The sequence below is a fragment of the Diceros bicornis genome, chromosome 12 (genome assembly GCF_020826845.1).
Source record: "Diceros bicornis minor isolate mBicDic1 chromosome 12, mDicBic1.mat.cur, whole genome shotgun sequence".
In the NCBI taxonomy this organism is placed as follows: domain Eukaryota; kingdom Metazoa; phylum Chordata; class Mammalia; order Perissodactyla; family Rhinocerotidae; genus Diceros; species Diceros bicornis.
Genome location: NC_080751.1, coordinates 49,306,568 through 49,450,746, shown reverse-complemented (window position 1 = coordinate 49,450,746; position 144,179 = coordinate 49,306,568).

The window sequence follows — 144,179 nt, the reverse complement described above, 5'->3', positions numbered from 1 at the left end:
GGAAAGGGAACAAGGGAGAGGGAAAATAGTGTAAACTATGTGTGTCAGTTATTAAGTTACATTTCCTCAGTTCCAAATGCACCCTTCTATATTCATCTTGTGCTGGACAGAGACTCTGAAACCACTTGGCAGCTTCTGGCTGGCTCCATGTAAGGCTCTGTCAATAAGAGACGCTAGAGAGAGACTGCAAAGCTGATGGAGGGTGGAGACTTGTTCCTTCATGTTTATTTCCTGCAAACTCCCTGGCTGCTTGCTATTCTGGGAGGTGTTGCCCCAGCCTCACTTTCCACCTCAGCAACAGCAGCATCTTTCTATAGCAGCAGCTGAATCCAGTTTGAAATTTCCCAGCACTTGAAGAATAAGCTTCTTTGCCCACTGAGCCAGAGCCCCCTCCTTAGAGATCAGGATCCTAGTCCCACGGGCCCTTCTCCAAGATCAGATACACCCACTGACCAGCTCTCCTTCCTCAGATGTCTGAGTTTCAGCTTCAAGGTATTCTGTGTAAGTTTAATCCTTCCAGCCTGTTCCCTTTGTTCCCTGGCTGTTGGAACGATAGCTGCCTCTTGCAGCTGCTACCCCTATTATACTGTAGAAATCTCTTGTCCTTTCAGTTACCTAGTTAATAGCTATTTATTTAGTTAACACATTTTTATATTAAATCCTCCCTGTTCAGGTAACTAATGTGGTTTCTGTCTCTTGTCTGGACCCTGATGGATACACCATGTGTGTTTATAAGAACATGTTAAGCCCCTGGGAGGGGAGAACACTGCCAGAAATGCTTGTGTATGGGAACTTCAGGAATATCATTTTTGTAATCCCAGATTTGACTTCCAGTTTGATATGTCTAACACACCTCTATTGATTTGTGCACCAAGGAATCAAGCTCCCTGCTCTGACCAAGCCCATTGGAGGAATTATTTTTCCATCTGAAAATAGGGACAATTAAACCCTCTTAACAGAGGTGTTTAAAGTACACATGGGTTTCTCTATGTGCTGCTTTGTACTTCTTAGGTAACAAGTAACATTTGCTCATAGAAGAGTAGACCGAAAGCCAGGTGACCTCTGTCTTAGTCTTGGTTCTGTTGTTAGCTAGACATGTGACCCTTAACAGGTTACATCATCCTTTTATATCACATATTCCTTTTCCCTGATGTAAAAGCTTTAAGGAGAAAACTTTGATGGTTTTATATGGGTCTAATATTTTATGATATCTTTCTCATTCATTGCTGAAAATATTTAAATAGCATGTTTGAAAAGATAATTATGGATGAAAGTTTATGAGACTATATTAGTTTTCTATTGCTGTGTAACAAACTGCCATAAAAACAATACCCATTTATGATTTCAGTTTCTGTGGGTCTGGAGTCCAGGCGTGGTTAGCTGTGTCCTCTGGTTAGGTCATGGTCTCACCAGGCTGCAATCAAGGTGTCAGCTGGTGCTGGGCTCTCTTCTGACACTCAGTGTCCTCTTCCAAGCTCATTTGTTGTTGGCAGAATTCAATTCCTTCTAGCTCTAAGACTGAGGTCCCCACTTTCTTGCTGGCTGTCAGCTGGAGGTTGTTCTCAGATCCTAGAGGTCGCTCGCCACTCCCTGCCACCCGGCCCTCTTCATAACATGGCAGTTTACTTCTTTAAGACTGGCAGGAGAATCTCTCTCACTTCTAATCTCTTCCTTCAGGAAGGATCCAGCCCTTTTTATGGGCTCACCTGCTTAGGTCAGGCCTTACCCAGGATAATCTCTCTTTTGATTAACTCAATGTCAATTTATTTAGGACCTTGATTGCATCTGCAAAATCCCTTCACTTTTGTCACATGATGTAACCAAACCAATCGTAGGAATGAAATTGGTCATATTTACAGACTCATCCATATTCAAAGGGAGGAGATTATATAGGGTCTGGACAAGGAGGGAGAATTTTGGGGACTACCTTAGAATTGATTCCGTCTACCATAGAGACCAGAGTCACCTACCAAGCTGGGATGGCCTCAGCCTCTGAGCTTGCTTGGGATCGTCTGGGGGTGGTTAATTGGAATCTCTCTCACTGGAATATGTACACTGGAAGCCGCTCCAATCCAAGTGACCTTTTCACCTTCCCCCAAAGTAGACCACAGCCGCTCTGGAGCTGAACTGCAAGACCACACACTGAGCAGTTGCTTTGGCAACCAACATGCATTCTGTCCCATTTGAGAACCAGTTCAAATGGTTTTTACAATGGCATTGCTAAGCAGAGTTGAAACTAAAATGTTGCAGCATGTCAAAATCCCAGACGTGGCAGAAGCTCGAAGCGAGTGATTACCCAAAGACTGAGCGTAAGCTTTTTTACTCTCTGTAAGTTCACAATGTAGATTCAATGTGATTTCTTGTTCAAAGGGATGCATGCCTTCTATCACTGTTATTGGTTTACCAACCAGCACCTTCTCTATAGCAGGTATGCAGCAGATATTTGTTCAAGTAAATTAGTTGCCTTTTCAGAATGGCTATTTATTATCTATCTGAACCAGTGCACACAAAATTTGAATTTCTATGACCCTGAGTTCCCCTAAACCTGCTTTTAAACAGTCTGTTAAAAGCATAAAAACATCAAATTCCTTTTTGTCCAGCTAATTACATTTCCGACCAAAGTGACCCCAGCACTTTTAGAAATCATGCTCATTTGTCAAGCAGCAGGTATTATAATCATTCACTGTATTGTTCACAAGAGTGAACAACTTAGTTTTAGTCATCCAGATGCAAAAAAAAAAGAACTCTCCCAGTAGCTCTGCAGTGAATTGCTGAAGGTGTTTCCTCCTCATGGTGCATATGAGTGATCCCGTGCACAGAAAAGATACAAGGAAAGCTTTGTTATTCTTTGAGGCAACAATGATTGCCCACTGGTCTTGTCAGTCCAGTGCCCAGGACACATATTTTCCACACTGTGTTGCCCCACAGAATGTTAGTTCCTTAAGGTGTTAATAAATGTTCCTGACATAAAGTTTTCCCTTACCCCAAAAGTTGGGAAATGTAGCACACTTTGTCCTCCCTTCAAAGAATCACAGTTTACATTAGCAGTTGAAAAACTCTAAGCAGTCATGAAGACAGGTGTTTAACCCAGAATTTCCCAAACTAATTTGATCACGGGCACTATCTTTTCCCCCCAGTGACTCTGTGGATCACCTAATAGTATCCCAGGAAAATAATGTTCCTGAAATGCACGTGGAGGAATGTTATCTAGATTAGCAAGGCGTTGATAACAATGTTCATGTTCCGTGTTCATTTCCTCCAGGCCCGGTTCTTCTAATTGGGGTGGGTAAATTGGGGAAAAGACATTGACTGAGCACTTGTTATATGTAAGACACCGCACAGTATCTCTTTTTAACCTTTGATTATCCCGATAAGACAGGTAATCTGACTCCTTTTTCGTAGATGCAGATACTGCAGGTGCAGAGTTCAAAGGAGTAAAATAATGTCCACAGGCACCCAACTGACCTGTCAAACCCAACGCCTGGGCTCTTTGCACTATTAATATGCACTCTCCTGTGTAGAACCCCAAAAAACAAAACTGCTGACAACATAAGTTTGTACTTTTTAACTAAAAAGTACAATTTTCATGAAAGTGTTCTGGAGAGGTCCTTGGAGAAAAATTAAGAGTCTGTTCATGTCTTCCAGTGAGACTTTGAATATCGTATGTTGGGCAGAGATGCATCAATACTTTATTTGTTAGGGACACTGAGGTTGGGAATGAAGAGAGTGAGTTGAGCCAGATGTCAGACTCGAGTACTCTCAGCCTTCTGGGATGAGATGACCACTCCTGGCTCCTGAAAAGAAATGGGTCCCAGGTTTTGTCAATGCTCTGACTCCACCACATAGATCCTAGCTGGATATGTGCCTTCTTGTGAGATTTTGATTGAAATTGTGCCCACTAGAATTTTCTCTTTAAAGAAAAAGGAAGTACTCAACCAATCTTTGCCACATGCATCAGCAATAGCTGATAAATCCTATAAAGATTTTATGTCCTTGAAATGTACTTTAAGTGAACAATTTACAGAAATAAGTTTTTAGGGAAAAAACACCTTACAGCTGGCTTATTGAGGACTCCAATGTATAATGGTATTCTATATTTTGAGGACTGTCTTCCCAGTGTTATATTTTAGACCCTTTTTGGAAAAATTGCTCTTGTGCTACAACCCACTGGAGTGATTTTGAATAATAGTGTTAATAAAATGTGGATTGTTGAGATTCAGGGCTTTATTCATTTTGATTAGTAGGGAAAGCAATATTAATATGTCTTAAAATTGCACAGTAAGAAAAACAGGGTATTTTCTTTTTTCCATGACTATGATGTATTGAGTCATTCCACATCTCAAATATTGCTCAATTTCAACCATCCGGCAAGGCATTTAATCAAGGTGGACTTTAAAATAGCACACTGTGGTATTAACCAAATACTCTTACCACGGAGAATGATGAAGAGTACTCTAGCTGAATTATTTGTAACCAAAAAATGCCCCAGGTACAAGCTTATTGCATATTTTCTTCAGTCAAATGCGTCAGTCACCTTGTCATGAATGACTTTGCACCTTAACTCCACACTAATTCATCCTGCTCCGGCCAGCTCTGTAAATAGCCAAGCACAGAGGGAAAACCCAACAGAAAACACTTCACTGCAGTCTGGTCATTCTTCCTGTCAAGCAAGAATGTATACTATTTGAGGATACTTATATTTGTATGTATACTGTACTCATATACATGAAGGCTATACTGGTTTCTATTAAGATTTGTAGTGTCTGAAATAAATCGGTCACCTCAGTGACAGGCTGTATGTTTTTCTCTCATGTTATGATGAGATATAGCCCTGTGTATGGCTCAGTGAGGTGGTTCTCATTCACAGCTGCTCATTAAAATTCCCCAGGAACTTTAAAAAAAAAAACAACCCAAAACTCAGATGTTAACAGAACAATTAAATCAGAATGTCTGGAGATGGGGTGAGGGTATAGTTATTTACTTCACTATTAATTTTTAAACTTTTTGTTATGGAACATCTTTAACAAATATAGAAAGTGGAAAAATAATATAATGACCCAACAGGATAATGTAGCCATCACTCAGTTTCTATCAAGCCATTGCGAAACTTGTTTCCTCTCCTCCCCAATCAACCCCACTTTCACTGCCCTCTCTTGGATTATTTGGACACGAGTCCTAGATATCATGTAATTTCATTGGTACGTAATTTAGTTTGTATAGATATGTGACTAAAAGAAGAGGACTCATTAAAAAATCAATTATAATACTATGAAACACTAAAAACTTAACTTAATTCCTTTATATAGTCAAATATCCTGCCAATGTTTACACTTCTCCAGTTGTCTCATATTTTTTATAATTTGTTGGCTCAAGTCAGGATTCAGATAAAGGAAATTCACTGAGATTGGTGAATGTGTCTCTTACATCTCTTTCAATCTATAGATTACCTTTGTCTCTTTCCTACTTGCAATTTTAAAAAGAGACTGGGTCATTAGTATTGTGGAGTTTTCCAAATGGTTACGAGCGACAGAATTTCTGTGACATCATTTAGCATATTCCTCTATGCCCTGTATTTCCTGTAAATTGGTAGTTAGAGCTATAAGCTTGATAGAATTTAGATTGGATTACTTCGGAAAGACTATTTCATCGGTGGGCACATCCATCATCAGACAAAACATTTCTAGTTGTTTCTCTTTTTGTGATATTAACAGCCCCTGGTGATCAATGCTTAGACTTATTTTTTTTTATTAAGATTTACAAAATGGTTATATTTGAATTCAATTATTCCTTCTTTACATACTAGCTAGAATACTTCTATAATGAGAGGATTTCCCTCATCAACTATTTGATTACCCTGAGATAGAGTTTTTACAGTAAAGAAACAGAAAATGCTTGATTCTGTCCCGTTATTTACCAGTTTTCAATAATGAGGTGGTTCCCTAATTTATTCTAATGAGATGTATTTTTAATGGTATTATTATGAATGCATAATTTAAAAATATTTGACATACTTTAATACCTTGCAATTATTTTTCTAATTTATGCTTAATTTGTCTCAACAATGACCAGAGAAGCCTCTTCATTTAGGATTCTGAAACCCTTGGACACAATTCTAGCAGTCTCTGAGAACATTCTTGCTTTCTGGTATGAAAGCTCATCTTGAGCATTCCTGAAAACAGCCATTTTTCCAAGGAGTCCTAGTTCCTTTTATGGAGAAACATATTTAGAGACACAAATCGGATTGGTAGGCATGCTCATTGTTACTGAATTGTTTATTTGCTAGGCTTTTCCAATAGACAGTTGGCAAATATGTATATATTTTTAAATTCAGGAATACAGTGTTTTTCTTTAATTTCCTCACTTTTACATCTGAGTCTCTTTTCTTCCATGCCCCAAATCTCAGTTACTAATTACTTTAATATAAGTACTCATTTATTTATCCCATATGGCACATTGCATTTTCCAAAAATGGCCACAAAAGTGTCTCTAATCCCATGTGTGCTTCCAGAACCTTGCTGCTTCCCATCAGGAGGTGGAGTCTATTTTCTGTCCATTGAAATTAGGCAGGCCTTTGTGAGACAGAAACGACACTGCATAACTTCTGGAAGGTCGACCATAAAAGGTGATGCAGCTTCTGCTGGGCTTCTCTCAGATGCTCACCTTTGGAACCAGCCACCATGTTATAAGGATGTCCAAGTTCCAGAGAGGTCACCTGTAAATGTTCTGGCCAATAGCCACAGATATAGTCTCAGCCGACAGACAGCATCAACCACCAGACTTGTGAGTGACGGAGCCTTCAGATGATTCCGTTTCCCCAGCTGACACAGACTGGAGCAGAGAGAAGTTATTCCTTTCAAGAGCTGCCTAAATATTCAATTCAAGAGCAAAATAAATGCCATTTTGTTGGTATTAAATTACTCATGCCTCATTGCTTTTAAGTATAGCCCTTTCTCTTATCTTTTTAATTTAATAGTCTTATTGAGGTATAAAAAAACTATACACAATGAAGTGTACAGCTCAATAAGTTTTGACATATGCATACACTGTGAACCCATCAGCACAATCAAGAAAATGGACTTATCTATCACCCCAAGACTTTCCTCCTGCTCCTTTGCCATCTATGTAAATGCCTACCTGCTGACCCTCCCTGACCCCAAACTTTCTCTGTCTCCAGGCAACCACTGATTGGCTTCCTAATATTATACATTAGTGGAATTTTCTAGAATTTTGTATTAATTGAGTCATATATTCTATACTCTTTTTTTCTGGCTTCTTTCCCTTAGTGCTATTATTTTGAGATTCATCCATGTTGTAGTGTCTACCAATAGTTCACTCCTTTGTATTTCTCCCCCTCTGGCTATTTTCTATTTGTTCCCTACTGCCAGAAATCCTGAAATTTACTAGTAATTTTTTCTCTCTCTCCTCCCTCTCCCCCCGCATCTGTTTGAAATAATATTTTTTTGCTCCCCAATAGTATCAGAAGGCATCAGTGAGCTCATTCTCCTCTTCATATATGTCCCTGTTTTGTCCTCTCATTTCTTATAGTCAGAGGCTATAACCATCACACATTACACTTTTTCCACTATAACTGTCATTTTATCTTAGTGCTACAGATGGATATATATTTAATATTCACCATCAGATCTTACGTCAAGGTTTCTCTAGTCATTTTGGTTGTCCGAAGCCTTCTTTAGTAGAGAAACAGTATTCTCTGTTTCCTTGAGGGTTGTTGTAGCTGTCGTTTGCTTGTGATTTTGGCAGGTGAATAACTGTTGTGCCCTTTTCACTTAAAGTTACGTTTGGCTGGATAATACACAGTGGTTCACATTTTCTTTTCCATAAGTATCTTATATATGTTCCTTCATTTTCTTCTGACATAAAGTCAAAATGTCTGTTGACAACCTGATTTTCTTTTTCTTACAAATGACTTTGTTGGGGGTGAGGGGCCGAGGGGGGAGGGGACGCTTGATACCTATAGGACTTTTTTTTCCTTTAAAGTCCAATTCTTTGACTAGAATACATCATGGCTGATCTGTGATGATTTCTTCATATATGTGGTGTACCCTTTCAATATGAAGTTTCAAGTCTTTTTATTTTATTTTTTTTACACTTGATTGATAGCCTTTAGTATTTGTTCTCTGCCTTTGCTCTGGTTTTCCCCAGGGACTCCTATAATAGTATGTCAAATCTTTTTGCTTACCTTCTACAGCCATCTCTTTCTCAAAAATATTTTAAAACTTTTTCTGTATTTCTTTTTGATTTTAAAACTTTCCTCTTTTCCACTTTCTGTTTCTTAACATCTTATCCATTGTGTTCATTTGCTTTTGAGTGATTTCAAGCTTAGTCTTCATTTCTAAAATGATTTTTTCTTCTATTCATGTTCTTTCCTGAGTCGTGACTCCCGTCCTTTCATGGTTTCCATTTTCCAATAACCTCATTTCTGTGTGCTTCTAATTCTGTTTTATGCTCTTCTTTCAGAGCTTCGATCACTTTCAGATATACTTTCACTTTTCTTGTTCTGAAATATCATGGCAGAGTTTCATGGATGTATATTTCTGGAGAGGCTTTATTGCATTCTGCTACTTATTTATTTTTTTAATGATAAATTTGTATGGAATTTGACCATATTCCTTCTCTTTTGCTTATGTTAAAGAGAAGTAAGTTTTCCCATATTTTAGACAGGAAGGGTGATCCAGGATAGCTTTTCTAGATTCAGGGCTTTAGAACTACCTTTCCTGTTGTTTTCATGAAATGATTAAAAAAAAATTATAGTGGTTTCTGAAATCCAACTCCTCTGCCCTTTGCCCCACTTTCATCTGGATTTTCTTTTTCCTTTGCTCTGTTGTACCCATCCAGCTCGATTGGTATTGTCCTCAGGGAGGGGTTTTGTCTTGCATGGGAGCTTCCCTTTACTCATTTTGAAAATTCATGGGGCTCAGATGGCTCATGACACCTCTGATCTTACAATGCCCCGCCCCCCCGTTAATATTTTCCTCTGAAAGCCCGCCTCATTCCTGTAGCTGTCTCCAGTTTGGTGTCACACTTTTCAGTGAGTGTTTTGGCTCTTTGGTTCTCTGGTTCTCAGAGCTATTAGAAGCTGCTTTGCCTTCTTGCTCTTTCTCCCACACAGGTGTGGATAACATGTGTGTATATTCGCTGCTGCTGATTTTCCCCATTTTCTTGCTCGTATTTTTGGGTTCATGGATACTCCTAGTTTTGTTGTAGCTGTTGCCTGTGGGTGTTTGGATTTGTTCTGTCAGATTTGGTTGGAGGGGAGAAGGGTCCTGGGATATTTTAATATCAAATATCGGGGCCTGCCCTGTGGCCTAGTGGTTAAGTTCAGTGCACTCTGCTTCGATGGCCTGGGTTTGGTTCCTGGGAATGGACCTACACCACTTGTTGTGGCCATACTGTGGTGGTGACCCACATACAAAATAGAGGAAGATTGGCACAGACGTTAGCTCAGGGTGAATCTTCTTCAAGACAAAGAGGAAGATTGGTAATAGATGTTAGCTCAGGGTGAATCTTCCTCAGCAAAAAAAATAAATAAATAAAATCGTGTCTTACTTCCATTCTTCCCAAATCCTTGATATTTCTTTTTTACAAGTTTCCCTGATGATTATAAAGAGCAGCCAGAGTTGAGAAGTCAGAAGCTCTGAATCCTTGCTCTACTTCCATTACTTTTGGGCAATGTCACTTTTTAAAGTCACTTAAATTATTTGAACTTCCATTATCTTATCAATAAAATGATCAGAAAGTACCTGTCCTATCTTCCTCATAGAGTTGATGTATTATATGAAGCTCATGTATGTGAAAATTCTTTGAAAATGTAAAATTCTATACAAGCTGTATACTAGTAGTTCCTTCTTAAATGAACACCGACAGCAGAGGTAACCATGCCTTTGATCCACATACAACGTGCTGTACAGACATTGCAGACATGAGGGCAGTACTATGTATCCCACTAAGGAGATGTGAGCTCTTGCATTATTTTGAGACACTGTTCCCTCTTGGTCTAGAACGGTGGTTCTGAGGCTGCCCTGTGTTTGGGGGCTGAGAGGGAGTGCTGGAGGTTGAGCCTGCTGGATTCTGATTCAACCAACACTGCTATTCTGTTTTTTTTTGTTTTACATTTGTTCTCCTAAAGATGAATGTGTATGTAAAAGAATTCCTCAACAACCATGACAACAACAACAACAACAATAATATCCTAGATTTGGCAATACCTAATTTAGGGACATACTATGAAGCAAAATTTTATTTGCACTTCAGTTGTTTGGAATTCTCGGAATTCCAAAAAATCCATGTTTGATTTCCTATCAAACACAATACCCACTAGCTCATCTCCAAGCTACCCTCCAAAATATGCTGAACCCACAATGGACCCACTGCATTTCCTATCAAACACAATACCCACTAGCTCATCTCCAAACTACCCTCCAAAATATGCTGAACCCACAATGGACCCACCGCATTTCCTATCAAACACAATACCCACTAGCTCATCTCCAAGCTACCCTCCAAAATATGCTGAACCCACAATGGACCCACACCATGTGCTTATAATACTCACCTGAGAGCTCTACTGTCCTGGTGGCAAAGAGTCATATGGTCCTGAAGAGAGAGGGAAATTTTTTTCTTACCAATTCCTGGTACCCTGAAATTTCAGGCAAATTTTGGAAATAATTAAGTTTTAATTTTCCATTAATCTACCTCTCTTTCTGCGCTCCACTCTTTCTGCACGACCCTCATGCCTCTCTCCTTCTGGCCTCTAGTAACTTCAGGCTATGCCTTTGTACCATTTCAGTTGAGGGGTGGAACAAAGGTTTGATCCTTAAAGTGATTTACTGACCTCCCCTTGCCACAAAGTATAGCCTCCTTTCCACAAAGCAGCTGATCTTTGTCAGCCATTAGAAAATTAATACAATTAAACCAATTCACACTAGTGGATGACTGATGGCCCATAACTGTGCCACAGCTATTAATATTTTTAAAAGAGGATCTTTGAATTGCTAATTGGGAATTTTAAACACTGTTGCCAAAAAATGGGAAAAGAGGCAAAACATTAGGCCGTATCAGAGATAGATTTTGCATGATGGGCTAATAATGGGTCTCTGGGTTAGGACCACTTCAAAAACATGCAAGCTGTGCTCTGTATATTTCCAGAAAGTCCCACTGTACAGAAAGTGCCCCCTGGAGCTGAGTCACTCAGTGGCCCTTACTAGGGTAAATCCATTACACATTTTCTTGCTGTTTTTCCATGTTGCACCACACAGGTTTCTTCAAAGCATTAAATTTCACAATATGTCCTCGAACAGTAGTGTAGGTCACTTGTAAATATAGGTTATTTTACAAGTCAGAGGTTTTGAGTTGAGGGCTGTGTCTGGACATGCTTGGACTCTCAAGCAGGTCTGTGGCAGAGACTGCGAGTTGCCCACCCCAATATCCATTGTCTCTTTCCTCCCTAATTAATAGAACTCTGATATGTTGGGAGTGGCAGTGTGTCCAGCCAGAAGCTTACTTTTCCTATCATTCCTTGTAGATAGATTGTAGGCAAATGTCTAAGATCTGGCCACTGAGATGTGAAAAAAAGTGTTGCATGAGTTTTCCAAAAACACACTTTAAAAGGAAGGGGATGCCCCTTTGTCTTTGCTCCCTTTCGTCTGCCTACTGGCTGGAACTTGGACCTGACCGCTGGAGATAGAGGAAACATCCAGATGAAGCAGAAAGATAAGAGCCAGAGTCCTTGACGGCAGAGTGAAGCCAAAATACCAACTTTGGTCTACCCATATGTGGACAGCTTTTACTTGAAAGAGAAATAAACTTCTGTCTTGTTTAATCTTCTGTTTTCCAACTCTCGGTTACTTACAGCCAAGCCTATTACTGTTACAAGCCCCTAACTCACAATTTAACTACAGTCAGGGTGTTGTTCCTGTGTCATTTATAGTTAAACAACATGACTTATATTCTGTTTTAAAATGTATAATTTTTCAGTTTAAGAATATTTATTCTACCAAGAAATTAACTTGTAAAAATCATCAGACCTTAGAAATTCTTTCTGGTAAATTACAGCAGGAACTCCCTGAGCTTATGTATTGCTTCTCAATCTTCAATATGCATAAGAATCACCTGAGAATTCTGATAAAATCTAGACTCTGACTCAGAAAGTCTGGAGTGGAGACTGAGATTCTACATTTCTAACAAGCTCCAAGTGATACTGACGCTGCTGATCAGCACTTTAGATGATTGGCATCAAATCACCGAGGGTGTCTTCAAATGTGCAAATTCATGGCTTTACTCGTCCCCTTCTCTGCCCCCTTTCCCCTCATCATAGTTTCTGGAGGTGGAGACCAGAACGGTGGATGATGAACAGACATCATGTATAATTTTTAGGCACACACAAGTTTGAGAATCATAGGTGTGGCATGCATTGTTATTTGCAAATTTCAAATAGCACCGCAGTTACTAAGGCAGGCTGGGAGGGGAATTTCTTTCTTTCTTTAAGAAGCAATAGTAAGTCTCCTTCCTTCTAATTTGGAAAAGATAATCTCTGTTTTTAACCCAGAGTGTACAGAAATAGCCAGGTTTAAAGCTTTCATCATCTTACTGGTCCACAGAGAAACAGAAGGGCCAGCCTCTGGAAACAAGTGCCAGAGTAGAGATTCTTTTTGTTTCTGAAATACTTGTTCAAGTGTCTGATTGGTTGTACTGGAGGCTGAAAAATGTTCTTTAGATCAAATTATGCACTGTCAGCCTTAAGAGCTATTTGGATTAAAACAGAATCAGAGACCTATGTTATTTTGATCCCAGGGTGGGTAAGATTTTTGTTCAGAATTACATTGTTTATAGAAACTATAATCTTTGGGCCATTTCTGTGGCCAGATGTCAAGCTTTTGAACAGGGGATTGAATTCTGTACATTCAAGGTGAAGTAAAAATCTAAAGCAATCTTCCATATTAATTCAGGCAAAAAAAAATCTCTCTGCGAACATTCAGAAATTCTAAGAGAAGTGCGTCTCTTTTGGTTTCAATAATTTCTAAACTTTAACATGCTTTTTGTATATAAACCCAGTAATGTATGATTATGAATTTCTATAATTAAGTATTTTTTCTGTGTATTTTTTTCTTTTAATTTTTTCCCTGAAGAAATATCCTTTCTAAAAATCTTCTTTGATTTTAGTTTAAAAATATATTTTTGATTATGAGTCCTTTTTTATTTAATTGAGTTCTTCTTTATGTATGATACATTCAATTTCTTTTTTTACCTTTTCTTTCTCATCCTTGTTTCATTGATTGAGTCTTGTTGTTTTCCCACTGGTTTTCTCCCTCTATTTGTTTGGAAGGATATGCTCCCTACTATTCTTTAAGTGATTACTCTGTTTTAGCATGCATATTTATAAAAGTCTAAAGTTAACCAGTATTTTTATGTTCCTTCAGAATAATACGAGGATCTTAGAATTTTTTTTAACTATGGTCTTCATCCTTACTGCTGATATGCAACTGTTGTTCAGTGTTTTATTTTTCCTCTGATTATTGTTTCCCATGTGTAATTATTGTGACAGTTGTTGAGGTTGAATCAGTCACCAATAGCTACTGACTTAATCAATCATGCCTGTGTCATGAAGCCTCTGTAATAACCCAAATGGAGAAGGTTTGAATAGCTTCTGGGTTGGTGAACATGTGTTGGTGCTGGGAGGATAACATGCCTAGAGAAAACATGGAATCTCCACGCACCTTCCTCCATACCTTGCCCTATGAATCTCTTTCATTTGGCTATTCCTGAGTCATGCCCTTTTATAATAAACTGATAATCTAATTGTAAATTGTTTTCCTGAGTTCTGTGAGCCATCCTAGCAAATGATCGAATCCAAGAATGGGGTGGTGGGAACCCCTAATTTATAGCCCATCAACCACAAGCACAGGTGGTAATCTGGAGTGGTGATTGGTGTCTGAAGCTGAGGGAGTGGTCTTGTGGGATTGAGCCCTTAGCTTGTGGGATCTGACTCTATTTCCAGGTAGATAATGTTGGAATTGAGTTAAATTGTAGGACACTCAGCTGGTGGCTGGAGAATCAGAATTGCTTCGTGTGGGAAGACCCCACACAGGTTTGGTGATCAGAAATGAAGTGTATGTGTTGTGTGTAGAAAAGAAACACAAGAGGTGCTCTCCCTTTACAGCAGTTCATTAAAATCTTAATCAGGACTGTGATTTTAAAAGATGGGATTTATTTTAATTAAATAACTATGTATTAAAGTTATTCATTGTTTATAATGTGAACATAAGCATATTTTAGATTTTAAAACTCAAAAGTATTTGGGAAAATGGAAGTTTATATGCATATGATCAATAATAATAATTATCATATATGATTCAGTAGATATTTACTGCTGTGCCTAAGTGAATCTCAGTTGTTTTGTTAAATTCTAAATTCCAATTTCCATGGAAAGAAAGGGAATGAGATTAGATTGGATTGGAACTGCATATGTGCCACCTCCTTGACAGTTAGAATGTGTTCAATGAATTTTGGTTGAATGTATGAATGAATTAACAATGTTCATAAGTCATAGTCAAAGAAAGGAATATGATATGTTGGAGGCATTGTGTCTGTGTGTTTGTGTATGCATGTGTAGTAAGTAGGGTAGGAGAGTCATTGCTTCTCCTCTAGATTCAAGGAACCGATAGCCAAATAGGGACAAATCTGTCTTTTTTATTGATCAATTATGTAATCAGTTGGTCAAAAACTCCCACCATTCTGGGCTATCAGACAAAGCTGGCTTGATACTAAGTCACCTACCAGGACTCTGACTTGTCTTGCACTGTCCAAATCACTGGCAGAACCTAGAGTGAGAGTCTCAGCATTGTCTATTTTCTTCATGGATGTGGAACAGGATAGAGACAATTAACAGCAACAATAGAAGCTCACATTCAGTGAGCACTTACTATATGATAGGCAGGTATTCTTTAAAGGTTTTACTGGTATTAGCTCATAACACAGTAATCTTATAAGATATATGCACTTAATAGCACAAATTCACAGCTAGCACAGAGAACTAAAGCAACATGCCCCAGGTCACACAACTGGTTGGTTGTAGAACCTAGATTCAAACCTGGACATTTTGACATCAGGGCAGTGCTCTTACTCCTTAACAGATGCTTACTGCCTGCACCTTAACTCATAAGAATCAAGACTGAAGAGTTTGAACCACATTGGGCAGTAGTCTTCTTCACTTCAGGACAGTAGTTCTCAACTAGAGGCAATTTTACCTCTCAGGGAACATTTGGTAAACTCTGGAGACATTTTTGATTGTCAAGACTTGGAGTAGGATGATACTACTGGTATCCACTGAGTAGAGAGAAGGGATGCTACTACATACCCTACAATACATAGGAACGACCCTCCACAACAAATGATTATTCAGTCCAAAAGGCAATATGCAAAGTTAGAGGAATCCTCTTCTAGCTTAGCAGCTCTCAGCCTTGGCTGAAGATTAGAATGATTTGGGAAGCAACCAGACTGATTATATCAGAACCTCAGAGAGTAGGAGATTTTTTTTAAGGTCCCTAGGTGATTCCATTGTACAGCCAAGGTAGAGATCCACTGCCCTAGAAATTTGTGCTTTTGAATGTCAGGCCCTCACAAGTTTCAATTGCTCCTCCAGCTCCACTGATTGCATAAGTGGTTGGAGAGAAAGACAGGAGTTTCATTATAGCACTTCAGATTTTGGGGAAATTTTGCACCTTCTTTAAGTAAACATAAGGAAAGAGAAGAACAAATCTGAAGAACAAAACTGAATGTTCTCCTTCTCTGTAGAAGCTGCTCTAAACTCCTATAATTTATTTTGTGTTGAAATCTTGATTCTCCTCTCCTGGCCAAACCTGATTAAGACTAAGTTTTTGACCTTGGTGTCAGTTTATGAGACTAAAATCTTGATGGAGGTGAGAGGCTCCTGTATGAGTGTGTGCATGGTAGTGATGGAGGGGCCACTGTAGCCAGAAGGTAGGGAAGCTGAGGTGATAGTTCTAGGTGTCTTGTGAAGGCATGGCTTTAGGCAGGGAACTTGAAGGAGGATCTTTGACAGGTAGGTTGGTTGCAGCAGCCTCATTGTTGGGGTCTGTACTTTGAGAAGACTATAGGCCCAGATATAGTCCAGATATATCCCTTGAGTGATAGCCATGATGATTCTGTCTACTGCACGTTCACCAGGATCTAGGAGGGGCAAAGATAAAACATTTGATATGGACTTTAGAGATCAAACCAGATCATCTAAGCCAGATTATATAGACATTTAGACGTTCTTTGTTTTTAATCATTTTTGACCCCTAAACATTTAATAAAATCAACTTTAATGTTCTAAGTTTGACCTAGCTGTGCTAAAAGATCTTAAGGGGGAAGATTTCATGATTGAGTCAGAATATTAAAGGATGAGCAGCACTTTCTAAGAATTGTGTTGTGCTGGTAACAGTTCCTCATAAAATATTTCCCAAAGAAACCATGAATGCTTGAGTTGGGACTACACCATCCAGACCTTCCTCCACATTTAGAGGGTCCCCGTTCTAAGACTAAGATTTACAGGGTGGATTTTATTTATTTAATTTGTTCTAGAAGAAATGCAGCTCTGCCAACACTTTGATTTTAGCTTGTAAGATCCATTTTGGACTCCCTACCTCCAGAAATGTAGATAATAAATTTGTGTTGTTTTAAGCTACCAAGTTTATGGTAACTTGTTAGAGAAGCTATAGAAAACTCAAAAAATAATCATGCCACTCTTCCTGGTAGAGTAGGTCCACTCCTTTCTGACTCTTGCTCATTCATCACAGCTACCTCTGCTGTTGTTATCAACAAAAGATATGAACAGGAAATGTGGCTGTGAAAAGGAAGTGAGAATGAATGGGTGAACATGATATAGTTCCACCAAACATTTTCCAAATTAAATTGTGAGGAATGATCTGCTAAGAGATATTTGTCAAATCTGTAGTAGTCAATTACATGAAAAGTACTCTACAGACGTATAGAACATTTTGCACAATGTATAATATGTAATTATATATTTAATTTAGTACACTTAAAAGAGTAAAACTTTGTGTGAATATGATTCTAAAAATTTCAGCTTGTATATGGGGGAAGAAAATATTTTAAGGCCTGAATTATCTAGTTAAACACATAATTTCCAGGTCCTCATTTTGTAATGCCTGGGTACAGCCTTAATTTAAAATTCTATATCTACTCAATTTTTTGTAGATGTAGATTTTCTCTGTTTTTCCATTTGCAGGAAAATGGCATTTACTTATAATCAGTACTTTGGAGAAGAAAAGCATTTTGGTTCTTCTATTTTGTGAATTCATATTCCAATGTCAGAAATAACATTCAGGGATTTGGAGTTCAGAGTATCAGCCACAAAGTGATATTTATTGGGTGAAATTAAAAGTGATTTTTCTCTGGCAGAGAGAGAGAATGCATGGAGTATGCAGGTAAGACAAAGAAGGTATGTGTGAGCAGGTATTGCTAAAGGAAAAGCAATGGGGAAAATAGACAAGTAGTTGATAAGTGACCCCACAGTATAATAGTTCTGGAGACTGTCTCGTAGGTGAGAGCACAGTCAATGTAGAGACAAGCGAGCTTAATGATATTTGAGGTTTTCTTTGTTCTTTTGTATATATTTTTTAAAGTTATTTATCAAGTTGACTATATTGTTTTCAAACTCTTACATCTCACAATTTTAACTAGAAACTAGAGAAGGCTCAAAATGTGTTAAATTAATAATGAGTTTGAAGATATAACTCATCATTGAATGATTAAGGGACTCATAATACTTTTAATTATCCATTGCTGATGATTCTCTAACTTCTAGGGGTTCTCAAACTTTAGTGTTTATAAAAGGATTATCCAGGGCGCTTGATTACCTGGCTCTGATTGGGTGTGTTTGGGTTAAGGCCCTGGAGTCTTAATTTTATTAAGTACCTCATGTGATTTTGTGGTGACTGATCCACAAACCACACATGAACCAGCACTAGGCTCCCCGCCTCTGCCCTGTGCCCATGCACCTTAAGGCAGCCTTCTGAAGTTGGGATATAGAGCTTACTGACTTGCTACATAGAGTGGAATCCCCACAACGGCAGCATGGACATCACTGGGGAGCTTGTTGGAAATGTAGACACTCAGCCCCATCCCAGACCCACTGAGTCAGAATCTGCATTTTAATAAGATCCTGGGGTTGGGGAGTGGTGGTGGGATAATTCACAAGCACATTAAAGTTTAAGAAGCACTGTCCTCCTGGAAATTAATCAGCCTTTGTAACAGTAGTTCTTAATCAATGGAGTGCCTCTAAATCCTGTAAGGAACTCTGAAAAATTACCCTGGTTCCACTGCAGACCCACTAACCCTTCAGCGATACAGGGGCAGGAAATAGCTTTTTAAAAAAGATCCAAAAGACTCTGATACACACCACTGGTTAAAAACAATTGCTCTACAGGGCTTGCCTGGCAACTCAGAACCTTTGGGATGACAAAAATAACATCAGATCACTCTCAAATCTCAGTTTTGCTTTGTGGTGTGACAGCCTAAAATTCAGAGCAGACATTTTTTATTACGTCATATAGCCTTTGTTCTTTTTAGTTTCCTTGTCCTAGTTGTCACACTGGGAGAGCTCAAAGAAGTCAGCGAGTTTTCATCTCTGTCCTGTGTCCTCAGGGGATGGCTGATTTATTCCCAAGTTCTCCTGCCTTTTAATTTTTTTTTTAAGTTGAAGGCTGTACTAGTGTAGGTCAGCAGATTCATAATTCACTCTGAGACTGGGGAAAGGACTCTGAGGTCCTCATTTTCCTCAGGAATTGAGCAGTAGTTTGTTAAAACTCCAGAGCTGTCAGCCCTCACTGTAACTGTGGTCCCCATAAATATGAAGAAATAATGAAGCTTTATTAAAGGATAATTGAGGCATGAATCTTTATTTCATTTAATGGCTCTTGCATTAAAGTAACTTGCAAGGCATTCTGATGCAATTTTTAACTCAGTTATTTGTGAGGTAGACAGTTTACTGAAGGTATTTTAGTTTATAACTGAGAGAGGCTATAAATTATGGCCCTAGTACAGATTGTCCTTAAGGACATGTCAATAGATCCTTTGCAAGTGGATCTGAACCAACGAAGAACAATAAGATCTTTGCATGGTGGTCTGTGGCTAAATCATCTCTTGCTACTTTTCCTGAATCCAGGAAGAGATAAAGGAAGCTGGGGCCGATTGCTTGGGGGAAGTTCTTCCGGTGGCAGAGTTCTTTAGGAATTTCTCTGGCTTGCTTTGTGTTCAGTCCAAACACCAACCCAGCAGCAGAAAACTCTTTTTCTGGCATGTCAATCAACATAAGAATATAGTATCAGTCACAAGAATTGTGGGGCAAGATTTTTCTTCCACTGCTTGAATTCAGCACCTTGGAGAAGGCCCATCTCCCTTTTGTGACATGAAGCTGTCATACAGCCTCCTTGTTGCCCAAGCCTGTCACCTGGTCTGCGTTCTGAAATGGGACCATGCTTAAATGAAATTGCTGCATTCCATGATAGAGCATTTTTGGGCCAAGGAAACTATTCCCATACCTTTTAAGTAATCCCTGTTTTGCCCTACCCTGTTCTGCCCCGTCACTCCTCTCCAAAGTCCTACCTTAGCTTATAGTTGAGAGGGCATTTATTTCAAGCTGAGAAATGTTAGAGAATAATATTTATAGTAGATGGTTCCTCCCTAAAGGAGAAGGCCTAATCTGATAAACGAGGGAATAACATCCGTTGTGCCATCTTGCCACTGAGGGAAGCCTATTTGCCTCGAAAATAAGAAATAGCTTTCTCAGCAGTGGTGCTTTTTTTAAGGACTTGATAACAAAGATAAAAATTGTGGTTGGAAAATTAGCAAACATTTCACATACTTTTAATATTATATAATAAGTAAGAGAACATGCAAGTAGTAAGGAAATGGGTTCTTATCTGCTGCATTAAGTTGATTGTGTGTTGGCATTTAGCACAAAAGGGAATCTTCACACGTGGCTGGTTATGAGCCTGAAAAGAGTTGAAAGAAGGAACAGGCATCAGGATGAGAATCCTGACTTCCCAACCAAGGCTAGAGATGGAGGCTCATCCTCTGTGAAATTTCACAATGTGCTTTTCACAGGGGTAAGCCTCATATACATTTTAGTCAAATTGGAGAACCACTAGTGATTTTTGTCCTCATGAAGAAGGGCTCTGATTTTCTGAAGCAGTGATTCAGCAAATTATACTCTGCAATCCTCTAGTTTCAGTCACTTGGACTGTGATTGTGTCATATTACAGTAATTTTATCAAGGGGTGAACTGACCTGGTACAACACTTTGTGGCAACTCATCGCTGACTTACTCCTTACGTGACCACTTTGTGAACAAAAGAAAAAAGGGGAATGTAAGGAGAATTTTGTCATTTTCCAATTTAACATTAGATAGTCTTTTGGGCTTATGGAGTGGGTAGCAGACTTAGAGAAACAGATACCAGATCTCTCTTTGCAGTTCAGCAATACCAGGCCCACTACTTAGCCCAGAGGAGGTGTGCCTTCTGTTTTACCTCATAGATTCTCTACAGCCATCTTGAAAAATTCCTTACCCATTGCTCCTTACACTATGTCAACCAACAAGGGGTCCATTTTAATAATTCTTTCTCATAACAAGATCCTTCAAGCATAAACAAGAACTATCCTAAAAACACTATTCCTATTTCTGTCTTTGATTCTTAACTCCTACTTAGGGACATAAACGTTTTGTGGCTATGTAACCCAGAGTGAGTAGAAATGCCGAGGGGGACATGTGGTATAGTAGAAAAGGTGGGATTTAAGAGCCAGACATTTGAGTTTTAGTAGTTCACACTTAGTGGCTGGGAAAAAGTTGGATGGTAATCGAAGGAGGCATGTCTTCCTGTTTACCACAGGCTCTCTATTACGGAGCAAGTGTATGCCATATGACCTTCTGCAAATATGTGTTGATTAATGGCCTAATGGGAAGATCACCTGAGATACTACAAGTGAAAGTGTACAGGGGAGGAACTCAAGGAACGCTATTTGCCTTCTTCTGCTCTGCTGGTGTGTGGGCAGTAGTTTCTGTAAACGTGCATCAGCCATGCAGTGCCTGCGCTCAAAAATGTCAGGGATCAAATCATTTGATAGCTGGGGTCCAAGGAGACGAAGTCCAGCAAGAGTTGTGGAAGAGATAGCAAAGCCAGGTTTTCTTTCTCTTTTATGTTCTCTTCATACGACATCTTTTCGATTCCTTATCTAACCTTAGTTTATACTGACATTTTCTGAGGGTAGAGAACTCTAATCAACTTTATAAGTACAAAAAAAATATAAAAAAGGAAGGCAGCTATAGTTGACTAGTTTGACTCTTTCTTCTCACTACCTTTTTATCATTTTTCTTTCTTTGTGCTGACAGGGTTTCAATCTTTGCAAATCGAGGCTGTAAAATGCTTAGATTCTGACTGGCTAAACCCATAGTAGCAGTTACTTGCTGTTCTTCTGCTGTTGCCAAGCAATTATTGAAAACTCATTCAGTGCACAGAACGGTACTAATTAGTGCATAGAATACATAAATAAAAATTGGCATTGTAGAAGCAATAAGCAATATTCTGTAAAGGGTCCTGCTAATCTGGATTTCTCCACTCTGGGGAAAAGAATCTTGTCTGCAATGGTCTCTTTATCAAAATACCAGAACTTCTTTAATTAGAACTTTAGGGAGGCAGAAAAACAATTAGTTGGGAGTTACTGAATGTATTAGTTGTGAGTAAATTAAAATAGTACCTAATGGACTAAAGTCATCATTTATATGCTGTACTGCTGATGTATTGGAACTTGATATAAGCTTCCAATTTCTCCTCCTCACCAGCTTGGTGAGGACTTTTAGGCCTTTTCAGCCTCTCCAAGTTTTGCAGAGGGGATGGACTTTAAACCTGATTCCTGTGGATATGTGAGGATACAGTCCCAGGTCTTATGCCCGAGCCATGCTGGGTTGGGCGCTTATTTTCAAAGTCCTTGCTTTTATTTTCTGCTTGTGCACGGACTCAAGGTTTATTTCCTTCACTTCATGACTATGTTGCTTTCATTAACCTCTACAAAATGCTTATTGTTAATTTTTTATTCAGCTGAAATGGGCTATTCTTGGTCTTGTTGCCTGGAGCTGTATTGTCCATTATCAAGTTTTTAGTTACTCCCAAATCCTACAAATCTCTCTTCAGAGCTTCAACCCTACATGTTCAAATGGCTACTGATATGTCCCGTAGATCACTCAAACTCAGAATGACTAAAACTGGCATTATTCTCGACTCCCCTTCACTCCCAAATTGTTCCAATCCAGACTTGGCCACTTACTGGTGTGGGACTTGGGCAGGTCACTCAGCCTTTCTGTGTCTCAGTTTCCTCATCTATAAAAGGGGATAAAAATAACAATTATCTCACAGAGCTGATGAGGATGAATGAGGTAATATGTGTGGCTTTACATAGTAAACACTATCTAAACGTTAGTTATTATTATTTTTAAGAGTGTTATTCCCTTGGTGTTCTCTAACTTTGCGAATGGCACCACATTCACCCTGTGGCTCAAGATAGAAACCTCAGTGCCATCCTAAACTCCTCCCTCACCACCCCCACCTCCAATCAAAGGCTGAATCTTATTGAATCGTATCTCTTTTCTCTAACCCCAGAGCCACTGCATAATCCTGTATTACTGCAATAGCCTCTTAGCTAGAGCTTCACTGCCTCCAATACCTTCTTCATTCCTACACTCTACACTAAATAAGGAACTGTATTTTAAAAGTGCAAATCTAATTGAATATTGTCCCTGCTTAAAACCTTTCCATTCTTGACATTACTTCTCCACTATCTTTAACAAGGTACACAGAAATCTGAATAATCCAGCCTGTGCATTCTTCTTTAACCTCATCTCTTACCACACACTCTTTCTTTTCTCATTTTTGGGTCTTTGCTGAAACTATTTCTCATACTTGGTCTGAAGGGCTCTTCTGGCCCAACTGCTCCTTTCCCCCACCCCAATTTGGCTACCTCCTTCTCGTACTTTAGGTTTCAACTTAGACATCACTTCCTCCAGATAGGCTTTCTAGTGTTTATTAGCTGCCCATGGATTATATGTTGCTTTGACTGCTTAACCTCCTTATTCCCTGGTAGGACAGTCAACTACGGTGCCCTAAATTGATCCGTTCCCACTACCACGATGGCTTTGTGACTACTTAAAAAATCTAACACCACAGATATTGGTTCTTTTGAGTCAGACATTGTTCTCTGAGTCAGAGACCAAAATAGCACCAAGACTAACATACTGTACAGAAATTTAGATTCTCCCAAGTACATCCACAAGGTAGGGAAAATGATCTAGTCTATGCAGGGGTCTGATTTCAGATTGTCACTAGAGTGAGCAATCCTAACACAAATGATTTACTGAGTATCAGTTGTTAGGAAAAAGAACAAAATAATAGCATTTATGTCTCTTTCATTAGAGTTTACTCTCTTTGAATGTAAGGACTTTGCCTGTCTTGTTTATCATTATATCTTTTGTGCCTTAGCATGAAACAATTATTTAAAAAATATTTGTTGGATTGAATCACATATCTTAGAGTGTGAAGAAACACTAAGAAATAATTTTGTCTAGTTCCCTGATAAAAATATATTACCCTTACATTTGGCAAATGAGTCACGTGAGGTCCAGAAATTTAGAGACTCACTCTAGGTCACATGGAATAAACTAGAAATAAAGTCTTCTCTTCCCCTAATGCTATTCTCTTTCTACCACTCCTCGTTGCCACCCAAGTGCATTTGTATATTCCTAATATGCTAATTTGCCTGCAGAGAGACTGAAAAAACTTGCTGTCATATCCTAATTACAGAACACTCTTTTTATTAAAGAATTAAAGCTTGTTAAATTTCAGGGTTGAAAATAAAGGTTGAAGTTAGATTAAACTGGGCCAAAAATGCTGGTTTAGGGAGTTTGGGCTTTATCCTCCAGGATGATTTTCAAACTGAACTCAGTCGAGCCCATGTCAGGGACCCCACCTGGTAAGGGCTTTGTCTGGACTTTATATTTCAATCAGAGAAGCTCCTTGTTCATTCATTTTCCTTGGCTTTATGGAAAGCTTTCTTTTGCAGAAAGAAATGTATGAATAAAATACATTTGAAAACTATTGTTCCAGGGAGTACTGTAACAATTTCAATCACTATTAAAACATCGTCTTTTGTGGGGCTCTTAAGGTAAAATTCGCTTCTTTTTTGTCTTTGACCAGTTTCTCTTACTAGCTTTCAGGGTGAGGATTAATCTTGGCTCTGTATGTTCAAATAGCTAAATGCTGTCAGTTATAACAGAAAATAATATATTAGGACCTAAAAGAATTTGGTCATCTAGATTAAGAAAAATAGAGTAGGATTTGAGTATTCTTTTTCATTTCCTTTTTGAGAGAATAATGCAAAGTGGGGAATTTGGAAAATGCATATTACATGCATGTTTTTATATTCTCTGGACTAGTTTACTGATAAATGCAGCTGTTGAGTGAAATGAGAATGGCTAGAAAAAATGCTGAAGCTTGAGCAGTAATTGTGGATTAAAGTTAGTGGGAATTTGCCTGGGGGTGGGTGTTGGTAGTCCTAATGATTTTTGGAAAGCATTGCAAAGACTTTTGAAAAATCTTTTAAATCTCTCAATCTCTCTGTTCTTTTTCTTGTAAAATGAGGGGCTTTACATAGATGAGAACAATACACATTTTATAGATTTCTATGGCACTTTACAGTTTGCTAAGTGCTTTCACATTTTTCCTCTAAGAGAAATATAAGGCTCCTGGCAGCTCCAAAATTCTATTACTTTATGTTTTGATTCTTTTGAATATTCTTTGAGATTTTTTTATTTGAGACGGACTTATTGAACAGTTTTAGTTTAGCAGTGATATGACCTTCCAGCTCCTTGCTTTCCTGGAAGCTACTTGGATCATGATGATGGACTCTGTTAATGAATAATCTGCTGATGAATAAATCATGTAGAAATATTCATAAGATGCATTTCAAAAGAATTAATTCTAATACCTTGTGAACAACTAAAGTCCTAAATAGCTGAAGATTATACAATTGTAGCACTAAGTTCCGGGTATCTTTTTCATTTTCTTTAAAGAATTCCACAAGACTGGGAAAATGACCTGGTACATGTGGGAACTGGCTTTCAGATTGTCATTATCATGGGCAATCCAAAGACAGTTGAATTATCAGGTCTCAATTACTAAAAAAAGAATGTAATAATGGCCACTGTCAGAAGACAATCTAACTGCTTCTACTAACTCAAACATCTTCTCATTTCTCTAACGTTAGTTTGAGATTATTACTACTTAAAATGAAACCTCAAAAGAGCTGAAACAGTTTAATAGAGAGTACTTTTAAATTAAAGAGAATAACTATAGGGGGATTTGTTTTTCATTTCATTTTGTTTTTTGGGGGGTTAGGGATAGAGTAGGCAGGAGGCTATTTAGGAGTGATTCCAATCATTTCTTGTAGATTTTTGTTTAGGAAAGGAGACTGTCAAAGAAGAAATAGTGGTGCTTAACACTAATGCAGCTCCCTCCTCTAGGCGTCAGACCTGCTCCTGTACAGATTTTCATGGCAACACCTAGAGGAAGAAAATAATAGAACGACATTTATTGAACACCTACTGTGTAACAGGTGCTCTCTACATAGAGAGTAAAAGGACCTAGACGTAGAGTCATATTCTTTTCTATGTGGTACTTAGATGATCCTAAATGGATTTAAGCATAGCGATTGTATCTCTTCTATTTCTACCCACAAATTTACATGAGGAAATGGTCTGGGACTTTTCTTTTGAGAATCGAATTTGTTAAAACTAGTCTTGTGGACTGGAGTGCCTCTTAACAGACCATCTTGAAGAAAAATACTCCTGAGAGGAATCTGTCATGAAAGAAACAGGAGCCTCAATCAGGGTTGACTCTCGCATCGAGGACCAGAGGCTGAGGACACTGGATGGCTCGTAATCTGTGAAGCAACATGCACTGAAACCTAATCCAACCTAGCAAACTGGCAGCTAAATTGTGACCCAGGGATGTGTCCGTGTGAGGACATGGGACTTGCTTAATATAGAAATTTAACTTGCACATTCAACATGTACATGACAGAAACTAGAAAGTCAAAGTTACAATTTAATTTTTATGGACATTTCTAGATTCACTATCACTGAATTTCAAAGGGCATGTACCCCGGAGTGAGATAAGGGGACTTCGTCTTTTGTTTTCCCTTTCAGATTTGGTTCACACATGCCTCCCGTAATGTGAGCACCTCAGCATGTGGAGAGAGAACTAATAGTTAAAGGTTTGTACATTGACCATGTGTGATTTTCAACTTGCTCTCTGATTTTAAGTTCTACCTCCCATATATTATGGGACTCTGGTATAATAATTGGATTCCAGGGTAAATTTGAAGTAGACACTCCCTGACTAACCAGAACACTGACAAGTTGTGACATTTTCATCAACTTGAGGATCTACTGTGGCTTGGGCCAATTGGCAGGGACTTACAATGGAAGCTGGGCCACCAAGAAAGACAGCAGAAGACACCTGGATCAGGTGAATTGGTCACTCTGGTAAGTGTAGGGTACTCTGATTTCAGCAAGAAGTGATAATGAGGCTCTGGTCTCAAGAATAGCATGAGTAAGACACTGGCATGAGCCTGGTCGAGGGGATATATTTCTGATTCATCTCTACAGGAAGTTGGTCATGTCTGCCCCAATGAGCTCTTATGGTGAAATCAAGAACTCTTATCACACTAGGATGGTGAAGCTTTGAGAACCCAAGTGATATTGCTTTGTGGTCCTCTTTCTAGCATCCATTCCTTTCATTCCCTCTTTTAACTGAAACCCAAGGAGCTAGCTCTTTATCGTGGTAACTGCAATGTGCAAGTAAAGAATAGATTTTTTTTTAAAAAAATCATTCACATTTATCAAAGAATACTGTAAAGACAGCAGCTAAATATGCTTTTCTATCAATTTGAGCAGGTTAGGCCAGAAGCATTTTTTCCTACCTCAGAATTCTTGTAAAAGAAATACAGAATACCCAGTCAAGATAAATAGTTTAGTCCCATCAATTATTTTGTCCTGTGCAATGAAAAAAACTGGTAGATGAAATGTACCAGTAATATCAGTAAATATTTATAAAGTTCCTACTTAGCCACATTTTATAAAGGACTCCAAATATCCTTTGTCCTGTAATTCTTAAATTTTGTACAATTTTACCAAAGGAAGAAAATGGCCCAATTTTGATCATTTCCTTTTTTATAATGTCTAGAAATGACCATTTTGCTGGAATGTGTTCCTAGAAATCAATAATGATGTGGATAATATTTTCTCATATACAATATTAGAGTCAGAAATCATATTTCTTTTCCAGGTCCTAGTAACCTATAAATCATACCAAGGACCCAAAACATATCATAAAAGCAAGGATAACTAGCCATCACTATAGATATTTAATAGTAGACTTTTATTCTTAGAAAAAGAAATAGATTATTATGTTGTATAGTAGAGCTAGCAATGTATTTTTATTTTTTAGGTCTATAATTGTCAAATAATAGCAATTTCCTATGGTTTACTTGTTATATATAACATACATGAAACTCACAAAAGCAGAATTTTGGTGGGTTATAAATTTGGCCACAACCAATGTATTAGTACAAACATGTTTTTAAAATTTTATTTAATGATAGCATTGCTTGCCTGATTTAGAAAGGCTCTTTTTAGGATAATTTGGATGACAATCTTAGGAAGTTTACACCAATTTTTTTTTTTCCTTTAATTTTTTTCCTATAGTGAGCAGAACATCCAAAATCATTCTGTTGACCTCAGTTTTATGCACAAAATACCATGGACACAATTACTATTGTGGAGGAAGTTTTGATGATTCTTTTATTGACAATAATGCATTTGAAAGTAAGGGTTAGAAAAATAAGAATTAAGAAAATACACAGAGACATGGCAATATAAATATTTATTGAAGCATTATTTAGTATAATAAAAAAGTGGAAAAGTATAAATGTCAAAATGAAAGGGTTAGCTAAAATGCATTACAGAATAAGGAAAAGTTTTATAGATGTTAAAAATGATGTTGTGGAAGAATATTTATTAACATCAGAAAAAATTATTGTCATATATTGTTAAATGAAAAGCATAGGTTGTAAAATAATACAGTATAAAAATATATACTGATATACATAGGTTATATAATAGAAAGGCTATTCAACAATAGAATTACTAATAGTGGTTTTTCTGATTGTTTGTGTTGTTTTAGTTTTCTTCTTTTGCCAGTCTGAATTTCGAGGTCTAAAAATTTGTTAAAGAATATGTTTTATCTTTGTGATAAGAAAAGGGGAAAAATTTAGGACTTCTCCTCCACATTCACCCAGAGATTTTTGGGGAATTGTTTTAAATTATATTACTGTGAACTCCTTGTACATATATTTTTACACTCTTGAGAACATATTTTTTATGGGATGAATTACTGACAGTTGAGTTGTTGGAGTAAAGAGTATTTAAAATGTAATTTTTATAGATATAAACAGAAATATTGTATCCAATATATTATAGGAGAAATAATATGAAAAGAGAATTTATAGAAGCACAGATACAAATGTTCAATAAATATATAAAAATCAAGGCAAATTAAAGTAACATGATTTTCCACTTATCAGATTTGTTAAAATTAATAACTATGATATATCAAGTTTTGGTAAGGACCTGGGGAAACGAGTGCTCTCATGGAGGGGGGATAAATTGGTAGTGTGTTATTTTTTAAATTGGGGAAGTGAATAGGGCTGATCTTTCCCTATGCTCTCTCAGTTTCAAAACCGCAGGGGTTTTAGTCTTGAACCTACTAAGGAATCCCTCTCCTTATCTCCAGAATAGACAAGACTCTTGCGTTGCTTTTATTTTTCACAGCCGTTTTCCTTTCTCAAGGCTCTCCTAATCCAACCGACCCTGCAAGGGCGGTCTATATTCTACTTGCTCTTTAAAGAACACTAGAAAATGGCATAGGCTTTTACACGTCAGTTTTGCTGTGTAACGACCTTAAAATCTCAGAGGCTTACGTCACAAACCTCATGGCTCCGTGCGTCAGCCGGAGAGGCTCTATTTCAGGCTGCACTTCAAGTTCCATTCTGCTGCATGTGCTTTTCATTCTTGTGAGACCTGGAAACCCAGGACACATTATTCTCATGGCTAATGGTGGGAATGTAGAGGCAAGGGCGCAAGCCAAACCATGCATGCGCATTTAAACCTCTGCTCCCATCATGTCCAGTAACATTGCACTGGCCGAAGCAGAAAACGCCGCCAAGCCCACAGTCGTTGGGGTGGGAAATATACTCTGCCCGTTCAAGTAGGAGGTGCCAGAAAGTCACACAGCAAGGGCGTGGCCTGTGTACTTCTGTCCACACATGTCCATTTTAATAGCTTGAGTGGTAGGAAGGCATATGCCATGCTGTGGAAAAATGATTTGCTTTAAGAAGAATTTCTTAGTGGGTCTCCAAATACACATTTTAGGACTTACTGGTTATGTTACTGAGGTGGAGAAAATGATTTTTCATATGAAGTTTTTGTTTGTTAATGGTCAAAATAAGGAGCACACCAAACCATGTGTGCTTCTGAATATTTTACCAGTCACTTTCTCATGTATTCTTTTCTCTTTGTTTCTCACAATCGCTCTGAGCATTACTATTTTGGATACACTGAATAGTTAAATGACTTGGGTGGAATTCAGGTTAGCAATGCATAGAACGCCACAAAATAAGTCCAGCACGTGCATTTTTAAATTGTCTTTCCCAAGGTCATAGACTTAGTATGCGGCAAAACCAATCTTGGAACGCCTGTGTCCTGTCTCCTTGTAACTCTGCCAATGCACATCTTCTGTAATCAGTGGCCAACAAATGGTCTAATCTTTCCAAAAGTCTCTTCTATAACTGCATTAAAAAGAAATTAACCTAAAGGCGTAATCAGGTTAAGTACTGACCTTACGACTTAAGAGGCTGGTTCAGATGGCCAGACCCACATTGTTTGGGGAGTTCAGGCACCAGGCACATTTTCTGTGAGAATAGCAATGAATAAATATTTACCCCAAATTTGGCCTGAGCCTTTACCTGACTGCTTCATTGCCTTTGTCATTATCTTGCAGTATTTTTGTCTCTACTTATTTAATCTAGGAGAAATAAAAATTCAGAAGCCTCAATTGTAATCTCACACAGGGGCAGAAATGGTTGTGCCATATAGATTTCTTTATTACTTTTGGCCTATTCTAGCTAAGACTATAGATTATGCGAACTTGATTCATCCATCAATGGAATGAGGGACTGGATTTGTGAAATGGCACAGATCACGGAAGATCAGTGAGGTGGCTGTTTCTATTTAAATTACCTTAGAAGGGCATTAATTTGAATAAGCCTAACCCAAGCCTTATAGCTGGAAATAAAGTTTCCATTTGCTAATCATTTTGGGATTTCATTTTTAAGAATGAACTTCAGACTATGAAATAAAAAGAAGAAAAATAGTCTCTTCTACGTCAGTCCCTCACGAGCTGCGTGTAAGCAGGCATTGTTTTAATTCTTTCCAGGAGAAACTTAATTTTTCCTCCCCCTTTTAACAAAGAACATTAAAATATAACGGCAGAAGCAGTTATTTTTGTTTCTCTTAATAACTATGATGCCTTTGAAACACAAGAAAATAAAATGTAAAAGCTATTCTTAATTTCATCTTTCATTGTTGAACAAAAATGGGGACACAAGATTGTTCTGATGTGATTAATGAAAGAAAATTGTGAGGGAAAAGAGACTCTAAGAGTGAAGATGAAGGAGATTTTTGGTTACCTAAAACTCTTGCAAAGTAAAAGAATAAATAAAGTTTCGGGTAGGAAAATTATAATCTTCCATATACAGCTACTGTGAGTTTTCAGGAACTGGAAAACATTAAATTTATTACACCAGTGAACTCATGTTGCCCAAAGGATATCCAAAATGACAGTGACCCGAAATGTGCCAAGCTCTAAATAATCTCCTATTTAAACAGGGGCAACATGAATCTTCAGGAAATCACTAATTTCCCCATCTTTGAGCTTGAACAACAACAATGGAAAAGGCCAGCCTTAAAAAAAAATCTTATCTCTGTTAGCAAAGGAAATGTCTGATTAAGAGATCACCCCCATTATCGGAGACCCTCAGAAATGCATTTTGCTGTTAAATACTCACTTTTCCTTCACAAATGGTTTTAAAAGCCCTATATAAGTCATCCTTAGCAATGACTGTATATTCAGGAAAATTAGAAGTATGTAGCCGTCATAATAGATCAGGGAAGCTTCATGGAGGGAACGAAAGCAGCTTAGCAGGAAGTAGACACTAGCAAACAGCAATTTAGAGTTTATAGGCATAGGTCAGGCTTTTAAGAGGTACTTCCATGACAGGTGTGCTGTTAATCCTTTATTAGGCCATGGAAATGCGTTGCACTAAAGAAGCAATTTCCCCAGTTAAGCAAACATAATTTTTTCCTCACCAGGTTAGTTAAATAGACAGTTTTTCCTATGTAAATATTTGGGAGCAACTAACTGGTCTTTTATTGAGGACTTTTGATAGCGCTCTTTTCTCACGTCTGGGACCAACTGCAGATATATCAACTCAGCACAAGAGTATCAAGGAGAATAAGGGGGAAAGGTCTTGGGCAATAGCATGAAGAGGGGCAAGAAATGAGAAAGAAATTAAAAATAGGTAGGGTGATGCAGCTGGAGAATGGCTTGGAAGAGTGTCTTTCAGGAGACTATGCAGCCATGAGAAAAGAGAGAAAAGGCTAGGTGAGGTTCTGAGCTGGTTGGTCGAAGAGAAACCACTCAGTAGAGAGTGCACATCCCTGTGTTGCAGGACAAACATGGAAGCCTGAGAGTGGCTGGATGGTTCACTGGATGTACACCATTGGTGGCTTCTAAGATCAACCTAGAAATCTGAGAAAAAATAGGAATGAGTACAGAGGGTTCCTTTCCCAGCCACAGTCTTCAGCTGTGACTTGGTCTTCCCAAAATACTCTCTTCCAAACATTCTATCTCTGACTATCCCTCAAGGACCTCCACTCCCAAATCTAGCATCACTGTGCTCCTTTGACCTTCTGGAATTTCTCTGAAATTATAGGAAATGCTGAAAACATGCTAAATACTTGAGATAGGGGCACCTAGAAAACAATTGGCACTTTCCTTCCTGCCCCACTACTCAACGACACTGTCTCCTTTTCCTCTCGGCTCTTGACAGCATTATCTTGTCCTACTTTGCTCAGCCTCTTAAGGGCCCCTTCTCTATTTTTCCTTGTCAAAAACCAACCCATTTTTTGAAATCCAGTTCAAATTCTACCACTTTCTTGTCCTTTCAGTCAGAATTAATAGCTTCCTTCTCTGTGTTCCTATAAGGCTGGGTACCTTTATTTTGGAATGTAATACTTTATGCCTTGAAATAGATTTTTTTTTGTACAGATGTTTTCTGTCCCACTGGACCACAAACTTCTTGAGAGCAAAGGCCATATCCTGTTCATTTCTATAGACTTCACAATATCTAGCACAATGCCACACATAGTATGTGTTCCACATATTTGCATACCTGATAAATATGATTTAAAATATGATTCCTTCCCAAGGAGTATTTGCATTTCAATTGGGAGAGGTTTCAAAAGATGCAATGCCTTTGTGATCTAAAGGGCTAAGCTCCAATGAAACCTCTACAAGGTGGGAGATACATTCTGGTAGGAACCTTCTCTGGTGCTCTCCGAATCCTACCACATAGACTCATTTTTGCAGTAATCCTGGCTCTAGTAATTCAAAACATATTTTCATTACCAACATTATCTTGCAAAGAATTCTTTTGATTTATTGAACATAACTAATCAGAACAGTCTGGCTTTGTCAGTGATGGGACTCCCTGAATGACTGATCAGCCGCACAGTAGTTCCAAGTTAAACCACAGAATAAATTCCTCTGGGTATTTTCTTACAGTGCTAATGTGTGCTTCAATTTGTTTGTATTAAAAACAAATTAACAACCACCACAGCAAAAAAAGTCTCTCAGTGATAGTAATGGCAATCAAAATAACCAGTTTGTAAACCTGGCCCTACCCCAACTAGCTGTGAGACTTGGGCATTGGTTTCATTCCATTTATTCATTTATTAAATTAATATTTATTGAGTTCCCACTAAATGCCAGGCACTGGGTTAGGGTGAGATGTAATAGTAAATGGGAAGGCATGGCTCCTTTTCTCAAGAACTATTCTGGTAGAATAGTGAATATAGACAAGGGATATAAGAAACTTATACAAATTGTGTGAATATTTTAATCTTAAAAAAATGGTGATCTTAGTCACTTGAGAACAAATTTTGATATCAATTGTCCTATTCATCGCTGTTCATCCCTCCCTTTCTCAAGCATTAGGTAAATTTATGCACTGTATGTTCTATTAGGAAAAATCTGACATTTATTGAGCATTTCTATGTTTTAGATCTCATGATGGGTTGAAGAGTGGTCCTCTAAAAGATATATCCATGTTTCAGAGCTTGTGAATGTGACCTTATTTTGAAATAAGATCATTGCAGATGTAATGAAGTTAAAGATCTCAAGATGAGATCATCCCAGATTATTCAGGTGCGTCCTAAATCCAATCACAAATGTCCTCATAAGAGACAGGTAAGGAGTAGATACACGCAGTGAAAGACCACGTGAAGATGCAGGCAGAAATTGGAGTGATGCAGCTGCAAGCCAAGGAATACCTCAAGTCACCAGAAACTGGAAGGCCTAGAGCCTCTGGAGGGAGCACAGCCCTGCTGGCACCTTGATTTTGGACTTCTGGCCTCCAGAACGGGGAGAGAATAAATTTCTGTTGTTTAAGCTATCTAGTTCTGGCTACCCTAGGCATCTAATATAGGCCCCTCCATAGATGTTTTGAATACACTATTATATTTAATCCTGCCTTGACACTTTCTGGATGAAATTAGTTCTAAAATTGAGAAAAGGGGAAAAGCCCAGAGAGGTGAAGGGATTACCCACGTTCTAATGCATACCGAATGCTGGAGACTTGATTTAAACTCATTTAAACTTGATTTGAACCCTTTCTACTATCCTAGACGCATTCACATTAGGGCAGAAATGAATAAAAAACTCAAATGAACTATCTTGTTCTTAATGCAAAGCATTCTTCATCAGTCCTGCTTCACAGAGCCTAACAGTAGGCCGGACACCAAGCATTCAGGTAAAGGTAGGGCTCAGAGTTCATTCCCTTCACTATGTTTTTCTATTTTACTTATTCAATTTCATCTCAGAGTCTCTCTTTTTTTTTTTTTTAAATAAAAATTATGTTTTCTCTATTGACTTTTATCATTTTTCAGGCAAAATTCCCATTCTTTGTTCCCACCAAGCTCACAGTAATACAAATGCCCTTTTTTTATATGGATAATGTCATCTGCTATAATATACACTTTGGTCCTGTGTGTGTGATTATTTGTTAATGTGTGATAATTACATATTTTCCTTGAATGTTAAAGTGACACTCTCTTCTTTGTGACTATATACTGATATATAATCTTCTTTCAAAGTTTTCTTTTTTCAATTGAGCCAGTTGCTTGTATTTTTTAAAACACTGAAAGCATAGCAGATCAGGTAATATTTCCTCTCAGGAATACAAAATTCTTCTAAGTTTTAAAAATTATAAATAAAAGGTGTAATACTTTAAATAAACACTTACACGTGGAATTAGTGTCTACTAGAAACTAATTTATCCCATTATTGAGAAGGCATTTATTGGAACATTTAATGAGAAAGAAATGAATTGTATTTAAAATAGCTGATTGTCATTGATCTCTGATCTTGTCTACAAAAGATTTCATCCCAGTAGGGAATTATTTGTAGTATCTGAAATTATGTGGTCTTACCTTAATTTATCCAGGATTTAAAGCACTTCTATTAGCCTGACACTTATTGACAATGTCCTTTGCTGACTGTATCCTAGTGCTTGAATTCCTCTCCTCAACTCTTTGATTCATAAAGCTGCTTACCATGCACTGGGGATCTTTATTGAAGAAGTAACTTTTGATTAAGTTAAATGGAGGGAAAGGGAATTTCTAACCTACTTATATTGCTTACAAAGGCATAATTAAGTTGTGGGATAAGAGATTTCAGTGACATCTTCAAAAATCAATGATCAAGAAGAGTAGCTAAGATTGGAGAAGACACAATTACAATGTTAAAGGCGTTTTAAAGATGGAAAGAAAAATAATTACTTAACAAACTATGGCATGACTTGTGACTTGTTTTTCCAGGAATAGGGATGAATTTACTAATGAGTCCTTTATTTTTCCAGGTTCAACTTATAGTCAACAATTTAAATGGGCTAAAAGGCCGTAGACTTTGAAATACAAGGGGGGATCTTGAGATTATTTAAACCAGGTACCACTTAATTTCATAGACATCAACCTGGAGTTAATGATGGTGAAGACGAGATCTGTACCCCACTGGCACAGTGGTTAAACTGATCTGGGTAGAAATAAAGAGGTTTTGTTTTAAATTGTAGGCATCTATGTTTTGTCTTCCTCTTTGGAGAGTTTTTGAACGGAACCCTTTCCTCTAACCAATATGTTGTTTTGACTTTCCTGCTGTATCTACATTAGAATTGAAGGGAGTTCGTGGATTAGACGTCGAATGGCAGATAACAGACAGGTCTCAGTTAAAGCTCTCTGAACTTTACCTTTACACCCTGGCTATCCATGCCTACCTATGGTGACTTTTGGATTACTTATCATTTGTACAATTTTCTTGTGATTTTTTCATTATATGCAAAGTATAGGCCAAAACATATTGGCGATTCAGAATAATTTCATCTCCTTTTTTCCTAAACTGTTTTATGGACACCTGCCCAAGCCACACTGTCTGGTCTCTTCTCTGGCTCGCCTCATCTGTAAAGTTCTGCTGTTGGTGGTCATGATGGTGGTGGGGGAAGTCACCACACATTAGTAGTTGTTTTAGATTCCTTGGAAACTGCTTCATGCAAAGAGATGAAAGGAGAAAAGGGTGCAATTGTAGGAAGGAAATTACTCTTCTAGTAATCATTCTTTTGGTTCCTAATCACTTGACAATCCATGAAGCATACCCAGGGTATTGGATTCTGACTCCCATTAAATTTACACAAATCCCCTTGAAAATTGAATGCCATTTTCATGGTGTATACCAACGGTATGGAAGTGTGAGCAGTTTGCCCATATGGGGGAGAATATTTTATCCTTGACATTGTTTAGAATTGTGGACACGTGGTGATCATAAAAAGCAAACCAGTTTTAGCTGATTGTATTATTGTACATTTATTCACTAAAGACAATGCACTTGCTGTTGGTATGCTACTGGTGAGGACTTATATAAACATAGAGAAACGATATATCATATTAGATCTTTTAAAATGGCCTATTTATCTAAAGCTGGGGACCTGAGTACGTTATATCTATAACATATTTCAATGTGCAATGACTACATGTGTATGTGTGTTTTAGGGGTTGCACAAATAAACCTTCAGACTCACAAAACCACCATAGACCATATTTAGCACCAGTCTAATAAAGAGGACATAGGAAAGGAAACATGTCTTACTAACAGAGTGGAGTTAGACATTTCTCTTCTATAGGAGTCCTTGCAGCATTTCATGTAGCCAACCGGGAGTTATCTTCTCCCAGGTGATAGCGCAGGTACAAGATGAGACTCACATTGGATAAGTGCCAGAGCCTCCCTTACTTAGAAGTCTCATGTTCCACAAGAGCCAAAATATCCTGTATTATCTCCATAGGCATTACTTCCAGGGGCAATTAAAGAATCATGTCTGGACAGAAGAGTCACCATATTTGGGGAAGCCCAAATCATGTGTCCCCATGGGGTGTCCCCATCAGGAATGATCGTTTCTTTGTATTTCCTCCCAGTCCAAATGACATCTACGAATCAGGGATCATTTCTACCATAATCAATATTACCTGGTAACAGAGTTGACCTTCTACCTTTGTCTGGTCCCTAGGGAAACAAAGCTGGAGAGTTAACCAAAGGTCAAATTCTCGTGAAGCAGGGGAAGGGGTTTTGTTAAACCACTGCCCACACAGGGTCATAGAGAGTCAAATTTGGCCAATCATAAGTCAAAGACCATGCCTTATTAAAACAATAATTTATTTTCTCAATTGGATCCTTGCCTTTAGACCCAGGTTAGAAATGATAGGCAAGTGGATATATTTTATATATTCATGTATTATCTTTATTTTCTTATCCTCCAACTTTATTTTTGGCTATACATGGTTGATTTTATTCTCAGTGCTTCCCTAATAATATTTTATATGTACCAAAATGATATTTTTCTTTTAGTGGGTAAAATATATGCTTCTTGGAATATATCAGAATGGCTTGTTGAGGGTTGAGTTTTTTCCTCCCCTCTAACTATCATAAGAGTTGAACCATGATTATCAAAATATCAGATTAGTCCTTAATACAGTGCTCTAAAATCAATGTGCAAATGTCCAATGCTGTAGGCGTATGGGTCTGGCATAAGATTGTTTATGTTTGCACATGCATTTTCTAAAAAGACAATGCTTTGGTAAATATTGTTGAGGCAAACATTTTATTTCAGGCTGTTAAGGAAGTAAAGAGATGATGAAATATTTTCATTGATTATTCTTTCTACTAGAAGAAGTAGAAATTCTTCCATTCCTTTCATCTACAAGTGAGTAGAACCTTGGGATTCACGGACTTGAGAACAGCAGGTAGGCACGGTGCGATGGTCCTTCCAGGAAAGCCAGCACTTATCACACACCTGTTATTGGAGCTCCATGCCCAGTTTGACATGATAATTCTAAAGATTTCAGAAATTTAAACATGAGGCATACTAAGAAGATTGAAATATTATGGTAGGAAAAGACATAAGGATAGGAATTATTTAGTCTGAGAGAGAGAAAAAGTAAAAAGGTAACCAACCTAAAGTACAAATCCAAACATTTCTAACTATTATAATTTACTAAAATTTATAAGGAAGTGTGCTGTGTTCTCTGTCTAGAGAACTATTACCTTATGTGCTCCCCATTGCATCAAAACCAGACGTAGGGTGCATTTCTTGAAAATGAAGTAAGTAGTTGTAAAAGTTTTATCCGTTATGCTTACTGAATACTGTTGTCTTTTAGGGTGAACTGTGTGCATGTTGCACGTGTATTGATAAATGACATTTAAGGGAAAGAGATAAATTCAAATCAGAATGTAATTTTTTTTTCTAACTGGTTTATCTCTACAACCAATGATTAGAGGATGATGTAAGATAGCATATAATTTATTGTGAAGATGTGATAAAAGTTGTATACAATGCATGGCATCAAGAAACATCTTACGAGACTCTATTATTCAGATTGACCTCTTCCATCTCTGGGAATGAGTAAACAAGGGCTTAGTGAGAGGATCTTTCGGGTCTATACAGGATCATTTTCCTTCCATATGTAAAATTTAGTAGGCAAATATGTAAAGATATATGCTTATTAGATACCATCCAAAGAACTATGATATGCATCATGAAATAAAACATATATCATTGAGATCTGTTATGGATGTCTTTCCATCAGAAATTTGATGTTATAAATTGTATTTGTAGAGAATGATAGTGTTGTCTCCATTACACGTGTAGAAAAGGCTCCATTCGTACGAGATATGAGAGTTTGCTAAAATCCTTCCATTTACCTGATTTTGTCTGATTAACGCCTTCTTCTACGGCTATTGGATTTTTTTTAACATTTTCCTGTCTTTGTTTAAACATTTTATTTAATAATTCAACTAACGTTTATTACCTACCTATTATGTGTGAGGCATTGTTTTTAACGCACGGTAGTTCAGGGGATGGGAGGAGAATGAATACTTACCATGTCCCCACACCCAGGAATTTTTTATCTACATTCATGTGTATGCATACATATATGTGTGTGTATTTTGTCGTTTGAGATAAAAGGAGAGAGAAAGGATAAACAAGGAAAATTAAATGAGATAAAATTCAAACCAGTGTAAATTGCTTTGGTGAGAAAATATTCCAACAAGTGGACAATATTACTGAATAAATTCTCTGATAATATTATTGTGACCAGATGAAGAAACATTGGCTACATTATACAAAAATTAAATGGACTGATTATTTCATGATTGAAAGTACCCAAAGAGAGAAGTTCATAGAGCGTTCTGGCCAGAAGGAAGGAATTTACTAAACTGACACATGATATCTTTACCTTTGAGCTTTTCAGCATTTCTAAGAATTAATTAGAAAAAGTTTTAGAGTTATTTCCAGATGACTCAAGATATGAGAAAAAAATGATGATAAACACAACACTTAGATTTCAACTTGTTTCAGTAGTACACGTCATTATTCATATTTCAGCTCAATGCCACTTCTTCAGATAGGACATCACTGACTCCCAATCCAGATGACATTTTGTCCATCACTCTCTATTTTATCACCCTATTATTCTGTTTTATTTTCTTTGTAGGAACATTATCTCATATTATTACTTGTTTACTTGTGTATAATTTAGCACCCCAAATTAGGATATAAGTTTCATAAGAAGAGTAATTTGTCAGTGCTGCTCACCATTGCGTTCCCAAGTGCCTGAGAGGTTTTCAATAAATATTTTCTTGAAGAATAAATATAAATGAATAAATGAATCTGTCAGAAAACATTGAAATTACACAGAGATAATTTTAGGTCAAGTCCTAAATAAACTGCACATACAAAGTATAGGAAGCTTGTGTTGATGTATTTTCAACTGACAAGTCTTAATTTAGGGTCTGCTTTATGTATGAAGAACAAAAACCAAGAACAATATTATGGTTAATTGATGTGAAGCTTAAAAGGAACCAATGGCTGCTAAAGTGTGAATGCAATTTTGAGCAACATGAATTAAAATATTATGTCATGAGTGAGGGAAATAACAGCCTTCATTATGTTTTATACTAATCAGAAATTTTCTTAAGAATTGTGTTTAAATGAGGTCATTTAAACTATGTTATTTCAGAATATCAGTGTCAGGATGATAAGGAATCTAGAAATCATTTAATTTTGGAGATTTCTGAGGGGATTAATCTGAAGAATTAGAAGACAGAGTTCAAGACAATCACTGCTGCTGAAAAGTGACAGGGGAATCCTGGAAAGGAGAGAGCCAAAAAGGAGAAACTCCAAGTTTTGTGTGTGAACTCTGTCCAAATCTCTGGATGACCCCTGAAATATGCTTGCAAAGGGAAAACTCCAAATAGGTCAGTTAAGAACCAAAGTTCTGAACTAAGATTTGAGATGCTTACTAAGAGACAGAGTTTGCAATTTGAGTTTAGACAAGTAAACTACCTAGAAAAGCAAAAAACAAACAAATAAAAAGGCAACACTCCCCAGAAGGGTATAACAGAATCTGGCGTCTCCACAACATACCAACCTGAAACCAGCAGACCAACTCTAAAATCACCCTGAGGTTCCAATAAACAAACAAATATTTTACAGCAGCTATGATACTGTGCTCAAGGACACAAAGGAAAACATGCTCATAATAAATTAAAAATTAGGAAATCTAAGCAGATAGAACCTATCAAAAAATAGAAATTCTATAACTAAAAAAATACTATATACTCAGTAATGAAACAGTAGCATACTTCCAGAATCTCTAGTGGCTTATTACTCCATTGGTTGGAGTTTTGGTGGTATTTTGATTGTATTTGGCTCAGTATTCAAGGAATTCCCAATATTCCTTGTCTTACAATATTCAACATTTCTGAATTGGCTTAACATGCTGCACAAGTGATGATGCAAAACAGCAGCCTGGGCAGTCACTCTTAATCACAATTTCTTACGTCTCTTATTGTGCCAGAGTACATAATTTAGGCTCAAAGAAAAGCAGAACCCTTCTTTTCCTCCATTAGTCTCAGTGTTAGTAATGGCTATTTTAAAAGTCTGAAGTGATAATAATTTATTTTATGTGATTTCTGTTTATGAGGAGAAGAAAAATAGATAGCCATATCCCAAGAGGGTACCCTGACTCAGTTGGACAACCTCAATTTACGGAGTAGAAGAGATTGAAGTGTTGAAGTAGAATGAGTCCACCTACCAGTAGGTCCCAGTCCTGAATCGGAACAATGAGTGCAGTAAGTTCTCCTCCCTTGTTGAATGGAAGAGGAAATGGATATAGAGGCAAAAGATTTTTCTTTTCCCCCGCTACTAACACCTACAACCACCTGCAAACTGGATTCTACTTCCACTTGTCTACCGTAACTGTTCTCTCTAAAGTATTCAGTCAGATTACCACTGAATCCATTTAATCTGGATTTAATTGCTAAATCCATTTTTCTTGTCTAAGTTCTCTACTGGCTTCCGTGGCACGTTAGTGTTGTGGATCTCGTTCTCCCTTAGATGTTGTTTCAATGTATCCCTTAGTAGTCTTGCCTTACCTGTCTGCAAATGTAGGCTATAGCCTTAGATTGGTGTTTAATCTTCTGTATTTCTGGCTCTATAGTTATCACCTAGGAAGGCTTATTCACTGCTTTCTCTCATACACTTTCAAGTTTCCAACTGAACTTGCTAAATGGGTGGTTCTAAAAATAGGATCTCCACGCTTCTTCTCTTTCTTGAGCCTCAATTTTGAATATGTAACTATCTCCTTTATATCTCCTTTTGATATATTCATTTTAAACAAAAGGAGTATCTGATCTGAATAAATGGTATATCATCATAAATCCTATAGCCATTTTTACTCTGCCCTCCTTTAATTTTTATGGATTATCTGTCATCAACTCCTTGGGAATATTCCATTATTGTGTCTATTGTGCTTTTGTTTCCTTCTGGTTTATCTGCCACCACCATAGCTCCAAACTTCATAAATTCATATATGAATTATTCCAGTGGATCCCACACTCAGACTTGCAGCATTGTATATATTGTTACTAGATTATGAATGCAATGTCCTCCTGTTTTTCTCTGCCCAAATTCTTACGTTTCCTATTACTCCTTCATAATCAGAGTGAGTTTTTCAAAGTACAAATCTGGTCATATCATTTTTCCATGTAAAATGAAATTTGTTTGATTGTCTACCAGATAAAGTTCAAACTTCTTACCATGGCATGCAAGGCCTCTCATGATCTATTGTCATTATTTCAGATACTGCCTCTCTCCGCTACAGAACTTACGTCGCAGCTCTATGGAAAGAACTTCCATTACCTAAATGTGTCATACTCTTTCATACTTCCATGCTTTTGTATATCTATCCTCTTTGCTAGAAATCCAGCACATTTTCTCCACTTTGCATCTTGGAATACTCCTATATATGCATTGAAATCTCACTCAAGAGCAACTCTCTGAGAAGTCTACCATGACGCTCCCCAACCCCCAGCCCAGACAAATGTGTGAAAAAATATTCCTCACTTATGCAAAGTACTGTTTGCCAGAATCGATCTCTCTTCTTTGAAACAATCCTGCCTTACCTCTCCTGATTTTCTTTTGATTTTTCTGTCCCTTCTTGATCTCCTTTGATGTCCATTTCTGAGTGGGTCTCTCACTTTATTGTCTTTATTTATTTATATTTTTTTGTGAGGAAGATCAGCCCTGAGCTAACATCCATGCTAATCCTCCTCTTTTTGCTGAGGAAGACCGGCTCTGAGCTAACATCTATTGCCAATCCTCCTCCTTTTTTTTTTTCTCCCCAAAGCCCCAGTAGATAGTTGTATGTCATAGTTGCACATCCTTCTAGTTGCTGTATGTGGGACGTGGCCTCAGCATGGCCGGAGAAGCGGTGCCTAGGTGTGCGTCCTGGATCCGAACCCCGGGCCGCCAGTAGCAGAGCGCGCGCACTTAACCGCTAAGCCACGGGGCTGGCCCCTCACTTTATTGTCTTTAAATAGCATCCTATTTACCTTCATAAACTTTACTCAATTTTGATTACACAGTATTTCTATGTATTTGCTGTTTATCACTCCCAATCCAACTAGATTGTTAGCACTATGATGTCATGGATGATGATTGCTCTTTTTACCCCATCTCTAGCACAATGGCAGATACGTATGAGGCACTCAGTTATTAGTTGTTAAGAAAATCAATAAATGAACGCACAAAAGGTTTTAACTTTAATATCCCTTCTACCAGATTAGGAGTTTCTCAAGGAATATATGGTGTTTTATTTTTATTTATATATCTAGTTTCTATTATCATGCTGATATCTACCATGAACTAAATTTATTGTTGAATAAAATAAAAATTGTGAGATAAGAGTATGTGTGTGAAGAGGGAAGGAGAGGGTAATCTGACTGGGAAATAATGGAAGAGAAGATTAGGCAAAGAATCTACAACCACTTAAAGGCGGTTTTACGTTATTCTTTATTGCTAAGATGAGAGAGAGGAATAGGAATTCAGGCATACTGATTAAGGTAAATACACATTTTGTCATAAGTAGGACAAGTCTCTGTTTTAAAATAAAATGTTTTACATATTTTTCTCATAAAAAGGTGGCATTAATTACACTCAAAACTACACGGCAACATGTACCTCATACCTATAATTAACAAATATAGATGGAAACATAAGCTCTGAATTGGAGGGATGCTGGGGATGGTATGGTGGTGGTGGTGTACTTAAGTACCATTTGGTAAGACCATTTCATTTCTGGGAATGTGGCTAAATGGACCTTGAGATTTTTCTTTTGTAGATTAGCTTTTTTTTAAGGCATTATTAAAATATATGAAAACCATCACACAATTCAATAAAATTTACACGTAAAATAGCAAATTTAAAATCAGAAACCAGGTTATCAGTAAACAGAGGAGTATATAGGAGAATTAAATCATTCAGAAGCAGAAGATTCTTTTTTTCCATTGTCTTAAACAATTTTCTGAGTCTTCATAACATGGACGAATGGAATGAAAATGTCATTTTGTCCTATTCACCATGAATCTTAAGATGCTTTTAGGGAGCTGGATAGAAATGTTTAGCCCTGTGCCTCAGGAGAATATGCTGTCCATGAAGCCTGACTGGGCATCTGTCTTAGGTATTGCCTGCCATGAGTCTTCAGTGCTCAGGCCTTGACCTGGGACAACAGTGTTTCTGCTGTAGGTCAGCTGGAGATAATGATCTCATTTGCTGAGGCCCCTTGTCCTTCATGTGCATCTGTGATCAGAGGATTTGGCATTACCAGATACAATGACCAGATCCATTACCCACTATTATGGACTGAATGTTGGTGTCCCCCCCAAATTCATATGTTGAAATCCTAACCCACAATGTGATGATAATAGGAGGTGAGGCCTTTGGGAGGTAAAGTCATGAGGGTGCAGCCCTCGTGAATGGGATTAGTACCCTCGTAATAAGAGCTTGCTTGCTGCCTCTCTACTCTCTGCCATGTGAAGATACAACCAGAAGACAGCTGGACACTGTCACCAGACACTAGATCTACAGGTACCTTGATCTTGGACTTCCCAGCCTCCAGAACTGTGAGAAATAAATGTTTGTTGTTTAAGCCACCAAGTCTATGGTAATTTGTTATTATAGCAGTCCAAACTGTTGACTAAGACACCCAGTTTCCCATTATTGTCTCTTCTATTGTGAATTCTACTCTGACTTCTCTACATATCTTTCTCCATGTTGTCAGTCTTAAGGGGTTTGGATTTTCTCTCTGCCTCACAATTCAAATTTGATAAGCTCCTAACATGTAACACATTTGACTTAAGCAAAAAACCTTGTGGAACACTGGGATGTCTTGGTTTGTCATCTTGTGATGCAAGTTGGGATCACCCCAACCAAGAGGGCAGACCTGACATAGGGCCTTATCCATGGGGTTAGCTATGATCCTCACCTTAGAGGTCATCATAGGCAGATGGGTAGGGAGAGCTCCTGCGGAGGACGTGCCCAGCCTGAGAGTCAGTGAGAAACTTTGAAAACTGAAGCTTTGTTTCTTGGGAGTTCAGAGCTCTCCAGTCTATTCCTGGTCTGAAAGAGTCAGGATTGGCAAGATAGATCTGTTTCTTCTGATGGGGGAAGGGATACTCTTAAATCAGTGACCCGCTTTTATACCAGGGAAGAGTGACATGTTCTCAGGCTGGTTATACTCTTTTGTTAGTGTTTATATTCTGTTTGGCTGAGTCCTCAAGGTAGAATGCTTTCCAAGATCAGGCAAGCAATATAATAAGTGAAGTAAGGAGGCCCTGGGCAGAGCATCAACAAACGCGATAGGATATGCACCATAGAAATGGGACAGCCACTGCTTGGTCAGTCAATTTTTGATTGTTTTGTTATTTCTTTTGTTTTTTTGCTACTTAGGCTTATTTTTCAAGAAAAGCTATATATCTGGGCTTTTATGAGAAATTCTCTGATTTCTAAATATTCTGAACTACACCATGTTAAAAAAAATTGTGGGGTCAAATAAAGCTCTTGGGAAGGACAGATCTGATTACCAGGTTACCGTGTGTGCTCCAGGGGCTTGATACAGATGAATGGGGAGGATATGGAGTTGAGTAATCTTCAGGTTGGAGGATAATATTGCTTCTTATCCACAGAACTTCTCAATCTTGGTCCCATGCACTCCAAAGCCAGCATGTTATTTTAGCCTGAGAGAACTAGCTGTGCTCTTTGGGGGCATCATTATCCTCGGAACCTGGTATCTTAATGAGAAGAAGACTGCAGCAAATCAGGATGGCAAACTCCTTTCCTAGTGCTCAAAGCATTGCTCTGAACTTACAGGAATTATTTGTGAATCATGTTGGGACCTCAGTAGTATGATCTGGCAGAGACGTTGTGGATGTTAGAAAACTAAAATATTTATTGTCCTGCCCTTTACAGAAAAAAATTGTTGGCCTCTGGTCAAGTCAATCAAACTGAGAAAACATGGATGGACTGGTAGTTGACTTGATGACTAGTGACTGGCTTGGCAACAGCTGGCTGTGGCTTGGTGACTGACTGTGGCGTGGTTATAGGTGACTGTGACTTGGTGACTGGTGAATATAACCTGGTGACTGGTGACTGTAGCTTGGATACCCAAGGCTCATCTCATCAGGAATACTGTGCTTAAAGAAGCAAGATTAATTCCTCACCCATCCATACTGTTAAAATACTGCCCTACTTGATGAGGCTTAGGGCAAAAACTGTAAAAGGCTCAGCCAGGTGTGCCTACAGTTGCATAGTTATGGGAAATGCAGGGATTGGCTTTTAATCATTTACACATAGAAATGTTATTAAAGGAAATGGAATTTAATGTTTTATAAAATGGTTTCTTTGTTGAAAAAACTTGATGGTTCTCTACTTTTTCTTCCCTTGCTAAATTATAGTTAATGTGCCACTCCACACCCATTGAGAGTTTGACTACGTCTCTTTTTCCTTTGAATCTTATAATTCCTCTCTTATGATCTTTCTCTTTTTAAGAGCGTACATACCCTTACACAGGGATTGTGTTTTCATAGACATTAATCTCTCGTAAAGGCTCATTAAAGGTTAGGATTGGGTTTCTAATGATGTTAGTGAAGCAGACTGTAGCAAGAAACATGTGAATTCTCCTTAGATTTAGTAATTTTTCATTATATTAATCATAAAACCCATATATTCTCTTCTGTATATGGGCAGAGTGAGGGAGAGGAGCAGATTGTTATAATTTATGTAGAAGGAGAGGAAGTGCAGCTCTCTGGGAATAATGGTGTTATAGATGCCAGACTTCTTACATGTGAAGGTCAGAGTAGTTCTTTTTTACAAGAATATTGGGTATAATGCCTAAGAATTTGGAAGAGTGGTCAATGGTCATTCATGGTCCTTGGAAGACAATGAGTACATCTGGTCTTTGAATCCCCTTACCCATCAAAATTAAACCTCATTTTCAATTTTAAAAAATGTGGCTAACTGGAGGGTGCTTTCAGCCACAGAAGTCTAGGTCCCTCTGACCCTGAAATCTGTGGTTTTTTCAGGGTATATATTTCCACTCAGATGGCGTAAAATATAACTGTTCCAACATGAAGTTATTTGAGGTCTTTCATTTGTATCTAACTCATCAGATCCACTTTTACCCCACTTTGTAATCTTTTTGATCTTTGTTTTACACACAGCTTCCATACTTTTATGCTTTCTGAGCTTAGGTAAACCATGTCACCTTTCTAAGCCTTGAATTCTGTAAAAGGAAGAGGTGAGCTCTAAAGTGCTTTCCAATCTGGTAGTCTCTGATGGAAAGACTCTCAGACTGTACCCATGACAAACCTTTAGCAAAGGAATCAACTGTTTTTCTAAAAACAGCCTTGGGCTATGTGCAATCTTATGCCATCCATATCCCATCTTCTATACAACCTGGGACTGATTGCCTGCATTAATTAGATAGCTAACTGTCAGCTGATCTAACACTCTTATGTGAGTGATACCATCTTGCTCTTTTTTATCCTCTTAATTAATTAAGCTCATTAGACCTGTTAAACACTAAGCAATAGCCGTTTAAAGTTCTAACACTTCTCTCCAAGCATCCAATGTCCTCCAGTAATAGGAGTGATTTACTGCCTGAGAAGAATGGAGGTCTGCTGCGTGCGATAGTGGTTTCATCTAAAGATATAATTCCACCGAGAGAGAAGAGAAGGCTAAGAGCCCCTTCATGCACGTTGGGTCCCTGTCAAGTTTCAGTGAGCGGGGTCTAGGTATTAGTGAAAACTTAAAAAAAAAAAGTAAAAATTGTTGTTTAAAAATTGATCACAGAGAAATGAGGAGAATTTAGGCAAACTATTTTGTGTATCTGCTTCTCTCTAAAGAGTGGAGATTCTTCCTTCTAAGTTGTCTGTTCCTAGAGAATGCAAAGCAGACTAGTAATATGCAAGTCAAAGGCAATAGGATACTACCTCAACTCTTCCATTAAAATATAGAAATCTAATAAGCATTAAGGAGTTAACTTTTAATTAAAAGAATGTTAAATTGATTTGGAACAATAAGAACAATAATTAATATTCAGTTAATTACATAACTGAATAAGAGACTCTACATTTTCTTCTCAGTACAGCCAGTTTTATCTGGAGTAACAGAATGAAACTATTATTTCAATTCAATATGTGGCTTTTATGAGATGAACCCCTGAAATTCTAGTGCCTCCACTCATGGGATCATCTTAACGAACAATACTGAAAATGAATGATTGAGCTTTATTGCCATAGATTTCTCCAAAGTCTGAGCTCATCTATTATTTTATCTATTATAGATGGGAAGAAGTTGAGTGCTGTATTCTTCCTAAATCTCTCTTATTCACGAGGTCTGAAATTTAGTATGCAACTAACAAGTAACTCTGATTCAATCTTTCCTTTGTTGTATTCTAGTTTAGAAAGAACTGAGACCTATTACAGCAATCTTGAAATTGGTGTATTTACTATTTTCTTCTCAGCTGTTTCCCGAGAGCTGCTGGTATAGTAAATGCAAGGCCAGATATTTGCCTAAAAAGGAGGCTAAGTATTAAAGGCTATAGCATGTCTAGACCTTGTGTAATGTCAGATGATTCTCATCTTGGTTGTCTACAATTCAAAAAAATTTTTTCCTTCTTCCCTACTTTTTAAAGCAAGTAAGTAATGATCTAATATGAATGGAAATAGCTGTGATGTATGTGTGTGTGTGAGTGAGTGGGATGTGACCTGGGGCAGATACTGGTCAGTGTTCGAGAACCAACTATATTGGAAACATCTCTATTTCATTCTTTACTGAGCCCTGCTGGATAGGTTTTATAGTCCTAGATTTGCGGAGGAGACCACGAGGCTACTAGGTCCAGAGGTGGTAGATCCAGAATTGGAACCTGGTTTTGTGTTGTCTGTTTCCGAACCTCTACTTCTTAAGGTTTTTGTTCACAGTTCTGTCTATGCATGTTTGCTTTTCAAACAGAAGCATGACTTTCATATAGTATATTTAGCTAAGCTAAAGCTGCCAGGCTTGCACAAAGACTGTGTCTGATGTCTTCTTGCATTTTTCTTGTTTGTGCCAAATATGTTGTTTTCACTATTGCCTTCTGTTCTCTTTGTATCTACCTACTTTTGGAAAAAGTAAACAGTAGTTTGAATGATCAATCCATTTACATAAGTTGCTCCAAAAATGTAATACCACACTAACTGTTCTTAATATTCATTAAGTCCAATTATTTGGTAAAAGTTATGTATGTTTGTATGTGTCTATTAGCAAGGTTTTCAGATCACAGAGTAGCTGCCATGTGGTTTTCAGAATATGTTTTATTATATTAACAAAGAAAAAGAACTAAAGGAGGTAACATTTCAAAAGTAAAATTGTTGAAAGATGTATCACAGTATACTAGAAAATAATCAGAACTCGGTTTAAAATAAAGTGATAATGCAATATTCTTACATAATGAAGTTTTTCATAGAAACTTAGGCGTACAATTAGGGCATACACAGACAAATACTAATATCATAAAAGAACCAAGAAAAGAAGCTTACAAAGATTTCAACATATGAAGATCAGCTATAATAATGAAACTGCTATTAGCAGAACTTGCAACAGCCATTCAATTTCAATATTAGCCTAATGATATCAGAATCCATGGAGGGTCCAATCAGGAGCTAGAGTCTTACAGACTACCAGAGCCACCACAGACCCCTGGAATTACATGTGTAGCCACACAGTGCATAGTTCCAGGTTTTTGAACTTCCTGAAAGAGAGTTAGAACATTGGAGTTTGAATGTAACTTCTTCATTGTCTGTTCATGCCAAGCTAAGAGCTTTAAACAGAGGGTCCAGAAGTGTCCCTAAGTTTTTGCTTCCTGTTGCTATCTGCTCTGTATTTGCAACTTCTACTGGATTCACAGATGGTTTGAACCCCTGCCATATCACAGCCAGCCTTGAGGGTTATATTGAGATTCCAAATGAAACTCTTTCACATCTGTTAAATCTCCAGTCTTACAAGGACCGGCTTCCTACTCTGAGCTGGAGCGCCTTAAATGTGCCTGAATGATGACCGCTCTTCCTCCACTCTCTGGAGTCTCTCATGTGCTCTGCATGTAAGAGGGGCTTCTCTTTCTGGTCCCCAAGGATTCTGCCCTGGCCTTCAGACACTTCTGAACTGAAAATGCAGATGCTTTTCTAGACTTCACTAGAGGTTTCAGTAGTCTTTTCTTAACTCCTTTTGTGACTTTTTTACTTTATAAATTCCGTGTAAGCTCTCAAATAATGTAAGAAGCATTCATGTTTGTGTTTTCTCCTCACTTTTCTCACTTCTTTAAAATAATCATTTGAACAGGTGTTACATTTCATACTTTAAAGTTTATGAATTTTAGGGTATTTTCACTTTGCCCTCTGTGCTCACAGTACTTGCTTCTAGATTCATCACTGCTTAGAAGAGCCACCAAATAATTGAGCAGCACATTTCACTTATGCTCTAATAGGCAAACCATTGGAATCCATCATAAGTAATCCAGTATAGGAAGGCATATTATCTTAGTCTAATACAATAAAGTATGTCAGTAAATTTGGAGAAATCACAGTATAGTATCCTTAATGATATCTGGAAAAATTCATCAAGGACAGGAAAACCCGGGTTTCAGGATTTCTCCATAATCTGTTCTCTTGCTCTGTACTTCTTACTTGATACATTGATTTTTGTGGTTTAAAATGCTGTAATTGTTTGCCATGCAAGCCTCACTCACTCTTCAGGACTATGTGTTTGACTAGCATTTTCCAGTAATGGGGAAAATACAATTCTATTGGGAGATTATCAGATTCTTTTTTTTTTTTAACTCAAGTTTATGATGTAGAAAGCAAAGATTTATACTCATTTGATGCAATCATTTTAACCAACCTGTATTGACATTTTGTCACATTTTTGATCTGACATAGAGACAGCTATTCAATTTTTAGCTTCCCATGCGGCACATTTGAACTTCTATCCCAGGGAGAGTTTCATGGTGTTCTCTCCTTTGAGATCAGAGAAGAGAGCTTTGGAAGCAAGAGAAAGAGAAATTTACTTTGAAGAAATTGCAAGATAGACAACATCTGTCTCAGTTAACTCTCTATTTCTATTTCAGTACTCCTTCACTCCTTTGCACTGCAGCCGTGAGGTCCTCCTCCTTCTTTCAGAGGCGCCCACCTTGGGATCTGTGCCACGGGCATATGGGCAATCTAGGGCAGATGCTTGGATTCTGCTTTAGCCAGAGAAAAAGGACCCAGCCCTATTATTTCCTGTCCTTTGTTAATCTAGCTATGTGCTTGTTGATTTACTCAATTAAGAAAACTAGCGTCTCTAAAAGTGAATGCAGAAGGTTCCTTGGGATGCTATTAAGTATTATGTGATAAATGGGGCCATAACCAAACACATTAGAGAACTGTTTGGTTAAGTAAAATTTCTTTAGTGTAGCACTTCTCAGAGACTTTAGTAAGCAATGAATCCCCAAGCAATACATCAAATGTTCATTATTTCTCAAGCATGTCACTGTGGAACCTTATTTTATGGAAGTACCTTTTAGAATCATTGTTCCTGAAAATAAATTTGAAGAAGTGATACAACAAGGGGTAAAATATTGATAATGGCTGAATGTATTATAAATATCCAATAACAGTTACATTTTCATCTCAAGGTGGACATAGACGTGTCTTTTCTTTCACCAATTACTGCAAACAAAATCTTAGTAATTTTTTTCTCCCCCAAAAGTTTTAACATCTCTATGAACTGACAAACTGGTAGGGACAGTATTTCCATGGATAGAGATCTGGTCTTGGAGTCAGAAGTTCAAGTTTCTAATCACAGGTCTGATCCTAATTAGCTTGTGACCTTAGACAGATACTCACCTTATTGGGCCTTAGTTTCTCAGCTGTAAAATGAAGAGCCTGGACCAGATGGACTCTCTGGTTCTAGTAACGACATGCTCTGATGTTATTGAAGAAATTCATTATTGTTGGATATTTTTTAGGAATTTGAATTATTTTCTTTTTTATAAGTTAGGAAATACAGGAATACAAAAGAATATATAATTAGGACTGTAGAATATCTCTCTATTAGAAAATATAATATGAATATATATATTTATGTGTGTATGTATATACACAAACACACATACATACAGAATATAAAGAATGATAAAATAAACACCCCAGTGCCCACTATCCAGCTGAGAAGTAGAACATCACAAGTATCTTTGAAGCCCCTGCTGTGTTCTTCCCCCATTGCATGTTCTTTCATCCTCTCTTGGGAACATTGTATTGAATTTTGTGTTTATCATTCTCTTGATGTTTATTGTAGTTTTACTATATATTATATATTCTAATTAATGTATTTTTTAACTTTGTAAGTTTTTTACCTTTATGGAAATGGTATCAAATTACAGGTATTTTTCTGTGGGTTGCTTCTTTTCAATTAAACTGGTTTCTAAGGCTCATGTCTATTGATGAGGGTAGTTGTAGTTCATTTATTTTCACTGTAAAATACACAGTATTCCATTATATGAATAGGTCACAGTAAGGCTGCCATTTTGTATTCTCCTGGGTTGGACATTTAGTTAAGGAATTTCTAATGATTCTTATTTTCTTCTTTTTTTCTGGGGAGGAGGAAGATCAGCCCTGTGCTAACATCCGTGCTAATCTTCCTCTTTTTGCTGAGGAAGACCAGCTCTGAGCTAACATCTACTGCCAATCCTCCTCCTTTTTTTTTCCTCCCCAAAGCCCCAGTAGATAGTTGTATGTCATAGTTGCACATCCTTCTAGTTGCTGTATGTGGGACGCCGCCTCAGCATGGCTGGAGAAGCGGTGCGTCCCTACGCGCCCATGATCTGAACCCCGGACGCCAGTAGCCGAGTGAGCGCACTTAACCACTAAGCCATGGGGCCGGCCCCTTATTTTCTAATATAAGAAATCAAAGTTTATAAATGTTCCTCAAAATACTCCTTAGGACCATCTAATAATTTAGTGAGGTGTTTTCATTGTCATTCAATTCTGACAGTATTAAAATATCCAACATTGCTTCTTCTTTGAACCATGAATTTTTTGTAAATGTAACTTAAAATTTGAAGTGTATGTTTTCTTTAAGTTATCTTTTTGTTATTGATTTTTAACTTCATTGGACTGTGGTCAACATAATTTTAAATATTAAATATAAAATATTAAATTTTTCTCATTTGTTCAGGATTTTTTAATGGTCTGATACAGCATAAATCCAAATAAAATAAGAAAGAGATTTAAAAAGAGCAAAAATTAATAAAATGGAAAAAATAAACATTAAAAGGATAAAAATATCAAATATTAGTCCTTTGAAAAGGCTAGTGAAATAGACAAGTCTCTGGTAAGAACAATTAAGGAGAAAGAGAGATAGCACAGATAAATAACATTAATAAATTGGTGTCATAACTGCAGACAGAGCAAAGATTTAAAGGATAATATGAAATGCCACGAATAACTTTATGCTAAAAAGTTAGAAATTCTTAGGAAAAAATCTAATGTGGGAAAACTGGCTCAGAAAGGATTAGAATACATGGATGGTTCTATAGCAAGTAAGGAAATAAAACAGCAGTTTAAAATATTCTCAAAAAGAAAACTTCAAGCCCAAATGGTTTTTTACAGGAAATTTCTTCCAGTTTTTAGAGGAGCAGATAATTCTAATATTATACGAGCTCATTTAGAGAATAGAGGTATTATAGGCCAAATTGTGACCCTGTCTGAAGATTGGTTGGTGGAAAAAAAGGAACTCAGCCCACCACACCACTAGGAAAACAGAAGAAGTTACATAGAAGCGTGCCTAAAACTCAACAGCTCTGCCTTGACAATGGCCCCCTTGACCCGTTTTTCCTGGTGGAGTTCTCGGACCCCAGAAAGGCACATGCCTGGTGATCAAGAGCCCAGAACTCTTGGGTACCTGGCTGTTTGTGTTCTAACCCAAGGAGCCACTTCATCTGCACCTTAACTTTCATTACAATGTCACACAGACAAAACCCTGTGCTGTTCATTCTTGTATCTTGCACCTAGTATTCAGGTTTCGAGCATGACTCGTTACGGTTTGTTTACAGGTACCCCATACCCTGTGTCCTGGGGATTTTCCAAAACCTGGCCTTCTTCTCCACCTTTGCCTCTTGGAGGTTTTTGTTAGTTCCTTGCGAACTCAGTAATCATTTAAATTTGTATTTGTTGCAGTTTGTTTAGCATCTAGATATCCAACTGAAGGCCACTCAGAATAACCTGTCTGCCGTACTACAAGAAGCAGAGGCACTTCTTTGTGTTGAATTCTGAATATGAAACTCTTTATTAATTTTGAGGAGTGAGACCTCAACAGAGGTTTGAAACTCCACAGAGGCACCCCTGGAGCAAAATGCAGCCTTTAGGGACTGTTCTGTTTCCCACTGGTCACTTTTTCCTCTGATCTCTGGCAACGTGAAAGATTACAGAATGTTCACTTTATTGCATAACTCTTGATACTCTATTTGATTTGTATTAGCTTTTAATTCCAATAAAGGCAAAAAAACACATTTTTAATCTTTTATGTGCTCTTTAGTATTTGCAAAGTGCTGTGCCAGCATGAAAGCTCAATACTTAAATGTTAATTGATTAGTTTAATCATTGATTGAGGCACTGTTTACCTGACGCAAAATAACTAGTAGACTCCGTCGATTCAGAACTTAAACTATTAAAACTGGTTATTTGAGTTAACAATTTTTTTTCAGGGACCTACTTTCCTCACTAGTTAATTAAAATAATAAAATTACTCCCAGGCCTGTATATTATACCGATATAATCTGAAAGTCTCCATCAAACACTTTGAAATCATCACACTGAGGCTGTTTTCATTGATCACCACCTTTGAGGGGCCTGCCCAAGAGCGTTTGAAGAGTGACATATTCCCTTTTATGAAACTGGTGGGGTAAAACACTGGGGAAGATAGAGGTTTTATGCAAACTTCTGCCAGACAAACTTGGAGTTTCTGAAATACAGACTAACTGCAGTGACTGATTTTTTTTCCATCTCAGCAGCACACAAGGTGATACAATATTAGGCAAGGACATAAACCAAATTCAGGAAGCTGGTGCATCCTCCAGTATTCTATCAGTCAAAGATACATCAAACCTCAGACTGAAGTGCAAGTCCACCATGCAGGAGTGCTGTCCAATTTTCTTTATGGATGTGAGCCTGGATCTGTTACTGGTGCATAACTTCGAGCAGCACCGCTGTCCTGCCATGTTTCACATCAGATGGCAGACTGTTTACAAGTGCAAGGATCTAGGAGGCAGTTCATCATCAGGTGTTGACAATAGTATCATTGAAAATCAGTTCTGCCAGGCTGGACATCTGTAGGGAGTGAATAACAAAATATCTCGGTTCCTGGGCAGGAAGGGCAGCGTACTGTGGTGACTGATAGTAGTATTACTTGTACGCAGACATCTCAGTTCTTAACTTTGGTTCATAGTTCTCCAGGGGGCATTTTTCATTATTTATGCACACCCACTATCTATCAGGAACATTGGCATGTGCAAAGGATACCAAGATGAGTAGGAGAGTGTTTAGTTGAATGAGTATTTGTTACTGAATTTAAATACTTGAAATACCATGTTCTAAGGGCTAAAATAGTATATGCAATGTGCCAGGGGATAGCAAAAGAAGAATCAATGAAATTAGCCAAGGTAGCCATTCAACTCTGGAACTCTTTGGATGTGAATCTGGTCACCAGAAGGATCCCTGTGTCTGACCATGACTCAAGGCTCCTGCTACCCATACGTTCTGATATTTTCCTTATCTAGTTCCTCATTATCTTTTTTTATAATTATTTATTTAATGGCCTGTCTTCCTCGAGATTTTAGAGAGGCACTATCCAATAGAAATATAATGCAAGGCACAAATGTGAACCACTTATGTAATTTTGAATTTTCTAGTAGTCATGTTAACAAAAGCAAAAAGAAACAGGTAAAATTAATTTTAATAATATATTTTATTTATTTCAACATATCCAAAATATTATAATATTAACATGAAATACATTTTAAAAATGAGATATTTTATATTTATTTTTTGTGGCAAGTCTTCAAAACGTGGTGTGTACTTTCCTTATAGCACAACTCAACTTAGCAAGTCATATTTCAAGTACTCAAGACTCACATGTGGCTAGTGGCTACCATGTTGGACAGTTCAGCTTTGAAGAAATTCCATGTGGGCTGAGAAAGACTACTTGTGCCTTGTTTACTCCTTTGTCCTAAGGACCTAGCATGGCGCTTGGGGCTCAATAACTATTCTATGAATAAATTAATAATAATAATAAAAGGCTCTTGACTTTTGCAGCTAAAGAGAGTTGGGCATCCAAGAATGATTGCTCTAAGCAATGGATTCAGGCTTATATTTTTTAAGTTGAAGTAGCACTCTTCATTAGCAGCACAACTAAGTTTTGAAAAGTGTCTCAGGGAAATGCAAAAACCCACTGAATCTCATTAGTGACTAGATTTAAAAGGGAAGCTTCGAAGATGAAATACGGCAGCATGATTCTACAAAGGACTAGTGTGTACTAATGAGAAGGAGATGGTGGTGTCTGGTAGTTTGTAATTGCATTTAGCGAGTGTTCTTCGTGATCAAATTACAACTATCCCTTAGATACCCTGCAACTGATGATACAGTGTGTGATTTATTTGGACCCTTTGATTTTTCTGCTTTCTTCTTTTGCTATTTTATCATTTATCTGTGTAATTACTTATTGTGAACCTAGAAGATGAAATGGATTACACACCAGGGAAGTGAAAACTAGGTCAGTGGAATTTAATTACTGAGAAAACTTTATTGAAAAACATTTAAAACAAAACAAACTAAGGCTATAATAATTACCAAGCAACATTGGAAGACACAATTCAGAAGAGAATTCTTTTTGAGCACAGAAAAATACCAATTATATTCCAAATAACTTTAGGAAAAAGCAATGAAAGTAGTGCAAATAAAACCACCTACATTATCCACATTATCATCATAACACATCTGTACTGTAACTGAGCAAGCCAGTTTAATTTACGAAACTAATCTGACAATACTCTTAAAGTTTGTCGGACAATATGTAATTAGAAAAGAATTGAATTCACTCCTGAAAACAGGTTATAGGTCATTAATCCTGTACTAAGAATGTGAGGATGGTCCATTCAGCTCAAAGGTTTTGAAAAACCACAATTTAAGGTCCAATTCCTTTTTTGTTTTTGGTTTGTTTTTTTTTGGTGAGAAAGATTAGCCCTGAGCTAACATCTGTTGCCAATCCTCCTCTTTTTGCTGAGGAAGATTGGCCCTGGGAAAATATCTGTGCCCATCTTCCTCTACTTTATACGTGGGATGCCTGCCACAGCATGGCTTGATAAGCAGCGCATAGGTCTGCGCCAGGGATCTGAACCCAAGAACCCTGGGCCGCCGGAGCAGAGTGCACGAACTTAACCACTACGCCACTTGGGGGGGGGTCCGATCAATTCCTTTTTTCATGAACAAATCACTGGTTTCTCAGCCAGCTTTCCTGGTGGAAGACACTGGGGTCTGAGATGTGACAAAAAGGACACAGGTGTGTTCCAAGTTACAACTTTTCCCTAAATGAAACTGATTTCCTGATGAGTCTATCAATGGGTTTAAACAGGTAAAAATTATTAAATACTTACTTTGTGTCTGTATTTGTGTTAAATATTGCAACAGATTCAGTAGAAGCAGGGCTACCACTATTTAAAAGCCAGTAGTAACAATTAGAGAAGTTGTTGCTTTGCAACCTGAGGAGTTCCCTGTGTGAAATTTGAAACTGGCCTCCATACATGGAGGCCAGATATTAGTCAAGATAGGTTGAGCTTACACTACATAATAAATGTAGTGTAATCACAAATCTCAGTGGTTTAATGCAACAAAAAATATATTCTTGCAAGAATTGTTCAATTCTGTTCACAGTGCCTCTCCACAGCAGCTGCCCTCCATGTGGTGACTCAGCGATCTAGGCTGCTTTGATCTGGTAGTTTTGTATTCTCATGACAAGGCCTCCTCCTGATCACAGTAGCAGGAGAAGAGAGAGACTAGAAAATTGTACAGAGTTGTTTTCACCAGCTCAGCCTAGAATTGCCATTAGTCATTTTTGCTCACATATGCATTAGCTTGAACTATCATATTCTCTCAATTAACTACAAGGGGCTTGACAATTGTAGACTCTGATACCTCGAAAAGAAAAGAGAACCAGATATTGATGAGTATTCAATCAAAAGGTCAACAATAGAATATTGAGAGTGAAAATATCCACAATATAGTTAGTGGTGTAGGATTTAGGTTCAATTTAGAGCTGAAAATAAGCATCCTAGTGTCATCATTATAGATGTTAGTGCTGCTCTATTAGAGAAGTTAGCATTTAGGAGCACTGGCATTAGAAGTATGAAATGGCTAATTCTGTGCAGCTGTAGGAAGGAGATCTTGGATTTGAACTCTAGCCTAGTCTGAAACCAAAGCCTTGCTCTTAATCATTGTATATTATACTCTTTTTTAACATGTATCACAACTGAGTTAGCAATTTGGACTGAACAGTCCAGTTATAAAATGCTTATCGACAAATTATTTAACTGAATTTAACGGAGAGTAAGTTTAAATATAATTTTATCTAGTTTGTGGGGGCTTATAGATCAACTAAACCATATCCCATTTACCTAAGGTGTGGCACTTTTGTTACCTATGTCCCACATCATAAGGTAAATGATCCCATCCTTAGAGATCCTTTGCTGGTAGCCTTTGTGAAGTTTCATGATAGGATATAGTACACGTAGTAAGGAGGCAGGTTTCAAATTGATTGTGGAAAGGCAGGTTTCAGACTGAGTCCTGGTCCTGGCACACACCATCTGGGACCACTGTCCCATCAGCTAGTGTGAGGAGAATCATCACTAAACTTCATGGGGGAATCTGTGTTTGGATCAATGCTTTAGCAACATGCTAACTGATGTTCTTTTAGCTATCTTCTCCAATATTGTTATTGCTAAATCAGAGTTAGAATCAGTATTTTTATTTTGGGTGGGTATATGAGCCTGTATTATCAATATGAAGATCATTAACATTGTTGTTGATTGAGACTGGCCCATGTTTTAACTGTTGGCTAAAATATTGAAACACTTCCACCTGCCTAGTAAATCGCTATTGCCCCAAATACCTTGTGTGATCCTCCACTGATGAACTGGCTGCCCTGCACCCTTAAATCTTCCTCAAATCTAATGACAAAATTGCCCAACACTGAAGGAGGCCTCCAAGTCCCTGCTCCAGGGCCACTGCTATTTGTTTCTGGTTGACTGGTGCTTGGACTTGGCTGGTCTTTAATATCACCCCTGAGTTAAGGTAATGGAATTAAAATGAAGGGAAGTTCAGATTGTGAAGGCCTTGTATGCCATAGCAAGGAGTTTGAACTTTATACTATAGATATTTGCAGAGAGGGTAAAGGGGCCTATGTTGCTTTCAGATAATTGCCTATCATGACAGAGGGAAAAATATATTCGGAAAGAATTCAGAATGTTCTATTTTTTTTTTCCCATGAGATCCTTATCTTTCCTAGTAGGATAAACACTCTGTCATCTGGTATTCAGTTAGCTGGAAACCTCTAAAACCATGGAATTCCTCACATCTACATATAGTTAAACCTGATGTTTAAAACAAATAAGAGATAATTGAGGGCAAAAACCTGAATACTCACTTTTTTTTCTAGAACCCATGCCTGAGCCTTATAATGTAGTTAAGTTTCAATACATATTGGTTGAATCATCTTGGTACATAGAAAGGATATAAGGAATTCTTCATCATCAAAGAACAAATTATAGTGAGTAGGATTTTAATGTCAAATACTTATGGGGAGAGGGAATTTGACTTTCTGAAAAATAGAAATCCTGCATACTATACATTTAATAACATTCTCAACTTTAACATTAAATCTTCTAGATCACAGAATTTCTTATTCTATCAGATTTTATTATCATTTCGAGAGAGAGAGAGATCATTGATATTTATAGTGGTGATGGTGTATCATTGATTATGTCCACTTCATCCCCATTATGTAATGTCAGGAATCCAATTTATATTAACAGCTGGGCTGATAAAATAAGGAAGTCATATAAGCAATGGGCAAAGGAATCAATGATAGTCTTCCTTCCAATACACATGGAAATATTTTACTTAAAGCATGATATAAGGAAGAAGAGATTTCACTCCATTATTTAAAGAAATATGCCAGTTTGATGATAGGGAAAGATATAGATGAAGAAGAAAGGAATGTTTCTATTTCCAGTAATTATTTCTTAAAATGTCAGAGGACTAGATTTGTTATGTAATTTCAATAAGTTTCTGCCTGAGAGTCATCTCTAGATAATCTATCCTAATGGAAATTTTATGAAATGCAGCAGTATTTTATAAATATCATTGTGCGTACTTGTTATTTTTCTCTGATTATCTTCAGTTATTATTTGAAAGACTTGGCTCCTACACTCCACGTTGCAGCAAATTTGTCCACAACAAATCAGCTGGAGAGTAGTAGTTCAGACAATTCCTCTATTCCCTGGGGCTGGGTGAGTTAGGGCAATGTGTCATCAAGTATTTCATCAGATGCCAAACTGATAAAGTCAGCTTGTGAAGAGAGTTACACTGTATTTCCTCAGGAGGACCGCAAAGAGTTCCAGAAGACTTGTGGCGACTACTGTCAAAATCAAACAAAGAAGCAAGCTCTCCCTTCCAAATAAACCAAGGGGTGAGGCTAGCTGGAAATAGTTTAAGGACCTATCAAAGGAAATACTCTGCATCAAGTAGTTAACCCTAAGGATTGTGGGAAAAAAAATCCTTGAATGATAGAATCAGTCAAGAACGCTATTAGGAGAGACACTGAGGACCTTACGGAACATCCTGTTGCCCAAGATATTCCTGACCTTTTCTTCCTGGGTGGAAGGTAGTTGTATATCTAATTCAGCATTCTTCTGGAAGAGCACCAGTTGGTGGATTGATGCTGGGATGGCTTGCAGAAGGAGTTTTCTTCACCTATGGTCTGGCCCTCAGCTTTGCAGATTGAGGAATATATTTTACTCATTCTTCGGGGTGCAGTTTGTTGAGACACTAAGCCAAATGTAAGAGATTAATTTTTCAGCCAGAAGGTCAATTGTTTATGCCCAGAAATAGAATTCTCTGTAGAGTGTCTTTTACATAGTACCCACTCAAACACAGATTGGAAGATCTGATCCCTGTTAAGCAGGGTCTGATATATGAGTCAACTGATCAGCACACTCTCTTCCAACAGGAGAATCCAGTTGCCGGTAAGTTAAGTTTAGGGAGAAAAGCAATTGAATGAGAAACAAACTAATTTTAAGGGATAGTATGATCAGTTATTATGGCACAATGCACTCTTCTTTTTCTAGGGCTATAACTTGGTAAACAAACCAGAAAATAGATATTAGTCAAGTCCTTTACCCTGGTCAGTGCTGGAGTAACACAGGCAACATTTTTTACTACTCAGTTTGTTTTCCAGTCAGCCAAATCTTCTTTCATTATATAATGTCACATTACTTTTTCCAAAATGGTATACTTTCATTCCGTCTTTATATTTTAGACTTTTATGTTGCTTTTTCCTGACCTTATCCTCAGGTTCCAGGTTCGTGGCATTTTGATGTCCTGATATATTTGATGATTCACTGATATATTTAATGCGTACATCAAATGTCACCATCACTGTGGCTCAAAAGTGTGGCAATAAAAAAAGTTACAGGAAAACATTTTGAACGTTCATGTGGGAAGGCATTTTATATAGTGGAAAACAGAGATATTGGAGGCAAACAGACCTCAAGTTGAATCCCACATCTGGCACCAACTAGTCGTGTGACCTTGGGCAAATTACTCAACCACTATAAACCTCAATATACTTTTTCTTAAAATGTAAATGTTGCAAACGCAGGGTTTTATGAGGATAAAAATTACTATGTACCTAGAACATGCCTGATACATAGTAAAAATTCAATAAAAGATAGTTCTGATATTAATATCATGATGATGGTGATGATGATGGTGATGATTTTAGTTGGCTCTCTGGTTTGACAAGGTCATGACTTTGTACACAGGGAGGTGGGCAAAAGATTTGACCTGAGCCAAGATAGCTATATGTCACTAACAGGGGAGAGCAAAGATAGTCAAGTTCAGCTAAAAAGAAAAATTAAACCAGAAGGATAAGATTCGGGGAAAACACAAATTTAATATTCAAATATCTATTTTTTTTAGGTATATGACGAGATCAACATCAACTCCCAAAGTGGTTGAGGAATGAGATACATATGTCTGGTAGCTAGATTAGATGATCACATTGAAGAAATCCAGCCTCATGGTATAAAATTGCATTTATTGTTTGCCTATTGCCTGTCAGCTGGTATGCTAGGAACTTCCTCATACATCTGTGTCTTTAACCTCATAATAAACCTGTGATATACATATTTTTATCCCTGTTTTACAGATGGGAAAACTGAAGGTGATTTGAACCAAGGTAAGCAACAGAAAGTAGAGATAAAATGGCTTGTTGTCAGGTACCAAGGAGAATCCCACACAGGGTGAAAGATTGATCTGCAAGAACCTAAGCCAGGACAGCAGCCTAGGCAGAGGGACTCAGACATCATTCTCTGGGATGCTTTTCCTCATCCCTAGACCAGGTTAAGTCTTCTGCTGTTTACTGCCACAGCACTCTGGGTCTTCTCCTCTTATGTTCATCACACTTTACTAGAATTATTTGAAGTAATAAAATTATATGTAGTGCACATTTTCTCAAGTGCTAGATTTGATGTTCTGCACCTAGTATATATAGTAGGCTTTCATACATAGATGCTAGCAGGTGGATGAGTAGTGACAAATGTGGCAGTTACTCTTTTCTCCTCCTCAACTCTCTTCCTGGAAGCAGGCCTTTGATAGATGGAGAAAAATGAATGATTTCATTAGCACAATGAAGAGAAGTTTCATCCTCTAAGAGGCAGCTAGTATTAGCAAGGAATGGCTGGTTTGTCCTGTAAACGTTTCACTCCTGGAAAACCGAGGGACTTAACAATTACCAAAATCAGATCTGACAATAAGAAAATGCACTGGTGTAGATTGATCACCGTAGTTGCTATGGCAGGGAAAAAATCTCAGCGGCTTAAAATGTAGAAACTTACTTTTTCTCATTTAAAGACGGAATGGTGACAGGGGAGGAGGGCTCTGCTCCACGTAGTCATTGAGGAATCTAGGCTGATGTGCCCTGTGAAATGATGTCTGCCTGTGAGCCCAGGAGGAAAGGGAAAAGGGCTCGTGAATAGCAAGCTAGCTTTGCCACATTAACCTAAATAGAAAGGCATTCAAGTGTTTAATGCAATTTTTTGTGGTTCTCTGAAGACTTTACTCCACAATTTGACTTTTATTTTCTTTAAATAAATTTGTCCTGGTGGAGCATTTTTTGCATTAGTACGGAAGCAAATGCAGGAACTTTATTTTCTGATGCGTAAATTGACGCTGGCGATTAATTCATTAACTATTAAATGGAAACATGCATATTGTTTAATATATTATGTAACATGCACGTTCCTATATGACACATATGTGTATGATGCATATATGTGTATATAAACGCTACCGGTACAAGGTAAAGATGTGTGCTGCGGAGAGCAGGTTTTGTGATAGGGCAAAGAAAGAATTTCTGGATGACTCATAATCACATTTATTGTGAGTTGGTCAGCCTGATCTTTGCAGAAGACCCAGAGGGAAGGGACCTGATGGAGTGAGTGTATGTATCTTCCTTGCCCCTTATAAAATTTTTAAAGACAGTTTCATAGTTTTCATAAAAATCCATGTTTTTTATTTTGAAACAATCACAAATTTACAGAAAAGTTTTAAATACTGTGTGTGTGTATACATACATACATACATATATATATTTTTTTTCCTGAACCATTTGAGTGCAAGCTGGTGACTTGTTGCCCAATCACTTCTGAATATTTTAGTGTGCATTTAGTGTATGGGGTGATTTGTTACACAGCCATTATGATTGCAACATCATCTAATCCTCAAACCCCATTCAAGTTTCATCAGTTGTTCCCATAATGTTCTTTATAGTAAGATGATCCAGTTCAAAATCATGTGTTACATTTGTTTGTCATGTCTCTTGATTCTTCTTAGAACTGGAACAGTCTTTCCTTGACTTTCATGACCTTGGTACGTTTGAAGATAGGCAACTATTTTTGGTCAAATGCTCCTCAATTTAGGTTTATCATTATGACTAGATTCAGATCATTCATCTTTGGCAAGAATATCACAAGAGTGATAATGTTTTTTTCTCATTACATCCTATCAAATGGTGCACAGTTTTGTTCTGCTCTAAATTAGTGATGTTAACTTTGATCACTTGATTCTAGAGGTGTCTCTCAGGCTTTTCCACTTAACGTTTCTCTCTTGTAGGTGACAAGTATATTGTAAGAAGGCACTTTGAACTATGTAAATATCCTGTTCCTCATCAAACTTTCAATCTAGTCATCCATTATTTATTTTTGTCTATATAGATAAATTAAATTTTTAAAAATTTTATTCAGGTTATTGTCCATTGCTGTCATTATTTATTTTGATGTTAAATTTTCCCCAAGTTTGACTAGGCAGAGCCCCTTTTATCTGGTTTCTCTGTCTTTTTGACACGTTTCTAACTTCTTTGAGTACTTTCTTACTTCCTGGCACAACAATATGTTCTAGGCTTGTACTTACCCTGCCCTAAACTTGAAATCAGCTATTTCTTCAAGGAGCCCTAATTCCTTTTAGTGGAGAATGGTATTTAGAAGCCAAGACTTAGGTGCCAGATGTGCTTATTATTATTGGGGTGGCAATGCTCCCAGGCCCTTGCAGTAGGCAGCACTGAGGAATATATGTATGTATACATACATGTGCACACATCGACGTCTGTATTTCTTTATCTGTTTCTCTGTATTAAAAGCCACCAGTTTATACAGATACATCTAATTCAAATCCAACAACACAGGGTTTATTCTGGTTTTCCCTTTTCTACATTTGTAACTCCTTTCTCTGATAGTGAGAAGCCTAGGTCCATTGCCTTTCATATATTTATTTTATTTATCCCCTTGCATGTTAACCAATCTATCCTGCCCATTCCCTCCTCATGTGTTTCCCTCCTCAACCACCTTGTGTACACTAGTCCACCACCCTAGGGCATATTCCTCTCCACCCTAGACATCCTCCTCATCCCTCTTGAGCTCTGACTCTCCATGCCAAGATGCACCTCAGCGTGCATTACTCCTGACTCTACTTCTTCCCTAATACCTTGTGCCAGCCCACCTCCAGGCGTGGATGTTCTTTTCACCATGGGTTCTGATTCCCTAACTTCTGCTCTTCTCCCTGCCTGGGCTCTGACAACCTGCACCAGGCTAGCTCCCCAACTTCTCATGAATACTCACCTCACCTACTCAGAATCTGACTCCCCATACTGGGCTGCCCCCATCTCTGGAGGTTGCCTTCCTCATCCTACTTGTATTCTGACACCACATGTGGGCTCACCGCTCTGTTGGAATGCTACTTTTGCTGCTCTGGGCTGTCCCTATGTGTTGCTGTTCTCACCTTGCTTGGGCTGATCCCTGGCATGGGCACCAGCTTCACCTGTTTGAGCTCTGACACCCTATTTCTAACAACAATCTACTGCCTAGGTGTAGCCACCTTCCTCTCTGCTCAAAGTCTCTGACATCTCATTCTGTATCACCAAAGCTTCCCCATCCCACTCCCCACTGGTGTGGACAGCTACCTTGCCCTGCCCTGCCTAATGGCTTTAGGAGTGAATTTTCCAGAAAGAGAAGAGAAGAAAAAGAACAAGAACAAATAGACTACCTTTCTAAGTGAAGATCCTTGAGGGGTGTTGAGTTATTTTACTTATTTATTTAATTATCAATTGATTCATCAACTATATATAAGCATCTATTCCTTGTCAGGCATTAGTCTAAGCGCTTGAGGTATAGGGGTATACAAAATAGGCCACGCCCCGATCCCATGGGTTTATATTCTCATGGAGTTGGGAAGATACCCACTACCCAAGATACTGATTTGATATTGGCCTCCTTGTATCAGGACAGTGGGGCATTAGCCTGGTAAAGTGGCAAAACAACCAGTGCATCCTGGGCTGGGTGCCATGAAGGAAATTCAATTGAGAATTTTTGTGTGGTATCTTAAGCAGGCTCAAAGGGAAGGATGACCTACAAGAGAAAAGCCCAAAAGAGAAAAGTTGTAAGAATAAAATAGCCTGGAGATTTGGAAGGCCAATTACATTATAGAGAGCTCAGAGGGACTTGACCTCTAGTTACCTGTATTTAGAGAAATCTTTGAGGTACGCCTGGGGATTAGAGAAGTAGTGGACATTTCTCTGGTGCAAGATCTAGACCTCACTGTCTCACCTAAGAAGATGCCCTAATCAGGGATAAAATATAATTTTTCTGGATAGTAATATTAGAATCAGGCAGTATCCAGTCATGTTGCCCATTCTTGCCATGACTCATGTGGTCGTATGGAAGTTGGAGGCACTGGGAGAGAAGCTTGGGCCTTCCTAGCCAGCAGGCTAGTAGTCAGCGGAGAGTGATCTTCCTTGGACTGAGGCTGCCCTTTCTGGGCTCTCCTGATCAGGCTTGATATGTGACTCTTGTGCTCCAACCTACAAAAGGGGAGATTTTTCACTATCTGAAAGAGAATTTATAGGCATAGTTACCTCTATTACCAAGGGGAGATCCACCAGTAATGTAGACAAATCCCTTCCTACCTGATTGGTGAATTTCTCCCTTTTTAATAAGTAATGTTAGAAAAATTAAATAGAACTTAAAAATTAAACAGAACCTTTTTTGTGAGGTGGTTGTTAAGCAAGTTAGAACAGTAGCGAAAAAATTTGCACTGAGTTCTGCCAAATAAGTTTTCTGCTCAACTGCTAAGAAATAATAAAACCAGCCATATTTGCTATCTGCTGTTCATGTCCAGGTCTATACCTGACTTCTCTTTAAGGTCCCATAAAATCAAACAATGCCGCTCTCAGTTTAAAGGTTTGTGCAGCTTGGGATATGGATCAATAAAATGGTTACGCAGAGTTGTTTTGTCACCCAGAAGATATGTTTGCAGTGCCCTCAGTGGCTCATGCTAAGGAAACTGTAAATGTTTTTATGAAATGATTAAGGAATGGGTATGAGGGAATACCTGATTCCCTTTTTCCTTCAAAATCAAAAATGATCTTAGAAGTCATTGTCAACTACAAAATATAAGTACAACTAACAAAGGCATGCCTTAACTCACAGTTGGATTCACTATACAACAAATGGACACATTTTTCTTGTTCAATGATTTTGTATTTTTCACATCTATACTTGTTTAATCCTCACAGGTTATAATAAAGAGTAGAGTTAAAATATTCACATTTTAAATACTTACATTTTATTTTACCAGTAACTAAAAATTTAAAAAATATATTGGGGACTCCCACTTCTCGTATGACTGATGAAGCTCCTACCAGATTAACCTTCCTATAGATACCAACTATAAACTCTGGGTAAAACTGGAAAACAAAACCAAAACCAAAAACTACCTGAAGACACTGGAAAGTGGAATAAAAGCAAGCAGATTTTGTAGAGGAAAAGTATGGAAGAAGGGAAAAAACACAGTGTTTTCTACTTTTATAGATTTTAGCCTAAGCGTAAGCTGTAGTCAGTGATTTGAGGGGCTGATAGAGCTGTAGAAATCAGATAGAAAATTCTACAACTTTTCTGTCCTGAAGAACCAGAGGGTACAGGTTAGGGCAACCACAGCTGCTGGAAAATGGAAAAGGAATCCCAGAAAAGACAGAATCAGAAACTGGAAGATTTGGACAACATTTCTACTCAGAATTTAGAGCTTCCTCTAAATCAATGGAGGCTGACTCTAAGATGACCAAAATGTTAGAACTAGACAAGTATTTTAAAGCAAGTTTTATGGCTATGCTCAATAATGTAAAGAAAAATATGCTCATAATATATGAAAAGTTACATCTCAGAAGATAATAGAAACTGTGAGAGAGAACCAAAGTATAATTCTTATGAATAGCTCTTAAACCAGTGTAGGTCACAGAGTAGATTAAAAAAAATTTTGTTACATAAAAAAACTAGCACTTTTCATTGTTTTTTCTTTACCTATTTGTCTTGAGTCCTACTCTTTTTATTCTTTTTACTTATTTATTTGTTTAAAATTTACTTTTATTCTTTTAAAGAGTTTTTAGCCCTAAGATATTGATTTCTTCTTTCAAATATTTATAGAGAAGGTAATATGTACCAGATGCTGTACTGGGAACAGTTTATTAAAAATAGATAATGGTTATGGTGGTGATGGTGATGATGATTATAGCTGAGAGTATGCTATAAACAGGCAAGGTAGGACTATTATCCTCATGTTATAGACAGGAAACTGAATCTCAGAGTTAATGTTACATATTTTCACTGCTATTTGCTAACATAATGTGTTAAGAGCTAGTTGTAAAAAGAGTAATCTAATGTTTTTCCATTTGATTCCATTTTACAGTTTATGTTTCTCTTTTGAGATGTCATAGCCTTTCATTTATTATGAATATTTTTTCTTTATATTATTGAGCATAGTTATAACAGTTGCTCAGGTGGCAAATGGCAATGAAAACATATGACTGCCCCTCTGATGGTAGAGTCTGAATTTGGTATTATTCTGCTGTCTTTGGAAAGTGTGGGTTTGTTTGTTGGTGTAAGAAAAATTGCCTCTCACTTTCCCCTTTTGATAATTTCTCATGTATTCCTTTAATTTCCACAGATTGGCCTCATGATTTTAGATTACCATTCCAAAACATCTTGTCTTGGCTCAATCAGAGTACATTAATTGATATCTTTCCTTTCCATCGCTCTTCTTTGGGCAGATGGTAATTTTTTTCATCTTAGAGCATCACATAATGAAAAGAAAAATCACGTCAACAAATGAAGAAGGGGAGGAAGAAAGAGAAGCAGAAGCAGAAGAAGAGGAGCAGGAGGAGGAGAAGATGGAGGAGTAAGAAGATGAGGAAGAAGAAGGAGAAGGGCAAGAAGAGGAAGCAAGATAATTGCTTCATGACTGCAGAAACATTTTCTGTATCCCTGCTACCTAATACATAATCAATCACTCTAATTGATATTGCTAAATGAATATTGCTAAACGAATAAATAAATAAGTTTATGATTGAATGAAAATATACCACTAGGTCTGTTAAATTATCCTAATCTTGAGCTCCCAATTTCACTTATCTATTTCTTTTTTCTTTGTTTTTGTTTGGGGGGAGCTGCTCGTCATTTTCCTCCATAGTGTGAATTTCACTGTGTCCTTTCTGAAGCTCTTCCTGCCCATCTGTCTTTTGGCTTGGAGAGGCGGAATTGAAAGATTGGCCATTATTTATTTTTCTCCTTCAGCCTTCATAGAGTAAAACAACAACATTAAATTATAAGACAGTTCTGTATTGATCAAAGATAGTCATCCTGCCTGTGAGAGATGCGTGGTCTACCTTCTAAGTTGCCACTTTTCTTTCACAGGGCTGTGATACTAGCTCCCTTCAATAGGAGTCTACATGTAGATGTTTTGCTTCAGACTGACAGATTTCATAGAGTAAATGTATGTGGATTCAGACTTCAGAAAATGGTTCAACAGTGTTATTTTGTTAATAATTATTAAAATATGATTTTTCATTACAAGAAAGAGAAATCAACTCAAATTAGCTCAGAATTAAAAAGGAAATTTATTAACAGCCTTATCAGAAAATTCTGGTTTAGGCATCAAACCAGGTGACAGAGGGGTTCAAATAATGTCACCAGACACAATTTTGTGCTCAGTATCTTTGATTCCTTCTCAATTTATTCTATTCTCAGGCAGGTGTTCTCTTTATGGTGGAAGACAACTGCCAAAAGCTCCAGACTTACATTTACCCTCTCTGCATCCTTCTTTGGGGGCTTCTCAACTATCTGATTAGACAGCCTTTGGCCACACGCTATTACAAAAACATCATTACGCTACTGACCAGACTTACTTCATGTGTCCTTCTATAGTGGAGACTGCTGGTGCCCCAAAAAGATCCCCTCAGATCTACTTCATGGGTCCTTTGAGCCCATCGTTCATCTCTATGTCTTTGCTGCTATTGCCTTGCAGCTGCAGTCTTCAGAGGATTGCCCCGGGCTTCCCTGACCCATAGAAAGAGACAGATCATGGGGAAGCCAGATGTCTGGGAGTCTATATTAGTCCTAGGGTAGGCCATAGCCACTGACTAGACTGGTATAGGATATAAAAGCCCAGCTCCCTTGCCATGAGGCAAAACAAACTCTAATTTGCAATTTATGCTCCAGAGTTCTCTCTGGCATCTGACTGATACTGGAACTTCACCTGAAATCATACACTTGTTTGACTTCCTCCTCTTCCCTATCTTGCTTCTCCCACTTTCTTACTGATTTATCTAGGAAACACTTCTTTAATGAATCATTTGCACTCAAGTTCGTGGGTCCAGGATACGTTTCTGGGAGAACTTGACCTAAGAAAATATCCTTGAATTCAAGAGTCCAAACAAATATGAAATCAGAGTTGGAAAAGGAGGGTACTCAAGGAGAATCAACATGCAATTACCAGATAGGGAATTGAGGCTGCTAAATTAAAACAATAGGATTCTAGTACAGGTAATTTCAAAATTAACGTAAGTTTACTTCTTTTATTGCATCCCTCAATTCTCCTTTTTACAAGAGCAACTGTTTCCTCTACAAAGTCTATAGTAACATTTTTCACTGTTACTTTTTGTCTTTATGTTATTAATACAGTTCTGTCCTCCCTGTTCTGTTTTGATATTTTGACTGTGGTTGGTTGATTCAGATTCCAGCTTATTTGGAGGTACTCTTGAGATATTTAAGGTCTCTTCTATTGAGATCTGTGTGCTGTAGTTTGTATAAACTGTGTCTCAGCTTCATGTGCTCATCCATCATCTTTTTCCATCTTAACCTGAGACAGCTCCTGAACTTAATGTGTTTTCTATAGATCACAAGCTTTAAGGGGATAGATAAACAATCTTGATTCATTCCTTTTGTCAACTTAACGTCGCTCCCAACCTTCTCATTATTGGTACCATGGGATATTATGTTTCTCATATTTAAGTAGTTTGTCTTTCAGTGTATATCTGATTTCAAAGATAATCCTATGGTTTGGTTTATAAAAGTGTGTTTTAAAAATTTAATAATATGTACCTGCTTTCCCTCAGTCAATGTATGGATTCTCTGAAGTTCATTAAGTGGTCAACCACTCATTTCTGTATATGCATTATGTTCTGTGCAATTCTGAACAGAGTTTGGGGCAAGATTAAAACAAACAACAAACAAATCTGTAATCCATGTTTAGAAATGTCAATGGTCAAATTCCACATCAAAATTTAAAAATATCGTTATTCACACTGTTAACATTTCTTACCACTGGTACCACTTTTTACTTCTACCTGAGTTATTTCGGCTTTTTACAAACTCCATTGGTAACAGTAATCAAAATTCACTTAGAAGGGCTTCAAAAACACAATTTTAAGAGCTACTTTCTCCCTGAAAAAAGCCTGACTCTACTTTGTGCCACTTTATTCTTTCCTCAAAGGTTTCATTTATCATAATGTATAGCTATGTATGGCTCTTCTTCATATACCCAGCACTTAGCACATTCGTAGGTTATACAGTATGTGCTCAATTAATGTTGGTTGAATCAATGCTGCATGGGTTACACTTCATGAACAATCTGCTAACTTTTGGTGTTGCAAGGTCTGATTTTAAAACAATTGTTCTTATGAGTTGTGGACCCTTATATTTGGGAAGATCTTTAAAATTTTCAAAGCAACTTCATATGTATATTACCCTTAGTTAATCCTCACCACACACCATAGGACAGGTATAATTTCCACTGTATAAACGCAGAAGTGAGGTTAGTAACCTAAGAAAGGTTAAACAACTGGCCCAAGGCCACACAGCTAGTAAGTAATCAAGTTTGGATCAAACCCAGGCCTTCTAACTGCAAACTACAATTCTCTCTTTATTCCTGGATTGGCAACCTGGCATTAGCTCACATCCCTATCCTTTCTCTGTAACTTTCTTTGCTCCAGAGACAGGTCTGAAAAATGTGTATTATTTAATTCCTTCTTTCTAATTAGGGGATAGCATGTTCCCCAATCTTTTTCTATTAAACCTACTACTAACTTCCTCTTTTTTTCCCTCATTTATGTAACCCAATCTATATAGATTCCTTTTCTTTGTTCTTTTAAAAATATCCCAATGTTTTCTGATGGCTTTTTTGGCTTAAAATATGTAAAAGTTAAATATTTTTCATGAAATTGTTGTATATTTGTTGCAGAAAGTTGGGAAATGGTAGTATCTTTTTTATTACTGAATTGCCAATACTAGCATATGATAATCTGGCACAAATAAACATTTATTAATATATGAACGCACACATTTATTCACAAGTCATGCACAAAAGATAGAATGAGTAGCATATAACAAAGCTGGGACACCAAAGGATATAAGAACGATTTTCAAAAGTTTAAAACATAAAACAATATCTAAAGCAGCATGAAAAATTTAAAGATATATTTGCAATAAGAAGATTAATAAGAACAGTTTAGACCTACTTTGTACAGCAGTGAAATGATGTTTACAAATGACTGAGAGAAAGGTCAGTTATTCAATTTCAACTTCTATTCTTGTGATTTCATTCTCAAAGAGACTTGCCATAGTGGCTTTGAAAAAATACAAGCCAAAGGCAAAAGAAGAAATGTGTTCAACTTTTCAGGTGTGTATAGATTATCGCGGGTATTAAACAACATTACACATTCCTGGATGGTTTAATTTTGAATCTCTAGTTCCTGGATGATGCCCGGTTGGGGGCCTGGCCTAATGCAGGGGCTCACTGATGTTGACAGAATGAGTGGATGTAGTTACTGGCAACAATCTTTGAAGAATCATGGGAAGTAACAAAGGGGCCAGAACACTAAAGCAGGGAAAATGTGTCTTCTGAAAACTACAAAACAATGAATTTACTAAAGTTACCTAGCAGCTTGCTAGGATGGATTGGGAGCCCTCAGGGAATGAAGCATTGAGTCTGACCTAGAAAGACAGAGAAGGGGATCTCAGGCAAGTAGCAAGATAAGAGTGTAGGAGTCATCGAAGTGGGCCCAGAATAACGGAAAAATTTCTATAGATCCTTTAGAATATACATATCTCTTACTTACATATTTTTCTTTTCTCTCTCTCTTTTTTTTAATGAAATAAATTTTTCCAATGAAATCTTATTGGAAGACCAATATGTAGAACTGCTATGGGGAGAGAGGTGGAGGTTTGGAACTTTATTTTCTTTTGTCCCCTTTTTTGCTGTTTCTTTTTATGGCGGCCCCAAGGGGACCTCAAAAGAGCCCCAAATATAGTCATTCTCAAATTGAAGTATGCATGGATATCAGTTGAGATATGTTAAAAATGAAGAATCTTCTGTCTCACAAGAGATTTTCATTAAAAAAAAAAAAAACATGTACAACTATGACATACAACTATCTACTGGGGGGCTTTGGGGGAAAAAAAGGAGGAGGATTAGGCAATAGATGTTAGCTCAGAGCCGGTCTTCCTCACAAAAAAAAAAAAAAGAATTCCTTAAAAAAAACAAAAAAAAGAACACAAGTTGAAATATAATGATGTACATCTGAAATTCATTCAATGTTATAAATAAATGTTACATCAAAAAAAAAAAGAGAATACATTATCTCAGGTGATGCTGATGTAAATATTGTCAGGGCTCCACACAGTGTGAAACCAGTAATATAACGATAAACTGCCTTTTGTGTTCACAGCCTTCCAGGAAAGAAGAACATGGGGTAGAAGGAATTATGAAAAGCACTAAGTGTAAACCAGTTATAAGTCAATATGGAGGGAGATTTTTAGTGGTGTAGTTAAGGGTCATGACAGGTTAAATCCTTTTACTCATTGCTCTTTCAGACTTGGCATTCATGGGGCATGTTCATGATCCTGGAGCAACTGAGAATTTGAGGCCAAATAAAACAAAACAAAAACCACATTTATGTCTCATCTTCTCTAGGGAACTGAGCCTTTTGCTTGTTCCCAGGACCACTCAGCCAACTTAGAAGGCAGCTAATTCTTCTCCATCAATGAGTTTTTACCTTGTCCCCTTCACTTCCCAGGGATCATTGCCAGTTTAGCTCTTTACCTCTTCCCTTTTCATCATCCACCTGTGTTTAACAGTTTTCAGGCGTTTGTGTTCAATTATGTATTGACATTTCATTCTTGCCATAATAACTCCCCTCAGCGGGTACTACTGAATCTTTTCCCTTCTTCTCTACTTTGTGCATGTACATTTACAAGTAGAATTTTCTCATCAGTAGCTACTTTGTCATCTTTCTTCTGATTCCTTGTCTGGACCACAGCTGTCAGTCATGCACCCCAAGCATGAGGGTAATGTATTTGGTTCAAATCCAACTGGGGTTCTGATTTTAGCTCCTGTGCCTAAGCCTGTTAGATACGTTCCTCAGATGCAATTTTTGCTCTTCTCATGCACTTCTCTGTATTGCAGGGAAGCTGACACCTACAGGCTGTGTATCCCAGACTCCGTGTCAACTGGATTCCAACTCTCTTCATCCAAAATAAGTTTTGGTGGAAACATGGAACATGGGGAGAGGAAGTGTTCCTCTTCCTATCTGCTTCCAGTGGCATCTCTGACCAGGCTGGGACCCTCCATGACTTCAGCTGCCTCCTGACAGGTCTGTCAGGTTCCAGTTTCTCTCAGATGTCCCTGGCCCTGGGGTTCAGGTAACACTGACTCTTTCTCCCTTTGTCTCTCCAGCACCAGGGTATAGTGGCTTTTTGCTGTTGCTAATCTTGGGATTACCTTGACACCTCAGCTCCTCCATCACCTGTGTAACCAATTCCCTGAATTAAATTTGTTCTAACATAAATATAATTTTTCTGATTAAAACCTCACTGTTATACCTCACTACTTTTACTCATTCTCCTTCCTTTCCCTCTTCCCTTTCCCTTCCTTCTCTCCCCCTCCTCTTTTTCCTTGTCGCCCCTCCTCCTCCTTACTTTTGTAGCTAAGGTACTTCTCAACTTAAGTGACATGACTCCAAATCTATTGCAGATTTTCCAGTGCACCCAAATGTGAACCTTCCTCCTATCCCATCTCAATCTCTTGAGAGTAAATTTCCCTGTTAGACAGAGGAAATTTATTGTTATTGACCAAAAGGATTTTTTGATGGTTATAATTATTGTCTGTCTTTGCTTGAAAATAAGATGCAAAAGGCTGATTCAAAGGATTGAATCAGAATCATATGCTGATTACGTAGACAGAATAAGAAAGATGGGGAAGTGCATATGCTACTTTTATTCAAGAGAATCTTGTGTCTTTTAGGAGCAGAAGACAAAGTGCTGTTAAGTGTTAGGTGAGAAGAGTTGCTGAGACTAGAGATCAGATATATGGTTTCCAAGGAAATAAGAATTCCTTTGTCTGGAGAAAATCATGCACCTCTCTGAGAGTAGGCTTTCCTGGAGGAATTCTCAAAAGAATGTGAGTGTCTTGCAATGGAGACTCCTGATCTCCAGGCTGTGATTTATCCCAGATCTATCGGCTGTGCCTATTGGTAGACAGGGCACCTTGGAAAACGCCAGTCTTTACCCATTAGCAGAAATATCTTCATTCTGGTACAATATAAGGTATTTAAGGATCATATGCTCTGATCCTTCACTCCCAAAGAACTCCCCACCACACCACTACACTGCCCTTATATGCAGACACACACAAACACACATGGGAAGACACACACTAGCAATTTGTACTCATTCATAGAATTAGCAAAACGATCCCTTTCTCTGGATCAGGAAACAAGTGGCAAATGATCTCCGTGTCTGACTTTCTAAATTTCTTTGATAATCTGAGTTATTGAGTAAAAGGGTAAAGAACTAGGTTGTTACCAGATAGATAGATCAAAGGGGATTTGTGTAAATAGTTCATCTGTAAAAGAGAGATTATTATTAGGCATTTTCTGGATTTGAATCCTGGTCCTCGTGTGACCTTAAATTAGTCGCTGAATCTCTTTGAGATTTGGTTTCCTTATTTTTATAAAAAGAATAATAGTACTCAATTTAGAGAATTCTTTTGAGGATTAAATAATGTAAACTCATTAAAAAGCGTATGTTGCCTGGCAAGTTGTAAACCCTCAAAATATTTATTGATGCTGTAGTTTCATATTTTATATACAACTCCCGGGATATGGCCCGGTGTTCAATAATGTTACATTCAATATTATACATCTTCAACATTTACAGTGTTCTACAAAGATTCTTGAAATTTCAGAATGATAAGCTAAAAAACTAAAAATACTGAATTTTTAAAGAAAGTTTAAAATATATTAAGCATACTTGATTAATTAAGGACAAGTAAGTAAATAATTAGAGAAGATTTTCAATAACTGTGGGAATTTTATTACTGAACTTTGCCATCACTCTTTAATTCTTTTCAGTAGACTGTACAACCAGGAAACATATCAGTTTTCTCATTCAGTATGAAACTGTCTGTTTTATCTACCATTACCCCTTTAGTTTTTTGGTTCTGTCCTGATATTTCCTCTATTCATTTACTCCTATTGAAACTATCATCTTCCCTCATCATGACAATGGATTATACCCTCACTTTCCTTAGAATCATTCAGCTCCTTTTTGGACACCAAAATATAATTCTACTCATTTTGAACCCAAAGACTCAGTGAGGAATTCTAGGAAAATGGTGACGTGTCCATTTTTTTTACCCCTCTCCTTCCAGTGCTAGTCTTCTGTCTCTTATGGGTCAAATGGCTACTGGAAGAACACACTCCTGGATGCATGTAATGTATCAGGTGCTGTGGGAATCCAGAGAGTGAGAACTGGCGTGGACCAGAACAGAGACTGAATACTAACATCTGACAGCTCAGGGACAAGGGTAGAATTCAGAATGTCCCTGTGAGAGCTCAGCTCAACAATATGTGGGAACCAGACCAGCTACATAATTTGAGGTCCTAGGGTAAAACAGAAATGTGGGAATTCTTGTTCAAAAATTATTGACAACTTTAGATGGCAACAGTAGAACATTAAACCAAGTGTGGGGCCCTTCTAAATTCAGGGCTTTATGTGACTGCATAGATCACACACTCGTGAAGCTGGCCCTGGGTGGGAGTAGGCTTTAAGAAAAGGAGGATATAAGCTTCAACCTTGTGTGATTATGTCAGACTCTCAAGCCCCAAAATCAAGGAGCTGAACCAGTGGGCTGAGTCCTCTCATCCACGAGGCTCAGGGAGTAAGGAGACTGGGGAGCAGAGAGGCTTCCTCCTAACATCACATCAGGGGACTGGTGGCCTGCGTGCTATTGTGCCACCATCCTAGAGGATTTAGTTTCCTCATCTTATAGAAGTTCTAACAGATGTTATCAAAAGAAAAAAATAAAGGAAGAAAAGAACTTCTATAAGCATTGAAAAAATACCTCTTTTTCTTGATAATAAGATCATATACTAGAAAACATAAGATATTTTACAAAAATCTAGGACAATTGATAAGAGAATTTGCTAAAGTGGCTGGATATAATACAGGCACACAAAAATCATACTTTCCCTATAGTATTAGTCATGCTTCAATGAGAGAAGTGAAACTACCAGGAGTATTATGGAAGAGGAAATTCATTACAGGAATTAAACATTACTCAGTGTGGGAAGAGCTCGGAAAGTAAGGGTCCCAAAAGGAAAGTTGAAGGAGCAGAGAAAAATGACTAACCAGCCCTGATGCAGGTTTTCACCAGCTTTCACACCTGGAAGATAGGTGTGTCTGGTCACTTTAGTTGGAACCACAAAGCAGGCTGGTGTAAAAGTTCATAGAAGATTGTGTAGATGCCAATGGATGATTATCAGCTCTACATGGTCACTGCCTCTGTGAGTTCACAGAGAAGTGTGGTGGCAGGTCACTGTTTGTCAGGAGGACCAGCGGTGAGAAAGAAGAGCTGAGGAAGAGCAAATACAAACTGGAAATGTTTGTGCCTCTATTCAGAGTTCAATGGCTGCTGCTTCATTTCTGCCTCCGAAATTTCATGCAACTTCACTTTTGACCAACTCCAACCTGTAACTATACAAGGAAGGGGGTTTGCGGAAACATAGTGTCCAGCAAAGCCAAGTCTAAAATAGACCAATTGAGTTCAGTACCTAAAAAGAGAAATGGGACAGTCTCCTGTCAATAGCAAAATATCGACACATTGTTTAGTAATCAATTTAGAAAGAAAGGCATAAGACCTGCATAAAGGACATGATAAAATCTAATGATATTAAACAAGATTTGGTCTTGCCTTAGAAGAATTAATACTATTAAAATATAAATTCTCCCAAACTTAATATATGTTTAATACATTAATAGTTAACATCTCAATAGTTTTTTGTTTTAGAAAATGATCTTTAAATTTATATATAAGAATACATCTTCAAGAATACCCAAGGGAGGGATAATGACAAATGACTTGCCTTAGAGATTCAGAATACACTACTAAACAGAAAACTTCTGCTAATAAATCATTAGGGTATGACCATAAGAATAGACAAAGTGGAAAACACGGAAGGTTGAGAGAATCCAAAAGTAGATCCTGATATATGTTAGCATTTAACATATGACAAAGGCAATATTTCAATATAGAAGAAAATAATGGATTATTTAATACAAGCTTTATTTAGTAATAAAGCAATGAATTATGGTATAGAGCGTAACTAGCTATCCATCAAGAAAAAATAAAAAATGAGCCTCTTTCTCATCCCATATAAAAATAACCTCCAGTTGGTTTAGATATTTAACCGTAAAATATTTAAATGTAAAAAATAAAAATCTTGTAAGAAAATTTAGAAGATTGTGAACATTCTAAAGGCAAGTGAAGTCTTCCAATTCTAAATACTCAGACATTATAAAAGAAAAGTGAGCACTTGTTGAGTATATACAATTTAAAAGTTTTTGTTATGGCAAATATACCATAAATGAAGTGAATAAACCAACAACAAACTTTGAAAAAAATTGTGAAGCAGAGGAAAAGCTAATATCTATTCTGTACAAAAGTCTCAAAAATTGATGAGAGATGTAAATGATAGAAAAGTAGCAACAAATACAAAGAAAATATTTATAGAAATGAAAATCTGCATGGCCAAAAATACATGGAAAGATGCACAAACACATTAGTAGTCAGGAAAAGAGAAATTAAAGTCATAGATTTCACTTTTTACTCTTCACACTTGCAAATATTGAAATAAACATAAAATCTATTGCCACCTGGGAATAGGAAAAATGACATGCTTATAAAATGCTAAAAGAAATATGAAAGCAATCCCTCAACATCAATAAAAATATATATATATACCCTTATGACCCAGTAATCCCTTTTCTGATAATCTATTCTATATAAAGAAAATTTTAATTCTGTAAGGATTATCTACAAGCTTGTTTACATTAGTATTACTCATAGTGGGGAAAAAAATTCATCCATAATGAAATGGATAAATAAATTATTGTGCTTCCAAACCACTAAAAACAGTGAATGAGAACTGTACCAGGTACTTTGAAAGACTTCTATGAAATTACGTGGAAAAAGCAATAGCTTAGATATTTTTATAATGTATTGCTAAAGCCCTATATGTGGGTATGTATATGTGGATATGTATATCTGAATATGTACATGACTACATGAGCATGGAGAAAAAAATATGAAAGGATACATTTTAAGTTGTTATCTTGGGTCATCTAGTGAGAGGAGGTGGGAAGGAAGTTATGTGGGTGGAGTGGGGAAGAAAAGGAGAAGCAAAAAAGTAACATACAAATTAAAAATGAATTAAAAGGAATGTATGATATGATCTTATTTATTTATGTATGTAAAATCAGAATAATATGACTATACATAGAAAAAGAAAGTTTTAAAACAGAGTTTGAGCTAAACCTTTGACTGGTCCTGAGGAGATGGCTTTCTTCCAGAGATTAACTATTTTTCCCCCAAACTTTTCTGGGACAAAGAGGTCACATGTTGGGGACTCTTAATGTAAAGATGAAAATGAACACCAGGAGATTTACAGTTTGGGTGCATTTTCCATTGAATTCTTTAACAGCAGGTGAATCATATTCTACTTTTTCTTGAGAGATATGCAAAATAAGTATGTGAGGGGCCCTGATAGACAGGGCTTAGGACCTGGGAGGCTGAAAGACTGAATGTGTCATTAGCAGAAATAGAAAACACAGAAGGAGACAGAGCTTCAGAAAGAAGGTCATAAATTAGAACAGACTACATTTGAGATGCTGGTTTCCACATTTACTATTGGGCTTCAGAGAGAAAATGGCTGAAGGAATGGTTAGAAGGTTGGGTGTAGGGAAATGGAACTTCTGTGGTCGGGAGATAGATATTGATGCAATCACTAAGGGAATTTTGAGGATGAAGGTCAGAATCTTTGGGAAATCACACCCTTAGAGAGAAGAAAGAGAAAGTGAGTCTAGAAGGGATGATGAAGTTCAACGCACAGAAATAGAATAAGCTGTAGAAAAATACCAGTGGAAGCAAAAATCGTTCATCCTCAGAGAGAGAATGCATAATCACGACAGTGCAATGGAATGGAGAGAACACTCCAGGCAGAGAGAAGACTGCTAGATTTGGCAATTCAGGGAGGCATCACTAACCTTGAGGGAGTGTGAGTGAATAGAGGGGTCAGCCAACATGTGGGGGCTAACTGGGACAGTGGGGGGTATTGCTTTTCATTAGAGGCAAAGAGGAGTTCAAGATGATGTGGGATTTGGAGATGGAGAAAATTTAAGTCCACCTCAAGATATGTTTGTGGATCCTTTGAAACACCATTACTATAACTTTAAGAAGATAGTAGAAGAATGTATCTGTGCCACCAAAATGTTCGTGAAACAGCTACTCAGAACTCAAGAGTGGAAATCAGTCTGAGGTGAACATGTCCAGTCTATCAGGCTCCTCTTGGGAACTATGCAAATCATCTCCACTGCAGCTCTTACTCCAGCTACAGCTGTAGTGACCTGTTCCACGCTGGCTTCACCTAGCTTCATGCAGAAGCACCCTGAGCACCCCACCTCAGATCTGCCCAGTGCATGACTCTGCTGCTTGACCTATTGCTTCTCTTTCACAAGGGTGTGTGGCATCCACAGAACTCACTTGGCACTTGCACATGTGGAATCATGAAGTGTGTGAGCATATATGTGTGTGCATATGTGTTTGTGTTTGTGTGTGTTGAGGGGAGTGTCCTTTGACCAAAGACTAAAGGTGGTCATTGGCTAAGTGCTTCCCTTTTTCCCAGGCAGACGCGTCTTAAGATATGACTTCTCATTTGATCCTTTCAATTAGAGCACTCTTTCTCCCATAGCAGCAGTGGCCAACGCCGTGATGCAGTCCTCTATTCCTCTCCCTTATTCCCTGTTTCAATTCCTCTATACCTCATTCCTGATACCTCTATCAAACTCCCGACTAAATATTGCGCTTAATCCTTTGTCTCTGGCTCTTTTTTCTGGAGGAACTCAAGCTAGGACAGCTTCTGTTTAAAAAACGGAACATATAGGAGCTGTGTGGTCCATTAAAGCAACAGGGAATGGAATGAATGCTTTTTTTCACTAGAAAATGTGCTTCTCTATCCCTTAATTTCCTGCTTTTTAAAATGAGTTTAGGTCTTCAGTTATTTTAAAAATGTCTCTAATACGTTGATTTCCTTAGGTGAAGAGCAACAGAAGAACCAAGTGTTCTGTGATGGATCTTTAGTTAATTGCAGAACACGCAATAGAGGGCAAAAAAATTCATCTGCTTTTGAATAAAATGCTCTTATAATTAAAAATCTGTTAGGAAGAAGAGTCTTAATTTCCCTTTATGTGCGTTGAAAATTTGCCAGGAATTTCAAAGTCTTCCATCATTACACACAGCTTCTGGACTTCAAGGGTCCCTTAGCTCCTCAGTTAATTTTATGTGCTAAACCAAAATTACTTCTTGAGGCTTTCTTTCCTTTTTTATGTCACCTAATTTACTAAGATTTTTGGAGATCGTTATTCTGATTATGCTTTTGTTATTTAATTATGGGATCCACTGTAACAATTATGCTATCCTGAAAGCAGCTTCTGAATAGAAAACTCATTTTGGGACTGATCTGGGAACTTGCCAGTTTTATGCCCGTCCCTTTTGATCTCAAGGTTTTCCAAAGAATTATGTAGTGTTAGTGGACATCAGAAGCCACACCAGGACTTGAGCTTCCTCTCTCTGTTGGGTTCAATTAAGAGAGCTCATCCAATTACTACCTCTATTTGTTTTGAGGCTATCAGCTAGGGATAACAGATTCTCCAGTGGCAGCATCCTAAACTCTTATGGTCTCTTTGTGTTTCCGGCATTTCGTTCTAGGCTAAATCCATTTGAACTTTCTTCAAACATAGGAAGAAATTCCTAAAGGAAAACAGCAAATTTGCACTGGGTACGCATTTGAATGTCAAACACTTTATTCTTGCAATTAGATGATACCTCTCATTTTGAGCCTGCCAGGTTGAACAGAAATCTGGCAGAAATAAGCTCTATCTATATAGGTCTGGTCCCAGTTGCTCACTGTTGACACCATTAAAAAGGACATTAGGAAAATTATAGCGCTATGACAAAGTGTGTAAGCCCGTGGATGTTGATGTCAAATTGTCTGAGGCCAAATCCTGCCTCTTCCACTGATTACCTGAGTCTAAATTTCTATGTCCTCATCTGTAAGCACAGGTGATAACTGCAGACACCTCATCAAATTGCTAGGCCCATAGGAAGCACTCAATGATAACTATTATCATTATTCATTATAGCTCTAAAGTAGACAGTAGTCAATTACAAAAGATGCCTGCAATATCTATGGATTCTTTATGATCAATATGAATTGTCTTTTAGATATATGGAAAGTAAGGACGTGGAGAATTGTTAAGGAAACTTGGGATTGAATTTAAAATCAATGGCTTTAGGAGAAGCAACCCTGTGTATTGCTTAAGATCATGGTTTCTTAAGCTTCAAAGCCTGGGTTCAAATCTCAGCTCTGCCACTTATTAGCTCTTATTAGCACTTGAATGAGCTACTTAACCTCCCTGTGCCTGTTTCCTCATTCTGAAATGGGAGATAACTATAGTGCCAACCTCATAAAGTTGTTATGAAAGTGTAAGTATTTGTTCTTCAAGCAATGCCTGGCAGGGCTGGCTTCATGGTCGTGTGACCTGTGTAGGCTGCCATGCTCAGAACAATCTCATGCTTGATTTAATGTTCTGCAGTTGCTCACTTAAAATTCTTAATAATGTCTGTTACTCCTAATAATTTTAAGCATGCATATGAGCAGAGGAGACTCTCATAATATGCACGTCCGCTATCTTCCTTGCGCATAACGTTAGTGATATCCCACGAGCACAGAATTCCGGTGAACCCAAATGGGTGGGGGTTCAGAGGGACTCAAAGCAAGTGCAAAGTTAGTGTGTTACATCTATGCCTGGCCAAGTGAGAGCGCCAACAGGCTCAAGAGACTACAATTTCTGTCCAAACCATAACTTCAAAGGCAGAAAGAAGGCAATGGCATTCTAAGAAACGTAATGACCAAAAAACCCTATCATACTCTTTCTTACTCACGTCACTTCCCCATATTAACGAACCACTTATGCTGAAAATAATGACATAGAACAAAAGGGAAAAAAATCACAGCTCTTTTTCCTGTCACAGTGTCCTTATCATTAGTAAGCTGAAGGTAGAGAGTGTTGATAGAATGTGCATATATCAAGATATGGAATAAAAACAGCTGAATTGTTTTTGTGCAGTGTTTCTTTTGTTCTAGCAAGAAAGAAATACGTATGCACATATGACCCATGATAAATACAAATTGTGTAATTTTGATGATTGTGCATATGAGATAAGTGCTCTTATATTTTCACTTAAAGCTGGCATTGTACAATATGAAGATGGACAATAAAATTTATGCTAAAAATTTTTAAAAATTAATTTTTCTTTACTTAGAGTGACATTAAACAGCAAATGAAAAACACCATGACAAGTGAAGAAAGAGACCATGAAAGAAAAGAAAAATATTTGTAGTTTAATCCCTTTACAGCACTTTTTTTCTTGATTTTTGAACTCTGCATTTTCATTTTGCACAAGGCGTTACAAATTATATAGCTGGAGCCATTGCCTGGCACATCATAAGTACTATATATTTATATCTATATGTATATATAGATATATATCACAAAAGAATCAGTGATGGTTCCACATTTTTATATTGGAATATTGCATTCTTAAAAGGAAAATCCAGAATTTCTATCCCTGGAAGAAAATTATTCAAACAGGGAAAGACAGTTTACTCAGTATCTGAATCTATCCCTATGAGTTTTACATTCTTCTTGGGGCTGATATACCCATTACTCCTAGATTGGAAAGTTTTTCTTCTATACTGCAGATGATCCCAAATAGCAGATGGGCAAGGTCCATAGTACACACTTAGTCTGTTTCTTTTACCATCTCTTAGGCACTCTTCAGTGTTCCTTAAAAGAAGACTTAACAGCTTTCTAAACCTTTTCAAATACATTGTTGCATCTAAACCCCACAACCTTTTTGAATTAGGCAGTGGAGAAGTTAAAAAATAATGTGTATGGCTAGCTAGTTCCCAACAGCCCCTGGAGGGGCATCGCCTGCTGAGCTCATCACAACCCAGGGTCTGAATCCTCAGTCTTACAGATTCAGAAAACAGAGAGTGTTAGATTCTCGGAGCTTTATTGGACTTAGGCATGCTGATTCACATCAACGAAATCCACAGGAGAATAAAGTATGAAACACTGACTGCCAATGCTGTAATTTATATAGAGAAATGTAACTTTCCAGCACACCAGAACATTCTCTCCCTGTAGAAAATCATCCCGGGAAGCTAGATTATCAGAAGGTAGCTTGTGAGCATAGAATCAGAACAAGGAGAGTTGGCTGGATAACTCATATGTTTAATGGCATCAGACTCCAATGGTCTGATGGATCTATCTCAACAATAAGGAGAATTGGGCATGTTTGCATCATTTTATCTTCCTAGGACACTTTGTTCCCCAGTCAGTGCTGGAGGCATACTGATAATTCATGCCTTCCTTTTTCTCGTGCTCCTTGCTGACTGATTCATTTTCTGAAGGACTCATTCTTTCTTGAGATATGTGATTTTTATCAACATAGTAACAGCCAGATTGTTTTCCTTTCTGCTTCTGGCATAGGGAATATTTTTTCCTTCCTTAAGGCAATTTTCATATAAAAAGGATTTTATATAAGTCATGCCAGTTTTAAGTTTTAACTCTTAGCTTTTAGGACTGTATTGTTCTTTCCCCTGCCTTCAGTGCTGTCTTCATTTTACAAAACAGAAGACAGGCTCAGAAATTTTAATAACTTGGTCTGTGGAAGGAATCCAGATGTTTACCTCTCTTCAGGGTTTGTTGTTGTTGTTTGTTTGTTTAGATGCAAGTATAACGATCTTCTTCCTATTATAATCTACTATACTATATCTGCCTTCCGGAAATTTCAACACTTTGATTTTAAGGCAGCATCACATTAATTTCCTACCAAACTCCTTGACTTGACCTACAAAATACTACAGAATCTGCCTCTTACCTGTCGTTCTGACTTCATTTTCTCTCTCTCCCACTCACTCCTCTTCAGCCACACTCACATGTTCTAGCCTCAGGGAGCTTACATGTGCTTTTCCCTCTGCCTGCATGCTCTTCCCTCAGATATGCCCTTTGTTCCGCTCCTTCACTTCATTCAGAACTCCACTCAAATTCAACCCCCCATCTAAAATTCCACGGCTACCACCCCCATCCCAGTGCCACACTTTACTTTTCCTCATGGGTCCTAACACTAAGTTATTATATCTCATTTAAATTTTAAGTATCTATTTTTTGTTTTTTGTCTGACGCTCCTACTGGAATATTTGTTTTATTCACTGCCATATCCTCAGTCTTTTGAACAGTCTCTACCACACTGGACTATTGTGGAATACACAAGTGCAGGTAGGGCACTTAGCGTCAATTCTGGTCAAGCAGGTCTTGAGTTTGATTTATTTCTGTGGGCCGGGGATAACAGACACTCAGTATACATTTACCATACGTTCTATGGCATTCTCTCCTCTGCAGTTTTAACATCCTAGAAACATCTTAGAAACCAAGCTCTGTGAGGGCAGAGACTGTTTATGTCTAGTCCATCTTGATATATGTACTATAATATCTTGATATATCTAGTATATATCATCTTGATAAATCTAGTGTATCTTGATATATATATGTCAAGATATATATTTCATTCATTATATACTGTTATATATGTAATTAAGGAATAGATACAAACAAAAAGTAAAGTGTTATAAAATATACAAAGATGAGATTTTGATAAATATGACCAAAGATTGTAAGTAAGGAGGTGAGACAGAAGTTAGGCTTATTTTGTGATTATTTCTATGAGTTTGTATTAGGGTTGTCAATGAGATTCAAATACCTTTTGTCAACTTAGAAGCCCGTTTTCTCTATAGGGGAAAGTTGAAGTGATTAATATGTACACAGTTTAGAATGAGTTTCAAATTAGTATAAAAGTTTACTACGAAACCTCGATGTTAGTACACTTACCCGATCACCATTTTTTTAAATTAGAGTTTTAAAAAAAATCAGTGTCCAAAAAGGCTCAGAATAGTTTCCCTGATATCATGATGAGATCTTACTTGTTGTGTGAGGTTTTTAGTAGTTAAGTGTATATTACCTGAGGATAATTAAAAATTGCATATTTTTATGACAGGAAATCTTCTCTTGGGAATACCTCAAGTAACATGTTCCTATACGACACTGATGTTTCTTATATCTCCGTTAGTGACATGTACAACACAGTGTTTAAGCATTTCTTTATTTAATGGCCACTAGCTGAATGACTTGTGGCTGAAGAGGAACTTATAGTCAGGTATCATGAGTCTAAATATGATTCTTATTTCACCTCAGCCCAGCAACCATGGCAAGGAAAGAGGGTCTGTTTTTCCCTTGGGAGATTGTTTTCCCTCTTTACCTGGGCATCAAGTTATCAAAGAACAAGTTTGCAACCGCTTGCCTTGGGGATGACTAACTCTAATGACCGTTTCAGCACAGCTGCAAGGACAGAATTGCCAGTTCTAAACACTTCTTTGTTTATCAATTTACCTGGCAGAGCATGAAATGAGATGAATGCTAGACTATTTTTTGGGTAATTATTCCCTTTTAGATTTTGCACTTTTAAATGACATATGGCAATATTTGGTTTTATAACCATATTATAGCTAGCATGAAATGTTTATTAATTGTGCCTGATAAATTACAATTTTCCAAATCTAGCTGGGTCAGAAAGCATGATATGGTTCATTATTTACATAGCTCAGCCAATGCCGTTGTGCTAGATAGAAAGTTGTAGCCACAGAGGGATTGGATATCACAAAATTCTATTTACTGACTCTCCAAGCCGACGGTATTTATAAGAAGACAATAAGAAGGATTTTATTGGGCTTTTTAAAGATTCTAATTCCCTGAAGTTCCAATCTGAGGTAGGTTATCTTTTGCAAGGTAATCATGTGTGGTTCATCTGAGTTGTGGATGGTTCATCTGAGTTGTGGATGTGATGCTGAAAACAAGTGGCGGGCGATAAATTAGGGAAATTCTGAATGATCTTTGAAAGCCAGTGGTTTTGCCTTTTGGAAGTTTCCTTTTAGTTTCTATATTTATATATTAATTCAGGAAAATAAAAGTTACCATGAAACCATATTATCCTAGACCTATTTCTAGTTTTCATCCACTTATTCAACAAACATTCTTTTTGCATTTATTCTACAAGGTGTTATAGACATGGGTTAGGGAAGATGAAAAAGTCATTATTCTTCAATGACCTTCCTATCTAGTAATTCTGAATAGTAACACTTATGTGATGGTTAATTTTACGTTTCAACTTGGCTAGGCCACGGTACCCAGATATTTGGTCAAACTCTGGTCTGTATGTTCCTGTGAATGTATTTTTAAGATGAGATTAACATTTAAGTCAGCAGATTCTGAGTAAAGCAGATTACCCTCCATAATATGAGTGGGCCTTACCCAATCAATTGAAGGCCTTAATAGGAAATAATTGACCCTCCTGGAAGAAGAAGGAATTCGGCCAGCAAGGTGACTTTGGACTCAAACTGCAACTCTTCTTTGTGCCCCCAGCCTGCTGGTCTATCCTGCAGATTCTGGATTGGAAAGCATCCACAATCATGTGGGCCAATTCCTTAAAAGAAATCTCTCTATCTATCTTCATAACTGTATCTATCTATCTATCTATCTATCTATCTATCTATCTATCTATCATCTATCTATCTATCTATCTATCTATCTATCTATCTACCTACCTAATCTCCTGTTGGTTCTGTCTCTGGATAAACTAATATACTCTCTACAGAACAAGACGGAAATGTCACTAATGAAGTGTTAGCTTCTTTTAATTAATCACTTTTATTACAACCTTAATCTTGATTTTAGATAATTCTCTACAAATTTACTGTGATTTATGGTTTTAAAAGGACTTTTACATGAATTTTCCCGGTTTTGGTGAATAAAATTTTGACAAAAAATTAGGACAAAGTACAATTAACTACATTTTATAGATTTGGAAGGTATTGTCCAGAGAGTTTATTACTTATTCAAAATCAGCTGTGAAGTGACAGCACTGGCTATAGTACTCAGATCTCCTTCTTCATAGTGTCGTAATCTTTTCATGACATGCTGCTGCATCTTTAGGTATATGACAATGTTAAGTTATGGCAGAAGCAATACATATATATTAAACAGTGTTATATCAGAATAACACATACTGAAAAAAAATCTGTGGAGCTCGTTGTAAAAAAAAAACATTAAAAAGAAAATCTATAGGTTATATAGGGGAAGATCAGTTCAAGTTCAAAGAGAGGGCTACTTCTAATGCCCCAACGGGACAGCCCTGGGTACTTTTTTGTACTGCTTTAGGCAGGAGGAAAGGTTCTTTTTTTCCCTGTACTTGAGCTTTATGCTGTCTGTTGGAAAAAGAGAGAGTTAAATATAGTCATGGTTTAAGGTCTTGGAAATCAGGAATACTAAGCAATGTTTTATTAGAAATATATAGAAGATCATGCTCTTTTATTATTCACACAGGTCAGCCATGTGTTGGTCCTTACATCAGAAATTAGCCTGTTGGGTACACTTGTTTTAAGGCAGCCATCTTTGAAAAAGTCACAGATTTATCTTGGCTTGGTGAAAATCTGACATGGGACAATAAAACAAAGTAGACATAAATTATTTAAACACCATCAATTGTCCTATCAGAAGTTAATTTCTACTAACGTAGCTTCTAGTTCCTATTATCTTCTTTTGTGGTGCTTTCTTTTATACCTTGCACTACAGCCCTAAACTTGGCTTTGACTGTAGGTGGAGCACTAGGTCCTTTAACTAAAGAATTTTGAAGTGAAGCTTGTTTTTGGAAGTCTACCCCTTACCCGCTCAGCAGCAGCGAAGATTAGTGTATGGAAACAAAAATGTGTGTAGAACATTAGAGTCACAACTGAAGGTTAAAAAAAATCATTGTCAATTATACTTCAATAAAGCTAAAAAAAAAAAGTCCCAACTTTTTTTGATTGAAGAATCAAGGGATTATAAAGTAGCTAATGTTTGGTATTGGCATCGAGGGAGGAAGTGAGTGGATCCACACTGTGCTGCTGGTTAGCAGCTGTCAGTGACCATGCCTGATTTATCTCTGCCTCGCCACATCCTGGCCTAGAGAGGGTGCCCGGCACCGAGAAGGTGCTCAACAAGTCATTGCTCCGTGTATGAGCAGACATTCAACGTTAGTGAAGTGCTCTTGCTGGAGCATACGCTTCATTTCACACATAGGATATGCGGGGCAGGAGGCACGTTCAGAGTTAGCCTTAGTAAGTCCAAATGGCTCCTGGTGATGTCCTGCTTGAAGTCCAGGGACAGTGGGAGCACCTGAAATGCCTTCCTCTGGGAGTGCCCTCCATTTGCATAGCCGAAAAGAATTCCCAGGTCAGGGACCGTTCAAATGGTTGTTTGTTAGCAGCCTCCTATACTATTTATAAATAATATCTTCTAAGTGCATTAGCATAATTAGAATTCTTTGTATAGCCAGGGGAAAGTGGGCAATTTCTCTCTCTTTGTGATGCTGATCAGCCTCCCACTCAGCCAGTGTGGCTCTATTGTGAGTGGACCTCCCAATGGATTAGATTTGAACACAACCTGTCACAGGCAGTTAGTTGTGTCACAGGCAGTTATGGCAGGGTTATTAGGTGACAAGTGAATTCTTCTGCTTCTGAAGGAGGACATTGGCGGCAGTGGGAAGCACACTACACTGGGAGTCAGGAGACCCAGATTCTACTCGTAGAAGCTGTGTGGGGTTTGCGTGATGGTTTGTTTCTCTGGCCTTAATTTCCTTTTCTATAATTGAAAAGGTTGGTTTAAGTACTCTTCAGAGTTACCTCCAACTTAATGACCTCATGGTTGGTTAAAGGGTTTTCCAGATGAGTGTTAACTCCAGGTGTTAGAATATGAGGTCTTGAAATTGAGTTTGGGGATTAAATTTTGGAGCAAACCGAACCTGCACAGGCACTGTCTCCACTACACACAATGTGTATATTTTGGTATTTTGCAAACTCATCTGTAAAACTGGCAAAATGCAATTTCTCATAATGTTATTGTGAAGATTAAATTATATGTTGCATTTGAAATAATTAGCAAATAGCCAGGCTCAGGTAACACTAAATAAATATTTCTTATTAGGGGAGAGAGAGAGAGAAAGAGAGAGAGAGATATTATTACTAAACATTCAAAATCAACTGACACTTGAACCTTCATAGTGAGAAACGAAATGCAATGAAAAAGAATGGATTCAAGCCTTATACTGCAGGTGAGTATCACTGACCTCCATACAAAGTATGAATGAAGAAAAGTCAAATTTCTATTTCTAAGTATATATGTAGAATATTTTAAGGTGATTTTTCTTTGGACTGAAAAACATGCTCTTTGCTTAAGGGTGCCAGGGCAGGTTTACATATGTAAATACTTCTTGACACTTAAAAAGATCATAAATTCACATAATTATTCTAGTGGAAGAATTATCTATGTGTGTGTAAATGTCTGTGTGTCTATCAGTGTGTTTACCAGTTATTATTATTTTTAACAGTTTTTCAAAGGATGCACATTCCTAAGTTTGAAAAACACAAAAGAAGTAAAAATCTCTCTCTTTTGGCCTCATTTGCCCATTTCTCTATAATCCCCTCAAAATTACCCTCCCAAAATTTAGCTGTGTTTCTTAGTTTCTTGTGTTTTTTTCCCCAGGGTTTCTTTATTCAAAGTTCATTCTTCCCTTTTGTTTTCATAAAAGGTAGCATATTCCATACCTTTCAATACTTTGCTTTTTGACTTAACTGTATATCTTGTAAATCTTTCCATATAGTGGGACAGAGTGTATTTTCCAAAAATGGCAGCAACAATTCCCATCTCATCTGTTCTTCTTCTAATGTGACTTTGACACTCCTCCCATCAAGAGTTGAGTCAACGAATCTGAATGGGCTTGTGACTATGGAGGAAGTGACATTATGTGACAAGGCTAGGACAAAAAAAGCAATACAGCTTCCTCCTGGCTTTCTTTTTAGAATGCTGCTCTTGGAACTCAGCCACCATGCTGTAAGGAAACCTAAGAAATCACACAGAGAGGCCACACGCAGATGTTGCAGCTTCAGTCCCAGCTGAGGTTCCAAAAGCCAGCACTCAGCACCAAACTTATGTGAGCAGACTTTTCCAGTATTTCAGCCTCCAGCAGTGGAGTCAACTCCCAGCCTTCAAGTCTAACCTGTTGAGGCCTCCATACTTGATGGAAGAGAGATAAGATGTCCCTACTGTGCACTTTCTGAATTGACCCAGATAATCCATGAGCCTACTAAAATTGTTGTTTTATATCAGTAAGTTTGGATGGTTTTTTATGTGGCAGTAGTAGCTAGAACAGAGAGTTTCTACATCCTTTTTTTGTAGCTTTATAGTATTCTATTGTAGAGCTATACCATATTTAACTAGATTTCTGTAGATGATGACTCGGGTAGATACAATTTTTGGCATTTGAAAAAAATCTTCTAATAAATAACCTTGGAAATATATCATGTTAAATAGATGCAGGCATATTTATGAATAAATTTCCTGAAGTGGGACTTCTGGGGCAAAGGTAAATGAATTTGTAAGGTTGATTGACATTTCCCAAATGGTTTTTATAAGGGTTGTGTGAATTTATATTCACACCTGCAGCATCTAAGAGGGCTTGTCTCAATACAGTCTTGCTAAAGTATGTTGTGGAACTTTCAGTTTTTTGCTATTCTAGTAAGTGAAAAATGGTATCTCACAATTATAATTTGCATTTCTTTCATCGTGTGTAAATTTGAGCAACTTTTTGTACAAATATCATTTAATGTAAACTATCTTTTTAGATCCTATTTCAATTTGTATGTTCTTGCATAGGTTATGTAAATTAGTCCTATATCTACAAAATGATTTGCAGATATTTTTCTTATTTATCATTTTCTTTTGACTTTCCTTATGATATTTTGTGTGATGTTGAAGATTTTGCTTTTTATGTAGTTAACGTTATCAATCTTTTCTCTTATGGCTTCCAGATTTTGAGTCTTAATTAAAACGGACCTTCCCTCTCCAATGCCATCAAGTGTTTCTCCATCAGAATATATCATTATATATGTATTGTATATATAAATTATATGTGTACATAAATAAATCTACAGTTTTATATATAAATGTCAGTAACATCCCCAAGAGGGGACAAGCTTATCTCCTCTTAGTGTCAGATCCACAGCTAGGAGAACCAGCTGGAAGTTTGGACAGGAACTCCTAGGAGGAGAGGAAGATGTGAATGGGGCTACCAGAGAGAAAAAGGTAGGGAAAGGAACTAGAAATAGCGTTGTGCAGGAATGGATCTCCTACTAATTTGTCTCTTCAAATAAAGCAAAAAACAAATAGAACAGCTTAGCTTGGACAGCCAGTTCTAAGAGGGAAATTTATACTGATAAACACCTACGTTAAGAAAAAAGAAAGGTCTCAAATAAACAGCCTACTTTGTTCCTCAAGGAACTAGAGAAAGAAGAACAAACTAAGCCCAAAGTGAGCAGGAAGAAGAAAATAATAAAGATTGGAGCAGAAATAAATTAGAGCTTAGAAAAACAATGGAAAAGATAATGAAACCAGGAGTTTTTTTTTTGTAAAGATAAACAAAATTGACAAGTCTTTAGCTAGACTAGTCAAGAAAAAAAGAGAGAAGATTTAAATAAATAGAATTATAGAAGAAAGATGAGACATTACAACTGATACCACAGAAATACAAAAGATCATAAGAGACTACTGTGAGCAATTATACACCAACAAATTGGATAACCTAGAAAATAGATAAATTCCTAGAAACAACCTACCAACACCGAATCAAGAAGAAATAGAAAGTCTGACCATACCACTAAAGAATAGGGAGATTGAATCAGTAGTCAAAAACTTCCCAACAAAGGAAAGCCTAGGACCAGATGGATTCACTGGTGAATTCTACCAAACATTTACAGAAGAATTAATACCAATCCTTCCCAAAATCTTTCAAAAACCTTGAAGAGGCAAGAACACTTCCAAATTTTTTTTATGAGGCCAGCATTACCATTATACCAAAGCCAGACAAAGACATTATAGGAAAAGAATATTGTCGACCAATATCACTGATGAACATAGATACAAAAATACTCAACAAAACAATAGCATACTGAATTGAACAGCACATTAAAAGTATCATACACCACAATCAAGTGGGATTTATCACTGGGATGCAAGGATGGTTCAACATAAGTAAATCAATCAATGTGATACTCCACATTGGAGTGGAGGATAAAAATCATGTGATCATCTAATAGGTGCAGGAAAAGCATTTGACAAAATTCAACATTCCTCCATGATAAAAATTCTCAAAAATTGTGTATAGAAGAATGTACCTCAACATAATAAAGGCCATGTATAACAAGACCACAGCTAACATCATACTCAGTAGTGGAAAGCTGAAAGCATTTCCTCCAAGATCAGGAATAAGACAAGCGTAGCCATTCTCACCACTTCCATTCGACATAGTACTAGATGTCCTAGCTAGAACAATTAGTCAAGAAAAAGAAATACAAGGCATCCAAATCAGAAAAGAAGTAAAATTGTCTCTGTTTGTGAATGACATGATCTTATACATAAAAAGCCCTAAAGATGCCACCAAATACTGTTGGAACCAATGAGTAAATTCAGTAAAGTTGCAGGATACAAAAATCAATTGAGCTTTTATAAATTAACAATGAATTATCCAAAAAAGAAATTAAAAGAAGAATCCCATATACAATAGCACCAAAAAGAATAAAATGCTTAGGAAAAAAATTCAACCAAGGAGTGATCTATACTCTGAAAACTATGAAACATTGATGAAAGAAATTGAAGAAGACATAATAAATGGAAAGATATGTTGTGTTCATGGTTTAGAAGAATTAATATTGTTAAAATGTCCATACTACCCAAAATGATCTACAGATTCAATGTAATCCCTATCAAAATTCTAATGGCATTTTTCACAGAAATAGAAAAGAAAATCCTAAAATTCATATGGAACCACAAGGGATCCTGAACAGCCAAATCAATCTGAGCAAGAACAGAGCTGGAGGCATCACACTTCCTGATTTTAAAATATATTACAAAGCTACAGTAATTAAAACATGGTAAAAAATTGGTACTGGCATAAAAACAGATACATAGACAAATGGAACAGAATAGAGTCCAGAAATAAATCCACACATTTACAGTCAACTGATCTTCAACCAGGGTGCCAAGAACACACAATGGGGATAGAACAGTCTCTTCAATAAATGGTGTTGGGAAAACTGGACAGCCACATGCAAAAGAATGAAACTGGGCTGATATCTTACATCATACACAAAAGCATGTCAAAATGAGTTAAAGACTTAAATACTATACCTGAAACTGTAAAACTACTAGAAGAAATAATAGGGAAAAAGCATCTTGACACTGGGGTGATCAATGCTTTTTTTTATGTATGAGCCCCAAAGTAAAGGCAACAAAAGCAAATATAGACAAGTGTGATTGAATCAAACTAAAAACTTGCATAGCAAAGCAAAAGATCAACAGAGTGAAGAGATAACCTATAGAATGGGAGAAAATATTTGCAAATCATAACATTTGATAAAAAGTTAATATCCAAAATATATAAGGAACTCAACTCAATAGCAAAAAACCAAAGAATCTGATCAAAAATGGGCAAAGGACCTAAATAGACGTTTCTCCATAGAAGACATACAAATAGCGAATAGGTATATGAAAAGGTACTCAACTTACTAATCATCAGAGAAATGTAAATAAAAACCACAATGAGATGTGACCTCACACATGTTAGAATTGCTATTATCAAAAAGACAAAAGACAGCAAGTGTTGGTGAGGATGTGGAAAAATGGGAACCCTTGTGCACTGTTGGTGAGAATGTAAATTGATACAGCCATTATGGAATATAGTATGGAAGCTCCTCAAAAAATTAAAAATAGAACTACCATATGATCCAGCAATCTCACTATAGGTATACATCCAAAGGAAATGAAATCAATATCTAGAAGAGAAATCTGCACTCCTACGTTCATTGCAGCATTATTTACAATAGCCAAAATATGGAAACAACCTAAGTGTCCATCGACAGAAGAATGGATAAAGAAAATGTGGTGCATATATACAATGGAATACTGTTCAGCCATAAAAAAAGAAGGAAATCCTACCATTTGTGACATCATGAATGAATATGGGGGACATGATGATAGGTGGTATAAGTCAGACACAGAAAGACAAATACTACATTATCTCACTTACATGTGGAATCATAAAAACAGAGTAGAATGGTGGTTGCCAGGGGTTGGGGGATGGGAGAAATGAGGAGATGTTGACAAATGGGTACAGAATTTCAGTTATGTAGGATGAATACATTCTGGAGATCTAATGTATAGCATGGTGATTATAGTTAAGAATACTGTATCGTATACATGAAATTTGCTAAGAGAGTAGATCTTATGTGTTCTCACCACACATTACAAAAAAGTAATTATGTGAGGTGATGGATATGTTAATTAGCTTGATGGTGCTAATCATCTCACAATGTATACATATATCAAAACATCACAATATACACCTTAAATTTATAAAATTTTACTGGTCAATTATACCTCAATAAACCTAGAAAAAATATAAAAGTAAAATAAAAAAGAATGAATGAGGAATTTGACTAAATATCTTTTCATCTTATTTTCAGATGATCACACCACATATTTTGTCCAATGAACTCTTAATAATATGAAGAGTTTTAGATTTGAACTATCCTTTTCTTTTTTGCAATTTTGTCAGCCTTTGATTTCATTGTTTTAATTGTTTTGTAAAGGAATTTGAACATTTTCTTTTTACTCTATTGGAGTCATCTCCTCCTTAATGGTTTGCCTAGAAGAGTGTGTAATTTGTGTCTCAAAGGACACTATGAAGCTCTGAGAGGTTAAAGTGTGCTGGTCCTTAAAGACTTTGAGAAACACCTGCCATCAAATACCAGCATCAGGACTTCTGATTTAGTACTATAATCATGGAATTTTTAGCAGTCTGAAGAAGTCACTTAAAATTTTCGTTTATCCTTTTCTTCACTGGTGCTGGAAATTATTTTTGATATTTGAAAATTTGTGATGCACAAAAACTTTAGAACATATCCCTCATGAATGTGAATATGTAGTTGATGAAAACATATATTCACAGTGAACATACACCTGTTCCCCATCTCCAGATCCCTCATTCCCATTCACCCCCTTAACCTCCAGCCACATTAACACTGCTTAAGTTTTGCTTCTGGATTTTTATGGACTTTCTTTCCTTTCTTTCTCCCTCTCCTTGCTTTTGTAGACTACAACAAGCCATATATATTATTTACTTAACCCTGCTGTGTCATATGCTAAGAGTATGCCTGCAGGTTTCTTTATTTTTTAATTGAATATTTCTTTTCAATTGTTTTCAAAGAGGTCCTTTGTGTGGTAAAACTTTTGAGATGCTGTATGTCTTTTAATGTCTTTATTTAGCCCTCACAATTAAATAATAATATTGGTGGCTATACAATTCTAGGTTTGATATTCTTTTCCTGAAACACCTTACACATATTATTCCATTGTGTTCCTGTCTCTAGTGTTCAGCTGTTGTTGAAGATAATATGAATTTGATATTTTGTTCTTTGTGGGCGCTTCTCCTTTTCTCCGGAAACTTTTAGAAATTTTCCTTTTTCTTCAATATTCTTCTAATTCCCTTTCTTTATATTTTTTACTTTTAACTCTGATAAATTGTCACTGAGTTTTTAGAAATTATTTCTCCATTTTCTCTATTTTATCATTTCCAGACATCTATTGTATATACCTTAAATTTTATTTTGAAGTTTTTAATCTTTTTTGTCATTTCAGATGACTTTTGAGAGAGTTCCTTCATTTAATCTTCCAGGAGACAATTGTGTTATTCTATTACAGTACTGAGCTCTCCTTTCCAACTACCCAGTCAGATTTTAGTTTTACTTGACAATGTGAGGAAGGACACTATTAGAATAGAGTGCACCTAATTATAGCACTTAAAGCAAATATTGATGAAATTTTAAGATGAACCGTGAAACTTCAAAGACATTTTATATGGTGACAGGCCCTTTAAAGCTGTATCCCTAGACCTTATTACGGTGTCCTGTCACTCTCACTTGCTTTGAGGCAATATTTGAGGGGGAAAGTTGAGAATCTAAGATAAGATCAAGTCTCATATCTTTTGCCTGGCACATTCAGCCTTTTTTGAGTCTGCCTAGCTCTCTCTCTCATCTGCTTCTATTCACTCACAGGACCTTATACTTCAGCCATACTAATTATTAGGTTATTAAAATAAATTCTGGCTTACAGATTCACTGAAATCGTTTTCCAGATTATTTTTTCAAATTGCATAATGAAGCTGATGGACTGCTTCTTGTCATACCTGGAACCACTGCCAAACTGATTTTCAACTCTGTATTTCAGTGAAAACTTTGTCTGTATATGTGTGTGTGCATGTGTGTGTGTTTGCATTTGTGTGTGTTCTCTTCTGTTCTGGGTTGAACTGATGCCCTCCCCACCCCAAATTCATATGTTAAAGACTTAACTCTCAGTACCTAAGACTTCAGAATATGATCCTTTTTGGAAATAGGTTGTTGCAGATGTAATTAACTAAGATGAGCTCATTAGGGTGGGCTCTAATCCTATATGACCAGTGTCTTTATAGAAAGGGGAAATTTGGACTCAGAGACACACTTAGAGAGAATACCATGTGAAGAGACTCTGGGAAAAGATGGTCATCTATACGCCAAGGAGAGAGCTCTGGAACAGATCATTCTCTCACAGCCCTCAGAATGAATCAACTCTGCTGATGCATTGATTCCAGACTTCTAGCCTCAGAACTGTGAGACAACATATTTCAGTTGTTTAAGCCACCCAGTTTGTGGTACTTTCTTACTGCAGCCCTGGCAAACTAATACACCTTCTATCCCTCAAATTAGCAATTAGCTTCTTTTGAGAGCCATTTTGATAGAGATACAGAGGTTTTTGGTTTAACAGTTTTTACTTTATTTTAAAATGACATATATCATATATATAGTCACTTGGTATGTAACAGTAAGTAGAGAATCACAAAAAACATTTAGATGCGAGTGCTAGGGATACATTTAGTCTTACTAGCTAAGTAACTATTTCCTACAGAAGAGCCTCAACAAATAATTAAAATTTAGGTCTCATAAAAAATGACAAAACATTATAGATTACTAAATGTCCTGGACTTGCTGAGTCACTTGCATGTAGCTGAACCTGTTAATTTTAAATCCACATGCTAAGAGTCCACTTGTAACAGTCCTGTAACGGACCAGAAATGAATTAACCTGAGACAGAGTGAGAACTCACAGAGAAAAACTGTGGAGTGGATGTGGCCTATAGATCATTCATTCATTCATTTAGTAAACACTCCTTGTACCAGGTGCCTGTGACGATTCAGGAATATAAGGATAAGGATGATACAACACAGTGGGAGAAGAGCTATGGGAAAAGGAAGAAGGAGCGGCTCTGTGAAGAAGAGGTGGAGTGGAGGAAATGGGAAGGTTTGAGTCAGGCCTTGAGAACTGAGGGAAGGGAGGGAAAGACTTCGTTTCCTCGAAGAACAAACAGTATATCCCAATGGATACAGACTTGGGAATCAGATATGTTGAAGACTGGTGCCAGGTCAAAGGACTTAGATATAAGTGTGTTAAAAAAAAACAGTAGGAGGTGATGTTAGAGAGGAGAGAGGTAGAATGGGACAAGATGGAGTGGGGTCTTGAATGCCATGCTAAAGACTTTGGACTGTCTCTTTCAGTCAAGTATAAGCCATAGAACTGTGACAGTGACACAAGTGGCCCATGGTGAGTGCAAGAGGCTCACTGTAGGAGAAGCCCTTGGTTTTCTACTTGACCTTTCTCGAGATCCTCACATGGAAAATCTCCTACTCCTTTCATACATAAAACTGTGGTATCTTGAAAGTGTAGGAAGTAGAAGTCATCCCTTCATTCCACACACGTTAATTGAGATGCTTTTAGGATGACAGGACAGTGCCGAGGCTTTAGGGTGGAGTAGGGGTGATGAACTGAGAGTGACTTATATACTTTATCTTTGAGAAGTTATAGTTGAGGGGGCTCTAAAGCATGACTTTAGATGAGAAATATAGAGAGACTGTGCTCAGTGCTGAGGAGAAGGACTGGATAACAAAAATTAAAAGGGAGGGAGAAGTCCTTCCAAGGAAAGTGTTAGTGGATGCTTTACTTGGCTTCAAGGAGACATGAGTGAGCTCTTCAGAAGGAATTTCCTTCCCGATGAGAAAGCACATAGTGATACAAAGATAGATAGATAGATAGATAGGTAGATAGATAGGTAGATAGATAGATAGACAGGTAGATAGATAGATAGATAGATAGATAGATAGATAGATAGATAGGTAGATAGATAGATTTTTTTTTTTGAGAACCGATTGTGTTTGGCACTGTTCTGGATTGTCTGCTATATAATCTTGACAACACTCTTTGAGGTAGGTATCTTTACCTTCATTTTACAGTTGGGGAGACCAAGGCAACAGATCTTTCCTTAACTTAGAATAAATGGATGGACTTGGGTCAGTCTGGATTCATGCTATTAATCATTAGAGTATACTCTCCCCATCCATCTACTGAAAATGTGTCATTTCAGAAGACCAGTTACAATGCTCCCTGTCATAATGTCTTTAGACTCTGTAGCCCAAACCCCAATATCTGAGGCAAGCCTTATTCCCGGTACCTTGAAACCATGGGGTAAATGTGTGTAATTCAAATCTTTTAGCTATAAGGCATTCCCTAGATTAATATCCTATTTTCACCAGTAGCAGCAAAATAAAAGATTTTTGCTCTAGAAATGGAGTGTAAACCCTGTGTGCTTAGGGCCATGACTTTAAACTTCCTTTTCTGAGTCCTCTGTAATTGCAGGCCAAGTTGATCTCAAGATCTTATGGCTCCACTTAGGCCACAAAAAGTCAAGATGCTGTCGCACCCAAGGCTGCATTTTGAAGACCACAGAATACTTTCTTGCCTAGGTCTGGGGCCAGCTACTTACCTGCTGGGCCCAGGGCAAAATGAAAAATGAAAGAGCCTTTGCTCAAGAAGCAGGAAAAAGTGCCATTACTGGTAATAAAATAAAAAGCTTTTCCTTTCTTTGGTGGTCTCTCTCTCTCTCTTAACTTGTCATAGTGTTTTTTTATTTACTACTTAATGTCATTCTAAGTACGGAAAATTAAATTTTAAATAAACAGCATGAATTTTAACATTCATCTTTACTTTGCACCATGCCAGTTTTAAATGCAAATATAAAAGCATTCAGGTCATATGTGGTATCACCTAAATTACACAGTTCATATTTCTCAGGACATGCATATATTTTGCATGAGAGGAAATGTATGCACAAAAATAACACAACTGTTTTTATTTCACTTCCTGACAGGCACATCTACCAACATTGTCTACCGTTAGCTTATTGATGAGTAAGGAAGGGCTGAAAGGTAAAGAGCTACAGGTAAGTAACATGAGTAAGAAAAGATATGAGAGGTTTCTTTGGTAATTGTGTCTCAGAACCCCACTATCTTCTTTTTGTGTTTGAAGCGAGTTCTTGTTCTAAAGGAAAGCATAGCCTCTCCCAGCTATCAATGCCATTGCTTACTTAGTGGTGGATGTAACACACTTATCTTGTACTTGCTTTGAGTCTGGCTGAACTCCCATGCATCCTAAATTCACCGAAATTCTGTATTCATGGGGCATCTCCAATGCTATTTGCAAATAGGGTGTCAAGGAACAGGGCAGATATGCCTATTTGCATATTGCACTTATCTCCTTTGCTCATGATGGTGCTCAGGGCAAGCTGCCCCAGGAAGCACCACTCTGGTTTGCGGATTATTTCGAGCTGAAGACAATAAGGACATTTGACCTCCCCCACTAACTGGCTAAAGAATCTGACATGGTGGCTCATTCCTGGAACAGATCTTCTATCATGATGGCTATAAAGATAATGTAAAATAGATGTTACAATGGGAGGGGCACCAAGCCCCTTTTATCAAAAAAACTCTCTCTCTCCCTGACCAAATTATCAATAGATGACCCTGAAAAAAATTATCCTTCTGCCCTCTGAAGTCCCAGGCCACTACCCACCCCCAACACGTTCCTTCGCATTTAGCTGCAATACTTAAGCAAGCAGCTTAGAAAGAGGGACGAGTTGCTCATTTCTGAGCTTCTCCCATGTATACATGTTATTAAACTTGGTATTATTTTCTCCTGCTAACCTGTCTTGTTGATTATTTGGCCAGCCAGAAGAACCTTAAGGGAAAGGGCAGAGGGAGATTCTCCCTCTTCCCCGACACTCACAACCCTGCTCCAGTGTCCCATTGGACTTCACTTGCAAAATACAAGTTCAAAGACAAATTATTAAGAATTTCAAGACAGTGACAGCAGAGCATTAACCCAAGCATAGGGCCCTTTAGACTGTGGGCCCCTGTGAGACTGCACAGTTGCACACTCGTGAAAGCAGCCTTGCTGGGCCAACTTCAAGGATTCCCACTTCGAGCATCACCCGGTGACAATGGCATTGCATCCTGAGGAGACAGGGGAAATATTGCTGTGACAAAGTGCTCAGGGATGAAAAGCCTAGAGCCACCAATGAACAATTTCATCGGCTCCTTCCCTGGGGTGAATACTGCCCCTACATTTTAATTCTGGTGAGAGGGGAGGCAATGTAAGGGCTGGTAATTTTTATGCAGTGGCTCCAGCTTTGCCATCACTGAGCATGACACAACATCTCTAAGTGTCAATATTCTCATCTGTAAAGTGGGGATAATATTGGCTACCTCACAGGGCTGCTGTGAGAAGTAAATGATGGTTGATACTTGCATATAACAGGTGATACGTGGAACCAAAAAATGTAGTTTTTATTCCCACTTTGAAGATTTGTTGATTCTGTGCTGCAAGAACACTAAATCAGTAAAAAGTCCTGTTCTGAAGGAAATCTGGAAGGAGAGTTGAAGGCTTCTGCCCCCTGGCTCCAGAACCTCGGTTCCAAGGGTAGTAGCAGGCTGACTGTTCAGGGAGATTACATCTCTTGATATTCATTGGATTTTATAATCTCGGTGAGTTATTAAACGTATTAAAATTGTATTTTTGGTAATAACCAATTATTAAATTATGGAATTGCCTGTATAGGGGAAAAGGAACGGTTGTGTGCATAGATTACACCTTTAGAGTTCTGTTATAACCTATGACTAAAGTCGCCTAGAGTACACGTATACATGTGCACCTATTGTTTCAGCTTCTGCAAATGAATTTTATTCAATTTTCTCCATTATTTTTACCTGAAAATATGTCCACTTCTCATTTTCTGGAAGACTAAGGGGACCAGCAAATGTTGGCCAGACTCCTGCCTAGATCCCCTATCACTCTCCTCCAAACTGGTACAGTGTTTATTTGCGCTTACGTTTCTTTTTTTTCTGTAAATCTGCAGTTGTTGCAATGATGCATGACTACATGGGTCTATAAGAACATATTCTTGGCTGGGGAAATGATTGCATGGTCCATTTTACATCTAACATCACCCAGAAGTAAGTACAACTCTCCAAAGGACAAGAGGAAGAAGGGGAGGGAGGAAGGAATCAGAGAGACCTGAAGGGCACTTGGCTTTCTAGGAAGCACTAGACAGGCTGGCTGCTTTCTCAGAGCTCCGGCTGGGGGCTGAGAGCCGGAAAGGAGTTCTGCCTGCAGAGAACTTCAAAGGACTGGCCTGGCCTGGGGTTATGTTAACACAAGAGAAGCTTCTTCCTGATCCTCCTTTTCCTCCCCCAAGTATTCTCCTTCTGACATACCTAGCTGGTTTTGAACCATGCTCCATGTCTGCACTGACAATAATATTTCTTAAACACTAGCCATTTCCACTCCTAGGCCCAGGAAAGTGTAACTAAATATTTTAAAAGAGTGGAGGAATTCATAAAGTTACTTAATGTTTTCCTCCTCTTTAATCCCAAACTCCCTCAGGGGCCTAGTTTTTTCCTGACATTGAATGAAATTGTGGGAAGTTTTCATAGTTTCTCTAGTTTCCCCATATAGTAGATTAAAAAAAAGCTCTGGGTCACAGCTGGTCACAAGGACAGTAATTAAAATGTAACCTCCAGGGTAATAAAAATTCCTTACTTAATTCCAGGTTCACACATCTCCCTTCCTTCAGTTGGGGACCTGCAGTGGTGGGTGGTGGGGTGTTTTTTCTCTTTCTCCCATCCTCATGTGTTGTACTTCTCTTCAAAATGAAGGCAGGGATGTGGCATAGTGCTTAACAGCTTAGCCTTTGTGGTTCTGCAACTAAATAGCCATGTGATTTTGAGCAACATACTTAACCTCTCTGAGCCTCAGTTTCTTTATCTGTAAAGTGGGATTATAATACCTAATTCAGAGGCTTGTAATGAGGGTGAAATGATGAAAGGATCCAGCACATATGCACTCAGTCAACATGTGCTATTACATCTGGCCTACAATTTCTCAGCAGTGACGTGGTCCTGGATTTACCCTGTGCTGTGAGAAGAAGAAAGTGGTTCAATATCAGACTCACCTTTACGTGCTCTGAACAGTTATGAAACCAGTTTTCAAAAGCACTCCAGCCGGCCATTGAAGAAGAGTTCCTTGTTTGATGGGCAATGTTTGCAATTTCCAAAATGTCTTTATATATAATTCCTCATGTCATTTTGCAGATACTCCTGTAAAACAGGCAAAAAAAAGGTGTTATATTCCTCTCTTTACCGATGAGGTGTTGGAGTTGTAGCTGAGACAAAGGTCATAGTGACAGCGCTGGACTCAGAACCCTCTGACTTCCCAGCGCTTCTCTGGCTGCGTTGGCTGTCCTCCTCTGTCATAATGTCATTTGTCAAATGAGCCCTGCATTAAGGTGAAGGAGATGTTATCCCCTGTGGCGGTGGTTCAGCAGGAGGCTTTAGAAGGGAGAAAAATTTCTTTCATGGGTTTTCCTCTGCGCAGGTGGCATTCCCAAGTGAGTGGGCAGGAATGCCTCTGGTGAGGGACAGGCCTGCTCTGTCCCATTAGGGCTGTGGTCTCTCCTTTCCTTCAGACAGCACCGGTTTCTAAAAATCACCCCGTTGACATGCCATTAACAGAGCACAACGTGTCGACATCCAACTGTTGCTTTCATTACCAATTTGTTTTAATTGGTCTCACACTGTTTTCCCTCACTTTTTTGTGCTGTGTTGGTTTAATTCTGTCTGCATCCAGCTTGGCTTGAGCTGTAAACCTTTTATGAGGGGAACTTGCTGATGTGTGGAAAGTCACAGGCAGCTGGGTGAGCCCGGCTGGCAAGTCTGGAATATTCCAGCACCAACCTTAACCACTCGATGATTTTGTTTGCTCTTTCAATGTCCACTTTTAAAAACTATAATCTGTAAAAATTTAGAGGACTGTTTCTCTGGGCAAAACTCTAACAAAATTGATTCTTAATATGCAAATAATATATTGTTAAAATGAGAATTAGGATGACGTTTGGAATGAAGGATATTTGACAACTATTGCTGTTGAAAAAAAACTGTCAATTATCAAGAGTAGGACATTTTGCTCTCGTCAGTGTCACTAATTAACAACTGAGCAGGGACCCAGTGCAGACAATGCTCTTGGAGGAGGACAGAAGTCCAGAAGGTGGGCTATGATCCAGAAGTTTGGGACCGAGTCAAGAATGCAAGGTGGCCAAGAGGAAGATGGCAGCAGGCATTTGCAGAAGGCCATTTTTGGTTGTACCTGCTGCTGGTAACTGCTTACTTGGTGTAGGGAGTAGTTGTAATAACGGTTTGCTTTATCTACAAAGAACCATAAGGCAGAACTTATTCAAATCCCATAGCTTAGCTTTGATTCTTAATTGTACTCAATCTGAGCTTTTGTACAGGAAAAAAGAAAGTACATGCACACGTACACAAAATATTTAGGAAACAATCATTTACTTGCGTGTTTAATCAATATTTATTGAGCAACTACCATCTTCTATATATTTTTTATTTATTTATTTTGTGTATGTGTGTGTGTGAGGAAGATCAGCCCTGAGCTAACATCCATGCTAGTCCTCCTCTTTTTGCTGAGAAAGACCGGTTCTGAGCTAACATCTATTGCCAATCTTCTTCCTTTTTTTTCCCCAAAGCCCCAGTAGATTGTTGTATGTCATAGTTGCACATCCTTCTAGTTGCTGTATGTGGGACACAGCCTCAGCATGGCCGGAGAAGCAGTGCGTCAGTGCGTGCCCGGATCTGAACCCAGGCCACGAGTAGCGGAGCGCGCGCACTTAACCGCTAAGCCACGGGGCCGGCCCTACCATCTTCTAAGTACTATTATAACTGTTCTAGGATCATGTAGAAATGAGGCCATTACCCGCAAGCAATTTATAATCCATTTGAAGAGGTAAACTATCATGAATAATTTTAATATAGGATAGAATGTGGTAAGTGTCATAAAGGTAAAAATAAATAATCAGGAACAAGAGATTTCTTCAAGCGGACTTATTTAAAACGCCAACAATGATTCATGCAATAAAAGAAAACTGGGTTTTATTCCGTTAAGCGCAAATTACCTCTGCTGTCTATTATACTCACATTCACTAAGTAAATACCTTATTCCAAACTGTGACGAAAGCAAGAGTTCTTTTTTAAAATTTTTTGAGCTGAAAATTATGTGATTAGTCTATTTTGATAAGTAAGATACAAAAAGATTGGATCCTCATAGAATACACAAAATTTACTTATTTATTCTGACTTGAAAGGTCAAAAGTGGATAAGGGAATGTGTAGTTGATCAGAATCTTGAATCTTGAGTTGTAAAGGGAATGCCATCCTGAAAAAGAAATTAAGACTATCGAGCTGTTCATTTGATCAGCACTGAGCACCTCAAATGTGCCAAGTTCTATGCCAGACACGGCAGCCACTCATACCTGGGGAAGAGTGGGTTCAGTGTGTATGCAATGCACAGAAGCCTGTGAGCAGATGCTTGGAAGGCTGGGAGAGTGGAGTGGTGGTTAGGCGGTAAGGAGCTGGGACAAAGAAAAGAGATAAGATTGGAGGCAGAGACAAACTTCACAGAGTTCATAATTTGGCCTTGGCCTATGCTGGTAGCAATTTCCCACTTCACTCCTGGAAAATGATCTATGTACCATCTTTGGCACACTAACACAGGTAGATGGCCAGAGTTCTTCATGGGTGGAAACATTGGTCAAACTATATATTGCAAGTGTGTGAATCAGTATAACTTATATCTGAGTGTTGAAATTTACCTGTTTTTTGTTTTTTGGCTTTTTTTTTTTTTCTGAGGAAGATTAGACCTGAGCTAACATCTGTTGCCAATCTTCCTCTTTTTTTTGCTTGAGGAAGATTAGCCCTGAGCTAACATCTGTGCTAGTCTTCCTCTATTTTGTATGTGGGTAGCCATCACAGCATGGCTGACAAGTGGTGTAGGTCTGTGCCTGGGATCCAAACCTGGGAACCTGTGCAGCCAAAGTGGAGTGTACTGAACTCAACCACTACGTCATGGGGCTGGCCCCTATCTGTGTGTTTTTAATGGTGACCCTCTATAGAAAATCTATGTATAGACAATGATAACTTCTTGGAATCTGGCAATGGTATAGTTAAAAACTTCTTAGGAATCCGAAATTACTGGAATAAACATGTAATAAACTTTAGGTTTTAGCATGTCTGTTTATTTTATTTACTACTTTAGCTCTTCTGACACTCTATAGCTTTCCTTTCCTAATTGTTTCTGTTTAGCTGATATTTTTATACATTTTTGATCAACATTGGGTTTGAAGATTTGGTACTAGGTAGCAAATAAATGATCTCTTACGTAACTCGATACTGGAATCCTAAAAGAAATGAAAGTGAATTTTGTTACAGGTTCAAATTTTAAATTAAAAATTTCAAAATAATGAACAGGAAAAAGCATAAAATTTCTTTCATCTTTGTTCATAAATGTCTTAAAAACGTGTGAAGTAATGAATAAGAACTTGTGATTTCTGCATTTGCTGTCAATAAATTCCATTGTACCACAAAATTTGCAGTGGAATAAGGAACAGATTAAACTGGGGACAATTCTGAGCCAAGGGCTGTAAAGGAGAGAAGATGCAGGTCCCTCAGTCTTCCTGCTGTCTTCATGGACATGGGGCCAGCAGACTGCTGGACATGTGATGGGGGTCAATGTGGCCAGGGTCCCCAAGACCTGCCTCAGGTTCAATGATTTGCTGTAAGCACTCACAGAACTCACACAAGCAGTTATACTCACAGTTAAGGCTTATTATGGTGAAAGGTACAGATTAAAATTAGCAAAGGGAAAAGGTGCAGAGGGCAGAGTCTAGGAGAGACCAAGCATAGGCTTCCAGTCATCCTTTCCCAGTGAGTTGTACAGACAGTGTTTGATTCTCCCAGTAATGTGTGACAATACATATGGAGTACTGTCAACCAGAGAAGCTCACTCAATCCTTGATGTTCAGTGTTCAGTTTTTGCTGAGGGTTGATCATGTAGGCATGGAGCATCCATGTGACTAACCTTAGTGACTCAGTTTCTAGCCCCTCCAGAGGTCAAACCAATACCATGTGCCTCAAGGCACCAACCAAAAATCACATTGTTAGTGTAGACTATCTGTTGTGACCCAAGGCCCAAGGTAAACAAAGGCACTCTTATAAGGCAGGATATTCTAAGGGCTTAGAGGTTACCTTCCAGAAGTCAGTCAAAGGCCAGACTTTTCTTTGGACTGTCCATGGTTTGAACACTCCAGACCCACTGAGTCAACTCTTTACTGCAGTCAGCATTCCAAAGAAGGGACTTTATGCATTGCATCCTCTTATATGACACTTGCAAGAACGATTTCATCAATGAGGAGACTACCAGATTATCAGGCACTGGATTGTTTGGGTTAGGTGTCAACTGTTCATAGAAGTCAGGAAAGCCACCTGCACTGTACATAGGGGCTTTGGGGAAGCCGAGTTTGGGTCCAGTCTGCTCCTGCTGGGAGAGAGAAGCCCTTGGTCTCAGCTGTCTGTAGTCTAGACAACCAAGAGTGAGTGCTGGTGGTCATCTTCCAACAAGCAATTCCCCACAGAACATTTTGCATCCCCAAGATTTGGGACAGTAAACAAAAATTGACCAATTTGAGGAAATTAAAATGTTCTGCCTGAAGTCATATTTAGACTATCTAAAAGGAATGGGAAAGTTAATATCTGCAGGAAAAAACCGTAGTTGGCTTAACTGCTTATGTTTCTTCTTAGAAGACAATGAAGAAAACATTTCCTTCCTTTCTTGGTGCTTGCTTGCCTTCTTCACCAACATATAGGAGCTACAGAATACACCGCTCTGTACTTCACAATGGAATTAAATATGAGGACACCGGCAGTCCTTGAACAAACCATGGAACTCTTGCTCTGCTTGTGTGGCAGAGTAAACATCCCTATGCAAGTGTTCTTTCTTTTGTGGTTTGTTCTCCTACATACCCCTCAATCACCCTGCCGAAAAGAAGCACTTTTTTAGCTCAAGGCTGATGGACAAAAGGATGGAAAGGGGAGGGATGTGACTTGAACTCACACATATTGCATTTCTCAAAATCTGAAAACCTTTATTGTTTTGGAAAGGTCTAGATGAAAGCACGAAGTAATGTTCAGCTGAAACCATTAAAATTGTAAGATCTCCTAAATTAGCTTGAAAACTCATCAGTGCTGTAAAGGCTCTAATGTCTCTATAGTGCAGTGGATTGAGACTACATGATTATTGATAACTTTGCCCAAATGCCCTTGAGTAACAATAATAGGTAAAACCAAAGCAAGGTGACACATTTGGAAATTGCTGAGGTGAATATGGGATGTGATTGAAACCTTCCAGAGCCGTGATTGAATATTAGGAGTAGCCCCTCAGTACACTGACTTTTTTTTCCAGGTAGGATAAAGTTTTTATAAATGTGACCTCAGTACTGAATAAAAGTCATGCTAATTAAAGAGAATTCGCTAACAATAATACAACCTGAGATGAGTCTTTGGGTATGATATTCCCTAAAGAGCTGAGCCACATTCAGTGTATAATGCCAAATATTTCTGAAGTTGAATTGCTGTGGAGCTCATTATCAATGGGTTTTCATCTATTCTTTTTGAATCAATGATTTCCTTTGTTGGATTTAGGCTGTCTTTGTATTCTCTTGACACTCATAACAAAAGATGCCTGATTTAGAAATGCTGCTTGCTAGAAAAATCCAACATCAGGTGAGTCATTCTGTCCATTAACCACCTCTGTTCCTCACTTTTGTGTGAAGTGTGCTCTCTCCAGTGGGATGTACCTCATTCTGTGTTGGGCTCGATTTCCGCCTGAAAAGTAAACTTTTGTTTGTATTCTCAGCAGTTCGTCAATATTTCTCTTTTTGTACCCACTTCCTTCTCTGGTTCTCCCTATAACCATCTGTATCCAAACTCTCATTTAGGACTTTTAAATCATCAAGTTGAAAAGCATGAATAATCAATTTCAGAATAAAAACCTTAGATCTATTACCACCAAATTCCTTGCCAAGAATTTTCCAAACCACTTAGGTATAACAATTGCTCATTTTTATTACTCAGTTGTGCCATTCTACTTTTTCAATACCTATGCATCAGATATATACATGTGCCATATATTTTTATATCTTTTATTTTACTTTTATTAGGTCAATTACTCAAAGGTCATTCAAATTTTCAGCTCAACCAACCTATCTGAAAGGCATGTACTACTAGAAGTCTGTTCAAAATAGAGAAGTTTGTTCTTTCCCTTTTTAAGTGGAAGGCAAAGGATTAACTATAGTAGCCAGTTGGGGTTTTCTTTAGTTCTAGAAGTGGAGAACATATGTATATGGCAAACTTATTTGAGTAGTAAGAGAGTCACATATTTGTAGGGTTAAAATAGTTAAGTTGGCAGACATCTATGGTGCTAAAGTCTTTATTATTGAATATGTCTGATATTAATTGTGTTAAACGTTAGATATTAAATCCAGAGGACTGCTGTAAATTATGGGCTTGATATATTTTTACTGAACAATGAAATATGAGAAAGCTGAGTTTAACCTTCTTAACAAGCATAGATAAAAGTAAAAAAAATAATCTGAATTATCTGGTGAGCTCTAGTGTACAGCATATGGGAGACATCATGGTTGGATAAGTGTGGATAAACTCTGGAGGGAGGCAACTGGTGTTCAAATTTCTACTCTCTCGAGTATTTTGGTTAATTCATCTTCTTTAAGCCTGTTTTTTCTCACCAGTAAAATGGGAATATAATTATATTTATTTCAGAGAATTATGAAAATTTTCATGTAAAGTGTCTGTCACATTGCCTAGCACATACTAAGTACTTGGAAAATATAGTTATTTCTTCTTGTAGTCAGAATCAAAATTATTTTGTAGCACAACTTTCCACTATTGAATAAATTCAGGACTTTAGGGAAACATTCTATAAGCAAGTCATCACTTATCAAATAAGACACATGAAGGTAGTTCTTGAAGATGTTTCTGCTTATCAAAAGTTATCTAGCTAGACATCCGTTAGAGACTGTCAGTTCAGCTGGTAACATCCACCCTGAATACTTTTGTTTTATTGGTCGACACTTTCATGTTAATATGATGCAGAATTTGAAAACCTCAGTCACTGGCTCAAAAAGATTCAAAGCTCTTGTCTAGAAATAATGCTGAAATATTGACTTATTTTTATGGGTGCAAACATCACTCTTGTCTCTTTTGGCAGTTGATTTAAAGTCTTTGTCTAGTATATCCAATGTCTGGGCTTCAATTGTTTCTATTCATTAATTTTTTTCCTTTGAATGGGTCATACTTTCCTGTTTCGTTGTATGCTTTGTGATTTTTTTGTTGTTGTTGAAAACTAGACAATTGAATATCGTAATACGGTAACTTTGGAATATGATTCTTCTCCTTTCTCAAGGTTTGCTATTCTTGGTTGTTGAAGGTTGCAGTCATTTATTTTTGCAATAACTACATTCCTTGTCATGTGTGCTCACTGAGGTCTCTGTTCTGTTAGTGGTATTCAGCGAGTGTTGTGATAGAGATTTTCTTGAACACCAGGAGCTAAAACAAATAAACAAACAAACGAACACCTATCCTGGTCTTTGCGGATTAGCTCTGTGCTGTGGTACTTCTTCAACACTTCACCAAGCCATTTATAACTTTGTCTTAGCCTTTACTCCATGCTTGCACTAAGCCTAGAGATCAGCCAAAGGTGAAAGCTTAGGGACTTCTTAGGTATTTTATGAGCATGTATTCTGCCCTGGGCATAAGCATGGCTTCCTAAATTCCTGAGTATACATGGGTGGTTTTGAAAGGGCCAATTTCCCAAAGAAACATTGTCTCCAGCTTTTCCTCCCAGGCTTTAGGCTGTATATTGCATGTCTCAGCCATAGCCTTTTATCTCAGGTGGCTGTGGATTTTCCATTCATTTTACAGTGTTTTTGAGGAATGCCTACCAGTTTTTTGCTCTCACTGATGCCAAATTAGCTGAAACAGAGATGAGTGTCTTGCATCTGTCCTTCAGGTAGCCCCCAGACAGGTTAGAACAAACACAATAATTTCAGTTAAGATCTGCTCTGCTCCCTCTGGAAGCAGGTACCAAGATCTCACTGGGAATGCAGGCTGCCATCTTCAAGACTGCTGTGAAGTTGTGGAGGAATGGTACAAGGGCAATTAAATATACCATAAAGCTTTCCTACTGTTTTCAAGTTACTTTTTTCTTGACTCAACATTCTCTTGGTTACTGTAAACTTTTCACTATTTTCCAGAGTTCTGACAAAGTTGGTTCTGACGGTTTCTGCTTGATTTTCGTGTCTATGGAGCAACAGGAGTCTGGAGCTTCCTCTTCTGCCGTTTTGCTGATGTCGCTCCTCCTCCTGTCTCTTTTGAAGTGGATTGACTTAACATCTGGACAAAGGTGTAAGTGTGTTTTACATATTTTTTTCACCAAAAAATGTACGTTGATCCTTCTCAGGTATGATTGCTAAAGATAACATTGCTCATTTCAGCACATAACATGGAAGACTTGTCCTAATGTATTTGTAATATATTTAAAATTATGATCTTACTGGATCTATCAGCTATTAAAACTTTGCTCAATAAAATAGCATTAGCAAAAGGCATTAGATATGATGATCATTCATATAGTAAAAGCATATTGAGGGCCTAATATCCTCCAGGCATGATAATGATAGATCCTGAGTGTTTAAAATTGAATACATGGTCTCTGATCCTGAGCTACTTGGACATGCAAACAAGTAATGAAAACATAATGTGATAAATGTTATAAAGAAGACATGTATAAAGTGCTAAAGGAAGCTAGAGGGGCCAGAGAATAATTCTGTGGAGAGAATCGCAAGGTTCTGAAGCAGAGGAGACATTTATTCAGAGGCTTAGAAGATGAGCTGGGGTTTAGCAGGCATTCATGAAGGGATGTGGTATTCCAGATGGGAGGAACAGCATGGACAATGACAAACATTTAAAGCACAGCCCAATACAGGAATAGACAACAGTTTAGCTGGATTAGAAGAATGAGCCTGTGGGAGAAGCTGCAGGAAGGAAAGCTAGAAAGTTAGGTTGTAGCATTGAGAGGCATTGAGTTTCATGTTAAGGAGTTTAGACTTGATCCTGTAGAGAGAAGAATGACATAATCAGATTCTCCAAATTCAGACTCCCACATTCTTTCTCTATAAATCCCAAACACTAATTTTGGGGGTGATGAGAACTAAGCATCTTTTCTGGGAAAGATATTTTATTTAGAGCCAGGGACCCAGGAATGAATAAGATATGCTTTCTGGCTTTCAATTAGTTCACAACCCATAGGGCATTACTACTGCTCATCTCTTTCTGTGTTACCTATATTCGCCGTTCTCTTCAAATGATCGATCCTGGTCCTGTTGATTCCATTCTTCAGAAATGACTTCACCATCTACTTTAGTGGGGGGAAATAAAAGACTGGATGCTATGAGCTACGTCTGATTTCCTCCTTCCCACCTCAGATTTTCTAGTTACTGTATTTTTATCACTCCTCCCTTTTCTTACACAGTCTCTACTCAGACTCTCAGTCAGCAAAAGCTGCTCTCCTTCCAAACATAATTTCTCCTTTTTGTATCCTGAATCATATCATCTAAATCCTTTAAGAGCTTCGTTGATGATCTTTTCTCTCTCTTGAATTTCAGTTCACTCCAGTCTCTCTTCTTTTCTTACCTGCTGAAATCCTAGGATGTCTTAATTTTCTCATCATCTAACTCATTTATTGGATCCCTGGAATCAGAGGCCCACCAATTCCAACCATTCTACTAAAATTGCACTCTTAAAGACACAAGTGATATCCTAGTTACTCAACGAGGAACCTTAGCTCCACCCCAGTGTTCACCTTCTCATCAGCAATTGACATGTCTCACTTTCTTTGGTTTCCGGAAGCCCTCTGCTGGGATTGCCCTGAGTCTTCTGTGTCCAACTGCTGTAGCTTTTCCTATTCTTCAAAGACATCAGGCTTGTTCCTGCCTCATCAAAATGGCCTTTGTCTGTGCCATTCCCTTTGCCTAGAATATTCTGCCCCAGATTTTCACCTGGACATTTTCTTCTTACCATACAAGTCTCTGTTCAATGTCACTTTCTTAGTGGGGTCTACCTTTAACACTCTAAGTGGCACTCCTCTTCCGTAGCTTTAACTTATTGTATTATCTTCATTCTACGCTCTTTACTTGTCTTCATAGCACTTACCACTTTCTTAGTTTCTTTGTTTTGTCTTGTTTTTTCCTCATATTAGGATATAAGATCCTTGAGGACAGGGATATCTTCTGTCTTTCTATCTTGATAATTGTTCTACTGAAAACCTAGAGAAACACAGTAATTACTGAACATGGTAATTCTCAGTAAATATTGATGAACACATCAGTGAACTACAAGGCTCTTTCTCTTTTATCAGGCCTCCTTTCTTCCTTCATTCCTTCCTTCTTCATTTTTCAGAGTTTAGAAAAACATACATGTTATATTTTTATCAAACATATTTCATTTAAGATATTTTCTTCTAAACAAATACCGGGGGTAAGGTAAATAAGCCAGCCAAACTATCTAAATGTACACCCTGACCTCGGTTACTTTCTAATTTGTCTTTAACCTCTCTTCCTCAAGAGATGTTATCATGTTTTGGGTTAATGCTCAAATCTAAATCTCTGCCATTGATCTCCCTCTGCTTTTAATTTTTTTAACCTCACTTAGCTAGATAGCTACTCCTGAATGGCCCATTCAGTACTAATTATTCTGCAAAGTTATATTGTGTCAGACACTAGTGCTACAAAGATAAACAAGACACAGTTCTTAGAACAGTGGTGTTCATAGTCTGATAGTTTATAGTCTAATGAGGAAAAATAGATATGTAAAAATTAAATTTACTAGAACAAGTGCTATACTTATGGGTTGTACGGCTTGAACTAAGAGCAGGAAACAAAGAGACCATCAACTGATAGTATGTCATGTTCAACTTCATTAATAGGAACAAGTCCTTCCCAGTCAAGTCTACAAATATTAAGATGGAAAGAAAGATTTTCTCTTTCACTAGTTAATACAGTTCCACTAGGAATATCCCATCAAGTTAGAGAGTCAGTAGCATGCAGTGGTTAAATTATAGTCTCTTGGATCAAGCTACCTTGTTCAAATGCTGGTGTATGCCATCTATTGGACAAGTGTTTGGTTTTGACTCAATTTCCTCATCTGTAAAATGGGTAATAATAATAATACCTACATCAATGAGTTATTATGAGCATTCAAAGAGTTAATGTAAAGAGCAAAGCACTCAACACTCAATAAATATTAGGTGTTCACAATTTATTCTGCATGACCAAATATGCATCCTTGAATTTCACAAACAAGAAAGCAATTACACATTGAGTGTCATAAACTTATATTTCCATATTTTTACATTTTTCAGTTTTTGCTTTTGCCTCATGAGATTTATCCTACTAGCTGATTTGTTTCTCAACACTATTACATTTTTCATGCTTCAGAGTCCCTGACACCCTTGAGAGACTTTCCATCCAAGATCATTTCATGGATAAGGGCCTGCCATATTTTTCTACATAGCCATGGGCAAAGCGCTATGATCTTTTTGTGCCATGGTGGAGCCTGGGGAATGCTGCTTCACCTCCTGCTTACACTCTTCCTTTGAGTAGATGCTTTCTCTTCTTTTGGATTTTTATTTTCAACACCTGCTTGTTATGTAAATTTGTCAATGTGACACACCTGCTTGTCTTTAATTTTTTCTTTTTTGTTTGCAGCCACTTATGGTTTTCTCTATTTTTAAGAGGCTGCCCAAAATGCATTTTGTTTCAAAACTGAAATTTCAAGAGTACATAGTCGATAAAACATTGAGTAATCTTTAAGGTCAAGAACAACAACACAACAAAATAATGCAGACAATAATCAGAGATGCTACTTAGCTCATACCACACAGATTCCTCCACACATTTATATCAGTTTGCAAGACATTATGTTAGGAGGTGAATTCTGAAGGAGACTGCTTTAAAGGAATCCTCTTTAACAGTTACATCTCACTTTCTTCCAGGTCTAAGGGTTATTTGATGAATCTGGTAATAACAATACTACATATTTTTATAGCCCTTAACAGACATTCGAGTGCCCTCACAGACTTTGTCTCATTTGATCCTCACAATCAGCAGTGAGATAAGCCTTATTATCACCCTCATCAGCTACTCCCATTTTCTTTGAATATCTTTTCAGTGGAGAAACCAGTTTTCCTTCAGTGGATAGGTGCACGCTGACACAGACACCCCTCCAGATCTCCTTTTCCTTTTCTGCAGCCACCCAGTCAAATTTCCCTGACTCTCCCAGCCGGTTCTGCTCAATGAGCATCCCTCTCAAAGGTCAGTGGCTCTCAACACTGTCTACATATTAGAATTGCTTGAAGAGTTTTTTTTAAAAAAATAACTTTGTGTCTGTGTCACCTATAGACCAATTACATCAGAATAGCGGGGGAGGATGGGAAGTGTCCAGGCAGTGGTATTTTTTTAAAGCTTTTTGGGTGATTTTAAGAGGCTGCAGGCAGCATTACCCTCAGTGGCTTTTCTTTTAAGATAAAGTAATTTCATATTTCTGTTTGTTCAAATAGCAATAAATTTTATTTATAGATTGCTTTAGAATTAAAGTATTTTCATATGTATTGTTTCTCAGTGAGACTCTATTTTAGGTGTATGATTAGCATTCCATTTTGTAAGAATGGGGGCCCAGAGAGGTTAGGTTTCTGGCTGTGAAATTTGTAAGTGGTGTGGCTTTGTGTGTGTGTGTGTGTGTGTGTGTGTGTGTGTGTGTGTGGTGGGAGGCCACAGGGCAGAAGAGTGCAATCTAGGTTTTCTGACCTCTGATTTGATGAGCTTTCCTTCCCCTTGTGTGGTCCATGGGTCCACAGGACCTGCATCATCACCTGGAAGTTTGCTAAAAATGCAGAGGCCCCATCCCAGATCTACAGAATCAGAAGCCGTAGTTGAACAAGTTCTCCAGGTGTTTCAGATTCTCATTAAAGTGTGAAAAGCTCTGCTTTACACCATGTCACCTCTTGGAATTTTTAGTCTTATATTTTGTGATGTTTTGTATAAATGTGCTGTATATATGGCTGTCGCAAGGGATAATTTTTCAGAGTTCTTGCCTATAGTTTCCCCTCTGAAGTTTATTTTCCAGTCTTTTCACTATGACTCAAGGTATTTTTTCCCTAGTTCTCCTACTGCCCTGGAAATGAATCTATGATCATTTTCGGCCTCTTTGAATTTTTCAGATGCAAGAGCTATGGAGGACCCTAGGAGGGTTGATGTTGCTTTTTCACTGTCATAATTTTCTTCCTTTTTCTGAGCCAGAGGGTATAACCTAGGAAAATGCCAATCAGACTCCTATTAAAATTTAGATTCTCAGTGGATCTTGCTGAACTCTTGTTCGTTTTTATCATCACTCTCAGTCCGTAAGAGGACTTCAGGGACCTCATGCAGTAACATCTTTCCTAATAGATATTCTCTCTACAAGCTTAAATTGAAAAGGTTCCTGGTGATATGCATTTCACTTTACTGAGCTCTACATTTCTCTCTGCTCCCCTAATGAGTTCTGAACCTGGAGCAGCTTAAGAGGAGACAGAAAAAACTATTGTGGGTACCACAATTCCAAGACTGAGGCCGCCGCGCCTCTCTCATGGCTACCTCAGTTGAAATAAACAAACAGGTTGTTTTCTGAATCTAAGGCTGTGTTGATGTCTTGCAGCAGCGTGGGAAGCAGTTCTGACAGCTTGTCTCATGATCCACTCTGAAGTTTCTGCAACACAACCACTGCTCTGGGCTTAAATTGCTTTACTGCCTCTCTATATCTATCTCCACCCCAGTATTTCCTCAGACTCGGAGAAGTTAATGACTTTGTGCTCCTTTTGGGGGAGAAAATACACAAAGCCCCAACAGTGATCCTAAAGTTAATTTGTGGCTTTCCTTTGAGGAGGGACTATGTGCATGCCAACTGTATGCTTGATACGTAAAAGTAAATGTGGTTAAGAGTATAGCTAAATTCACGTAAGAAACATACAAATGCATATCACATGTTAAAAAATACAAACAGAACAAAACACAAATGGGATCCTGTTTAAATCCCTGTAGCACTTTCTTTATAGCTCTCATGGTACATTTATATTTTGCCTTGTGTTACAGTACATTTTTATTCTCTGTGCTTGATTATAAGTTGCGAAGTGTCTTACTCATCTTTTCATTTCCTAAGGCGCCTAGCTCAGTGCTTTTCCCAGAGCACAGACCCTCGTTGGAGTCAATGCACATGTCAAATTAAATAATGGGGCAAAGAAGAAATACGAGTCAGGGCATTTGGGTTCTATTCCCATTTCAGACACTGAGGAGAAAGATGAAGTAAGGAGAGCGATAAACATCCCTGGGTTTTGATTCCTCACCTGTAAAATGTGGACATAAGAAGGGAAGATCTTTCAAATCATGTCTAATGCCACAATTTTAGCAATCTGAGTTGGAGATGTGTGAGACAGCTAAGTAGAAAAGGTCAGCTGGAATCTCAGGTGAGATATCACGATTAGAGACATGTTTTGGGGAGTTTTTGGCATATGGGTCTTAGTTAAACCATAGAGAAGATGAGATCTCATAGACAGTGCATAGAGTAGGAAATGGTGTAAGGTAGAACTTCTGTCAAAGAACTTCTGGAGGACAAATGGATGAAGAGAAGCCTGTGGTGACTACTGATAGGCAACAATGACGGGTAGAGGAAGGTCAAGATAGAATGTGGTCATAGAAGCGTCGCCTCCCCTCCCATGGGAAGGCAGCTTGCAGGTGGCGTGGTTGCACTTTTGTTGGGTAGGTGTGTCTGAAGGCTGGGACAACTCAATTCTACCTCCTCAGCATCGCTGAGCATCTCAACTACCCTTTCCTCTCCATCCCCTCTGGGGTTGAGAAGGCCACTAAACATGGTCTGGGTACCCCGCTCCTTGTTTGCTTGTATTCATTTTTATATACTAAACTTTCACAAATGATATCACTTTTAAAAATAGGGACTCGGTGCTAAAATCTTTCCTTTGCAAATGTATAGCATAAAGTCCAAACTCCTTTGTATAGCATATGAGGACATTCACCATCTGGTTTTCCATTCAGCCTTTCTCAGGTTCATGTTCTCCCGGCCCCACTGCAAATGTCTTGCTTCATCAATGCCAGATGATTGTGATTCACAAACATACTACGCTCTTCTATCCTACCGTGCCTTCAATTATTTTGTCTCTCTACCTAGCAAGCTTTGCTCATTTTTCTTTTCTTGCCAAATGTCTATTCAGTGTGTAAAATATAGCTCAAGCATTTCCTTTTTGGGTTACCCTCTTTCTAGGTCATTTTGTGGCTCTCACATTTGCTCCACTAGCACTCTGCACATGTAGCCATTAACCTTTTTATCTTATCCCATTATTTGTAGTCTATACACATTAGGCGGAGTCCTTGATGGCTTTATTGTCACTAGGTCACAAGTCAAATTTGGACTGAAATTTTTAGGTAAGGATTCAGGTTCATAAATCTTGTTCTTTTTTTGATCAATGGAGTCCACACACATTTGTGGGCTCCTCCTATATTCCTGGCACTGTGAAGTGTGCTGTGCTACAAGGTCATGGGAGTGGGGCGAGTCTGTAACTGACCGCCAAAGTGACCTGCTAAAAGTTACATTTGTTCCTGATCCATAGTAATCGTTCAAAGGAACACATAAGAGGCATATCTCTGACATGCATGCTGGTGCTATTTCTTCTTAAATTCTTATATTTAACATACTAACAATACGCTAGGTGATACATCTCTTTTGGAACATTTTGCAACCCTATGAAGGAGTGACCTTCATTAATTCCTTGTAAACAGCTCAAAAAGATGAATAAATCCACAGCATATTTGAGTTGCTTTCAATCTGATAATTAGCTAGCACAATTGTATCACACGTAGAAAGACCGAACAAAACTTTTAAAATGAATGAGTAACCTTTTTTTCCAACAAAAATATATTTTCACAAAAAGTGAATTCTTTCTTAAAACAGCTTAACAAAGTAACCTATAAGAAAATAAAAATACCTAGGACTAAAATGATATATTTTGAATAAATGTTATCTCATCAATTAGAATTTAAGTTAATTTTGTTTTTTCTTTCATTAACATTGACTTACCGCAAATGCTATTTGAATAAGCTATCTGGAACGACTTCCTAAGCAAGTTGGTGATGAATACCTCTGGCTTCTTTTAATGGCTGTCTTCATTTCTCGTCATGGTTACCACCAATAGTTGGTTTGGTATAGTTTGCCTGTTTGGTTGTCAGTTAACCCAAATCAAAACTACAGGCAACATTGCCTCCAACTTTTCTGTTTCTGCTGACTTAATTTGTTGTCAAAATACCTAGGTTTCTCTGAAGCTTAGATATCATTTGTGGTGGACCTAAATAAGCCATCCTGTAACTTTATCTAGTGTGAATTTTAGGCATCTCATAATTTCTTCTAATTCCAAGAGATGTTTTTCCACTGCTTTTCAATATCTTATTATCTCTCAGAGAGTTTAAAATCCTTGTACCTTTCCTTTCAATCACTAGAAAGAGAAAGACTAAGAAAAACATGGCACTAACTACATTGCTTTAGAGTTATACATTTACACATGCCTATCCCCAGAGTCTAAATGTTCTCTTTTTCATATTTTTAGCTGAGGTATCTGTCACGGTATTCAGCACACGGTAGATGTGCTAAAATATTTGCTGCTCTAAGTCAGCTTGTATATTACCCTGTGGTTTTCCTTTGCTATGCAGAAAGGAAATTCTCAGCTGTTTGCTTCTCCAACTTTTCTTTCTTTTGCTTCCTGCCCTTCCTGATCAATATTGTGGACTAAAATTTACATTAAATTCATTAGTCCCCATAGGAAGCATGTTACGTAGGATCTGATACATTTGCTTTCTGAGACAATTTTCCTACTAAAAGAATTTCAGGAGGGAAACATTCCAGCTTGCATTGGATCATAATTTCTAGATGCATTTAAGAAGACTTAACACGTATCAACTTCATAAGTAGAAATGCAATGGTCAAGCGCTCAGATTCTGTAGACCCCTGAAAAATCTTCCACTCTTGGTCAAAGATGAAATTCTTCATATTATTTTCTCCCTAAGGCTTGTTTGAAGGATTGCATAAATGAGTGTAGCAGCCACAATCTCTCTTACCTCCATTACCTAACCAAATGTAATGACTATGTAGTTCTTAAGTAACATTTTTACCTATAGCTTTTAGCACAAGCACTGTCTGCCAGATAAACTACTTTCCAATCAAAATCTCACTTCCAGCTTCTGAACAGCCAATTTCTGTGCAATTGTTTGTATTTGAATTTGGTCCCATTCTCACATAATTCGATGTTTGGGTCCCTGGTACTTTTGCTTCCAGGGTTACATTAGAGAACAACAACAGCAAAATGTTAACTTGGCTCCTCTCTTTCTTAGGAATCTTACTCTATTGGTTATCCCCTAAGAGAATACTCTCCTGGGTTTCCTTCCACCTCTATGGTTACCCTGTCTCTTTTTCACTAACATGGCTTCTTCAGCTCCAACAGTACATTTAGGACTTGTTCAAGGCTTGGTTCTACACTCTAGTTTCTCCATATTTTCTCCTAAGAAAACTAAAACACACCAATAGCTTTACTAACCACCATAGCCATGTGGCTCGCACACTTATATCTCTAGCCAAGACCTCTACTCTGTGCTCTGGGCATATACAGGCAACTGCTTACTTTCCGTTTTTGGGAGGATGTCTCAAAGACACTTCAAACTTAACTTGGCCAAACTAAACTCATGATTGTGCTCCCCAAAACTGTTCCTATTTCTTTGTCTCCTATTTCAGTGAAGAGCCCAATTATCCATCTACTAGTACAAACCACAAAACTAGAACTTGTCCTTTTCAATTATTTCTTTCTTTTCTCATATCAAATCTATCACCAAGCGTCCATTAGGAGATTTCTCCTTTAACTAGTACCTGAATCTTCCATCTTCTCTATAAGCATGAAACACTCTGGTCCAAGCTACCAGTCTCACTAAAATATTATAAAATGCTACTGTGTTCATCCACCTACATCTTCCCTTATTTCCTTTTAGTCTTGTCTTCACATGGCATAGGACACAAATCTACTAACAAGATATAGAACAACTATTCTTAAAGTGTCATTTGGGGATCTATTCAGGTGTTGCACAAGGTCAAAATTATTTTTTTTAATAATACTACAACTTTTTCATTCTTGTTCTCTCTCAATGGACTGGAGTTTTCCATAGCAACCTGACATGTGATGTTGCAACAGAACAAATGCAGAAACATTCAAGATGCAAGAAGATGAGAATCCAGTTGTGCTTTATTACGGAAAATACTAGAGGGACTTGCAAAAACATAAGACAATATTATTCTTCTCACTAATTCTTTTTTTTTTGAGATAGAGAGTTATTTTTTTAATAAAAATTATGTTATTCATGTTAATATGTAATTGATTTATTTTTGTTTCTTTAAATTAATAAATGCTTTAAAAATTTCTCACGTTCAATTTATAAAATAGTAAGCTTTGATAGATATAACGCACATATAAGCAAAAGCTCTTAGGAGTTCTCAGTGGCTTTTAAGAGTATAAAGAGTTCCTGAGACTAAAACACTTGAGAACCACTGGCCTAGAAGGCCGTCCATGGCCTGGCCAATACCTAACTTTCCAAATTCCTCTTTCCCCATACCACGCCACTCTTTTTCTACTCTATCAACCCTGGCTTCTTTCAGTCCCTTGTTCTTGCCTTAATCCCTTCCAGTATAGGTCACTCTGCCAGAAACTCTGTTTTCCACCCTCTTTATTCCAGTAAACTTGAAGTTATTCTTTAGATTTCATTATCTCAGTTGTCATTTTCCTAGGCAAGCCTTCCCTAACTTTGACTGGGTCAAGTTTACTATTTTTTTTTTTTTTTTTTTTTTTTTTTTTTTTTTTTTTGTGAGGAGATCAGCCCTGAGCTAACATCCGCCAATTCTCCTCTTTTTTTGCTGAGGAAGACGGCCCTGGGCTAACATCTGTGCCTATCTTCCTCCACTTTATATGGGACGCCACCACAGCATGGCTTACCAAGCAGTGCGTCGGTGCGCGCCCGGGATCCGAACCAGCGAACCCCGGGCCGCCGCAGCGGAGCGCGCGCACTTAACCGCTTGCGCCACCGGGCCGGCCCCAAGTTTACTATTTTGAGATCTCATAGCATTTGTACCTCTCATTCGTTGTTATGGTTATAACAGTACATTTGTTTCTACCATTATTCAGTTAATGTCTGAAGGCCCATTAGCTGAAAATGTCATGAGATCAGCAACCAAGTCTGTTTTTGTTCAACACTGAGGGTCCAGCGCCTAGCATAGGACTAGGCACCTAGTAGGAATTTATGGAATGAATAAAATGGATGAGCTGAAATTATGCCACAGGCACAAAAATAGCCCTAAAACATGTAGTGTTACAAAGGGTGGAAGTAAAATGCAAAAATAAAAGCAGGAGATTCTCAAAGTGGGTAAGAATTTCACAAGGATTTGGGCAGAAAGAGAGGAGTCTAATGATTCATCTAGAAGGGAAAATGAGGCGAGTAAGGCCCAGGGATAGAAAAGCACCAATTGGAAAATTGTATTTATCAAGAAGTAAGAGCATATTGAAGGGAGTAGTAGGAGATAAGATTAAGAAGATAATCAAGAGCCAAATGTTCAGGCCCTTGGATATTAACCTCAGGAATGTGAGTTTCAAACCATGAATGATGGGGAATCTAATAAGTGCCTGTGGAAAGGACTGAGAGGAAAAATAGTCCATGTTGGGCACATTCATCTACTAGCAGTGTGTGAGCCAGATTAGAATACTGGTGGTGAAACTAGTTGGGGAACTACCTGGACTTTTGTGTAAAATTCCTCTGAAGGATTTGTGGCCATATGAGATCTGTTTTCAGAGATTAGGGATAACTTACATGGTGCGGAGATAAAGAATTAAAAACAGAATAGAATTGGCTTTCCTTCTCACAGTCTTCCAAGTTATTTCCCGAAGCTAGAGTGTTTTCATGATACACGGTGAACACAGATTTTGTATGTCGGCGTCCAGTGGAATGGTTCTGGAAACTTCTGTTATGGTGGGTATGATACATGTTTACTCCCCTGCATGACCTGCTCTGGGAAGCTGTAATTGTACACCTGGTCACGTGATGTTTCATCCCTTTATGGTGCATTCACCAACTGCGTTGTAAATGTCTTCACTCCAGATTGAATTTTTATATACTTGGAATCATGTTGGAACCAAAACTCTAATAACTTGAACTGAAATGAAAGGTGAGACCTTTTTTTCATTTTCTCTTAAACAAGTTTATAGTAAGTTTGCCTCAAGGAATCACAATATCAGTGAGCTCTATAAATGATTGTTCTACAGATAGAGCATGTGAATTGAGTCTGTTTTAAAAACTGAACAAATGAGAACAGGAAGCTTTATGCCCTGGAACTTTGCTAATAATTTTCCATGTGGGCTTTCCCAGAGTCTTAAGTGGCTAAACAAATGGACACTCTGAGAAGAAAAACCTTCAGCATTGTGGGGACTATTTTCCCTCCTACATTAGAAATGGAAGAACCTTATAATTTTTCATCTTTTAAGGTGTGGGAATGTATTTGATACATCCAACCTATGGGGACTACCATTTATTTATTGCTTACTCTGGGCTAGTACTAAATTGGGTCTTTTAAATATATTCTGAAATTTAATTCCCATAAAACCCTGGATAGCAGTAGTCTTATTTTTATCTCCACTAAAAGGATGATGATTTTCAGAGTTAGAAAATTTTAGTAACTTCTTCAAGTTCACATAGCTAGTTAAGTGTTGGAGCTGGGCTTTTCTGATCCATTTGTCAAAGAAGGGGAAATTCCTCCTTCTATCCTTCTTGAGTACCCATGGCTGGACTTGTAGTAAAATTGACACAAGAGCAGATTAACAGGAGAAAAACCAATTTACTACGTACATAGTGGAGAGCATGTTAATGATGCTCAGAGAGTGAAGAAAGCAGGCAGTTTATAAGTCTTTTTACACAAAGAGACAATAAATTTGTGAGGAATTGACAGGACAGAGAAACTTAGGTTTGGGGTACAAAATTAGTGAAGAATTTAAGCAGAGTTTAGCCTTTAGGTAGTAAGTTAGCAAAAGTAACAAGTTTTGCTTATACAGGCTTCTCAGCCCTGAATCCTCTAACTCTGGTGATAAGGACGTCTATCTCCTGGTGTATGGAGAGTACCTTTCACATGGGAGATTTATTTCTTGCTTTCAGAGAGAACAAAGAGAGGAGGAGGAAATGCCATTTTTGCATTGGCTGCTTCTCCAGTAAATTTAATTCAAAATAATCAATATGCCATTGTGGTGTATTTTAGCGTGGCCTGCCCTGGGCGTCAACACAATTATTCACTCAAAAAAGACTTTGGAGAATCACTGGTGAGTAAGAGTCCTGTCCTCATGGAGCTTATATTCTAGAAGTAGAGAAAGATTCAGACAATCAGCAAGCAAGTAAATAACTAAGCAACATGCTTTCATGGAGATATGAAGTCTGTGGTGAAAAATAAAGCAGGGTAAGGGGATAGAGAGTGAAGAGATAATTTTTGATCCTATTTTTAATAGAGTGATGAAATCAGTATTTTCTGGGGCAATAAAATTTGTGCTGAGCTTTGAATGAAGTGATGAATCAAACTTTATGAATGTTTTAGGGAAAAGTATTCTAGGTAAAGACCCTAAGGATAGAAAGTGGTGGCATATTCCCCTCACAGCAATATTCACAGCACATTCCCCTCATGGAGTGGCCAGAGCAGTATGGGCCCAGGCAGAGCAGTAGAAGATGACCCTGGAGAGTTAGTTAGGCATAGATCATGAAGGCTCTTGTTGGCCATAGTAAAAAGTTTGGATTTAATTTGTTAGAGTGATGGGAAGCCATTGGAAGGTTTTGAACAGGGAGTTGGTGTGATGTGTGTGAGCTGATGTGAGACTGGAAGATAAATGAGGAAAAGGGTAGAAATAGGGAGACCAAGTTGAAGGCCATTGACAAGAAAGGTTTTGGTGACTGAGACTAGGGTATTAGAAGGTGAGGTGCTCAGAAAAAAAATCAGGAAGTATTTGTTGAATTGAATTGAATTTAAATTCTCATGCTATTTCCTAAAAAACTTTAATTTATTTTTTTGATTTTCATTTTTACTTCTACAAAGGGAAAATCATTTCTCTCTACTCACACTTCTGACACCAAATGTATGAGATTTTCCCCACACTGACCAGTTATCCAACACCAGCTGAGCATCCTATAATTCAATTCAATTGCGACCCTGTCTACCTGGAGTTAGTGTCAGATCCCACAATTTAAGGGCTCAGTCCCATAAGATTGCTCCTATTTCAGATGCCAATCACAAGTCCAGGCCTCCCATATTTCTGACAGACTGGCTATGAATCAGAGGTTCTCATGACCTTCTCCTTGAATTTAATAATTTGCTAGAATGGCTCACAGAACTCAGGAAAATAGTTCACTTACAATTAGTGGTTTATTATAAATGAGAAACCTCAGGAACAGCCAAATGGAAGAGATACATAGGGCACAAAATGTGGGAAGGGGGGTAGAGCTTCTATGCCCTCTTTGGGCATGTTGCTCTCTCAGCATCTCCATGTTTTCACCAACCTGGAAGCTCTCTGAGCCCCTTTGTTTATGGTTTTTATGGAGGTTCCATTACATAGCCACAATTGATTAAATCATTGACTGTTGGTGATTAGCTCAATCCCCAGCCTCTCTTCCCTGCTCAGAGGTTGGGGTGTGCAGCTGAAAGTTTCATCATGACTTGATCTTTCTGGTGACCAGCCCCCATCCTGAAGCTACCTAGGGGCCCCCAGCCACCAGCCATCTCATTAGCATACAAAAAGATACTCTTAGCACTGTGGAAATTCTAGGAGTTTTCAAAGCTCTTGTGTCAGGAACTGGAGACAAATATCAAATATTAGAACAAAAGGTGCTCCTAGTGCCCCTATCACACAGGAAATTGCCAGGTTTTTAGGACCTTTGTCTCAGGAACCAGGATAGAGATCAAATATATATTTCTTATTATGTCATATGCTAGTACCATAATCTAGGCAGGCTCTCATCTCTTGGTTCTTAGATTTATTTATAAATCTTAGAATAAAATAATATCATCATTATTTTATTGTCATAGATTATTATAACAGATTTCCCTGATTTCTTTCATTCATATATTTGATCCATCCACTATACCTGGTTAAAACTATTTAGTACAATAATTATTTACTTATTAAAAATTATTTATTATAACTTCAATGAAGTTTTCAGATCAAGATTTGTTTCTTCATTCTCCTAAGAAAACCCATATTCATTCCTGTATTGATGTCTTTTCTCAAATGCTGCCTCCTTTTCTCAAAGAGGGAGCTATTTCTTATTTATAATTGATGTGTCTTTTCAGGTCCTATTGGAATCACCTTCCCTTCCTTTCCAAACTCTCTTACCAAGCTCTCCCTTCTTTGACCTTCTACAGTAATTACTGTCCATACAATTTATCCCAGAACTGAATTATATGTTTTTTTATATTTATTTAATATATTTATTCATACATTTGTTAATTGAGTTAATTAATTCACTTATTCATTTGACAACTGTTTATCAAGAACCTATTACGTCCTAGGTATTCCTTAAGACACAAGACAGAGTGTGGACAAATCTATTTTTAAAAATCAACTTTAGTGAAGTTAATTTACACTCAATAAAATGCACAGATTTTAGGGAAAGAGTTCAATGAATTTTGACAAACATTTACACTTGTGTAAACTACACCACACTCAAGATATGAAACATTTCCGTCATCTCCAAAGTACAAATGCCTCTTTGTGCACCTTAGTGGTTTACCCTCCATCCCTGTCCTGTCCCATCAGCGTAACTTAGCATGCTATTTTAGAACTTCAAATAGATGAAGTCACACAGTATAATCTTTTTTATTCTGGCTTCTTTCTCTCGTCATTATGCCTGTGTGATTAATCTATATTATTGCATTTTTAGCAGATTTTACATTTTTTATTGATACGTAGTTTTCCATTGTATGAATATCCACATAGATTTTCATCACCTGTTGATGGATATTTGCATTATTTTTAGTTTCTGCCTATTGGGAGTAAAGCTGATATAAACATTTGTATACAAATATTTCTCTGGAAGGATGTTTGTGTTTCTCTTGATTAAATCTATGAATGGAATTGCTGAATCACAAGGAAGGTATATATTTAAATGTATAAGAAATTTCCAAACTCTTTCCCTAACCAGTTGTAGCATTTTTCACTCCCATCAGCAATATGTGTTAGTTCCAGTTGTTCAAAATCTTTCCCAATACTTGGCATTACCGATCTTTTTAACTTTAAAATTTTGTTAGTATAGAAATTGTGAAGTTATATCTCATTGTGGTTTTAATTTTCATTTCTCTGGTGATTAATGATGTTGAGCATGTTTCTTATCTCCCTATTGGCCATTTCTTTATCTTCTTTTGTAAAGTACTTGTTGAAGTTTTTTGCCCATTTACTTTTGTGGAATTTTCTTATTATTGAACCACAAGAGTTCTTTATGTATGTATGTATGTACATATGTACACATACATATACAAATATATATTTCACAGTCTGTATCATTTTAAAAAATATTAAATTGTATCTTCTGAAGAGCAGACATTTTTAATTTCAAGGACATACAAATTTTCAATACATGTTTTTACAGTTTGAGCTTTTTGTGTCCTTTCTAATAAATCTCTGCCTGCCTCAAATTATGAAGATTTTTTTTGTTTCTTCTAAATATTTTCAAATTTTAGTTTTTATGTTTCAGTCCACGATGTATTTTGAATTAATTTAATTTTCCTGTATTTTATGAAGTACTGTTTGACATTCACTTAATTGTCACATGGATATTTAGTTGCTTGTTCAAATGACAAGCATAACTGTTGAATTACCTTGGCACCTTTGTCAAAATACTGTATGATCTCACGTATATGTAGAGTCTTACAAAAAAAGTTGAACTCACAGAAGCAGAGAGTAGAACAATGGTTACTAGGGGCTGGAGAGGTGTTGGAACTGGAGAGACGTTGGTCAAATGGCATAAAGTTGCAGTTATATAAGATGAGTAAGTCCAGAGATCAAATGTACAGACATGATGACTATACTTAATAAGGCTTAATTAACTATACTTAGTTTCCAGTGTATTGAACACTGGAAATATGCCAAGAGAATAGAACAAAAATTAGTGACGTCTGGTTTAAACTTTGACACATAAAGAGCTTGGAAGCTATCACTTCTGTCCATACAATAAAAAAAAAAAGCCAAGAAAAAAGAAAAGTAATGACTTTTCTTATATCTGTCAAAGAATTGAAGTCACAGGGCAAACCACCAGCCTGAAATCTGGAGAGACAAGAGAATTGAATACAGAGAATCACAGCTGAGATCAGCTAAAGCAAAGCAGAAACCTCTGGAACCGGAAACAGGCGGGAACACTTACACGGTAACTTTGAGCAACTGCTGGAATCTGAGTGTGGACTAACTTGACAATTAAAACTTCTGGGGGCCCAATTTTAGGGAAGCGCCGACGCTTTCGTGGGTATTATCTCCAATAGCCCCACCGGCTTCTCACAAGAAAGACCAGAGAAAAAATTCCTCTTATTTCAGGCAGGGCAAGGAAAAATTAACTAGTTTTAAATATACCTGGATAATCATTTTGCAATATATATGTATATTAAATCACCATGTTGTATACTTTAAACTTACACGATGTTATATGTCAGTAAAGCTGGAAAAAAAATTTTAAATACACCTGGAGATTTCCCCATAACAAATTCCTGGTCTCCAAAGGAGGTACTTTATCTGAGTCTTACCTACTTGGAGGAAGGACCTTAGACAACAGTTAGAAGGGGAGAAAAGGCTAATAAGTGCTTCTGAAGGTCACAGCCGCAGGACTCAGGCCCACTAAAAAGCTGATCTTTAATCATAAGATTATAGAATGTTTCCCTTCTCCAACTCTCTACCACCACATCATCAGGGTTCCAGTATAACACCGGACTAAAAGTACGAGAACTGTAACACACAGATTCTATTTAAGAATAAATTCTTAGGGGAACCTAAAAACAACAGAGAGAGAACAAGAAACAAACAAACAAGGAGGCTAGAGGAAACTGAGACATCTGGCACCAATACCTACAGCAAACTTTAAACACAGCCCAGCTCCTAGCCAGATTTAACATAAAATTTCACACTAAAAGCCTAATTAACTCAGTTCCTATTAATTTATCTACCAATAAAAAAATTACAAGGTAAGAAAAACCCAATATGAAGAGACAAAATAAGCACAAGAAATCAGACTCAGATATGACACAGATTTTAAAGTTATCAGAGAATTTAAAATAGCTATGATTAATATGTTAAGGGCTTTAATGAAAACAGTAGACAATATGCAAGAATTGTATTGTCAGATGCACAATATAACCTGAGAGATGAAAACTCTAAGAAAAATTCAGAAGGAAATGCTGGAAATCAAAACACTGTAACAGAAATGAAGGATGTCTTTGATAGATTTGTCAGCAGATTGAACATAGCTGAGGAACAAATCAGTCAGCTTGAAGACATATCAATAGAAACATATCAAACTGAAATGCAAAGAGAAAAAAGAATGAAAAAAAAAAAGAACAGGATATCCAAGGTCTCACAGACAAATACAAAAGGTATAACATACTAGTAATGGGAATACCAGAAGGAGAAGAAAGAAAGGAAGGAGCAGAAGAAATATTTAAAGCAATAATGGCTGAGAATGGTCCCAAATTGATAACATTAATTGTAACAAGTGTACCACACTAATGCAAAATGTTAATAATATGAGAGTCTGTGTGTTTCAGGTAGTGGGTATGTGGGAATTCTCTGTACTGTCCTATATTAGTTTTTTAAATAATTATTACTTTAAAGTTTTGTGTTAAATTTTGTTATTTTTTGGTTTTTGCCCTAGGAATTAAGTTCTTTCCTCTTGATCTAATTTTCCATTTATTCTCATGTTTCTTCAGCTACAAGAACATCTTTGTGTGTGTGTGTGTGAGGAAGATTAGCCTTGAGCTAACATCTGTTGCCAATCCTCCTCTTTTTGCTGAGGAAGACTGGCCCTGGGCTGACATCTGTGCCCATCTTCCTCTATTTTATATGTGAGATGCCTCCACAGCATCGCTTGATAAGTGGTGCGTAGGTCTGTGCCCGGGATCCGAACCTGCAAACCCCGGGCTGCTGGAGTGGAGCTCTCAAACGTAACCACTAGGTCACTGGGTCAGCCCCTAGAAGAACATCTTTTAGTGTTTTTTGTAGTGCATATCTGCTACTGACAATTTCTTTGATTTGTTTTGTTCACTTGAAAATATGTTTACTTCATATTTATTTTAAAAAAGATTTGGTTGAATATAGAATTCTGCATGATATTTTTCTTTGTTTATTCAGCTCTTTAAAGATACAGCCTCAATATCCTCTGGCATGCATTTTAAAAATATTTATATGCTGTTTAAGACTGTGTCTGCTAAATTCAACGTCTGGATTATCTTGGGTCAGTTTTGTTTGTTTGTTTACTTTTTTTCTTGAGTATAGTTCTCATTTTTCTGTTTCTTTGCATATCTAGTAACTTTTGACTGCTTACTGGATATTTTGAATGATACATTAAAGGCCACCCTGTGCTCTATTATATTCTTCTGAAGAATGTTGATTCTTTTTCTAACAGGAAGTCTTTTACTGGATGATCACCCTGAACTTGTGCAATCTTTTTTTGTTAGAGAGGGTCACTGGAAAACTCAAAGTGTTTAAAAAGCCCCTTTAAACATGCTGGAACTTAAAACTCCAAGCATTGCGTTTTCTGTGGATCTTGCCAATGTTCATTTTTAGGTATTGCTAAGGTGGATGTAGAGGAGATTTTACTCTACAGAGTAGTTTTAACTTCTAAGGCATGCACTTTTTGTGCTTTACCTGGATGCCCGTGGTGTGAATCAGTTCTGTCCACTCTGACTGGTACACAACTCCAAAGTCTCCCATAACTGCTAGGCTTCTATTCTCTCCACTCTACTCTCCTCCCCATAACAGTCATTTGCTGATAAACCCCGTGTAGTATCAACCTGGGCATGCGTATCCCAGACTTTAGCCAAGGACTCCTGGGGACTTCCACACAGACATCTGGAATCCACTCTGACCCTGAGTCAATCCTCTCTGGTGTCCATCCCTGAATATTTCTGTGGCCTCTGCAGCCTCAAACCCTGATATCTGTCTCCTCCTCACAGCAGAACCACTGTCCTGCTTGGGTTCCGCATATCTGTGCTGTGCTTGGGAAACTGTCTTCATAAATAAAGCTAGAGAAAACAAGGAGCTCCCTTCTCTCCACGATTTCATCCAATTTTATGGTTGTTTATGGTAGGCAGATTACTCCAGCATCAGGTACCATTATAACTAGAAACTGAAGCTTAATATTATATTGTTATCTTTTAATTGAATTTATTACATCTTCACCTTTGTTGTAAGCCTCTTGCAGGCAAGCATTGGTTCTCATATTTTATTTGAAGCTCTCAGAACCTTGGAATTTGGTGAGCATACATTTGTCCCTTTGTTAATTCATTAACTTATTCCACAAATTTGTATTGAATACTTGCAATGTGCTAGACACTGTACTGGGTACTTACAAGGACAATTAATATGGGATTTCTGCCTATGTTAACTCGTAATCTAATTGGAGATGTGCTATATTTTATGGAATAGACACATAAATGAATTCTTAAAAACAATATAGTTTGTATCTACAAAGTAGAATGGAGGAAACTAGAGAAAGGTATTTCTCTTGGAGAGTCAGAGAGAGCCCTATATTGTTGGTGACTAAAAATTGTAATTTAAGTGAATTCTCTAACATCTGAATAGAAAGCCTTCTCTAGAAAATAAAGAAGCATCAAAATAAGTTTATGCAAAATAAGGAAAAGAATAGTCTTGTGACAATGGTGCTCATTGCAGGAGGTACCATCAATAATTACCCATGCTTTTGGTAGAAGAAGGAATTGTTTCATGTTTCTGAAGAAAACAGAGCATCAGTGAGTACCATCCTTTCAAATTCTTAGTCTCTCCATGCAGTGCACGAAGGGCCTTGCTCTCACAGCTTTGTTTTCTGTCACATTGAAAACATCGCTTAGTTATTAATTCCTCTGTTCTTCTCAGTTTCTTCCAAAGTCTTAGCAAAGTATCAATTAATATAGTATTTTCTCTGAAGTGCTTGTTTTTGTGATAAGATTTGTAATTCTTCTACAGTTGGTTTTGCACAGACTTGGCATTGTTGTAGACATTGCTATCACTGGTTGATGCCGTAGGAACTGAGGGCATACAGTGAAAGGGAAGATAAAGGAGAATATGAGATAAAAATCCTGGACCAACATGCTTCATTACTCAGTTTCATGATGATGTTAGAACCTGATTCATATACAATCAATCAGTTGTTAATATTTATTAAGTGCCTGCTGTTTTAAAGCAATAAAAAGTATCAGATATTAACTTTAGCCTTGAATGAGGACTTACAAAGCTTCTAGTATCAAATATTAGTTGGGAAAGCAAGACACCTACATGAAATGGTCCTGGAATTTTTCCCCAAAAATATTGAACACTTTCAGTGAGCAAAGTAGTATGGAAGTGACAAGAAGCTAACAAAAAGAAATAAGACAGAATCTATATCCTGCAGATGCTTGCAGTCTTGCAAAGTAGACTGATGTGCAAAGAGGTGGTTATGATACAAAGCACAAGGAAAGAGATGTTAAGGCAACACATCAAATTTATTTGGCACTTACTATATGCCATGCATTAACTCATTTAATCCTCAACACAACCTATGGTATATAACTACATTATTATCCCCATTTTACAGATGGGAAAACTGAGTCATAGAGGTGTGTGAAGTAACTTGTTCAAGATAACAAAATATAGTAATATAGTAACATATTATAGTAAGTGACAGAGCTAGAGTATGATTTCAGGCTGTCTGGTTCCTATATTCTTCAAATAAAGTTATAATAGAATACAGAGAAGGAAGCAATTTATTCTTAGAGGTAATATGATAATGAGGGACTTGAAACATTATAGCTCAGTTTATAATTAGGGGTTAATTATCAGTGATAAAGTGCAATTGGTATCCCACTGCATGAGGAATACATAAATTCAGAAAATACAACCATCTTCTGTTCTCAAAGCTAACACAAATTCCCATGCCAAAGTAGGATTGGATATCTGCAGAAGAGAATCCATGATTTTTATTTCCACCACTTTTCCAGTGCCCCCTAAAAGATCAAGATTTATTGCAAGCTATCATTCAAGACCGTTCAAGTCCCTTAGGATTTGTTTCCCTAAAAATCTTATAATTATTTACTCAGTTCCTTACATCTTTTAATCCAAATATGATTTTACCTCAAAAGCACACACATCTCTCCAGTGAGTGGAAATTTGTTCCTCTTTATAAATTATTAAATTAACTTTATGGCTTAGAACTAAGTATCTCATGAATCTTTTTATCATGAATTAATAATAATTCTGTATGTTTGTATAATGCTTTACAATGTTCTTCCACATAAATTATCTTATTTAATTTCCATAGCAGTGTAGTGTGTTAGGGAAGTTGATATATATTTTTTAAATAATAATTGCTGCTATTTATTGCTTATCACATACCAGGCATTGTGCTGGAACTCTATATATCTTTTTTAAAAAAATTTTTATTGAGATAACATCGATTTATAACATTACATAAATTTCAAATGTATGTCATTATATTTCGACTTCTGTATAGACTACACCGTGTTCACCACCAAAAGTCTAGTTGCCATGCATCACCATACAAATGTGCCCCTTTACCCCTTTCACCTTCCTCCCACCCTCTTCCCCTCTAGTTACCACCAATCTGTTCTATGTATCTTTGTGTTTGTTTATTATCCACATATAAGTGATATCATATGGTATTTGTCTTTCTCAGTCTGACTTATTTCTCTTAGCCTGATACCTTTAAGATCCATCCATGTTGTCACAAATGGCAAGATTTCATCTTTTTTATGGTTGAGTAGTATTTCATTATATAAACATATCACCTCTTATCTATCCATTCCTCTGTTGATGAGTACTTAAGTTGTTTCCAAGTGTTGGTTATAGTGAATAATGCTGCAATGAACATAGGGGTGCATATATCTTTTCAAATTAGTGTTTTCATGTTCTTTGGATAAATATCCAGAAGTGGAATAGCTGGATCATATGGTAGTTCTATTTTTAATTTTATGAGGAATCTCCCTACTGTTTTCCCTAGTGGCTGCACCAATTTACATTCCCACCAGCAGTGTATGAGAGTTCCGTTTTCTCCATATCCTCTCCAACACTTGTTTTTTCTTCTCTTTTGAATAATAGCTGTTATGACAGGCATGAGGTGATTATGGTTTTGATTTGCATTTGCCAAATAATTAGTGATGTTGAACATCTTTTCATCTGCCTGTTGGCTGTCTGTATATCTTCTTTGGAAAAATTTCTGTTCAGATCCTCTGCCCATTTTTTAATCGGGTAATTTGTTTTTCGTTGAGTTGTTTGAGTTCACATATTTTGAATATTAGCCACTTATTGGATATATGATTTGCAAATATCTTCTCCCAATTGATAGGTTGTCTTTTTGTGTTGTTGGTGGTTTCCTTTGCTGTGCTTTTTAGTTTGATGTAGTCCCATTTGTTTATTTTTTCTTTTGTTTCCCTTGCCTGGTGAGACATGGTATTCAAAAAGATACTGTTAAGACCGACGTTAAAGAGCATACTGCCTATGTTTTCTTCTGGAGTTTTAGAAAGTTGATATTAATACCCCAATTCTAACCATGATAAATCAAAGACTCAGGAAAGTTTGAGTTGCTTTCTTGAGTTCATATGTCTGTGGATTGTTGAGGTGGACTTAGAACTAATTTAGCCTACTTTTTTTCTCTTGCTCGTTCCACTAATTAGGGCCTGATCATACCTGGGTGATTAGAAGAATTTGAGTCCTTCAAAGTGTAAAGGTGGCAATCACAGCTGAAATGATGGTGAATTCACCAGACTACAGCAATCCCATGAGATTTGGCCAAAAAGCATCATACAGGCAGCCTCAACCATTTACTTGAATTGTGCCAAGTAGCTTAGAACTTCAGTGTGATAGCATGTTAAAGATGGGAGAGATCAGTGTGTGTGGACTTAGAGGCAGGGAACTTTGGTGGACTTTGAAGTAGGAGCAGACTTTGAATAGATGGAGACAAGAATTATGTCTTACTGGATAGAGGGGCAGCATGAACAAAGATACTAAGAGAAAGATCAGTAGGAAAATACTTGGGAAGTGGAGATGACTGTATTACAAACCATATATTGGGGATTAGTCAGAAATCAGGCTGGATAAATAAAATGGAGAAGATAGATTGGAAGCAGGAGGTGGAAATTGGAAACTACATCAGGTTTTGAAATTGGGACTTGTATGCTTAATGGGCTGTTTTGGGATGATCAATCCATTTTTGTTTGGCATGGTGAATAATGATGAGGCAAGGAGATCAGCTGGGAAGTATATAGTTGATGGTGATGAAGGCTCCAATTATGGGACTGGTATAGGAATGGAGAGAAAGGAGACTTCTTAAATAAGGAAGTGTTGATGTAGTAACAGACTGGATTCAGAGGAGGAGGCAAAGGGAAAATTTAGATGAATGCAAGGTTTTTAGTCTGGAGGTGAAAAGAGTGTTGCAGCCATTAGCAGAAGGAAATGGTAAAGAAAAGTAGTACGTTTTAGAAAAGAAGATTTTTGTTAGCTCATTCAGTGTGAATGATGTTTTCCCTGAGGAGGATATCCATGAGGAGAAATCTTATGGGCCAATTAGAAAGTCAGATAGGAAGAGTTTGATCTGGGAGACATTGACATACAGTGGCACTTGAAGCCATCAGATTTGGAGTAAACACAGGAGTGTGGATGAGAGAAATAAAAGCAGAAGTTCATTGTTGGAGGTTTGTGGAATTGCTTCATTTAGATGCTAGAAGATGCATGGAAGCACAGACGAGACCAAGAAGGAGTGATCAGAGATGCAGAAGGAGAACCAGGAAAGACGCATGTCAGTGACCCCAGAGAAGGAGTAAGGGTCAAGAAGATGGGTAGATCAATGTTTAAAAAAAATAGAGTCAAGAGTAAGAATTTAGAGGAAATATACCTTGGCTATGATAATAATGTAACCAATGGAGTTTTGGGGAAATAGTTCTGACTGAATAAGCTAATCACAGGGTATCTATCACTATCAGTAGATAAGTGTGTTATATGTAAGGTTCTACATCAACATTTTTTGCTGTTTTAAATATACAATGTTAGAAAGTCAATGACCTACAAAGCAATTTGTAGAATTCATCCTGAAAGCTGCTGACATAAATGTGACCTTTAGAAATTTTACCCATTTGGATGAAATTGGAGTTTGAAAGAGTTAAACTATTTACAGGAAGAGTGAAATTTAAGAATTAAGTGAAGTAAAAATTTTGCAAAATATTGAAAGTACCCCCAAATCAAAGTGAAAAAACAAGAGATAGCACTTGCAGTCTTCCTAAATAAGTTGTGTACTTTCAAGGACCTGGAGCTGAGAAAATTTTAGAAACAGTATATTTAGCCACAATTTTACCAGCTCATCATGCATTTTCTATTTTCTTAATTCTCTGTTTATTGCTAGGGAGATTTGCATGAAAGAAGGATACTTTCAACAGTTTTGTCTGTTTCTCCCTTTTATTCCTTTACCTGAAATCATAATCATATTTCCATAGCAATAAATTATGATTTCACAAACAAAGGGTTATAGCTTTGGGAGGATAATTAGATGCCAGAAAATGAGGCTTTTTAAATGAAGGTCTTGTTTATAATATCAAGTATTTGTGACAAACACAATGAGTAATGATGAAAATGTGCCCCAAATGTGACATGTCATGTGAGTGATTGTCTAAATTCTGCCGAAGGGATTTCTGGCATCTTTAAAACTTTTCTGCTTTGGTATGAATTTAAAAATAATGGGGTAGCTCAGCCCAGCCCTGACATAGAGAGTTCATGTCAGGAGATATTTCTTTTCTGGCTTAAATTGCTTCTGTAATTTTGTGTGGCTATCACCATTATTGCTACAGAGGCTTCATTTGGATTACAAGGACCTAGGATGCCAAATGTCAGCAAGTGGAATGTACCTGCATGACACTAATGCCTGCAAGGATCAGAGCTAAGGAATGTTCCAGTTACTTCAATCTACCGTGGAGAGTCAAGAATTCCATAAAATTACTGAGAAAACAATTGTTCAGAATTTCCCAGGGAACTTAGTTTTTCCACCCCAGGATCTACCCACCTGGGAATAAAAATTCCTTACATGTGCCAATCTGCTCAGGGATGAAAGGTGAGCTCTAAGCTAGCATAGGTGGAATGCTGATTTGTTCACTGCTATGGCTCCAGTGCTTAGCATAGTGCCTGGCACATTAAAGATTTTGTGTGTGTGTGTGTGTGTGTGTGTGTGTGTGTGTGTTTTGAATGAATGAATGAAAAGCAGGATCAGTCAGAGCGTTATTAGGACTCCTCCTCAAAGCAGACTAGTGTTTGTTTTGTGTCTGTAGGAAAAACCTTGCCTCTGCCACACTTTTCACAAGCTAGGAAGGAACCATATAAGCTAGTGCTTCTCTTATGATTTGGCAGCATGGGTGTGTATGTCTTCTGCACTACCAGTTCTAGTTAGATAGTCACCTGAAAGGGTTGCTAAGCTGGTGTTGCTGAGCTCTTCCTCCATGGAACACTGGCTAGCCTTTATTTAAACCTTCCTGGTGGAGAAATGTCTTGCCATAATACTCTTCCTACCCATTCTGCCTTCTCCTCCAAGGAGGCCAGAGGTCATATTTCAATATCAATGTGACTTATGAAGTTTGGCTTCCAAATTTGTGAGTGGGGAGGAAAAAACGTACCAGAAGAATGACAATCATCTTTTTTGCTTTGTTTATTGAAAATTATATGACAAAGTCCTTGTCATCTTAATGAGGCAAAGGATATTCACCCATAAAACATAGAAAAACAGTATTTTAGACATGCGTTAGTTGGTGAATAGATACCTAATGACACTAGTTTTATGTATATTGCAGTTTGTCAGTTTTTTAAAACTTGTAATTGGTTCGAGATTTCTTTACTCGTTTCAAATAAACATTTGCTTTAATATCTAATTTTGTATTTATAATTTTGATGAATTTTTCTTAAAAGGGCCATCCAATTATATAAGCTTCAGGGAGCACAAAACCTGTTTCCCATCCCACTGGCCTCGTGCTTGCATTTCTCTAATAGAAAGAGCCTACATATCACCATTTTAGTTCATGGGAAGGAAAATGGATAAAAAATCCTGACATTTCCCTTGTGTCCCCCTGAGAGAGGCAAAAAGTCTTTTACGCAATATCTCTGGTTCAATGAGCTCCTAGTCACCTCTAGTGAGAGGACAGAAGAAACAAAAAAAATTTCCAGTGAAAGGTTCTAGGCTCTCTGGTTTCACAGATGTGGTTCAAAAAGTGTTGAATTTGGCATCAAAAGATTTGAATTATTCCTGACCTGCGTCTTATGAGCTGTGAGACCTTGAGGAAATCACTTCACTTTGCTGAGCCTCAATGGTCTCTCTCTCTCTCAAATTTGGCTTTTATCTTTGCCATTTCACAGAGATCTTAGGATCAAATGAGATAATAAATGTCAAAATACATTGATAGGAATAAAGTTGTGCTGGTTCAACCTGTTATTGATATATGTTACTTTTTATTAGGGACAAAACTGATTCTGTGGTGGAGTAGGAAAGCACCTCACCGACCCCTCTTCAACGTTCAGAATAATTATGGGTGCTGGGATGACAGTTGAGGGAGATGAGGAGTTGAGTGACATGTAATCAAAGAGAAGGATCATCAGTAGCATTCCAGCCTCGACTTCCCTTAAATTCTGTTTTTGAATGTATCTCAAGTAGTCCATCAGCTGGCTAGTGTCTAGAACAAGCATCTAATTATTTTTAACACTTTTTAAAAATTATAATAATCCATGTATTTGATGGGTGACTATTATTTGGAAACGTTGGTATACAAAACAGCCCTTCTCCAATGATGCAAAATGAGTAGTTGCTCTTATCTTTACTTTTGTTTTTAGGACCAATTGCACAATTCATGAAGAAATGTCATCCTGGGTGGCCATATGGTAGAGTAGAAAGATAATCTTACTAGAAATGGGGAAATTCTGCTTAGTTGCAGCTTTTAAAAAGGCAATGTACACTTAAGGTAAGTCGTATACCTTCTCTGAGTTTCAGGTTCTTTACTGGTAAAACGATATCAGCCCAGTTTAACCAAAAGTATTGTGAAGATCAAATAATAAGGTATTGATGTTGAAGGATTTTGCCAAGCATGTAATGCCTGCTCAATTAAATGGTGATATTATTTGCTAAGAACTCCTATTGAGGAGGCAATTAAATAAATTAACTATGAGATTGAGAAATAGAGAAATCAACAGATGCAAAATCTACTAATTTGATAATTCCTAGGGCCTTTAGCTTGTCATACATACAAATGCACAAAAAATAATAAAAGTCAGTGAAAAACACTCCTTTCATCTAAAATTGCCTTTTCCTTTTCTGGATAGTCTCATTATGACAATCTGGCATCTACCAACTCCACCTAGGAGGATGGTTTGAAGTATTTAATCAATCTCTTATAAAATGTGTATGTCTAATTCTTTTATAATTGTGACTGACAAAGGAGGTGCTGAATATATTTTGCCGCTTTTCTGATTCTCAGACAGAGCCACTGGCAAGGATTCTGACTGCAGCATCCCACAGCGCACCGGGGATAACTTTCCTTCGAGACAAATATCAGCTAACCACAGTGTACAATCAGCTGCCCACACTAAAAGAAACAAATCAGAAAACTGCTGTCCCATAACTGAAAGAAGTGCATAAGTAAAATGACAAGCTATTAATTCTGGTTTGGAAAGCAAGAATAGGACTTTTGATGAAGCTTAATTTTCTTTTGGCTCTTCAGAAATGGATAAATCATTTAAAATAAAAATAGATATTGTATTATAGGACACTCATTTCTCTCAATATTTATTATTTGGGGCAAAAGTGGTTTTTTAATGATGAAAAAGAACGATGAAGTGTTCACATGAATGCTTTGAAATAGCACACAGTTCATTCTTTGATGCCTCACCAAGCTCCAGATTTGAAAATTATTTGGAGTGATTTAAGGAAACCCCAGTATATAAAATTTTAATTGAAAAGATATGATATTTCATTAAGTGCTGTCACACATCACTATTGTTGCCAAATGAGGCCTGGCGGTACCTCCAAGACGCTTTTCTACTGACTGAATTTTGTCTCCAACCTGAGCCAAATATAGCCTTCAAGATACAGATCAGCTATCATGTGTTGCACAAGAGAGATTATATGTATATAGACATTGATATGGTATACATTCATATTTTTGTAACATTTATGTGATTTACATTCATATGAATATTTTAATCAGCAATTTCATTGCAAAACTTCAGTAACGTTAGAATACTTATCAATTTTTACATGTCATGCACCTGGAAAAGTATTTATAGTTCCATGAATTAATCTATACAGAATACCGTGACAGTAAGGGGAAAAAAAAAAAAGAGGTAAAAGCATTTTGGAAGTAAATATACCCTGGGAGTCAGTCTAGAATGTGTAAACAAGAAAGTTAAAAAGAGTTCTTTTTTATTTTTGCAAATTCTTTTTCCTTTTTGTGAGATAATGAGCTTCATTTTTTATTTTTTCTGGGGTTGGCAAATTCACCTTGAAAAAAAACATAGGGAATAACAGCAAGAAAGGTATATGCACACTATCACTGCATTTTAATTAGGACCCCACATAACCATATCTAAAGACTTATGTTCCCTGCAAATTATGTTAGGGCCAAGGAACCAAAAGGACCACTCTGCCTCAGTTACTCTAGAACTTACTGAAGCGGTTAGTGAGTGCTTAGGTAACAACTGCCGGCTCAATGAATAACTTAATTCATCCGGAGAAAACTACCAACATAAACCCACCGCTTTTCTCTATTTGCACCAAACCTGGACATTTACTTTGGGATGGTGGTTTTATCTAACAATTCATCTTCAACTGTTCCTTCTTCCCCAAAGCCTCATGATGAGGTCAGCAGCGCAATGGCCATCAGGGTAGCAGAAATAACCTGCTTCTAGATTTTTCTGTATAAGCGGCTATCACACTCTGGGATCCTCAGGTAACTAGTCTTGTCTATATCCTCAAGAATTCACAATTAGTAAGAAACTGAAAGAACAGAAGCCCAAATTAGGGCTAACATGCAAAGTCTTCTGCTTCCTTTTCATGTTTTAATACTTTTGGGGGAAATATTTGAAACATGGAATCATACAATTGGTCAAAAAAGATCCTGAAGAACATCTTATTGAGCTTTCTCATTTTATAGTCCTGGCTGAAGCTTGGCACTCTTAGTTTTATTGTATTTAATTACTGTTATTTACAAGCTAAAAGCACTTCCTGCTTTATAACAGGTTGACACTTGAATTTACTTTTGGAGCAGGCTGTCCCTTTGTTTTGGGGAAAAAAACACACCTGAATGCTGAAGGTATCTTTAAGGTCCATCTTATAATGCAGAGGTACACCTCAATTTTCCTTAAGAAAAACTATTTTAAAAATGCAGATCTTCGGGTCAGCCCGTAGGCATAGTAGTTAAGTTCACATGCTCCACTACGGCAGCCCAGAGTGTGCTGGTTTGGATCCCAGGCACGGACCTACACAACGCTCATCAAGCCATGCTGTGGTGGCATCCCACACACAAAATAGAAGGAGATTGGCACAGATGTTGACTCAGGGCCAATCTCCTCTTTTTGCCAGAGGAAGATTGTCCCTAAGCTAACATCTGTGCCAATCTTTCTCAGAAAAAAAAAAAAAAATGCAGCTCTTGTAGCCTGAGATTCTAAATGAATATTGAGGAAGTAAATCCTATGGGGCCACCAAGGCAAAGCTGTGGATCTAAGATGTTTTGGGACTTCCTTTTCTTGATACAAACAGCTTATAAATTTTGCCTTGCAGGTCTTGTGTAGATGCATATAAGTTTGTGAAGCTGAGAATGTGGGAGAAAGAGGGAGAGAAAACTTTGAGCAGCTCTTCACCTGAAATGGGAGGGCAGGAGTTAGGAAGTCAGCAGGAAGGGCTTTCAGGCTCAATCTTCATCTATGGGAAAGCAAGACTATGAGAAAGAACAAGCCTCTGCTTGGCTAGTCTCAGCCTGGATTGGCCAACTGATATTCTACTCAACCTGCCATACAAGAATAATTAACCCGATGTACGGATTCTGCCAATCAGGTGAGATTGTTTTTTGGCACGCTTACCTTGCCTCCATCCCTTTTGCCTGGAATTCAGGTTTCCTGAGTTGCTGTATTATTCTCTTCTAAATCCATTATAATGTATTTTTTTATACAAGAACATGATTCTTTTTGCTTTTCTTTTCCTGAGAAAGATTTGCCCTGAGGTAACATCTGTTGCCAATCTTCCTTTCTCTCTTTTTTTCCCCCCTTTTCCAAAGCCCCAGTATATAGTTGTATATTCTAGTTGTAAGTCCTTCCAGTTCTTCTATGTGAGCCACCACCACAGCATGGCTAGTGACAGATGAGTGGTGTGGTTCCACACGCAGGAACTGAACCGGGGCTGCTGAA